Source organism: Lepisosteus oculatus, chromosome 4 (assembly GCF_040954835.1).
Source record: "Lepisosteus oculatus isolate fLepOcu1 chromosome 4, fLepOcu1.hap2, whole genome shotgun sequence".
In the NCBI taxonomy this organism is placed as follows: domain Eukaryota; kingdom Metazoa; phylum Chordata; class Actinopteri; order Semionotiformes; family Lepisosteidae; genus Lepisosteus; species Lepisosteus oculatus.
The window spans coordinates 46,131,391-46,243,978 of NC_090699.1; the positions used below are offsets into that span (position 1 = coordinate 46,131,391).

General features: G+C 41.6%; 1 protein-coding gene across 2 annotated transcripts; it reads left to right on the plus strand.

Moving 5' to 3' along the window:
* Positions 1–29,705: 29,705 nt before the first annotated feature.
* opn4a (opsin 4a (melanopsin)) lies at positions 29,706–84,846 on the plus strand. 2 transcript variants are annotated; one of them, XM_006630896.3, is made up of 11 exons: positions 29,706–30,095; positions 61,030–61,172; positions 62,823–62,956; positions 67,366–67,569; positions 70,615–70,786; positions 72,049–72,210; positions 73,033–73,140; positions 74,825–75,011; positions 75,608–75,760; positions 80,823–80,891; positions 82,221–84,846. In XM_006630896.3, exons 1-11 carry the CDS (start codon positions 29,958–29,960, stop codon positions 82,470–82,472), a joined length of 1,722 nt encoding a protein of 573 aa, XP_006630959.3. In that variant the 5' UTR covers positions 29,706–29,957; the 3' UTR covers positions 82,473–84,846. The 2 variants fall into 2 exon arrangements, with proteins under 2 accessions (XP_006630959.3, XP_015203391.2); XM_015347905.2 differs by lacking the exon at positions 29,706–30,095 and adding an exon at positions 37,310–37,470.
* The last annotated feature ends 27,742 nt before the right edge of the window (positions 84,847–112,588 follow it).

The following is a 112,588-nucleotide window of genomic DNA, read 5'->3' on the forward strand; positions in this document are numbered from 1 at the left end:
CCCGGATTGTGTCGTCCGCATAGGGTCTGGAAAGAACTGTTCCTTCCTTCAGGTATTGTTTAATCCTGAGCTCTGTTTTGATGCACAAATAAGAGATCTTACCTGCACCTCAGAAACACTGTCCACATTCGGTCTTTTCTTGATGACACTTCTGCAGAAACCCTGCAGAAACATTAATGCCCTCATCACTTCTCTACTGGATTACTGTAATAGCCTTTTCAGTGGTCTCCTTAGCAGCTTCCTAAGCAAACGTGACCACATCACCCCAGTTCTGATTCGTGTGCACTGGCACAGATTAAGCATTGCAAAACATTTTATTTATAATATCAATTATGAAATAAGAATCAAAGAATGTATTGGGACTGGCCTTTGGCCAGGACCCCTCTTCTGTACCAAGTGTGCTTACACTTATAAAGCGCTTTTCTGGAACCTCCACTCTTTACAAGTAATGGGGACTCCCCATCCACCATCACCAATGTGCAGCATCCACCTGGATGATGCGACGGCAGCCATAGTGCGCCAGAACGCTCACCACACATCAGCTATCAGTGGGGAGGAGAGCAGAGTAATGTAGCCAGTTCATAGAGGGGGATTATTGGTAAGGGCCAATGGGAAATTTGGCCAGGATGCCGGGGTTACACCCCTACTTTTTTCGAGAAACGCCCTGGAATTTTTAATGACCACAGAGAGTCAGGACCTTGCTTTTATGTCTCAACCGAAGGACGGCACCTGTTTTACAGTATAGTGTCCCCGTCACTATACTGGGGCATTAGGACCCACATGGACCGCAGGGTAGCGCCCCCTGCTGGCCCCACTAACACCTCTTCCAGCAGCAACCTTAGTTTTTCCCAGGAGGTCTCCCATCCAGGTACTAACCAGGCTAACACCTGCTTAGCTTCAGTGGGTTGCCAGTTGTGAGTTGCAGGGTGATATGGCTGCTGGCTACAGTTACTGTATATGGCTATATAACTGTAGTCTTCTGCTCTGACAGTCAGCTCCTGCCAGTGTGCTGTGTGGAAGAGCTCTCACAGCATTCCAGCATGGATCTGTAGTTGGTTGTTATTATAGCAGTTTATTTGGCCAACACTTATATCCAAATCATCTTTGGTTTATCTTTTTTTACTGCATATAAGTCAGTTTATACAGCTGGGTTTGCTACAGCAGTCTGTGTAAAACTCTGCTGAAATAGTGATGTACTGTATGCTTTTATTTAATCAAGGTTAAACTATTCTCACTTCTTATTTACTAATGTATCAGTAAGGTTTTAAGAAATAAGCTTTGACATATCAAGAGCTCTTAAGCTCCTGTCTTTGCTAAAACTACTCTGCTTTTATATGTACAGTACATCCCTCACCTGAGGCTCCAGGAATCCTAAGGCTGCCATGCTTACATATAAGTCACTGGCTGGTCTAGCTTCACTTCACTACAAGGACTTACTGCCTGAGCAGAGTCCAACTAATCTAATATGTGCTGGTTCTTCCCCTTCTGCCTAAGAACTGACTTCACCCAGTGGCCCTCATGACTGTGCACTAATTGCAGCCCTATTGGAGCTCTGGCCGGGATCATTTTTAATTCTGCTAATAGACTGTTTTACTGTAAAGTAGGAAAGTAGTTTTACTTATGGTTTTAGATGGTCTATTTATTGTGATTTTTCACTTCTGTGTTTTTTGTGTTCTTCTGGACAATGCTTTGAGTCTTCTGAAATAATAGGTCATTGGCATTAACAACCCCCTGCTCAAACTGCTCTTTTGGTTTCAAACCCTTGACCCTCAGTTCAGGCTCAGTCCTTGACGGCCACCCAACACTGCCACACACATGCCTACCTCCACTCACCTGTAAAAAGATGTGTGTCATGATCGTAAGCCCTCCACTTAAGGGTGCATCAGCTCTTTCACATTTTAGTTGATTATGTGCACCTATCCTGCTCCTCCTTATTTAAGCCAGATGCTCAGACTATTCCTAGCTCAGCATTAGGAGATGGACGCCCAGAAGCCTGCCTACCACTGGGTCCTGGAGTGACCCGAAGGCATAGGCTTCATCACGGTGTCCTGACCATCTGAGTCCAGAGGTTCATTAACCTGTTTTTTTTCCCCCGTCCCTGCACCGAATCCCGTTCCGGTTTTTAAACCTTGTCTTGTCTTTGTTTGGATGGATCACCGGCTTTGGACTTCTCCCTGGATTACCCCCTGGACTCCTCTGGACTTGTTTGCCCTGGCCACGCCACCCTGAGCACCTGTTCACCATCGTCATACCCCCATTTGTCAACCTGCCCAGTTCCTCGTCATCTCCTCCCCGTGTCTGTTTCCACTTACTTCCGGATTATACCGTCTTCATAGAGTCCTGACCAACACATCGTTACAATGTGGACAGAATCCACACACATATCCAGTTCATAGAGGACCTCAGGGTAAAACATTTAGTAAAGACAGACTGGAATTTACGACTGAAAACTCAGCACTCTTGGTGATCAGAAACGTCATAGGTACTGTATGTCCAGTTTGCATGCAGAAGGGCTTAATGGCAGGGCAACTCGCAAGCCAGTGATCTCATGTGTGAATGCATGGAGATGGTCACAGTGATGCCAAGACTAAACAAAAGATTAGAAGCAGTGGCACACATCTAGAAGGTCCCTCACACAACTCTTTTACAGAGAGGGGTTGCTGTGACAGATGCAGGAAGTATTTCAGTTCATCAGTGCCCTGTCCCAGCTGTTTGGTGTGGTGGTGTGAGCATGCTTCTTTGGAGGATGTATTGTGAGGCTGTGGATAGCAGTGTACTGTACATTTGATGACACAGTCTTCTTTCTGAATCATCAGACCCAGGCCAAGGCTGGGAGAGCAAGACAGATGTTCAAGAGGAACAGCACTGATGTATTTGAATGCTCTGCTCAGTCCTCAATCCCACAGAATACCTCTGGGATGAACTGGAAGAGCCTGGAAGGACAAATCCTTCCTGATGCACTGAAACTATGCCGGAGGATTAAGAGTACAGTATTCCTCTGGTGACCCTTCTGGAGTCATGAAAGCCAAGGATTTTCTATCCATCCTATGGAATACATTTCAAACAGTAATAGTTGTCCGGTCTGTTGTTCTTATCCTGTTGACAACAGAGTGTATGAACAATAAACCTTTTCTTATTTCTGCCTGCAAAGCAATGGCTTGATTGGTGGCACTGTTTTCAGCCTGAGATCCTTTGTAGTTGCATACAAGTATAGTTGGCTAAAAGTATATATCAGAGTTTTCAGTCCAGCTAAGCTCTTAATTACTTTGGCTCACTGAACACTTAATTGAGCTATTCTCTTAATTAAATCTTTAAAACCTGATCTGTGCTCAGTTCCAGCTTTCAGAAATGTGGCAAGCCTGATTCTGTTAAATCTGTCTTTAATTTGCTCACTAACATGCCAATTGCCCTGCAGCCATCTAAATAGTTTTACAAAATAGTGTTCAGGAAGGCACTGTAAGAATCATACTATATTGAATAGAAAAAAGGGGGCAATTTGCTTAAACTCTACACATCTGGTTCTAGACACAATGCATCTGAATACATACTTGATACAATGTTAATGCTAAATTTAAACCCTTTCCCACTTTTTAGGATCTTCTAATCATGTGAACATTTCATTGTAAGGATTGATTGTGCACTTGGAAAGAAGATCAGTAAATGCTGGGAGCAATCCATCTATCTCTACTGTATGTGTGTTACAGTACGTTTGAGCTTCGCCCATGACTGAACAACCAGAGGTGAAAGGTCATGCTGCTAATGCACCGTGCAGCAGGTGGTATTGGTACAAAGAAGTGGAAATAGTTGAGTGTGACAAAGAAACCAATTTTTTGGCCTTTTTTTCCTCTTCTTTGTGGCTGACACTTTAACCTAAAGCATTCTACAGAGTTTAAAATGACCTGTTTTTGATAGAAGTCTATACAGCACAGGAGGCTGGAGCAGTTTGCATAAATGACAATTAAAAACATCTTATAGGTATTACACATCAGATTCAGTCAAATAAACGTGCTCAGTGTGGTTTTTCTGAACTATTTTTCATAAGGGGTCTAGGTCGCTGTGCCTTGAGCTAGTTTTTGGAGTTTGGGAGACAATGTATAAATGCATTTTCTAGGTCTTACAAATTCAGTTGCATTACCTGGCAAGCTTACAGTTCATATAGTTCAGTGCTCACAGGCAAGAACAAAAAATAAGCAAAGAGCCCTGAGAGGGTAAGTAATGTAGCTGTTGATTTGCTGAAGGCACCTGGGTCATATTAAAACAGAAAGATATCTGAAGAAGGATAGGACAGTTCAAACAGAGGCCACTTTTGTGTGTTTGCTGTTTTCATTGTCTTGGGTTAGAATTTCATTTTCTTATTTCTCCAGCTGTTTCATCTATTAGAGTATTGCTGGTAATGCTGTTAGTATCTAATATTGCAGAGCTGTGAAGATAGGAACAGTGTCAGGGTACGTGACATTGTCCTGTTGCCGGGAATCATCAATATTGTTTCTGCATTATACGCTGCCTTCAAAGCATGTTCCAGCATTGTCCTCCTGGAAATTAATCTGATGTCAAATGCAACATTGGTATCTTGTAACGTACTGTAACAAACTGTCCCTTGATTCTAACTTTACAACATATACTGTAGTTCAAAAGTCTGGAGGTTATCACATGGAAGCATTCCATGATAGGTAAATATATAGACTAGGTGGAATGCAAAAGAAATCTGTTATCTGTTGTCTGAGACAATCCCACACCAAGAAAATTTAAATAAAAAAATGTCTTAATTAAAAGATGACAAAGTGGAAAGCTCTGCTGGCACATGCAGACATCATATTTCCTAACAATATTTTATATTATATCCTATTACTGGACGACAGAAGGTCAAGTAATTCTATACCATTAGCCTCCTTAAGCGGTAAGCAGTGGTCTTAGAGGAAGACTCTACTCCTGCCAGCATCTACAGTGCCTTGCGAAAGTATTCGGCCCCCTTGAACTTTTCAACCTTTTGCCACATTTCAGGCTTCAAACATAAAGATATAAATTTTTTATTTTATGTGAAGAATCACCAACAAGTGGGACACAATTGTGAAGTGGAACGAAATCTATTGGATTTTTGAAACTTTTTTAACTAATAAAAAAATGAAAAGTGGGGCGTGCAAAATTATTCGGCCCCCTTGCGTTAATACTTTGTAGAGCCACCTTTTGCTGCGATTACAGCTGCAAGTCGCTTGGGGTATGTCTCTATCAGTTTTGCACATCGAGAGACTGAAATTCTTGCCCATTCTTCCTTGCAAAACAGCTCGAGCTCAGTGAGGTTGGATGGAGAGCGTTTGTGAACAGCAGTTTTCAGCTCTTTCCACAGATTCTCGATTGGATTCAGGTCTGGACTTTGACTTGGCCATTCAAACACCTGGATACGTTTATTTGTGAACCATTCCTTTGTAGATTTTGCTGTATGTTTGGGATCATTGTCTTGTTGGAAGATACATCTCCATCCCAGTTTCAGGTCTTTTGCAGACTCCAACAGGTTTTCATCCAGAATGGTCCTGTATTTGGCTGCATCCATCTTCCCCTCAATTTTAACCATCTTCCCTGTCCCTGCTGAAGAAAAGCAGGCCCAAACCATGATGCTGCCACCACCATGTTTGACAGTGGGGATGGTGTTTTGAGGGTGATGAGCTGTGTTGCTTTTACGCCAAACATATCGTTTTGCATTGTGGCCAAAAAGTTCGATTTTGGTTTCATCTGACCAGAGCACCTTCTTCCACATGTTTGGGGTGTCTCCCAGGTGGCTTGTGGCAAACTTTAGACGAGACTTTTTATGGATATCTTTGAGAAATGGCTTTCTTCTTGCCACTCTTCAGATTTGTGCAGTGTAAGACTGATTGTTGTCCTATGGACAGACTCTCCCACCTCAGCTGTAGTTCTCTGCAGTTCATCCAGAGTGATCATGGGCCTCTTGGCTGCATCTCTGATCAGTCTTCTCCTTGTCTGAGCTGAAAGTTTAGAGGGACGGCCAGGTCTTGGTAGATTTGCAGTGGTCTGATACTCCTTCCATTTCAAGATGATCGCTTGCACAGTGCTCCTTGGGATGTTTGAAGCTTGGGAAATCTTTTTGTATCCAAATCCGGCTTTAAACTTCTCCACAACAGTATTACGGACCTGCCTGGTGTGTTCCTTGGTCTTCATGATGCTCTCTGCGCTTTCAACAGAACCTTGAGACTATCACAGAGCAGGTGCATTTATACAGAGACTTGATTACACACAGGTGGATTCTATTTATCACCATCAGTCATTTAGGACAACATTGGATCATTCAGAGATCCTCGCTGAACTTCTGGAGTGAGTTTGCTGCACTGAAAGTAAAGGGGCCGAATAATTTTGCACGCCCCACTTTTCATTTTTTTATTAGTTAAAAAAGTTTCAAAAATCCAATAGATTTCGTTCCACTTCACAATTGTGTCCCACTTGTTGGTGATTCTTCACATAAAATAAAAAATTTATATCTTTATGTTTGAAGCCTGAAATGTGGCAAAAGGTTGAAAAGTTCAAGGGGGCCGAATACTTTCGCAAGGCACTGTATCTGAACTAAAGCAGAAGGAAGACTGAGATTGAAGAACGATCTGTCTCAGATTAATTTTATACACGTAGCTGCCTATCCTCCTTTTCACTCGACGAATGTACAGGTTTGTCCCTTTCATCCACAGTGGCTTACATTATTACAGAGGTGAGTGCTTCCAGAGCAGTCAGAGTGAGACACCTTGCTCACAAGGGAACAACAGAACCTCACTTGGGATTTAACCCCTTAACCCTTCAGCTATGAGTCCAGAGTCCTTCCTACCTTGGAGAGCTTAGTTTTTTACACTAATATAATCTTTGCGTACAACTCTGTCAGCACAAATGTATAGTAATTTTCGGCTTATTTTAGAAAAGTGTTCTCCATGTAGCTACATTTCTAAGCATTTTAATACAATTGGAATGACATTTGTTTATGACCTGACATTATGCTTTATCCTCGGTACTGGACTGGTAGAATGAGGGCCTGCGGACACGGCCCTGATGCCCGCCTGTCATTTGAGCACACTGTGAGCTCCAGAGCCTACCAGGAGAGGTGGTGCTGATTGGAGGATTAGTGTGTCTCTCACTGATGTCATGGATGGAGTCTCCCAGGAATCACTATTGTGCAGAACACTCAGAGACACTTCACTGATGAACACCCAGCCGGTCCCAGCAGCCCTCATTCACAGCCATCTGAGGATATTTTGCAGACGTACACCAGTGATGGCTGAGCTACAGGACTCTGTATCTGCACTTTGAATGGGTACCTTCACTGGCTCCTATTGCATTTGTGAATCAGGGTTTGAAAACAAATTGTTAGGATATTATTTTGAACATGATATTGATTAATTCTAGGTTCCAGTCAGACAGGAAAGAGAAATTCAGTTTAATCTCCAGTGGATTAATTATTCAAGACAATTAAATAAAAAAAGATTTCAGGATTGCGTGTGACATAAATATTGCTAGACTGAATCCTGAATGCAGAGCAATGTTTAAAATTAACAGTGCCATTCTCTAACAGCATCTTATTCAGTTTTCTTCTTTTTTTTGCCTTGCGGTTTTACAGACAACAGCAACCCATCTGTTTTTGTCTCTTCCACGTGCTCTCCAGGTGTCAATGCTGATTACTGGTGTATGGCCTTAAATCAAGTTTTGCAGATTTTCATGAACCATGCCAGTGTTTTAGATTGTTAGCACACAGCGCTTTGGCTTAGAGAACAAGGGATAACATCAGTCTGTACAATTGGTTCAAATTAGCAAGAGCTGCAGCAATAACATCTACACAGCATGCTTTATTGAGGAATTACAATTACTAATCTTCTTAAATCACAGGAACACTGCACAGTACAAGAATCAGTATTATGCTATCTAACCCGGTCAAATTACAGTGAATCTTTTTGGTTAACTCATTAGTAGAGTGGTACTGGATCCTCCTGTAAAAGCTTCTGCATGACGTGAATAGAGCTATAGCCCAGTGGCTGCCAGTTCAAAACTAAGCTATGCCAGTCATATTCAGGGGATGGCACACAATAGTCAGAATGGGTGGGTGTCCACCTGTCCTCATAACATTGCAAGATGGAGTTGAAGTGTTTCAGCTGGAGAGTCCTTGTAAATTGTAAAAGCAATCAGACCCAGTGGAGAACCATACAGTTTGACTGTTACACCACAGGCAATTAGTGAGTTTGGGCTGTGTCTTGTAATAGAATGGGGCTCTATCAGTAATGGTGCAGACGCCACTGCTCCGGGTCTGGCTGCTAGACTCCCCAGGAGGTGGTGCATGATTGAAATCACTTTCACAAGCTGTGCTTGATGCTTTGGAAGTGCCACAGATGTTAGTAAACGGTACCTATTTGTCCCAGTTACATTGTCAGCAAGCATCCATATTGCTCCCACTTTTTGCTACTTCACTTTGTTTTTCTATTAAACATCTTCCCCAAGGTACTGAGAGCACATTGATGAAGACTCATGACAAGTGGGTGGTTCTGGTTGTAATGGGGATAAGAATGTTCAGTTTAACATCAACTGTGCCAATTTCACTAAAGTGAAAGTGACTCATTAGACCATAATTGTATTAGAAATGACTAATTTTATGGCACAGTCTTTTATCCTTCTTTGTTTTCAGACTAATTCAAGTCGGGAAGCTCTCTGCATTGCACTGATCTATGGTTAAATGAAGATTTTGCTTCCTAAATTGTTGCATGGCCAAGAAACTTTTGTGTGCTGACCTTCCCGGTCATGGCAGGACAGGAGCATATCTTTATCCTAAGCATTTCGTTGCACTTGTGCGTATGTCAAACAAACTGAACTGAACCAAACTTCAAAGCTACTGCACGGCTGTGCACACTTGAACCATAGAGGTACAGGAGTGAGTGTTTTGACAGTTTAATTAAGGGAGAGCACTAGGGCAGCTGGATTGTGAAAGCCCACAGTGGAATTTAGCCAGGACTCCGGCAGTAACAGAGAGTAGCAGTAGTGGTTCAAGCTCTGACCAGAAAGGTCATGGGTTCATACAGTATCCTAGTGGGGATGTTGCTTTATGCTCTGGTCAAGTTATTTCTTCAGGAAATGTGCCGCTGTACAAAGCGGATATATTCCCTACAGGTCCCTTTTGCTTGTTTGTTTTTATTTCTGTTTTTACTTCAACAGCTTCTGCACTTCCAAGCATTTTCCTGCTCTTGATGATTGATTGTAAATCAAGAAAAATAGTGGCTTTTGGATTTCATCCCTGCTTCTTATAGTTTTATCTTTAATTGCTGGAGTGTTGATGGACTAGTGGTATCAGTGCGCCTAACACTCTCATCATCAAGCAGAGTATCAATAGTGATAACATTCCCTGCAGTGGAATTATTCAGGTATGTAACATATTAACAACTGAGACATACTGTAATGCTTGCCTTCTGAGTATCAAGATCAGGCTCTTTGTGATGCATAAGGTGTTTGTGCCTTCTCTGTTTTGTATTTTGTATTGTGTTGAGGTTGTTATAGCAGGGTGATATAATTGACTATATGAAAAGAGGTAGCTAGTAAAAAATCAAGGAATTCTAGATTTATCTTTTTAGGTTAATGCAGGGTAAATATTTGTAGTATAAGAAATCATGGGGAAATCATAAGGATATTTGACCAGCTTTTCATAAGACAGGCTCTCTGGTCTTAGTACTTATGATCAAGATTTTGAATCTGGAATATTTTATTGCTGTAGTCTGACTTTATAAAGGCCATATATGGAGAACTAGTAAACATTAAAATGTCAATGGCATCACCTCTAATGCTCTCATAGAGTCTGTTGGTAAGATTAAAACTTCACGTGGAGAATTACCCTGGAACTCTGGTTTTGAAAGTGTGAGTATCATATTACATATGATGACAACAGATGTTAGTGAGTGCTAATTGTACTATAGTCACGCAACTGCTAAGTGAAGTGAAGTGGGCTATACAGAATGAGTGAAGACCTGCAGCACCTTTCCAAAATCCTCATATTTAAATAGAGAACCACACCACTTTGGACATTAGTCTCATATGCCAACTGTTTTGCTCAACCATTTTGCTCAGTTTGCAAGAGGTGTCATGAACTAACTGGGGTATATTGTGTAAAGGAGAACAAAGAGGAAGCAGGGTCCCCATGTGCTGTTTAGAATTAAGCTTTAACAGGTATTTGAGCTGCACTCCTGGAATCTGGCTCCTGTCATCTTTACGTGCGGTGGCTCAACATGAGCTGTGCTTCACAAACGAGCACTGCTGGGAAAGAATGCCTTTGCTCTCACAGCGTTCGTTTGTTCTTCAAACTGGATCCTCCTGTGCAGAGCTGCCAGGACAGCTCTGAGGGGCTTGAGAGCAGGTGTGTGAAAATGGAGAGGTCTGTCCTCAGCTGCCTGCTCACTCATATATTCTCACAAACACTCGTAAAATACAGCTCCTACCAGGTCAGCAGGCAAATAAATCCTGAAATGAACAATGAGGGGGACATGTTTCTGTGCAAGGCTTTAAGACTGAAATTGACTGTAACATTTTTGTTTTTATTAAATACCCTGAGCTCCCCTCTAGAACCTCGTCATTAGGAGAGATGTGAAGGAACAAGCAGAGGTTAATTAACGTTTAAACATACAGGAGTGTTTCAGGTGGGAGGAAGAGACCCACACGCTTTCTCCCTCCCTTGCACACTGAAGAGACTCTGTAGCTGAATGCTTCTGCTTTCTCTCTCAACTCTTCAGTGCAGAATCAATCTCTAGTTGTCTCGTTTGGTCCTAACTCACAGCATTGCACAGGGAGAAAGATGCCAGGCAGACAGCTTCAGCCATGTCTTCTGTCTCGATGAAAACTCCAAGGTGCAAGAATACCTGCACATATACTCTCTCCTCAGATTATTTTATTACTTTTCCATTAACCCAACCAGAAACAAACACAAAACCAACCATAACTTCCTGAAAGACAAACTAAACAACACAAAGATACATACCCACACCTGCTGTACCCATACAACACTATGCACACAGCTTCTGCTCCAAAAGTCTACAATGCTATACCCTCTGTGGTGCCTCTGAGGGAAAGGTTCATGTAACTGAGAAAAGTACTCACACCACACTTCTCTTTAATTTTCATGGAGTTTTTCTCAGTTTCTCCAGTTCGTTCGTCTTCCAAGGCAGTCCGCAATCCGTTCTCTCAATCCTTTTTCAGTCCGATTTCCAAAGTCCGTAAAGTATTACAAATCTGTGTCGTATCCAAATCACAAACTGTAAACTGTAATCCTTTATTTCTTCTTTTAATCCGTTATCCTTCAATCTGTACCAACACCAACCTAATTCCACTATCTCCTCCAAAACGCATTCACCTACTGTACTGACTTCCACGCTGTTTCCAGGGCATATATATTTTGTTTCCTGATGAGACACACCTGTGTCTCATTGTTTTACGGAATAATCCCTTTCCATCTGCAGGTCAGCTGGTTTTTCTTGGCGGCCACCATGCTTGATGCGTGAGGGAGATCCACCTGGACGGCGTGAGTTTGAAGATTATGTTTTGTTTGAGGTTTTTGGCCTTACATCCAATGATGTGTGGTGTGTGCAAGGGAATAGACCCTTGAAGTATATTGATGTTTCTTTGAGAGATGAAGAGATATATAAGAGGGCTTCTGCTAGAGTTACGGACAAGAAAAAGGAAATTTTTTTTAGAGACTATGAAGTGTTGGGTTGCTACAATGACAATTTTCGTGTGGTGATAGTGCACTTACATGACCCCTTTCTTGGAGATGATGATGTAAGGGCTTTCCTCCTACGACATGTCTCAGTCATGGGTCAGCCAGAGAAAATTATGGATAGCCGTAATATCTGGACTGGGAAAAGAAAGTATAGAGTGCAACTCTAATCTGACACACTTGGGGCAGGGGGCTTCCATCACACCCCAGCATCCTTTTCTTTGGGTTCCAGCAGGGGCTATTTATTTTATCAAAATCAGCCCCAGTTCTGTAGGAAATGTCGTAACTTCAGACATCAGCCGAGTGTAGGGAGAATGTGTGTACGATATATGATGAGACTGGGCATGTTGCGAGGGAATGTCGAAAGAAAGTGCGCGCTCTATGCGCCATGGAAGGACACTTGTTCAAGGGCTGTAAGTGGAGAAACATACAAATGGCACGGGAATATGACCTAGGCACACTTAGAGTGGATGGAGAGGGCTAGGCTGAAAGTGGGTGTGGCTCCAGTTAATGAGGAAGCACAAGAGGTTGAGCTTCAGCAGGAAGCAGGGCAAGGCCCAGCTGGTCAGGATATGGACGACGAAAACACCACAGTGCCGGAAATGGCAGAAAACGAGCAGGAACCTGGGAAAGTGCTAAAACACGAAGGGAAGAGGATGAGGGCGATTCTGGTGCGGAAGAGGAGAAGAAGGTGAGGAAGGAACCAGTGGAAGAGGGCCAGGACGAGGAGATGGAGGATCAACCAATGCCAGGAATGGAGGTTGAAGCAGAAGAATCAGGCGACCCTGTTGAGGACAAATCTCCAGCTTCGGCAAGGAGGAGGGAGAAAACTTACCTGAGGTCCCAGTCGTTTGCCCCGGACATCATCGACACAACGTTCGGGGAAGATAGTTTGCGCTATCCCTCTATGGGGGGGTACTCACCTGTGACGGATATTTCGGAGGATTCCAGCTCTGACCAGTCAGATGGCATGGAGAAAGAGACAGGGCTGGAACCGGTTTGACGTGTGCTTCCTACAAGAAGTTCATTTAGCTGGGGAATATGACATTCACAGGTTTGCAAAGGATTGGGGTAGTTTGAAGTCACGGTGGAGTGTGGGGGGAGTGCATTTGGCAGGGGTTAGAATTGTTTTCGGGAGCACGGTGGTGGAGGAAACAGAGTATTTTGTGGTAAGTCCAGGAAGGGTGATTGTGGTGGATGCATTGTGGGCGGGCACCAAAGTCCGTTTGATACGTGTGTACGCACCAGCAGAGCGCAGTGCGTGGAGGGTTTCTTTGCTGACCTAGTGCCTTGGTGCACTACAAACAGGCGGGTCTTTTTGGGGGGGGATTTTAACGAAGACATTTTGGCACGGACAACAGGGGCAACCGAGATTAATCAGCTGTTGCGTGACTTTGAACTAAAATAAAGTTTTAAAGGTTTCTTCTCAAACTTTCCAGTCACGTGGCAAAATACCAGGGGAGTGGGGAAAAGATTGGATTATATGTCTGTATCCTCGGGCATTTAAATCCAAAGTGTCACAGTGACTCCGACATGGTTTTTCGGACCATGTAATCATTCGGGTGGAAATCGGTGACTCTTGCACGTGTTTTGGAATAGGGGTCTGGAAATTAAATACAGCCGTTCTGCAGGAACACGATTACATCCAGTGACAAACTGCAATTATGGGTAGCCCAGAAAAGCAGCCAGCCAGCTTTAATTGAATGGTGGTAAGGTGTGAAACGACGGCTTAAAAGGATCTCTCAGCAGTACTGCATGCTGAGAGCATGTAGAAAGAACACGGAGTTGTAGTGGTTACTTTGATGTTCAAAGAGCCCAAGAGTTGAAGCTCCAGCTGAAGGAGATTCACATTAGTAGGGCACAACATTTTTTTTTATATTTGGGTGACCGTGTAATGGAGCAATCAGAGGATGTGTCAGGCCAGTTCTTTAGGTCTGTGAGGGCGAAACAAGTAAAGAGAAACTTTGAAGGTATTAGAGTGAGCTATGATAGGTTGGTTTGGTCGTCAGAAGGAATGGTAGAGGCTGCCTCGAGATATTTTGGGGCAGGCTTTCAAGAAGAGAGTAAAAACATGGAACCAATGAAAAATTGTTGGACTGGTGGTAAATAGATCGGAGACACAGGAGATGGAGGGACTGGACTCAGGATTTGAGCTGCTGGAAGTGGAGAAGGCCATGCGCAGCCTGGGGAAAGGCAAGGTCCAGGGCATTGATGGGCTACCCGTGGAATTTTACTTAACCTTTTGGGACCTACTCTGACCAGTTTTGGTAGAGGTGTTTGAGGAAATTTTAAAAGGCCGAGGGTTGAGTGAATCCATGAAGCAGGGGGTCCTGGCCCTATTCTATAAAAAAGGCGACTCCTTAGATCTGGGTAACTGGAGGCCAGTCCAACTCCTCTGTGTAGATTATAAGATCCTTGCTAAAGTATTGTGAAGCCGACTAAGGAAGGTTTTGCCAATATTGATCCACTCTAATCAGTCGTGTGGTGTGGCGGGTAGATCTATATCTACCCGCCAGGAACTTAAAACTTATAAGAGACTCAATTGCCTGGGCAGAGGACAGAAATATGCCTTTGCTTGTAGTAAGCCTGGATCAAGAAAAGGCATTTGATAAGTTTCGTCACACTTTGTTGTGGTTGGTACTGCAAAGGCTTGGCCTGAGTCCTAGGTTCGTTAATTGGGTAAAGTTACTTTATGTCAACGTTGGTTTTAGGGTGTGTATCAATGGGCACCTGGGTGGAAAAGTTCGGATAGGAAGTGGGGTAAGACAGGGATGCCCTTTGTCACCCTTGCTGTATATTATGAATGTGGAGCCTGTGCTTAGATCATGATTAGATCTAATAGTAAGGTAGACCGTCTGTGTGTGCCAGGAAGTGGAGGTAGGCAAGTTAAGCTTGCTGCATATGCGGATGATGTAACTTTGTTACTGAGTTCAGAGTTTAGTCTGCAGTATGCCCTGGAGACTGTGGACAAGTTTGGCCGGGCGACAGGCTCTAAGGTTAATAGGAACAAAAGTGTGATAAAGATCTTTGGAAAGTGGAGAAACAAATCCGAGGTGTCAGAGATCCTGAGGGCAGAACTTGGGCCAATAAAGATACTAGGAGTAGAATTTGGATCTGGGGTGCTAGGGCTACACAACTGGGAAACACAGGTGAACTGGGTTAGCCGAAAGCTAGGCATGTGGAGAAACAGACGTTTATCATATACAGTATTGGGAAGGTGCAGGTGATCAAAATGGACATACTTCCTATGCTTGTTTTTTTGGCAAATGTTTTTCCTGTGCCCACATGCTGTCATAAAAAGTTGACAAGGTTGGTGTTTCAGTTCATTTGGTGTGGAAAATACGAGTATGTGAGAAGGGTGGATATGTACAAAGGATGTCATCAAGGTGGGAGGGATGTACCGGATCTACCTTTAAAATTAAATACCATATTTGTTGCGGGTGTGTGTGAAGCTGTGCATAAGGAGGTACAACATAAGTACCAGTATTTCACAAGGCTTTGGTCTCCTGGTCTGTGCGGCCTTTGTGTAGGTGGACAAATACCACGCCCAAAGCGGTAAGGACACCGTGGTTTTATAAACAAGCAACAATCTGGTTGACAAAGTATTCGAATGGGAAGCTGGATGCGGTGTGTGTGCACGACAGAGCCTTGTATGAAAGAGCAAGAGAGGTGTGCATGCAAAAAGAATACCCAGGCATAATGGTCCCAGAGTATCGCTGGAGGTTCCTGCACTATAAAGGATTATCTAATAGGATGAAAGACCTGAACTGGTTGTGTGGGTGGGGTGGGGCTCTTGGTGCGGGAAGTTATGCACAAACATAAGCTGACGAAGTTGTCTGTGTGCCCGAGGGCTGAATGTGGTGCGGTAGAGTCGATTGCGCATGTGTTCTGGGGCTGTAGGGTGGCATAGTTAGTCTGGGAGAAACATAGAGTCTTATTTTCTGGTTATGGCTGAGTTTCCAGCCAACAGAGTGGTTTTATTGGGCTGGAAAACGATTAAGGGCGATGAAAGGATTAATTTTCTATTGTGGTTCATGGTGTGTTTAATCAAACTGATTTTATGGGACAGTAGGAACCACTTGGTGAAGTATGGATGTGAGGGGGGAGTGCAAGGGATCAGTGGGCGTGTAAGGTATGAATTACGCAGGCAGTGTCACAATTGTAGTCCCTCCTCCTTAAGGCACTCCGGCTCTTTTCACTTTGGACTGATTCTGTGCACCTGCCCCTTGTTCCAGCCTCCTTCCTGAAATACCTGTCCTGGTATGAGGTTACACCTGATACTGGAGCATACACCACACTACTTTGAGTACATGTACTGCATATATCAACACTCATACTGCATATTGTTACAGTATGTACTGTATTATCAGATACATAAATGCACATAACATTAGTAACTTTACGTTACATACAAATAACATTATTGTTTCAGTTTGACCCGTGAAATGGAAAGTAACATCAAGTCTCTTCTTCCCTCTTTCCTTTCTCTTAACTTTCTCTTTTGTTTACATTTTCATGTTCTAATAGAGATGTTCTTTATCACTCAAACTAATTACTTCCCCAGAGAGAGTGTTTGCTATCTCTTGTGGAATATGATCTATCAATGTTTTCCACAAATTAACAAATACTTTTTCATTTCTGCAGAGGACCAGAGGACTCCAGACAACCTCTCTAGGGCAAGAGTCTTGAATATTTCTATATATCACGTAGTGACAGTCGTACTGTAGGTACATACTGTACTTAACCCAATTCAGCAGTATTAATTTTCTTGCTAAGCCAAAAGGTTTCTCTAGATGTTCAGACTCTCCGAGCCTTGATGGCACCCTGGACACATTAAGTAAAAAACGCAAAGGGTCAAAAATTACATTACAGGCAAATATGTCTAGCTCTATAAAAATAGTATTAAAATAAATAAACTCTGGACAAGAGTAAAAACAATAAAGAGATAACCTAATGCCTATTTTGTATTTTGTATTTGTATACAGAGGATAGCTAGAACCAAATTTGCCCAGCCCTGATGGTTTTATATCCACTGGCAATTTAGTTTACTCCCTTTTAGCAAACTTAACTTAGATAAGAAGATAACAAATCTACAGTATTATCTATAATCTCTTGACTGTTATCCTGACAGTAACCATTGGGATATAATTTGTGCATGTCAGGCCCAATTATAAAACCTAATGTTGGGTAATGCAAGGCCACATCGCTTTAACAGTAGTTGGAGAGTTTTCATTTTTAACCTGGCTTTTCCCTTTTACCACACAGATTTTGTAAAAGATTCTTTCAAAATTCCTTCTGTGTTTTCTATAGTAAATTAATTTTAATGAACCTAATCCTCCCCATCCAAGAAATGGGAAAATATACCCATAGATCAAAATCTGCTTTTACTACATTTAAAAGAGGGGTTATATTTAGTTTAAATACTGTAGGTCCTTAATATTAGTGAACAAATACCCAAAACAAATGCCTAGATCAGAAGGAGACCACTTAAATGGGAAGTTTCAAAGTTTTCACATTATCTAACTGACCAAGAGATATAGCCTCTGATTAGTCAAAACGGATCTTGTATCCAGGCAACTCAGTTATTGTTTGGATAATTTCTAGGTTAGGGAAAATAGACACTTGAATTTGATGCAAACAACAATATACTATCTGCATACTAAACAATTGTTTTACTTTAACTTCTAAATTGATACTACTAATATTGGTATGGATTCTAATAAATGCTGTGAGTGATTCTATAGCTAATGCAAACAAAACAGGGAAAAGGACAACCTTGTCATGTGGCCACTTCCAGCAAGAATTCGTCAGAAAATGTTCCATTAGCTAAAACCCTGGCTCTTGGTGAACAATACAGCAATTGCTCCCACCACATAATTCCTCTCCCACCCCAAATCTTCTGAGTTACTCAAATAAATATGGTCAAATGCAATGTTTTTTTCCCAATTCCGTTTCTCTTCAACTCAGTTTCTAACCTAAGTAGGGTTTCTAGTGCCTTTTTCCTCTTTGCAGATCTATTAGATATTATAAAGCTTCCTCTGAAAGCCTTTTTTGCCTCCCATGCTATTGAAGAATGAACCTCATTTGTAACATTTGTTTGCATACACAGTTTCAATTGTTCTTTTATATATTTAGACTGCTCAAGAGAACAGGATTTAAACTTCAATGTTTTGTAACAGGATTTATATATGGAGGAGATAATAATACAAAAATCAGGGGGTGATCAGAGCGAGAGCAAGATCCAATTGTGAAAAAGCATCAGCTCTATTCAGCAACATTCTAAAACCAGTCCTTTCATCAGTCCTGGAGAAAGACTGGTGAACAGTTGGGAAGTATGTACAGTATATCCTTTTCCTCTTGGATTGAAGGTTCCCTGTGGATCAAAAAGATTAAGCTTGCTACAGATATGTGGATCTGACTCAGTCTTCTTTGATACAATTGCATTTCTAGAGGATTTACGATCAACTGTTGGATGAAGCACACAAGTCTAATCACCTCCCTGAATAATGTACAGAGCTGAGACAACTTATTATGCAGCAAGTATTTTGAATAGAAACCATCTTGATAAATAGTAAAGGCATAAATACTAACAGACAAAATATGCTCTACAAGGAGAAACCCTGGGGACAAAAACTTTCCTTAATCATTTTAGCAATCATCAAAGGCAATTTTTTAGGTATTAAAATAACCACCCCTCTCTAAAAGAGAAATAGGCCATTTGTCCAGCCCAGTCCCTCTATAATATATTATTTTCCTAATCAGTGTGATGCGTTTCATGAATTAAAGTAAAATCAGTGTCAGTGTCAGATTTTTCAACCAGCTGAAAATGTTCCTATGCTTTATAGGGTGGTTCATCCCCTTAATGTTAAATGAAGTAATGTTTATGAAACGTGGCAGACCAGCCTTACATACGTATAAATGAATCACATACTGTAAACCTCCTGTTCCACCTGGGCTGGGAGCAGCTTGCGTCCTGCCTTTGCCAGGGATGACCAGTGCCTTCGCGCAGGGACTCAGTGTTCTGCCAGCCCCGTGCAAACGAGGCCGGGCCGCCTTTCAATCAGGCAGCCAACCTACGGCCAATCTACGGCCACTCATCCAATTGAGCAGGCTAGTTTCTCCGCTAGATCGGTGCTCTGACATTGAGCTTCTACAGTCGTAAGGCATCTGCTAAACTGGCTTTGAAAGACAACTTTTTTCCTGTCACATTTTCCTGTCACTGATCCAGTGGAGACTCACTTCTCCTTTGGTAATCTCTGAGCAGCTTGTCCAGAAATTCTCTCTCTGCTGGCCCTGCTATCTGTATCACCCAGGCAGACCCTTTCCTGCTGGTCTCCTCGTCTTTCCCTTCAGACAGTCCTCACCCCACGATAGCAAAGTCATCTCTCACTCCATTCCAGCCTGTCTGTGCATTTCTCTACTGCATAGTCGCTGACTCACTTCCATCTTGTCTCTCTGGGAACTCCCAAAAATCCCCAAAGACCTGCACGCTCTGCAGCACTGTACAGTAAATAAAATTTAAAATATGATACGGCTCCAACGAGTTATAGACAAATCTTCCATGGTTACTAGATCTAAAACTACCACACATAGTCTTTACTATGCAAGATATTAGATGGAACAAAAAGGCAGTGCATGAGACACACCAAAACACATAAAACACCTTTAACACATACTGTACACAACCATTTCAACAAAGCACATAATGACCCTATACAACTTGAGGCACATGATACCATGAGAAGTTTAACCAAAAAAGGGAGCCTCCATTTTTCCTCCAACCTCCTGATCCACTTTACATATTCACCAGTATCCAATATTTATCAAATAGAGCAATTTGTATGCCGAAACCAAACAGAAATACAGTATATGCTATTATTATAACCAAAGACTTGGAACTGGTAAAAGTATACATCATCTGCATCATTTAATTTTAAAAACAAAAAATTAAAAGCAGATGCATAACAAACCAACAGTTCAGATGGTACACTGCCTTGATAAAAAGAAGTTTCATCCCATCGTTTAAAGACAGGTGTTTTAATACAGTAACCCAATAATGTGAAGTCACTGCAGGAGCTTCGGTAGCGCTCCCGGAGCTGAAAGGGCCCTTGTAGAGATCGATGTGTGTGTCTGTGTAGGGCTTGGTTAAAGCTTTCTTCATGTCATAGACATGTCAACACCTCTCTGTGGAACTCTTACTTAGATGGCTGAAAGAGTGCCACATCACAGACAGCTAGAAACATATTTAACATTCTGTGTATAAATACATGTGTATCAAGTCTAAACCCAACCTTTATGGTAACACAAGAGGTTGAGTGGCGCTGGGCCTGGTTTGTAAAGTGCACACAGAGGTGCTGGTGCTTTAGAGCTGAGGAATGAGAGATCACAGTGTTTCTCTGCCAAACCCTACTCCTCATCACTCTGAGAGGTTTTTATTATTATTAGACCCCTGCTGTTTCCCATGCAGGTCAGGCAGGTAGCCCTCATCTTGAGAGGGCATTCTTTTGTATTTCTACACATTAGTCTTGTCCTCAGTTTTGCACTTGCCCTTTTAAAACATTTCCACAAACCAAAGAACTGGATCTTGAAATTACAAGGGTGTGCCTTTAGAACCCTAGATTCTTCTAAAAAAGCAGCTTGACAAGATCCTCAGATTGATTTGCTACTAGCAAGGACGGCATCTTATTTGGACTAGGATATGCAGTGGCTTTGCCCCTGCTGGTCTGACTCGGATCTCTGTGTTGTGTTTGTAACCAGGCCTTGAGACTGTAAGCATGTGAAGCTGCACTGTAGACTGACTGAATCAGAGCTGAATATGGGAAGAGCTTAAATACCGGAGGCTTATTGGGGAATATTTCAGATCAAGGCCTGCAACAAAAGGCACCTGGTGTGTAAGCAGGGAGGATTACCTCTCCATTACTGTTGCTTTGCCAAGTAGTTCCAGCTGGTGCCTTTTTCATTTATTTGGTAAGATTTACAAGGCTTTTGCTCCCTGACAGTAATCTGCTCTTCTGCCTCTTTTGCATTGAAAAATAATACATAATTAAAAACATCCTCACGGGTGGTTTATTCTCATTTTGGCAACTGTTTGCTTAGTCTTTTATAAGACTAACACCACAGTTTGTTTTAATTACATTATTTATTTTGCTCTGGCTCTTTTTCACAGTGCTGCATTTTTCCTCTTATTACAAAATGCTGCAAACAAAACACTCAGTAAGTCCTCTTTGTTGACTTAAAGCTGCTGTGCTTTTGATTCTGCTCACTGTTATCTCCACTTATTTTGGGAAAATTATTTCTTCTGATTTGGCTGCATTGTTCAGAAAAGTATTAAAAAGATTCTCACTAGTAATATTCTGATACAGTGGCCTGAATCAGGCTGTAATTCCTTTGTTCCAGACTGGTTTTGGTTAGCAGCTGGAATATTTCCAGTATCTGCACAATAGAAAACAAAAATGAGACTTTTTATCTTTTTTCCCAGGCACTAAAAGGTCAGGTTTATTTTATGTGTGATATTTCCCTGGCAGGCTGAATGCACCTCCAAATCTGAGATGTGGTTTCATTTTCTACATGCCATTTGGAGGATTTGTCATTTTTCTTTTTTTTAGTTTGATTTCCTTAAAATTAAATACTGCAGAGCTTTCACAGGTCTTCTCCGACTACGTGCTACATCATCACTCAGCCCTCCCCGTTATTTTGGATTTTAGTAGCTAATTGATCTGATGTCTGATGTCCGATGAAAGAAGGGGCCATTTCATCCACTGCTGAAGTGTAGCCCCACCTGATTAACACATGGAAAACATCAGAGGCAATCTCTGAACAAAAAAATAAAAAAGTGAGTAACCTGGAAGGTTAAACATTTTGAGTGGAAATCACGCTAAAGAGAGGTGAAAATCAATCCCTGATTCACAGATTCCCAGGACTGGCAGGCCTGCCATTACCACACTTCTCAGATCTTAGCTGGTTACATCCCAGGGTGCAATGAAAAGTGCATTGTGTAAAAATGACCTACATTCGCTTTGCTTCAAGCTGTGCTTCTTCTTAATTTTTACTTATTGTTAACATGATATCCATCACCTCAGCAGCACAGTACAGAGAATTCCTTCTCTTCTATTAACTCTCTCCCTTCCTCACCTCACTCCTCCCCGAACTCTCCTCACTGCTCCTACAGCTCTCCCCTCTCCTCCCTGAAAGCTCTCCCGTCTTCTATGAGCTCTGAATACATTTATGACGATGAGAAATCAGGATGCTTATCCAAAAACTTTAGGGGGGTAAACAAGTTTTCTTTAGATTATCTGGTATAGGTGATGACAAAACAAACCAATGGTAACACAACAATGCACTAAAGCCTGAAATGGAAGGCTTCATCATTATAGCCCCAGATAACAGTCTAAAAGATAGAATAATTAAGAATCGCACCATCCTAATGTGCTTCATATGCATCCAGTTTTAGGAAACTATAGATTACCAAATACCAGCGTTTATTAAATACATATAAAAACACACAAGAAATCAGCAGTCTGTATTCATTGGAAATGGGCTCTCACTGTAACCTATCTATACCAGTAAAATGGTCCAAACACAAAAGCCCAAACCATAAACAAAAATTAAATGGAACTGTACCCTGGAATTGCCAATATTCCAATCTGCATAACCTGTGAGATCAAGCAGAACAAACCAGACATATCAGAGAGAAAACAAGACATCACAGAAATGTCAACACTTACAGACTGAAATTTATCAATCAATAAATAAATGGTTAAAATATAAAAACTTAAAGACCTTGAAATAGAAATCACAAAAATGTTAAATATTTGAAGAATCAATATCCCAATAATCAAAAATGATCTCGATCCAATCCAGACTGGACAACAACACAAAGAAGATGATCCAGCAGGCATCTGTGCTCGTGAACAAATGCAGTTATAGAAGAGACATCAGCCCCCTGACACAGCTCACCGACAAACAATTCCACTGAATGTTAAGATTTCCTTCCACACAGTCAAATCTTGATTGTAGGAATTCTTGCAATCATGAAAAGTGCCGTGATTAGAAAAATGTCCTTTTGTCATTATGAAAGTAATCTGTTTTAAATTACAACACTTTTCAAGACACCTCTTATCAACAGTGGTTTCAAACTACAGGTTGACTTTCAGCAGCAAAATGAAGCCTTTTTGTGATTCTCTGGCTAGAAGAAGTGACAGTGCTTTAGGATCCAAGTCCTTGAATCTGTCTAAAAGCTCAGTTCAAGAGCTGGCTGATGCAACAGCTGACCCTCAAGGCCAGGTTCCTCTTAGACAAGGTGTGATGCCACAGCGAGAGATTAACATTTAGCAGCAGAGCAGGAACTTCTTTAAAAGAACATGTACTGAAGCAATGGGGCACTTTCACAATCGGTTTGCAACTGATAGTGCTGTTTTGCTGAGATCATGGATGTGTGCCAGGCTTAATACAGGTATTTGCAATACGTTTTCTGATAGGAATTGCTATATGGGTGGAGATGTCTTATTGTGCTTGGGGACATACAGTATCTGCCTCATAACAAGAGTCATTGCAATTGCTTAATATGTGCATTGAAAACAGTGCCTCAGGGCTCTATCCCAGGAATATTTACTAAACTAAATTAATTAGTAATCAGCATTGATTTGAGTGAGTGGTTCCAGTAATTTTGTCTGTGATCATCACCTTTCAGAGCCCTGATAAAAATCCAGATTATTCCAGTATTTTGTCACTGCATCTGTTATATGACAAAATGCTTCAGTTTAACAGTGGTTCCTACCACAACAAGCGCATATTTAAAAGCTGCCCAGTTGTACCCAAAATATACTGTTACCACCATACCCACCCAAAAAATCTTTAGTCTTTGTCTGATTTATCTTTGGAATGTATTCAATGTATTATTAAGCATTGTCAAATTATAGTAGTTTAGTCACTATCTGATGCGGTGAGACCGATCTTCCCTGCCTTAATTAAGGGGCTGAATCAGGTGTCATAGGGGGCTTCTCAAGACAGTTGACCTATTCAGATAACAGTGCAGAGATGAGAGTTTCCTATGGAGCAATAAAAAAGCAGAACATCAGTTACACCATCTCATGGACAGTGACAGTATGCACTAGAGAGAGGTTATGCTGGCAGTTTGATGCCTAACAGAACCTAGAGACTGGTCAGGTGAAATGCTACTCAGACACTTCACCAAGCCCCCCTGCCTGACTGTCACAGTGAGGAGTATTACTCCTGGGCTGAGCCCAGGCCAAAGCGACTGAGGGTCCTGCTGTTGTCTCTGAGTGTCTCTGTAATAAAGCTTACTGAACTTTAATGTCGGTTACAAGTTTTAATGTGTTCAGGTCCCTCAAGCCACATTAATTGGGGACAGAAGTCTAGACTTTTACACTTGATTATTTGTAAATGGTTCACAATTACAACTTGAACATTATTTTGTTTCATTGAGCTAGTACAATTAATTCCCTTTTAATTTTACTTGAAACTTGATATTCTCTGTAAGTTGTCCTGAATAAGGATGTATTCTGATTAAAACAATGTTTTACTAATGCATTGCATGATATAAAGCTAATGTACACGAAATTAGTTTTCCTTTGCAGGTTTTCCTTTGCAGCCTACGCATGCTGACGCAGTTACCCACCTGAACTAATAAAGTTAGTTATGGAAATGCAGAATGTGAACCATTTGCATTATTTGCACTTTTTACCTAGAGCTAGACATTTGATTTTTAGTGATAAATAGCAAAATAGTATAAATTAGTTTTGGGATTAACCTTAAATTAATAATTGTTTTGTTTTTCTCTTAGTCTGCATTTTTTGCTCATTTAATAGAAAAGTTGAAGTACTGTAGTGGTGAACAAATCCTCTGGTTCTTATGCCTGAGCTCTCTGAAGGTGCTTTATAGGCTGTTTCATTGCAGCATTTTCCCCTGGTACAGTATGTACTGATTCATTTAAAGAGACTGTAGTCCTTGAAGCCTGGAGCTTACAGGTATGTATTATTGTGTTCCTTGACAGCATCAGAACATAAGAAGTGTTACAGAGAGGAGAGGAGTCCATTCATCCCTTTTGGTAGTGTGACAGTGGAGCACACCTCCCACTGCACTCCCTCCTGAAATTCTTTCTTGTGCTGTGTACTGTCTACACTTTTATGAACACATCTTTGTTCCTGACCTCTGCTCTGAACTATGTTTCCTGGTTCCCTAGCCTGCTACAGCACCACTTCTGTCTGTGTGCTTGGCACAGCTCTTGCCTTATCAGCGTGCTGCCTGCTCAGCTTCCCTATGTGCATGCAACACTGTGCATTTTCTTGTCTCACCTGCCTATCACCCAGCAGGTGGTTGTGTTCAGACGGGAGACCTCAGAGTCAAATAAGAAGCTGCAGGAAGAACCATCTGAAACTATCTCTATTTGTCTATACTAGACACCCACATATTTGCCTTCAACTGAGTCTATTTTGGTAGAAACATCATAAGAGGAGATGTGTAACTTTCTCATCACTGATGTAAGAACTGGGGTCTTTGTTGAAGGCTGAGCCCTTTGCATCTGTGTCTAGCCAGTGTCTAGTTGAGCTAGCCAGCATGGGACAGCTAGAAGTCAACCCCTTCTACACCCAGAGCCACTCTGGCACAAAGCTTAACCACATTTTGTTCAGCTTTTATTAATTCTGTATACGTCTGAAGAAGAAGGTCAACCTAGCACAGATAAGTTGTGCTCTAATATGAAGCTTTTCTCTGATTTGGGTGAATCCGTGACATCATATATATAGTTCAGGTGGGTAGCTGCGTCAGCATGCGTAGGCTGCAAAGGAACAAGTAATAGGTTTATTTCATGCCGAAAAAAAAGAAGAAAGAAAACAACGTTTCGGCCGTGGAGCCTTCTTCAGGTTTTCTTTCTTCTTTTTTAAACTTTCTCTGATGTTTTGAGTAGCCTTGTTTCCTGGTTCCCTGGTGTCATAGTTACTACACAGTTCTACACTTACTGATTCCATGAATGTTGTAGTATGCTGAATAGCAGAAAACATGTGAACCTGCCAAGTATGGGATTAGACATAAGTGATTGGTGGGAGAGTTAAAGCTTTGATTTCATCCAGCCATCCATTCATGAACAGATGTGGACTGTTCAGCATTGATCAAATAAATCGATCTAATCGATCTCCATCCAATGGTGGAGAGGTAACTACTGGAGAGGTCAAAGTGCGACCTTTTGCAATCAAAACAAGGGATAAAGTGGTGCTTGATTCTACAATCAAGAACAATTTAAAGCTCTGTCCTGTGTTGAAGCATCCTGCACATTTTTCTACACTGATTTTCAGACCGGTTTAATGCAACTTGTTTCACCATAGATGTAACAAATTGGTCACCATGTATTGATGTAAAAATGGTCATTTCACTTTAAAGATTATCTATATTCTACAGCAAAAAGAGGGCAAGGTCATATGTGTGTACAGAAGAACCTATGACTTCTAGCCTTATGAGTAATAACAGCAGTCCTGGGGTGATTGAGCACCAGCCCAACAATCTGCAGAAGGACTTGGCTGTTTTGTCTGAAGGTTTGTCAGTGAGGCCGTCTTATCAAACAATTGTTTTGATGTATTGCGTTTAGGATCCTGGATTAGAGGAATTTGTTTTCTTTGAAATGGATTTAATATGTATACTGTAAATAATGCCAGCAAACTGGATTTCTTTTTAAAAAAGACTATGTGTTACTGTACATATCATTATCAGAGCAGTGAAGTGTCTTAACAGGGAAAGATGCACATTGAGGCTAAGAGACAAATGAAGAACAAGAAGAATGTAACTTATAATACCACCATGTTAATTGGAATGTGTAGGTTTTAATTCAGTTTAAATTATAACTGTACGTACTTTCCTTGTATTTAGTCAGGGCTTTAAAGAGAGGGAGCACCAAAACTTTTCGGTGCTGTCGTCTCTGCTTTAAAGGTACTCCCGTTCTGGAAGAATTTGACCTCAAACATTTGCCCAGCATATTATAAGTGAAGAAATTGCTCAGCCCATCACAGAGCACAGCACGGTCATCAATGTGTGAGATGTACTGTATTTACCTCCTCCTGGGTACCTGTGCCATCACGTCCTCTGTGGAATAGCTACTGTACTGTAGCTCTCTGCTGTTAATAAACCCAAACATCCCATTAAGGTTAGGAGGGGTTTGTTAATAGTCAATAAAATAAACCTGTCTGTGCTTTTTAATTCTGCCTCCTCAGCCTCCAGCTGTCTTTCAGGTTTTCTTTGACAGGATTGTCCAGCTCTCTGCCCCTCTTTCTGCTGGGCTGTGCACTGGTCAACCAAGCTGAGCAATGATGGGTAACTGGGAGGGTAGAGAGAAGTAGCTTAGAGGTAGAGATCACAGATGTCCCTGAAGCATCATACAGTAAGAGACATAACACCGAAGAAATAGTTAAGTTTGTAATGACAAAACTGAAATTCAGCATTACTGTGCAGGCAGTGATCCTGTTCTCCTCTGATGGCTAGTACTGTATGTGAAGATGTCCAGATGTACAGTAGAAGCCAAGACAGTTAAAACAGTATTTCAGCATCTACTTGTTAATTGTTAATTGACAGACTTGTTGGCAGTTCCTATCTGAGAAGCTTAAGCAAGAATTTTTTTCTTTATTTTCCTCATAATTGTATTACAGAAGCTGTTTTGGCTCTGGAATGCCTTCTCAATGGAATTATCATCCGTAGAATTCACCCAGACTAAACTGGCAAGTCTCACAGTGTAAACTGGCAGCTCATGTCTGCTTGTGTGGGTTTGACGGATGGGGAGGCCCGCAATTCATCTGCTTAACTGATACTACAGACAGATCAGAAGGGAAGGCAAGCCCTGCTTACATTCCCTGCAGGGTGCGGAGAGGAGGGGAACAAGGGTATCGTTTAATTTGGACAAGAGATGGAGGAAAGGATGTATTCTGACCCCCAGTGGGGTCTAAACCTGAACCTTTTAAGATAAAATCCAAAGAAATGAAAAAAAATAAAATAAATTCTCCTTTCTTTGCGTCCTTATATTTGTGTCGCTCTGTTTTCACTCTCGTTCTCTGGCTCCCGGTTCCCATGGTCTTGTCACAGCTGCCGGGTCATTTTTGCAGATCGCATGCTACACCATTGCCACCTCCTGCCTAGCTCTTCCTTCCTAGTGACAGGACCCCGTGATGAAGCACACGTTTCTTCACGTTTTAATCACACACTCTTGTCCACTCTGTCTGGCTACTGTCACAGTTGCCAAGGACTAACCGTGGGGAGCAGGAGAGCGGAAAAAGACCCATATGCGTAGCGGCGAGATGGGAAAAAGGCCCGGGCTCATTAGTGCAAAGAGTTCAAGAATGCCGTATAGAGACCTATGCCCTCAGGGAGCGGACATGGGGCGCCCTGGTGCTAGGCGGGTCTCAGGACATCCGAACGTCAATGCTGAGCGAGGACAGAGTGCAAGACCCGGAAATATACAGCCCAAGGGAAAGAGAGGGACAGGAAGGACAGCAGACCGGAAACTAGGGACAGGACAGAGAAGGAGCGCCCTCTGGCTGCAGAGGGCGTGACAGCTACTTTCACATTTTGTGCACTCACAGCCGTAATCTTAGTGGGGTAGTACTAATCATTTTTTAGTAAAAGGGACTTCTGGTTTGAACACAAACCTTCCTGTTTTTGTAATACAAAAAGCCTAGCATAGGGAATTTACTTCTTCAGTTGCTTTTGCAATAGTGTTGATCGATATTAATAATAATAATAATAATAATAATAATAATAATAATAAACTTTATTTTATATAACGCCTTTAAAGGTGGCTTCTCAAAGTGCTTTACAGGATGACAATAACAATAAATAAGAAGACTACAACAATAATTAAGAAGATTTCACAAGATAGGACACAATTATAATTACAACAATACAACAATAACAATAGAGGAGACCGTGGAAGGTGGTATTAAGAAGAGCAGAGGGGTGAAGAATGGAACCAGTTAAGTAAAGGCTTTTCTGAAGAAGAAGGTTTTGAGTCTAGATTTGAAAGTTTAGAGAAGGTAACTCTCTGATATCTTTGGGCAAAGAGTTCCAGAGCTTGGGGGCATAGCAGGAGAAGGCCCTGTCACCCATACAATGTAAACGGGCTTGGGGGACAGTAAGGAGGGCAGAAGTTGAAGAGCGGAGGTTGCGAGGTGGGGAGTAGGACGATAAAAGTTCAGACAGGTATTGAGGTGCCAAGCACCTCATTCATTCACATTTGGTACTTGGGCTCTTATCATGAATCCTCTGAGGCAAACAAATGCTTCATCCATTGATGTGAAATAAAGTTTTTTCTGTGTTTCAGGAGGGCCTAATTATCTAACCACTGTGATCCTTAAAGTGATTGACAAATTAAAGCTGCTTTCAAAGTATTTTTTAAACTGGGGAAAAAAGGTTTTATCAGCTAATAAGTCTAGACATTTTGAATGCTCCTGTACTTTTGCTCTTTTGCTGTGCCAAAGCTATGCGCTAATTGCCCCTGATACATGTTTGTGATCTTTAGTCCAGTGCCCTACATAAACCTCACACTCCTCCTTTTGTTTTGCTATAGCAGAAGGGAGAAACCGACCAAAGCAGGAAGGCAAGAACTGATTTCTGAAGAAGGGAACAGGCAATTTCTCATCTGCGATCACAGAACAGAAGATGGGGATTATACTGTACCTTTGCCACAGCTGTTTTCCTGAGGCTGGAGCAGGTACTCCTGTACACAGATTAAGGAGAGATTAAACGATGCCATGTGGTTTAAATGAAGGTGAGGTGACGAGTGAGTAGGAAACAGGGGTGTTGCTGAAAGCCCTTTGATGACTGTGGGCATATGAAAGGGCTTTAATCTGTGAAAGTAAGGTCAGCCCTGAATACTGTAGGTATAGAGTGGCTAAGAGGAAAGGGGGAGGAACTGAGCATGTGCAGCCCCTCTCTATATATGTATGCATGTAGAGAGCAGGAGGATATGTGGCTTATGCTGAGAGCGGTGTGCATGCAGAGCCTGCATCACGCAGCTGTGTCTCACACACACGCCAGAGAGAGCCGGCAACTTTTCACCAGAGAGCAGCAGGGAAGGAGGGCTTTTTCTCTGTCGTGTGATTAAAAAGTGACGCTCGGGGTGCTCTGCTGTTGAGGCGCAGGACACTGCACTAGGAAGACTTGTTTGCTCCTTTCATTTTTCTTTGTAGAACGCATTTTTTTCACCTTTTGTTCAAGTCTTTGGAGAAAAGGTGCCATGCAGTCGATCCGAAGGGGCATCTCCTGCCCGCCTCAGGACCCCAACTGCACCCGCATTGTGGAGAGCCTGTCTGTGTGGAACGAGTCCGTGGTGAATGCCTACAAGCTGGTGGAGCTGCCGCCCCTCGCCACCACAGTGAGTGCTCTGCTCTCATCATCGTTCCCCTAGTGTGACCCTGAAAACGGGCTATGAGTCCCCTCTAAGCTGCAGCCCCTTAGGAAAACGGGGTGCGTATCCGGCTACTGTAGTCAGAGGGCGAAAGACATGAGCTGGTTATTCAGGTAGCTAAGGAGGTGGTCGTTGTGGACTTGTTAATATTCTTCTATGGGTATTTTTCTAACAGTAGTACCTGTTGAAAAAGTAAAGCTTGGAAGTGAAAAGTCTGTGCTTCACTCTTGCAAAAAGGTGCTGTCTGTGCTCTTTGTATAATGCACTGAAAAAAGATCTTTAATTTGTTGCTCTTGTGTGAAGCTTTTATTTAGTGCTTTTTATTTTTCAGTAGGCGTCTGTGAAGGACATTTTCTATGTCTTTTCCCCTAGTATCAGTCTGGTTATCTGATGTGTCAGGGTCTGGACAAGAGGGTGAATTGGATGTGTGCTCATATTCTAATTTGTATTGATACTTGATCTTTTTGCACCTGAGGAATGTAGCTCTGAGAGCGATAAAAGCTCTGCTGGTCCTGACAGTGGTCCTGGAGCAGTTTGCTGTGCTGCCCACATCTTGTTGCTCATCCACAAAGACCCAAAATTGTGATCCAAATTTTGTTGGTCTGAGAATAAACCAAATCTTTATTGGAAAGAGGAAATTCTAAATCCCCCCACCATGTCAGCTTAATAACAGTGAGGAAGAGGAAGCTGCTTGAAAGTGAGGAAGTGCTTCTTACACTCTTCTGCCGAAGTGTAAAAATGTTTTATCTGCAAATCGTATCTCTTTCTTCACCCCTTGAAGTGACCTTCACCACAGTGTGTTGTTGTGAGACATTTGAGTTAGTGTCTATATCTGTACATACGTCTGCACTGTGTTTTTTGGCCGGTCATTATTTTAACAGTAGAATGAATTTCTTGTGAAGTGAAGCACAGGTTGTCTTAGGTTTGTTACATAAAGTTTAAATGAAAGACAAAGCCCCATGATGTGCTACTTTAGCACTCCTCTTCGCTGACCCTGCTGAAATCCTGCAGAAATGTCCCAAATCAGAACCACCTCAGCTCTTTTTCAGGCTTCATTGGCTCCTGAAGACTCGAGAGAGGTCATCCCACTGCCTCTTCCATTTTGAACAATTTCTCGTGCGCTAGCGTTAAAATCAGGGTTTTGTTCTTTTTTCTGGACACATAACGGTCTGTCGTTCTCAGACAGCTGTCCAATTTCCCTGAAATTCACTCATTGCTGGTTCAATTACAAATCCTACCAGAAAATACATGCCTGGCAAGAAGTGACATACGTAGCCTATTGTGTACATTTGCACTGCTGCTGTATAATGGACGCGGACTTGTTAGAACAGTTGATCTCTGCCTTAACATTGTCCCCTTTGCAGTAGTGCTCTACAGGGTGTTCCTGCAGTAGTCCTACAGGCAGGGGGCACTGGAACCTGCTGTAGACTTTACATTTCTCACTGCTGGAAAGAACAAAGGCCCTGGCTCACGAGTGCAGAGGCATGTTTCAGAGACTGCATACCCTCTGTGAGATTCCTCCTGCTGCTGGGTCCTGTTTAACCTTGCATGGAAGGACGAGTTGTTCTGGGTGGATGCGCGCAGATACACTGATATTGACATCTCGAGCACCTCTTTATTTCTGGTTTTAATTACAAAAGGTCATACTTCTCTCTTCCCTCCACCATTTTATTTTCAATGTGTAATTTGCACTTTCCATCTTAGATTGATTGATTTGTTTATGGTTAACAATCTACGTCATCGGGCCCCTGTAGGCCTGATCAATTGAGTAACCTTATACATTCCCAACCAAATGTGTTTGGTTGGATGAGTCAAAGCTTTATCTCTCCTACCAATTTGAACTTGAACTTGAACTTTATTGCCATATGTAACTGATACATGTACTGGTACAATGGAATTCTTACAGAAAGTCTCTCGATTGTGAAACAAGTATAAAAACAAAAAGTGCAGACAGTGCGTCAAGACAATATACAAACAAACAGTAGACAATGGAAAAGTAGACAAGTAAACAGTTTGATTGTAAACAATACAGACATGTAAACAATGACTGGAGATGTGCAATAAATAAGAAATCATAATGAGGTAGATGGTGTAGGTGTGGTCTGAGGGGCATGACTAAATGTGTTCGCCAGTCTCACTGGTTCTGGATAGAAGCTATTGAAGAATCTAGTAGTAAGTGTCGGTATGCCCTTATATCTCTTGCCTGAGGGCAGTGGGGTGAAGAGCTCATGCCCGGGTAGGTGACTGTCCTCTGTGATGGCCAGAATTCTACCACTGCAGTGGTCCGCATAGAGCTGTTTAATCTCGGTGAGACCACAGCCAATGATCTTCTGGGCCATATTGACGACCAAACTCCTGTCCGGCTGCCCTGTTCTGGACAGGTTCACGTGTGACAGAGGCTGCTTGTGTTTGTTGTCTAGTGGGATCCCGCCATTGAGTCCCATGTCTGTAATTCGTGATTGGTGCTGGGTTGAAATGTTGATTTATCAAATAAGATGAAAGTAATAACCTTCTGCTCTTCTGGCAGGATTTTCAGCTGTGCTTATAGCTAAGTGCCAGCCGGACTGGTGTGATTTGTAATTGTACAAATGACGATGACGTAGCTACAGCCTGCAATCATCTACATCAGTGTGAATCTCATGTGATCTGCACTAGCCTGATGCCCATGGTTGGTTCTAAACCATGTCAAGCATGTGGAGCAAGCTAAGTTACAGCAGTGGTTCCTTTAATGTGAAGATCTGTATTCTGTGTTGCAGATTAGAAGGTACTTTCATGTCTATACTTCTGCTTGGCCTCATGCAAATAATATTTCTGGAAGTGGATGAAGATTTCTTACATCAGAAAACACCCATTTTAAAGTGTGAAAAAATATTGGCTGTCAGGAGATGGCATTTGATCGGAGGATGTTTTTCCATGTGAGTCTTTATCTTCAGCTTTGCACAGGCAGGCTGCCCGGGAGGGTAGTTCAGTTGATTCTTTCCAGACATTGCAGATCCCAGCTTCACAGTTATTCTCAGTGCAGAAGACAGGTGCTGAATTAATTAATGTAATGTTTGTCAAAAATTAAAATAAATGACAGATATACTATATGTATCTACAGTTTTTGCTCATTTATTTGTCTGGACTCACATGTTCTGCCACTAATCAGAATGAACAATTCTATCACAAGAATTCAAACCAGATATTACATCAGTAATTAACAGAAAATAGATAATTTAAAAAAATTTAATATAGAAACAAAAAAATGTAAAAACATACATTGTTGATTGGCGATTAAGCCACTATATCAGATTAGAAACCATTTAACAAAACAAGCCGAAACGTTTTTCTTTTCTTCTCTTACCATCAAAGAAAGAATCATTGCTTCTTTATTTCAGTTCATGTTCTTATTTTATTTTCAAGCTTTTCATCCAGTAATGTTTTTGTCATGTATCATCAGTGAAAGGCTGGAGACATATGAAGCTCAATTCTTATTGTTTTTAGATACCAAATTATTTTTTGCTTGACAGGCAAGTTAAGAACAAACTTCATTGTCAACATTCCTTTGCCTACTGTTCGGTGGGAGGAGCAGTATGGTGGAGTGGTGGATATTGCTGAAGTCTCACAGTTATTGGGTCCTGCATTCAGTTCTCTGCACCTTCTGTGTGGAGTTTGCATGTTGTCCACATGCTTGCTTGAGTGTTCTGATTCCTGATTCCTCCCAAAGACATGCTGCCTACTTGTACTTATTGTCCCTAAATTGTACCCTGGAATAAACTGGCATTCTGCCTGGAGTGTTGTCCTGCCTTGCACCCTATCTCCCAGGACAAAGTCCAGGAATATGCAGCTTTCTGTTTTCGAATAAATCGCTAAATGTGTCCCATTCAATGAAAAGTTTTGTTCTCTTACAACAATGACTTTGTTGTAAGAGAACACGAAATTCGAAATTCGTAATTCATCACGAAAACAGCCAAATACTATAAAATATTAAACAACAATCTTTTAATTTAAAATGATCTTTTCCCTTCAGTAGAAATTTTCAGCCACCCTTATGGATGGTCTTCATTCCTGCTAAGCTCTGAAAGTCAATATCGGGTTAAGTATTTTCTTTACAAGAACTTGTTAAAATATTTTCCTAGTGATAATAACTGAGTTTTTAAAGTTCACTGTAAAACCACCAGGATTCTGTCCTTGAGTGCCTCACTTACATTTCCCATCTCTACAGCTTTGTGCATCTCAGAATCCAGTTGAAAAGTCTCAATATAATCAAAATAATGCTTTTGAAGCTGATGACTGAAAGGCCTCCTCAAATCCTACCACACTGTAGCTCAGCAGAACCAAGGTTAAGCAGGCCAGCTGTCTCACAGAGCAGCCATTAGGTTAAAAAAGAGCAAATAGCTGTCTAACTTTCAGCAGGGTCATAAATACTTACAGGGAAACAGCTCAGGTTCCAAAGCAGTGGAAAAATGTACAAAAGGGTAGAGTAAATCATGTGAACATGCATAATAAAACAAAAACATTGAAACATGATATAGTGAAATATACAGTAAACCATTCGAGGTGAGTGACAAAAGTTGGTATTTAAACTTGTGGCTATTCCTACAGAGTCATTTTACTGTAGGAAAATGAGAGGGCCTCCTAATCTCCAGAAGCAGGTTGGCTGGTGGATGCACTCTCCTGGGCTCTGGTTGACACAGTCCTAGTGGAAGTGTTGGGGGAGGGCTTACTCTTGTGAAACTGCAGTACGGAGCATATTACAGAAGGAAGCTTGGAAGCTCAATAGCAATGAATTTTCCCTCAAAGGGAGGCCCTCAACAGGGGTCTCGCCGGCTGAGCTAAAGAAGACCATCAGCCAAGGCAGTTAAAATCCCTGTTATGCGCAGGGGCGTATTCGTTACTGTTTACTGAACTGCCATTGCAGACTTGAGTAAAATGCAACACTCACAGAAACTCACTCATAGCCTCTGGAAACACAGTCCTGGAAGGAGTTTTGTCCATCTAGCACAGTGGCAGGTTTTGTGTTAAGTGCTTTGTGTAAAAGCTGCCTTGAGTCATACTCTGTATGAGTTTAGTTTTACCTGCTGAGTCTTGTGTGTTAGAGATCGACTGCAGAAATAAGATCAAGGTTTGATGGATTAGGAAGCAGGTCTGTGATTATCCCACTTAGGACTGGAGCCTATGTTTCCTGCAGAGGAAAATATGCTGGGAAGGTTTTACTGTCATTAAGAGAGGCTAAGTACACTAATTGGGTGAGCAGTTGCTGCAGGTGGTCACAGAATTTGTAGCATCTGCTTGTAGGCTGAAACTTTCACCATGAAAATGAAATCCTATCACTGTGATAGCTGTGGAGTCTGTCATGATCACTACCAGGGAGGTGGAGAAAACACACTGGAACAGTGCTCCTGCCTCTACGGCCAGCAGGCTGTCAATCATTTAACACACGCTGTGAGCAACTCTCACCCCCTCAGATGAGACCGTAGAGCAGGGATGTGAGAGGTTTGTGTTTAGATATCTGCTGCTGGCATTATGCTCGTTGACCTGCCCAGTCCCATCTGGAGTGAACACAAACCATCCCACAGTTAAGTACTCTGTAGCCACCCATTTCTCAAAAAGGGTTTTTCAAAATATGGTAAAATCAGTATGTTACAGTATGTGGGTCAAACTTCATAATGGAAAACATTTTTTAAAATGTGCACAAGCTAACAAAGGAATATGATCTCTTACAGTAATAAGAGCTGCGCTCACCACTTTGTTCCATGCACTCCATGGAAAGCTTCTCAAGGATAGGGTTTTCTGTTTTGTTTTCCACTCCAGAAGATCTGCAGATGAATGAGAGAGGCACAAATGCCTGTACACACTGGCAGACGAACTGTGGTCTTTTATAATCATCTGAGGCACCAGGCTTTGCGATTGCTTTAAACATGTGCTGCTGTTGTCAACCGTAGTTGCTTTTTAAAGGACTACATTCCTGTTTTTATAAGGTTGTTCTCTCAAGTCTCCCATAGGAATGAAAACTTCTTTCTGTAAACAATTTTGAAGGCCATTTAATTAAATCTGTCTCACAGCAGCAATAACAACAACGAAAAACAAAGAAGGAAATTTCTTATCGGAGCGAATGAATCCTCGGCGCACACGCAAGCAGAGCGCGTATTTCACACCGGTGACGGGGGGGACGCTCTGCGGATCGACAGTTATGATAACGTCCGGGAATTACCGCACAGCAGCAGGGAAACAGAGAAACAATCGTAATTGTTTGCGATTGCGATGATTCTGCTTAGCTTTTTATTTTTATTAGGTAGAAAAATTGAGTTCTTTGTTTCCATTTTGTAGGTAGGGATATACTGTACTGTATGCAGTGAAAGCGTTGGTGCCTGGCGTGTGAAAGCTAGTGTCTGAGAGGGCTGCGCACCTCTCTCTGGGGTTTCTATCTGTATTTCCTTTTATCCTGCTCAGGTAGCACAGTACATTTTATACTCAAGCCATAGAGGTATTATAGATTTCTGCTGTGTTAGAAAGGCAGTTTTTATATTATTATGACATATATATATACAGAAGATATTATTAGATATTATACATATTATTTATATAACACTAAGCACAACAAGTAGCAGAGACAAATACAGCATTGCACATTGTGATAACAGAAACCCTGGCAACATGTGCAGTGTCCCAGTTAGTGATTCAGCTATGCAGTGTCCCAATCAGAGATTGAGCTGTACAGTGTCCTAGTCAGAGATACAGCTGTGCACTGTCCCAATCAGAGATTCTGGTGTGCGCTGTCCCAGTCAGAGATTCAGCTGTGCACTGTCCCAGTCAGAGATTCAGCTGTGCACTGTCCCATCAGAGATTCAGCAATGCGCTGTCCCAGTCAGAGATTCAGCTATGCAGTGTCCCAGTCAGAGATTCTGATGTGCGCTGTCTCTGTCAGTGATTCTGATATGCAGTGTCCCGGTCAGAGATTCAGGTGTGCACTGTCCCAGTCAGTGAATGTAACCTGTTTATGTACAAATACCAGGAGATTGTGCAGTGCAGGTCTGATTCTCTGCTGTTTTGTTTGCTTAAACCCACAGAGAGAATGTTGCTGGTGCCTGTGATGCACTAGTAATAAGTGACCAATTTGTTCTGCTCTTCTGCCTTTCAGGCACAAGAGTAATTGTGGAATTTTAGAACGAAAGACTCCCATAAAGCTTCCCATAAAATGTTCATTGTCCTTCAAACTTCTGATCCATTATGAGAAGTCTGGTGGGTTCATGTACAGTAAATACCTAAATGGCAATCCACTTAATGCCTTGAAAGATAAGGGCAAGGAATTTGAGAATTGTGCCAATATTTACTGGGAGCCAGTACCTGGATGACTGTACAGGTATGATTAAGCCACTTCTTTATTTCATTCATGGAAACTCCATTTTTGCATTGAATTTGATGTGTTTATCTTGTTTATCTTGCTAAAAAGTATATACACAACATACTGTATACAGTATACTTAAATCACATTTTCTGGTGTACCTTTACTGTGCATATAAATGGCTTCTTCTCATTTATACCATTTTTGTTTTATTATTCTTATGTTCTTTTTTGTATTGAAAGTACTGTAACTGATTTTAATTTCTGGCATGTGAGACAAGAGTTGCTTAGAGAAACCTAGAATTAATTTTGTGTCACAGCCTTGCCTGCTGTTGCAACCAATTAATTTGTATTACATGTTATCACAGACTCTAAACAGGTGCCCAGAATGGCTCTTTTCCTCAACTGCAGTGCACATGCAGCATTTTAAAGCAGCCAGTCAGTCCTACCCTGCATGTAGGAGGTAAGAGAGGTGGGAGAAAACCAAAAAACTAGGTTAAACCTACATGAAACAAGAAAAGCATGCAAACTCCACACAGAAAGTCATAAATCAAACTCAGGGCCTTGTAGTGGTAAGGTAGCAAAGCTACTCCCACACCAGCATAAAAAATACATCAAAGGTTCATCATCTCATTGGGAAGCTAAAGAGAAAAAGGCTAACTCAGAACAGATTCACCCTGTGGAGCTGGGACAAACCTGCACAGAAGTGTTTTGGGTTCTGTGGTCCAAGTGAGCTTATGAAAGCAAGCACAGAAAAGCTTTGTTCCTCTAAGAAACAGCCATTCAGTACCTCAGTACCTTGGTCTGCCTCCAGCAGTTGGACACAACAATAAAGAGGCTGATTCCTCAGAAAGGACAAACAATTCCTACATCCCTGTGAGTTATAGAATGAGCCAAGAAGTCCATTTTATCTGACTCTCATCAGAGATGAGGTGATCTCTTGGCATCCAAGACACCAGGCCTCTGTGAGCCAGCGAGACTGGTTCTGTGGTTCTTTGAATTTCTTTCTCATGGCTCTCCTCTCATGTGGCTTGTCTGTCCTAAAACAAGGAGTCAACACAAGGTAATAATCTGAAGTTGTAATTGTGACCCTAAATTTGATTAATCTGATATTCATCGGTGTGATGCCAAAGGCTAGACATGGATATTCAGTCTGCTTTTCTTTGTGCTTGGTGTTTTTCCAGAATTCACAATTCAGTTGTACCAAGACCGCTGATTTTAATTCCACGGATCTGTGGTTTCTGGTCATGTGTCTGCAGGGCCAGAAGCAGACTGTCATCTATAATAATGAGCATCTTTGTTTTTATAGACACAATTAGAGTTAGGCAAAAACAATAGAGGCAAGTATACAAAAATTAATACAGGAAATTAAGCAGAATTAAAATAGACATCAATCAATAGATCTGATTGGGCTGTGAGATGAAATTTGAAATTGCTGGTTGACTCACAAGATCTAACAAAAGACCATTCTACAGCCTTGGAGGAACAGTTCATAACCCTGGTCTCCCAGGGTTCAGATGTTCTTTTGGGAACTGAAAGAAGTCCACAGTGCACAAACAACATGTACTCTAGATGTGTAGGAAGCTAGCAGTTCACTGATAAAGGCAGGAGCCAATTTGGAAGGCTGATGTTTACACCAAGGACAAGAAGACTTATTTTAATTCGGCAGAGTTGTGTGATTAAATAAATAGAAGACCTTCATTCCATTACAACAGGTGATGTATAGAACAATACTCCTCCCTGAGGGTGAACCAGAAAATCAGTTCTTTTTTATTTTACAAGCATTATTTGACATTTGATACTTGAAAGCTCCATGCTATTCACAAGCTATTTGCTCTGTCTTACCATAGTTTCTTCTGGGAGAGCTTTCCTGTGTCATGATATCACAGTAAACGCCTAAAGGGGCTGCCAGCCCCTGATAGAAAAGAAATTGGCCTGACACTATTCTTTTCTGCACTCTGGTGTAGAATGAAAAAAAGATAATGAAGTCGGTGTATTGAAGTTGCCCACTTTTTGTTTTCTGGAAAATTATTAAGAATGCGGAGATGAGAAATAGGTTTTTATATTTCATCTGTGATAAAGATTGATATAATCCTAACATTTACTACGATTAAGGTCACAGTGTTGGTACAGTACATGCAGATAGCTGCATAGAAGGATCCATTACTGAAACATGGAATTTACACTGAATTGTGTTATTTGGGCAGATTGGAACTTGCAGTCGGAAGAGACTGTGGCTATTGATGGAAAAGATTGACTCCAGTACAGTATATCTCAAAGGAGCCCTGTCAGATAACCAGATGAACTGCACTGAAACCAATGTCTTCAGTTTTTCAGAACTGAGGTGTTAGGTGTGGGCTGATTTCTTTCAGTATCAGCTCAGCTATTTGGAGGAGCTTTGTGCACTGGCTCTGCATTTGCAATAGCTAATTGTCTGTCTATACTAATGTTCAACTTACTGTTTTGCTCAGATCAAAGAATTTGTACAATAACACCTGACTGTTGGTCAATAAGAAGTGTACTGAGAACATTCAGTCCTTTTCAGCAGTAGAGAACAGCTCACGTGCAGTTTATAGTAGCTTTAGTTGCTGTAATCCCATTTAGAATATGTGAGCATTCTTGTTGCCCAAACTAAACTAAATTGCCAACAGTCAAATTTGTTATTGCAGTGGAAATCACTAGTGGAATGAGAACATTGATAATGTTAGTAACACGCCTGTATTGGATCTCCCGACTGCGACTTTGGCACATACTGTATACACAGAGTACAGTGCAGTATACAGTATATACAATATATTTACTGTATTGTATGTTATTTTCTTTTAACTCAATAAGATAATAAGAACTTGATGTTAACAGATACAGGTCTAATGCCATTCCTCAGCACTGACTTTAAATATTATTTTAAGTTAATTACAAGCCACCATTACAAACACCTCTGCAGTAACCTAACTAGAAATGAGAGGTGGGAAGTTAATCAGGTTTGCAAAACATTTAATCCCTCCATCCATAATCCATGATCTCATCCTATAGAGGGTAGCAGCGAGTCAGAGCCTAACCAGGCAGACACTGGGCAAAGCAACAATTTCAAAACACATTTATGACAAGAAAGTGGAGAGTGAAGGAAGGGAGCAGACAAGAGTCTTCAGAGGATAACAGGGCTCTGAAACTGCATCTTATAGTGTTTTTAATGTGCAGAGCTCTGTTGGAGGAAGTGACCATGGATTTTTGCCTTGTCCCAAAGAGCAGAAGTCAGACATCTTTAATTGAAAGATTGCCAGTCCAGTTTTGTGCTCTTTTCAAATATTAATACCCATCACAGCAAGATGCTCCTTGGAGATTATTGTGTAGACATTGCAGTGTCCTATATGTTTAAAGATGTTTAACAAGTGTTCAGGAAGGGTCAGGGTGCGAGCTGTGAACTCTAGGTCAGAGCTGTGTCTCTACTTTGTTTTCGTTTGGGTCTCTTTTTGCCCCTGTGTGTTTTGAGTTTTTAATGTGAAGAAGAGAGTGGTAGCCCTTTACAAACATTCAGTAGCCCCTGTTGCAAGGGCAGCTTTATTTTGCTGATTGAAGTTCTGAATTACAATCCTTTCCATTCCCTTCAGTGGAACAGTTAAGACACCAGTGGACAAATCTTCTGCATAATGTCAGTTTACCATGTTAAGTGAGCATATTTACCATGGCTCTCATCTATATTTTATGTTCCTTTACATAAGGCCATTCAGTGCATCCATTTGGCTGCTAGTACTTAATTTATCAAAGACTCGAATGCAGCCATTTTGTGAAGGAAAGACAGAAAGATTTCTTGAAAGATATCAGCAACACACAACAACTCAAGTACCATAGAGTGTTTCTGAATGCAAAACCTGAGCACAAGGGACTTGAAAAGGTCTAATCAAACAATCAGTTCTATGAAAGGAATTGAATAGCCTGGGGGATTAAGAGAGATGGGATGGCATCCAAAAGACACAGGTGTCATCTTGGACCAGAGTTGGAAACACCTAGTCTTGTGGTCTAGAGTGTTGAAATGAGATGAAACAATTTCAAAACAGCAAGATCATTTTGTGCAAGGGAGTAATTGATCGAGTTTTTTCACAAGTTTAATCAAAATCATTTCTGTCGATGCAACTCTTCTAGTCTCCTTTCAATCTGTGTTCTGTGGATTGTTATACACATCATGTTTCTGTTGCATGTTGTTCATTATTACTTATTCATTTGACTGCTGATGATTCTGTCCAGGGAGGATTATAAACAAGAGTGGTCAGGACTTGAGGGAGGATTTATTTTCCCAAAAGAGAGAGAACTCCGAGTCTGTTAAATCAAACTGAGCCAAGTACTATAGCCACAAATCCGTGACAATAGACACATGGGTTTATGTTTGACATCCAGGGTGACTTGTTGCTGGATTTACTGTAGATAAATGCAGTGCAGGGTTTGAAGTTGTAAGAATGGTCTTGCATGCATAGTCTCCCTTGTGAAAGTTTGGCAAATTTGGGCAGCAGTAAAGGTACAGGTGGAACCTGAAATGTGTAATCATGCACTGGTGGAACCAGAAAGGGTTTCATCCATTCCCCTGTGGTCTTAGACCTTGCAATTCCTAATACTCAAAATACAATATTTTTTATTATGTATATAGTATTATGTGTGGTGAACAGAAATTTTACTGTTCAGTCATACAGGCAATGACCCCTTCTGAAACATGCTCATTACTTTATCTTTTTCCAGTCATTTATTTGGAGGATTTTCAGCTGCCTAATAACCTCTAGTTACACACAATTCTGCACGGCTTGAAATACACATAACACTACCGTATCTGCCTTTTGGTAAATTACACAGTATGAAGCTTGTCTTCGATGAAAGCTCTGTTGCCTGGCTGAGCATGTTGTAAAGCTATGTGAGCTTTGAAGGATTGCTGAACATATTCCTATATGCAGTTTTCCTTTTTGAGGCTTTTGCAGAAATAAATAAAATATGTGTCAGAAGCTACTACTAAGGCCCATCATGCTGCTGACCTTGACAATACAGTAGCTGGCAATTTTTCCTGACGAAATAAAAGCATTTCTGACTCACTGCCTTCCCTCCTGCTTGGTGCTGCTGCTTTTCAGATTGCAGCTCTGTATCAGTTCATGACTGCTAATTGTTTTAATTATGTTTTCATCTATTAGAAGCACGTGGTATGGCCACATGCAAAAAAAAAAAATTGAATTGCAGTGGAGATTGTTAGTACAGTGCTTTTCATGTATTGTTAAATGCTTCTTCTCATTTTCTCTTCTCATTTCCTGACAGTAACCTGACTCTGTAAGTCCAGTGTAGCTCTGAGCTTGAGTACTGAATGCCAGTGAAGGGAGATTCAGATTTTATCGGGGTGTACTGCTGATGCAAAACTGCCCTCCAAGATCTGTCTGCTGAGTATGAGTGGCAGCTGTTTCCTCCAAAAATTCCCTTAAAGTTTTCTCACACAAAACATTCCAGGCTGTGCAAATATTTAGAAGGTAAAAACTTCAAAAAAACTACAATCATGCTGGTGGACAGAGCTTTGCAAATAAATTGTTCTTTTTGAGCAAATTATTTCTGTAAATCAAATGATTTGGGTCAATAGTCCCTGGATGATTCATTTATTTGATTTGCAAAGTAACGCGGCTCAGTGACTGGAAATGATCATCAAGCTCAGCGAGTCAAAGCAAGTAACAGAGATCAGAGACAGAGTTAAGGAACTCAGAAACGCAGGTCCAATGTTATAATATTAGGCAACTGCACATTGTCAGTCTCCATAAAAACACACAGTCATCAGGTTAATAATAATAAAGATGTGTGAGGATCTGTGAGCTGTGTCTGCAGAATGTACTTTTATGGGTATTTCAAATGGCTGTATTGAATCAACTTTCCAAAAATTCCCAAATTACATCAGCCTATAATAATGAAAACACTGGACATACCTACTGCAAGAGCAATAAATACAGGTTCAATAATGTATACCTTATTATGTCTTCAGCGATTAATACAAATAGGTTAATTAAAAAATGTTGTCTTGCCCTGCACTTGTTGCTTGCTGGGATAGATTCTGGCTGCCTTGTGACTCTCAAGTACTGTATAAAGTGGTATGGAAATTGGAAAGATGGATTTATGTTTTGCTAATTTTCCACCTGCTAGACAACTGTATACAACAAGCAGGAGTTTACTCTCATCAACTAAATGATCTACATATAATTTTTCCTGTAGGATTTTCACAAGAATATAATGTAATTTCTCACGCTACATATTGTTCCATTTAGAAGATGGAAAACTATCAAGATTTTACATTCCATTTCACTTAAGAAATCACCAATCCTACTGTAGTTTCAGTAATAATTTCTATAAATATGGTACGCAGTGGTTCTGGATCTTTGGTCCTTTAGTCTAAATCTGAATTTGGGAAACTACTAATAAGCTGTTCTACAACCCCAGTACAAGATAAACGTATGGTCCAAGTAGACAATACTGCAAAAACTAGTTGTTAACAACATTATGTGATGCGATCACCAGCTATATTAAATATTGCACCAACATTTGTGTACCAAAAAAGAAAATGAGGACATTTCCCAATCAGAAACAGTGATTCAACAACGAAATGCACAATAAAATAAAAGATAGATTTGCCGCGTTCAAATTGGGTGAAAAAGAGCCGTACAGGGAATTACAGTATGCATTAGAAAAAGCCATAAAATGCACTCAACGGAACTACAGAGTGCAGCTTGGAACACAGTGCGCTGAGACCCGGAGGCTGTGGCAGGGATTACAAGGCCTGCAGCCAGGAGCTTGACACAAACAACACATCCCTGCCTGATGAGCTGAAACATTTCCATTCCCACTTTGATGCTCTGAACACAGACGCTGCTGAGAAGACCCCAAGAGTACATGGCGAGTTTGTTCTGAAACTCTCAGAGCAGGACGTGCAGAAGACTCTGAGTAGGGTGAAAATCCGTAAGGCTGAAGGGCCTGAAGGGATACCATCCCACATCCTTAGGATATGTGCAGCCCAGCTGACCACAGTGTTTACGGACAACTTTAACTCCTTCCTGTCACAGTTCATTGTTCCCACCTGCTTCAAAAAAAACCACCATTGTTCCACTCCCCAAAAAGAAAAAGGTGATGTGCCTGAATGATTACCACCCAGTAGCATTAACATCTGTGGTGATGAAATGCCTGGAGAAGCTGGTGTTGTCACACATCAACTCCTCCATCACAGAGGCCCTGGACCCCTTGCAGTTCACCTACCGGAACAGATCAGTGGATGATGCTGTTTCCCTAGCTTTACGTACAACCTTGGAACACCTGGACACTAAGAACTCATATGTGAGAATGCTGTTTGTGGGCTACAGTTAAATTGAATTGAATGCTGATTCAATTCCATCATACCCAGCCAACTGGTGACAAAGCTCAGGGGACTAGGAATGTGCAACTCTGTCTGCAACTGGCTGCTGGATTTCCTAATCAAGAAACCACAGGTGGTGCGAATAGGTAATAAAACATCAACACCACTCATCCTGAGCACTGGCACCCAACATGGCTGCTGTCTGAGTCCAAGGTTGTACTCCCTATTCACTCCCGACTGCACAGCAAGACACAGCAACAGCCGCCTCATTAAAATTGCAGATGACACCAATATAATAGGCCTGATCAGCAATGATGACAAGTCCACTTACAGGGATGAAGTCTTACAGCTGCTGAGGTGGTTTCATAGCAATAACCTGGACTTGAACATGAGTTAAATAAAAGAAATAGTGGACTTTCGGAGACACAGGCTGCACACTCAGCGCCCACTCAGTATTGATGGAACGGAAGTGGAAACAGTTTTTTGGGAATTCACATTTATAATGCCCTAGCCTGGACTGTGAACACAGGCATTATCTTGAAGAAGGCTCAGCAGCGCCTCTATTTCCTGAGGTGCCTCAAGCGATGGGGGATGCCAGTATCTGTCTTGATGAACTTCTACTGCTGCAACATCAAGAGCGTCGTCACCAACGGGATCACCTTGTGGTATAGCAACACCTTTCCTTGAGAGAGAGAAAGACAGTGCAGAGAATTGTGAACCTGCCCCAGAAGATCATCAGCCATGGTCTCACAGAGATTAAACAGCTCTATGAGGACCACTGCCGTGGTAGAATTCTGGCCATGACAGAAGACAGTCACCACCCTGGACATGAGCTCTTCACCCCACTGCCCTCAGGCAAGAGATACAAGAGCATACAGACTCTTACTTGATCTAGATTTTTCAATAGCATCTACCCACAAGCAGTGCGATTGGCGAACACATTTGGCCGTGTCCCTCGGATCACACCTACACCATCTACCTCATTGTGTTTTTATTTATTGCACGTCTGCAGTCATTGTTTACGTCTGCATTGTTTACATTCGAACTGTTTACATGTTTACTTGTACGTTGTCTACTTTTTGTATATTGTCTTGATGCACTGTCTGCACTTTGTGTCTTACACTTTTTTTTAACAATCGAGAGACTTTCTGTAAGTATGAAATCCATTGTACAAGTACATTTATCGGTTACAAATGGCAATATAGTTCAAGTACTGTAAGTGTTGTTATGCCACTGCAAAAGATATAAATCATGTTAAAAGTGAATCAACAAATGTTTTTGTGTAAAATAAAATTGTTCTATATTAATACACTGTATGATATGTAATATGTAATATGTAATTATGCCTTATTGCAGTTTAGATACTTTTTGGGCCCTAGTTTAAAAGGTTGCTCCAGCACTGACATTTGTTTGCTCAGTGTGAAGGAAGTTACGGGAGTGTCCTTTCTCTATGGTAGTGCTCTGAACTTGACTGGATGGCACTCAACCTTCTGTTTTAAGAGCTAGAGATCCAGATTCTCCGGATTTTTATAAAATGGAAAATCCCTACTTATTTTTCCCTTTATCCTCACCATTTTAGAATTATCAATGACCCCTCCATCTGGCTGATAACTACAAACCACACAGAAGCCTAGAAGAGATGAGTGCAACTTTCCCACTTTTCTCTGCAGCAGAACCCCTGTGTTGGGCAGAGGACAGATAACAAGACAAATTCACAGGTGTACATGCTTTAGAGGGGCACTGTGTTCTGTGTTTGGTGAGGTGTGGGGTCCCCAGATGTCTTTCACAGACCCCACCCCTCAGCATGTATCCCATCAATGCAAAATCCTGCTAGATAATAGCCTGACAGTCCAGACAGTTCTTAATATTCTAACAAACACAAAAAATCAAAGAGATGTTTTGTTCATAGTAACTGAGGATACATTTTGGTTTTATATTCTGCAAACACACAATTTAGTGCCTTTTCAGTGAAATACGAAAATGGTGATTGCTACATAATGGTAACAGGGAGCTTGCACAGTGATGTGCAGTTGTTTTAACCCACTCCTGTTTACAGCTGTTAACAGATGTTGTACCTCTGAAATAAGAGAAAGCAATTTTCCCTGCCTCATACTTGTCCCTGACAGCATCATAAATGCTTCAATCTCATATTAAACACAGAGTGCTGAACTCATTTGTGATGAAAGGGTGATTATGAAAAATGCAATCCAGACCCTAATCCTGCTTCATGCCTTCTGAGCAACAGGATCCGACAGCAGGCAGACTCAGTGCAGGGCAGAATTAAGTTCACAGACCACCAGCCAAGACCTCTTGAACTGAAAGACTCCACTGACCTGTTTCTGGAAAACTGTTGTACTGTGTCTGCTTGGACAAAGACCCCCTACTCTGTCCCAGCTTGAAGGAGTAGTTAAAATATGATCTTACATTGGCAATAAAGGGAATGAACATACTGTACAGTACTGTACTGTAGCATGCCATTCTTATAGTACCTCAATACAAACTGACTAGTAATAACCTCATACCTTGGATAGGTAGATATAGCATTGATGTAAATAAATTTAATTTCACCTGGAATTGTTCCTCTATTGTCTTTATTTCTGTTCTTTGTCCTTCCCACCACTTTTGTTTCAGCGTGGTAACAGAGGAGTAGGAGACATGTCTCCCTCTAGAGCAGGGGTGGGGAAATCATTTGGTCTGGCCCTGCCAAGGCAACCGCAGGCGTAGAGCCTGGCGATAATTCGATAACGTTAATTATCGCGATATAATTTTACTCGATATAATTTTAACAAAAGTTCGATAAATGTTCACGCTTTACGCTTGATACGTGCATGCGCGCTAAATACTGCGCGAGTGCGCGTGCGTGTTGCGGACCGGGCAGCTAACAGATTTGTTTAATGTTTCTGCTGTTTGGCAAGTGATGTGTTCTTAAAATAAAGAGTTGTTTAATTCACCAATTAACTGTCTGGTTTCTTCAACTTTCACTCAGGAGAAAAAAATCTGCCTTTTAACTTGAAAGAAATAATGATTTAACATTTATCGCGATAATTATAGATCTCAACTGATATGACATTTTTTATCGTGATGTTTTTGGCCATATCGCCCAGCCCTACGCAGGCGGGACTTGAAATTCAATAAATCTAGGAGCTTTTTTCATAGCAACATAAATTTATATTAAGTGAATCATAATAATAACGTAAATTTTGAGGGACAAGCAAGGAACGTCCAGGAACGTACGGGATAGACAGGACACATACAGTACGAGTACATGACGGGACAGACACGCATGTTTCTCGCCGTCTGCCCGCGGCACGTCTGCCTGTATTGCGTTGACTCGGAGGAAAGTCAGTGGCAGGCAGGCTGGGAGTGTACACGTTGCGAAAGTGTTAACACACTGTGTTTTACGAACTGTGGGATGAAGTCAATTAGTTCATGGAGGTGAAGGGAAAACCTGGCAGGGAACTCAATGATAGCAAGTGGCTGTTTGATCGACTGGGCTCCAGACAAATATAGCAGGCTAATTTTTAAATTGATAATTGTGTATGACCTGCGAATGATGTTATAAATATCCAAATGGGCCTTGGCAGAAAAAAGGTTCCCCACCCCTGCTCTAGAGGAAGTAGCTAAAAACAAGGTTCAAGAGTGGTGACACCACTACCACTGCTAGTTAAGCAGATTAAGAGATACGTGAGTGCACCAAAGATTCCAGAGCTGCACTTACTTACTGTAAATAGGCTATGACTGCTACTCCTCTGTCTTTTGGGATGAAAAGCACTGGGGATGCTGCTAACATCAAAGCTGATCTGAAAACGAGTCCAAAGGACAGTGATGTTTAACACACCTGCTCTTCCTGTGGAAACTGCAGTAAATGTCACAAGTGCTTGTCAGAGGCAAATAATACCAAGAACCAACCAACAGAAAACCAGGTCTGAAATAAAATGAACAAAAATGAATTGGTTTCTGAATGATTCTTAGGGGAAAATGATTTTCCAGGTAAGGGGGAGCCCTTTGACTAAATTGTGCTGCCCATCATGTGTAACATTCACAAGTCATTGTGAAGAGTGCACTGGATGACCATTACACCAAGGACAAAAATCTCAGTAAGGTGGCCAAGTGAAATTATTGCTTATCTACAGTAGGGGCAAAATGGGTGAGAAAGGCAGAGGTTTGTGGACGAAACTTGGGGAGGCCCTCAGTAACAGGATGGTGATCCTCCAACGAACCTCCATGGAAGTGGAATTTGTGGACTACTAGATGGAGACCTTCCCACCACACCATTTTACTTTTTGTAAAAATAGGTTGGTCAACCCAAATGTCCTGATGTTCCCAATGTCTATCTGGTGAAGAAATTTCTCACTCTTCTCCCTGATCTGCTGTGCAGTGGGACTGCACTTCAGTGGGGTGTGAAGTATGTGCCACACTATGCTTTGGGATTCTTGGTGATGAAAAATCATAATAGAAAGTCACATACAGATTCAATTGAGCAGTGGATGATGATGATAATGGTGTCATCTTAAATTGAGATCTAAATGTCAGCTTCAGTTCAGAATCAGTTCAGGATTTTGTATAGACCATTCTTTGTGAAACTTTAAGGTAAAACCACGTCCTACACACTTGTGCTAAGAGCACTTGGCCTAATTTGGTATAACATAAAGAAGACGTGGGAAAATTAATCCTTATTGCTGCCCACTTTGAAAATGCCATGTAGGTTCCTACCACACAGTTAGTGCTGTGTCTGTAATTCATTATTTCATGCCTCAAGGTCTGTACTTTTAGATCCTCACATGTTCTGTTCAAACATTCTGGGCCTCTGTCTGAGCTGTGCTCATGTGATTCCACTCAACTCTTCACATACACGCTGGAGTGAGCTCTCCTCCTGATGGTTCATCTCCAGTTCACTGTTATGTAAAAGGAGGACAGCCTGGCCAGGACGAAGAATTCCTCAGATTCTTCTCTAATGCAGAGCACTGGGGGGGATCCCTTCACCTGAGTCACTCTGACCTTCTGCAAATATTGACTTTAGTCTTTGTTTCTTTCCCAAATCAAGGCAAGACCTTTCATCCAAAAACAGCACCATTGTTATTAATATTTAAGGTCTGTGTTTTTGCGGTATGGTCTTCTCTGTAAGATTGCTTTGCTTTAGAATTACCTGTGGTTTCTTGCGCATTACCTGTTAAGGCCACAAGGCCCCAGAGGACAGAGTGTGCTGGATAATGTTGCTTCTCAGTGTGATCTGTGGCACAAAGTGCAACTGTTTAGAATAAGAAAATTCCAATTGTTACTCACTATTTTCTGATCCTGTCTTTGTACTGTACATTAGCACAGTTTATAATCCAGAATAAAAATCTTAATGTTCTACACCCTTAATTTACCAAGTGCTTTAGTTGCCCAGCTTGGGCTCTGCAAAACAGGAGTGAGGGCTTCCTGTGCTTGTGGCTGGTGCTCACTGTGCTGGGTCAGGACTCTGTCAAGTGTTTTCCAGATCAGAGTGCTCCATGTTGCTGCTGCTCTTCATTAGTGCTCCTTCTGGCTCTCATACCCAGAATCCTGGGTATTCCCAGAAATCCCTGACTCTGCTTGATATTGTAGCTTTTGCTGTCAACATCTAAATGTATCCCTCCTCATGTCCCCTGACCTCTTAAGAAACATGCTGCTCAAGGGGAAAATTTTACATTTTGAATTTTGAATCAGTGCAGAGATAAAGATGGGAAGATCTTTCTGGTTTTGCCCACAGGTGTCATCTTTACAATTACTGATTAAACCTGCTGTTTCCTGTTCATTTACTAGTTTTCAGTCCCTACACATAACTTGGATTCCTATTGCATTTAAATTAAAGATAAGCCTTTTAAGAGGAACCTTACCAAAAGCTTTCTGTACGTCGAAATATATCACGAGATTTGCCTCAGAGGTTGTTCACAGACGACATTGTTGCTTGTTCACAGAATTCTAGCAGTTTACATGAAAACCTTCTTTTAAAAAAAAACGTGTTGGTTTTTACATACAATGCTGTTGTTTTGCTGACATTCTTATAGATGAGCTCTAATCAGTTTCCATAAAGGTAACAGAAATAAGGCTGAAAGGTACAGTACTTTTCACAATCGTAAATCCCTCCCTTAAGGGCACTCCAGCTCTTTCTTGTTTTCCACCTGCCTCCTGTTCCAGCCCCTCCCTATAAAAGCCAGACGCCTACCATTCTGGCCTCAGCTTTGGAAGATGGATGCCCGGAAGCCCACCTACCGTTTCGTGATAAGAACAGCTGAAGTGTTGACTCTGTACCCGATTCTTAACTCCAGCCAGGGTTCGGGGTAAAGAGGTGTGCCAGCTTATTACCATCCACTGTTAGAGATTAAGTGCTACTTAGTTGTCAAATAAGGCTTCCAGCTGCTCTCCAGAGCAGGCTGCCTTTCACGTCGAGGTCCTCTTGAATGAAAATCAGCTACCTAAATAAGAATGGAAAAGCAGTTTAATTGGTTTCCCTTGGGGGGAGGGGGAGAAAAGATAAAATAAAAAATCCAATCCGCCTTGAAAAAAGGAGGAGAGAAGACATAGGAGGGGGTGATGGCTGGGGACAGAATGAAAGAGAGAGAGAGCTCAAGGGAGTGAGAGACGAGCACAGAGCAGATGCAAATGAGGCAAAGGGTAGCTAGGGACTGGGGGAAGGATCTTTGTTCAAACACAAGTGTGAATTAGCACAAAACAGGGCAGACCAATACAAATCTGCAGCACTGTATACAGTATTTTCTATTACAGTTTTGTGGTGTTTACATAAGACGGCACTTTGATTATATGATAGCTCAGGATGCTTTGTGCTGATAGAGCTTTGTTCTTCCCCAAGATGCCCCACATCTTCTCATTGGGTGGGCTCACTTCAGCTGCTGAAGAAGTGCATTGTCCTCTGAGGTGCTGAAGAGGTAGCAATTCAACTAGAAAAAGAGAGAAGAATTTCTGCAAGATGTGTGTTCCTGCTCACTTCCCTGGTAGCTTCCTCTGTACTTAAGATTGCGGAACTCGGCCGCCATTCTAGAGGAACCCCCCAGGGATCTGTGCACCAGTCTTGAAGGACGACACCTGCAGGATGTGTAGATGCAGTCTTCTGTGGATATGCAGCAGATGTTAAGAGGTCAGCACAGTGTGCAACACATGTGGTAACTGGTTGGGAAGTTTAATTGAGTCGTAACTGGGACTAGAGGAATAGAAAGTGACTGTGTGCGTGTAAGGGGAGATGTCACTGCAGAAAAAAACTTTGCAGACAGATTCTCACAAACACCTGATTGTAGCACCTAGAAACTCATCTGTCAGAAGACAGGCAGTCAGATAATTCTGTTTACAGCCAGTTTGTAAATGACAGATATTTAGAGCTTATTTAGGAAATTCTCCAGCCTAATTCCTGCAGGCCACAGGAACAAATCAAGGAGGATGAGCTTATCATGCACCAGCACCAACAGCTAAAATCACCTAAAGTAGCAGAATCCAATATTTCATTTCTAGCGTTCAATGTTACACCAAGTGACACATCCTGAAATGTCAGCTTTAAATTGCTAGGCTGTGGAACAGCTCACCTGATTAAAAAAAACTTCCCTTGAACTACAGAACATGCTTCTGCATGAGTAATAAAGGGGGGGGGGGGAGGATGCTTTTTCTAAAACCGATTAAATGAGCACAATGAAATAATCAAAAGAAAGAGGAACAAATCCCTGCCATATTCAAGTAAACACCACTGACAGAACCGTGACAGCTCCAAATCCATAGCCCTGCATGATTTTCTCCTTAATTCCTCAGCTTTGAAAGACTTGGGATTTAAACAGCCCATTGACCAGGTGAATCTTGAGCTGCAGGCCTCTCCAACTGACACGGCAGACTTGGGAACAATTTCTAATTAGCTGGTCCTTGAGAGCTACAGAGTTTTCATCACCGTCATGTTCTCGGTCTCCTCATTGGTCTAATTACATGGTCAGCTGAGAGTTTTTCTACATTTTACACAGGTAAAGATAAAGATAATTAGAAAACCTCTGGGAATGTGTTTTAAGTGGCTAGGTGAAAATAAAGAAAAGTGAAAATTATTAATCAGATACAACCTTTAGCCCAGACATTAAGGATTGTAAGTGCCTCATCTGAGCTGTTCAGCAGTCTTTTGGATGTACAGTAGCATGATAGCGGAGATCAAAGAGGTGATGGTTTGGTTGGAGGGGGGCATGGTGGCACAGTTTTTAGCATTTCTGTCTCGCAGCGCTGGTGCACCGAGGTGGGTGGAGTGGAGTTTGAGTGGACTTATACAGTATGTTCTCACCGTTCATGTGGGTTTCCTCAGGGTGCTCTTCTTTCCTCCCACACTCTAAAGACATGCTGGTAGCTTAATTAGCTCCTGGGAAAACTGTCCCTGTTGTGAATGTGTGTTTGTGTCTGTATATGCCCTGTGATGCACTGGCGCCCATTCCAGGGTGTACCCTGTCTTTGTGCCCATTGCTTGCTTTGATAGGTTCCAGCTCCATGCACCTCTGTACTGGTTAAAGTAGTTAGAATATGAATGGATGAATGGTTGGGGTAACAGGAGTGTAGTGGTAAGGACTTTTCAGTCGTATTCTACACTTGAAATGTTGTATTCCCTCCCAGATTGTAGCTCACATCAAAGGAACCTTTCGAATCTCCCTGTGAGCAGCATCTTTCCTTATTATTGATTTAACTCTTCACTGCTTCACATCTGGTGCCTTTCCCAGGTTTTAACAAAGCTGTTTTAATTAATAGAATATGCTTAATTCCTTATTTAGCACAACACAAAAGCTGCATACATATTCACTGTGTTATTTCCATTTGGCATACATGATTATACTCGTGGTTAGTTTTTCAAAATAGTATTTTACTGTGAATGGATATATACTCTATAGTGGTTTATATTATAAAGGAGATTTTGTACAACATTACTGTAACACCCATAGTACAACATTGCAAATCACTTAATGCAAGAAAGAGTTCTGTGTTTTTAGGTGCTAGTGAAATGTAATAGTAGGTCTACTTCAATCTTTGAATCTGCCTTGCTATAATCATTTAGATTCACTGCAATAAATGACAGGAATATCACCCCATAGATTGCACATGAATGAATTCAACAGTCCTGTTATTAATGACAACCCGAAGTTACTTTAGAACTCACTTCACAAGCTACCAGGAATGAACTGAAAAAAAATTCAGATCAAAGTTGCTGGAGTCTGAACACTTGCATGACTGGCTTAGATTTTGGACTCTTGTACTGCTTGGTAATAAGGTCCTGCTCCTCAATCACAGGCAGTGCAGGAGCAACAGGCCCTGCGTTTATGTGGGTTGCATTAACCAGGGGTTTCTGAGTTTTGTATCTGTAGAGGTGGACCCAGACTCCAGACACAGACTCCACACCTGCTGTCAGAGAATCATTTCTTACAGCTGCACAGGTCCCTGGTTCACATCCCTGTTGTGGATGATGAATAATCCTCTGCAAATTCATTCTAATTTTAGCCTAGCTCATTAAATGCCATCAGAAATGGCTTTGTAATTGCTGTATTTGCCTTCAGAGTGTGCAATGGATTTTAGGGTATGTCTGTATAATTTAGACATTAAGTGTTATAAGGATTAAAATTCAATCGTGGAACTCCAGCAATGCTGTGGTTTCAGATTCTTCCAGGTTCCACTGGACATTGCCCAGATATTTGGTCCTCTTTTGTCCTTGTAACCTGTTTTCTTATTAAAATGCCCTGCATGTTTGAATAGCTAGCATAGCTACAGAATTATTCGTAATTCCCGCCTGTGGATGGAGCTGCTGGGGTTTGTCCTATTACAAAACATGCCAGTCCTGCATATTGCTGGGCTGCCTCCTCTACACTGGAAAAACTGCTGGACTTCCATGAAGGGAGTTCAGGTTGTCCCATTTCAGATATGCAAGTTCTCTTAGCATTTAATAGCTTGTAAATTACCAGCTTGAAATAAACCTGAAATCCTGATGGAAGCACAAATATAAAATATACAGATAAAAAAAAACAAATTTAAATCCTGCAAGTATTTGTCAAAGATTGGTTTGAAGTTAAGTTCTTCTTAATGAACAGAAATGAAAGGCGTGTTATATAAAGTGACCGGTGACAGAAAAGTACGGGAGCAATCCTGTTATCTGTTGTCCAAGCCTGTGGTAAATTCTGTGAGAAGGAGGAGCCCAGTCCAGCAATGGACTTCTTTCCTGTAGTGGTGCTTGGGGCAGAGAAGTGCCTGTCTCCTGCACTAAGGTGAGCCAGCACTGGGCACGCTCAACTGCTACAAGCCACTCTGACTTACAGCAACTTACCCTGCAATTCACAACTGGCAACCCACTGAAACTAAGCAGGTGTGAGCCTGGTCAGTACCTGGATGGGAGACCTGAGGGGAAGATTGCTGCTGGAAGTGGTGTTAGTGGGGCCAGCAGGGGGCACTCACCCTGCGGTCCATGTGGGTCCTAATGCCCCAGTGTATTGACAGGGACACTATACTGTAAACAGGTGTCGTCCTTCGGATGAGACGTAAAACCGAGGTCCTGACTTTCTGTGGTCATTAAAAATCCCAGGGCGATATTTATTGTCCGGATTTGCTTATGCTCTCTACAGTACCACAGCACTGAAAGAACAGGGTTCAACAGGCAGAGGTGCAGAGTAAATAAGCAGAAGCAGGGAGCTCTGCTTAAGTTCCTGATGAAAGAAAGGTAGGAGTCTCCATAGATTTAACTCTGAAAAGATTAGAAAGAAGAAAAAACATAATCCAACCACTTCCAGATACCCACCGAGACCTGTGAACTGTCTGGGTAGGTGGGATTAGTCAGAGGGCTGTGGTTTCCAAAGGCTCACTTGAAATGCCAAAGAGGAAAAAGAGAGGCAGTAATACCACAACTAAGATTTGCTTTTATTAAACAGTATAGAGAACTTTTGAACATGAGAAAAGTTCTCCAAGAACGGGGCAGTATTCCCCAGCTGGAGTAACTGCTGTTCAGAAACGCCGTCACCTTGGAGTTGAGACGCAGAGGACTTTCTGCTGCCATTATCACTTCCACCGGCCCTGTGAAAGTGTGTTGCTCAATGTGACAGGGGTTCTCCCTTCTGAGGCTTTCACCAACCTTAAAACATGCCTGTACTTTCCAGCTGCTCTCTCATTGCTTTCACACTGCGCTGTACTACACCTCTCAGTGCTTTGCTATGCTTTAGCTAAGAATTCCAAATCTCAGTGCTTTTACTGTGCTTTAGCACAGGCCCATCATACACACTGATAAAGGCTTTAACAAACATCAGCTTCAAGTAAGCAATTTCATTTTCAGACACTCAAGTGATTTAGAGAGTTTTTGTGCCACACTGCCTATTACTAAAAGGACTTTGAAGTTGCAGATTTAACTAACTTAACAAATGGCAACATTTGTATGATAATGATGAAGACAAATGTAACCAGTGTTTCGATAAATACATTTATTGATAATAATGCAGTCATATAAAGTCATTAAAATACCAATACAAAACTGCAATAAAGTGTAATATTGAATACAGTGCACAATTTTAATTCAATATTTACTATAACGAAACAAAACTGCTTTACTAGAAACCATGTAGGCAACAGCAGCAGCACTGTGCTGGTGACAACAGTTTACTGGTCATAAGGCACTGAGGCAGATCTCTGTCACGCCCTCTGCAGCCAGAGGGCGCTCCTTCTCTGTCTTGTCCCTAGTTTCCGGTCTGCTGTCCTTCCTGTCCCTCTCTTTCCCTTGGGCTATATATTTCCGGGTCTTGCACTCTGTCCTCGCTCAGCATTGACGTTTGGATGTCCTGAGACTCGCCTAGCACCAGGGCGCCCCACGTCCGCTCCCTGAGGGTATAGGTTTCTTTACGGCATTCCTGAACTCTTTGCACTAATGAGCCCGGGCCTTTTTCCCGTCTCGCCGCTACGCATATGGGTCTTTTTCCGCTCTCCTGCTCCCCACGGTTAGTCCCTTTGGATGTCCGTGACAATCTCAAATGTAATTCGGAAGTATGAATGCATGCACTGGAAGAAGCACTGGCCAGTGCTTCAAGGTTTTGTTATGGAAAAGAGGTCACTGCAAATAAGTTATCTTTCAAAGTAGTGAAATGTGTGGTGGTATTTGTCCATCTCATGCAGATGAAGCTACTGGGCTTCAGAAGGAATGGACACGAGTCTCTTCTTATCTATATAGCCCTTTGGCATCCTTTGGGAATCTTAATTATTATGAACATACACTGGAGATAAGTTTTATCCACCAAATAAGCATTGCTTAGTTCACTATTCCAGGTGGAACTGAGAAGGTTCAGCCTGATGAATAAAGACGCTGCTGTTTTTCACCAACTGTTCCCTTGATACTGGAGTGACAGAGGGTTATTGTGGAACTCTGTGGAACTCCTTTTTCAGCCCTCCTGCGACACTATCTGCTCTTCACTGTGAAGGCCAGCTTCATCAATGGGAGAAAAAATCAATTATTGTTTAAAGAGAACTGAAACAGCACTGAAGTCTTCAAGGAATTTCTCCTGCCCTTCTAATTGCACTTTGATGTACAGTAACTGCATGTGCGTTACTCTCCATCTAGGGACAGCAAAAGAAAGCTGTGCAGCAATTTGTGGACTAATGGAACTGTTTAGCTCTTTCACTGGTGGTCTTGCAGAATAGGCTTCATCACAGCATTGTGTGTGACAGGTAACTGACATGCACTGTGAAAGCACCACTGAACCTGGGATCTTTCACATCTTCACCTGCTTTGCCACTCTTGGTGGTCATGGGTTTGGGCTGCAGGTGTAACTCCCTTCAGTACATGTCCGAAAGGTTGAATCCTGAAAGCCTTTTATTCAGCATCAGAAAATGCCAAACCCTTAATATTTGTATTAATAATCAATTGGGGTTTTTAATCCATAGGGGGTGTTGACCATTATTTCTGTATGCCCTTCCAATACAGAACAACCATTTGTAGATCAGCTAAACTAAGTGCTGTACCAGGATGTGGGAAATGCTGATAGGGCACAACTTCCTCTGAAAAGCACACACCTCAGGGCTCTTCTCCACCTTTTTCCATCCTGTGACTCCGCTGTTTGTGGGAGAGCCAGCGCAGCTTGGAGGAGCAATGTGACTCTGGATGATAACACTGTGTGCCCACAGGCTCAGCCACAGGGGCAACCGTCAGGCTCATGCCAGTCCATCATAGCAGCTGTGCTCTCTGATATACAAATACAGGTCAACTTTGATGATCAGTGTATGCAGCAGTAGATGTTACCGGAAAGGAAAGGCTGCAGGGAGATTAATTCAGAGAAGATACAGGCCCATTCCAGCACTGGTAAGAATATCCTGTGCTGAGATCAGTAAAAGGTACTTCATCTCTTTAACTGTGAATGTTTAGTATCTTTAGTCTAGATAATGAGGCACATTCATATTGAAAATACTGAAAGTTAATTATTAAAGTTATCCCAGTGGATATCCTGGACCAACAAAAATTAAAGTAAAATGAGAAAGCTCAAGCTACTTTACACAAATGTATGGAACAAGCAGCCTCGATATATAATTGACACCACTTCCCATTGGATGCTTCAAGAAATGATTGGATGAGATCCTTGATCAATGGGCCATCAGCAATTGAATAAGCTAAATGGCTTCCTTTTCTTTGCAATCTTTCTTTTTCTGTTACCTCAGTGGACAAGAATGGGCCTGGTAGGCTCTAGGTAGGGTGTCCATCTTTCCAATGCTAACAGCTTCTTAACACATTACGTTGAAAATTATGCAAAGCTGGAATTACTCCAAGTTTTTAGAAATTATGAATGAAAGGATGACCCATGAATCCTAAATGATGGGGATTCTCAGGACCCAGGACAAGCAGTCTGAGCCCTACAGTTTGCTTAGTTGTCATGATTATCATGAACTTGATCAATAAAGCAGCCCCAGGATTCAATGCCACACATTGTCTGTGTGTCTCTCACCTCTTTGCTGCTGGAGCTGCGTACAAATGGGCCCTGCAATGACCAGTGTGCTTTGACAGGGCAAACACTAGGGTCTTGATTTCTTGCTCAGGCTGCCGTCTCAGCATCTCTTTGCTACAACCAGCACGGAGGAGACAGGATCTGAACCTCTGACAAGAAAGCAGGCTTACTGAAACTGTCTGGAAGCTGCCCCTCTCCTCTTTGCTTTGTTCTGTGTCCACCGATTAAGGAATTTGATGGCAGACACCAAACCTGGCAAATAGCATTGCAATAACTAGTGGGCAGAAAAGGACAGTTTCAAAAGTTTTCAGACCATGAGGAATTTGAAAAAAGCTTGAATATTTACTAGGTAGAATAATAGTTTGCATTTATTTCAAAAGGTACTGAAGAAAGATATAAGATGTGAAAGGGGGTTAACTGATTTCTTTCTGCACAAAGAGGGATGGGAGTTAACTGATAAGAAATTCCAAGTGCAAGCGAGAGACCCCCTAACTAAGGAAAGATAAAACCGACCATTAACAGTGGTCAAAGTCTTGGTCAAGGTCTTGGGAAAGTCCAAACACAGGTGACCCCCCCCCCCCCCCATACCATGGTAACAATTTGCGTCAGAAACACGGCTGAAGTTCGCTATATAAGCTGGAAGTTTTGTACCTATATTCCGAACAATACTTTGATCTTATTGTTCCTTGCATGCAATAAACTCAATAAACAGTACCAAGTCAGGAGTTCAAAAGTTCAGCATTGAGGAACATAGTTTTCTCAATTAAAGACAATATTTGCAGTGCCCTGTATTGTAAAAATGGGCATCCTCAAAAATAGTCAGCACAAAACATCACCACAAACATAAGGCTCTGCATGGGCACCTGCATCAAGCTTCGCATTATGCAGGGCCATCATTCCCTATATTCAGGTGATTGATTAATTCAGTGAATTGACAAGCAGAGAATGCCAGAGAAAATATAGATAAGTTTATACAGAGGGATGCCAAAATTGCTGGACAGTTGGCCTATACGGCAATCCATTCGTCAAGCTCAATGGGGTTGAAGTGTGCTGCTGAGGAACAGAGCTGACCATCAGAACCAGGGCTGAAGGAGGTGTTGGCACCCGGAGGAGCAGGGCAGTGCCTGGCAAGGTAGCAGCATATCTTCTGTTTCACAACAAAGAGTGAAGGGAGTCTATGCAGTACTCAGAACTCCAGGCTGGATAACCATCAGGCAGGTGTGCAGTCTCAGAGGGAGGTTAAGAAGTGTCAGAGAGAACAAACAGGCTGCTGCTGTGTCAGGGGTGCAAGTTGTGATTAATGAGTGGCATCCCTGGACAAACAGGATCCACTGGTGTAGGAGAGTGTCCACAAAAATGGATTATTATCAACCGTAAGTGCAGGAAATGTTGAAAGAGCAGAGTTGATCGAGTGCCTGATTATATTAGATCACGAGGAAAGAAAAAGACTGAAAGAAAGTAGAATTGTTTATTGAAATGCGAAGACGTGACTTAATCCGCTCGGCTGAGGGCCAACCTCCTGGCCATTGGACCGGTTGGATAGGGCCCCCATGTGACTGAGGGGGTAGCTGCAAAGGTAGAGGGGTTGGAGGAGGGATGCGAAAAATGAGTGAGGAAGAGAAGAGGTTGATGTGTGGTACATATGGAGAGTGAGGGATTACATCAGAATTAATGAGCGTTGTGTTAATCAAATCTGCTTATCCCTTCCAAACTGCTCTTAAAAACTCCATTAAAGATCCTGAGTGATTGGGAGACATGGAGCAGGTTGAGTAGAATACTCCAGTCTAATTTGATGAATAAATAGTGCAGATATTGAGACGAGGAAAGATCAGAATGAGCAAAACACGGAGAAGAAATCAATAAAGCAAAAATCCATGTGACTTCTCTGAGAGAAGAGCAATAAAAGAGTCTGCAAGCATGGATGAAGAACCCTTTAAAACATAGAAGATTAAGGTGACAGTGGCAGCATGGTGATTTAGGGTGGTGCAAATGCCAGCATTGTTACAAGCCCAGTTGTGCCAGCCCTGTGATCATCATTGTTGAGGGTACTCATTGTAATTTGCAAAGGCTTTGCAGTACAGTATACTGTTGTTATTCTGGGAGACAAAACCGGCAAACTAAGGATCTTTTAAGTTACCTCAAAAGGAGGGTTTTGAAGCCATACTGTATGTATTTCTCTTTAAAGGCCTTGAATGTGTACACTAGGATAGTCATTCCTGTTCACTTAAGTGATGGTATTTCCTGCTGTCTGATTTGATGAAATTTTGTTGTTTGCCCTCAGGTGGCTGTGGTGCAGGAGGCATCACACCTCTTCCCCACGGTGGACGTGCCGGACCATGCCCACTACACCATTGGAGCTGTCATTCTTGCTGTGGGCATCACAGGACTGTTGGGCAACTTCCTGGTGATCTATGCCTTCAGCAGGTAGATTTTCACTCTAGCCCTCCTATATTCAGCAAAAATACAGTATGTGATATGAACAAAATGGGCTTGTTTCTACGTGTCTGAAGGACAGGACATTTCTCTTGTATGAATTAGCATCCAAACTGGTTTGTTGTACTAGACAGTCAATACCCAGAACTAAGTAAATTCCTGATTTATGTGTGTGACTCCATGTGTTTGTTGCCATGTGAGATGTGCCCATAACGTAGAAGTCTTGGGTATGTGTTTTTTCTTCATGACTGTTTCATGGTGTGAACGGGTCTTAGCAAGCCTCAGTAGTTCCGCATTACAACTGAAGTTCCTTGAACCTATTTCTGTGTGTCTCATTTTCACTTCTCTGTCTTTGCTCTTGCTCTTCCACCTAGTGCCCCAAACCCCCTTTGGACAGTGGTAGAAAGGAGAGGTCTAGACAATATCTAGACAATATTGTAGTTGAACACTGTTGAACACTGCACTGCAGAATTCTTCGGCATGGTCCCAGATCAAGTTTTTTTTTTGAGTGGCAGTGTTCTTGAAATCTGGGGCTTAAAATTCTGAGTCAGATAAAGAGGGGGTGCCCCTGAAGTTTGTCTTTAGCCAAGAGAAGGTTTTAGAGAATCTGGCACTGATTTTGAGCTATTGCTATTTTAGAAAACATAATTAATCTGCCCTATATAACATCTTGCGTTCCCCATAATCCATTAATAAAGGAGTTTATTGTTGCTTTTTAGCTACAAATTACTCTTCTGTAATTTAATTTACAATTGCACACAAGTACCTCTTTGGAATACAAAAAAAATAATTTAATTAAAATACTGTCATCACAGGTCTGAGATTCTTTTTGAACCCATGTGAAAAAAAATCCTGTTTCTGTGCTAATAACTTCCAGTGAACTTATTACTCAAAAGAAGTGTTGGGTTCCAATGGTCTAATGACATTTGTTTTAGTATAAAAGAATATTAAAAATATTGCAACATGTGGGACAGTTCCACGCTTGGATGAACCAAGCCACTTCTGTCCCAGTCACTTGAAATCATTCCTGATATTATTTTTCATTAAAGCTACTGTATTTACAGTATAGTACACAGTTCTGTACAGTATGTAGAACATGAGTCCTGTTTTCTTTTCATTTTTTGCCTCATGCATCTGATTGATCAGTTTCTTCATTTGCCAACATATCCTATTCTGTCTGTTTTATTTAAATGTTGGAATTATTACCAATTATTTCTTGTTTAATTCCCTCTGTTGAGAATCACCAAATATGTAGCAGCTCTGGGAAACAATGAGGACCTGTACATCTACCCCTCTGACACTACCTTTAAAGGCCAATCATTTGTCTGAGTGCAAGGTCCACAACATATTGCTGCAGCATGAGGACTAATTAAAGGAGCATAGTTCCTGCTGGTGCCAAATTATATATGATGTAGCAGGTTCCAGGTTTGAAACAGTGACAACTACTGTAGGCTATAAGGGACTCAATCCATTTACAGACTCTCTCTAAACAGCTTTAGGAATAAGCCTTGTGAATTACAGACTACTTGGGTTGTTGATATGAATCACTCTGGGCCAGTTCCAGCACTTTGTTCAAAGGTAGTGCAAAGCTGATATGAGGCTTTTACGATAACAGTGCTCTGTTTGTGCGCTGTCTTGCAGGAGTAGGAGCCTGAGGACACCAGCCAACATTTTCATCATCAACCTGGCCATCACAGACTTCCTCATGTGCCTCACGCAGGCCCCTGTCTTCTTCACAACCAGCATGCACAAGAGGTGGATCTTTGGCGAAAAAGGTAACCGGAGTAAAGCTTGCAGGAGCCGGGTGCTGTGCTTTGATACCTGCTGTTTCTCATAACCTTAATGTTACCAGGTAAGTCAGAAAAGGAGAAATTCTCCCCTGAGAATGATGACCTTTAAAAAGACTTTGCTCATATCACTTGATGGTGTTCTGTTGTGATCATTGTCTGCTGGGAAAGTGCGCAGGGGTATCTCTTGTCTCTTCTACCCAAAAAGCTTTTGGAAGGTTTGTATCCTTTCTGCACACCAGAGTACAGTAATTAATTCACAGATCACATCTCGGTTATCTCAAGTCATTCCCAAGACAGCAGCTAAGAAAAGAAGAAAGGACAGCTGAGGGGGCTCAAGATTTTTTCAGTGGACCGATCATTGATCTGCTGAAGTTGCAAATTAATTCAGCGACACCTTGGCTTCTGTAGGGAGCCAGGCGGTTCTCAGCTCCAGCCTTAACTGAAAAGGGAAAGACAGTGTCTCGAACGGACCAGTACGAGGCAGCAGACAGCCATCAAGCAGGTTGTCTAACAAAGATGGCAAAGCGGTTATCACAGGCAACCTGACTTGTGATGAGAAATTATGCTATCATTCTTTTTATTAAAGGAACTGATTTAGATAAGCACACAATGGCTTTAAACTTTTATTGAAGATTGCAGTCAAAATTAGAATAAATGAAGTCACATTAAAAATAAAATATTCTGTTGAATCCTATAACCTCGTTTGAAAAAATCCTAGAATAATGAACCATGGTAAAGAATAGCAAACCACAGTTTCCCCCCTCCCCCAAAACAGTTTGTTGGGTTCCAATCTAGGCTTCTCACGTTGATTCCCACAGCATTGTACTGTGGTAAATATACTATGGTATTATTACTATATTCCTTGGTTACTCTAGAACAATTGATCACACTTCAGTTTATATGTCCATAATTGCATTATAAATGGATAATAAGTGTAACTGTTAAAAGTATTAACAAGTTACCCTGTGCAAAGGTATGGGTTCTGGTTCAGCCTACGGTCAGGGTTGGATTGTGTTACCACCTTGTGATTAATCTGCAGCAAATATTGGTTATCATCACACTTATGTCACTCTGTTAATACAGTACTGATAAAGTTTGAGTGGGGAATTATGGCAATATACTGACACTAAGGAATAGAAATATGCCATATATTAATAAAAGCAGAAGTAGTTATAATTCCACACCGAACACCAAGTTCCTCACATGTAAGGTGGCTCCACAGACAAAACCTTGTGTCTTCCTTCTTTCTTTCTATTTTTTAATGTGAAATAAACCTCTATATGTTTCGTTATTAAAATAGACCATTTCTAAAACATTTTGTCATGGTGTTTCATCAGGACTAAAAATACAAAGATAGCTATGCCAGCCAGGATTTATTTTGTTGTATGAGTGGAAACTTGCTTGTTTTTTCTTGTTCAGTTATTTGTTCTCTTTTCTTCTCTGACCAGATAATCCATGCATTTCAGTTTTCTCAAATATGTGCAAACCTGATACTGTGCAAACCAGGATTTATATTGGCTGGGTTTCCTTGTAACTTTGTGTTGTGGGAATCGGTGAGCATTCTTCTAGTAACACAAATCAGACTCTTTAGATCATGACCTACATTAACTGCTCTTAACACAAAGTAAAGATGGGTGGGGAGGTCATTCAAAAAACCCACTGTTGATCCTGATATCCCTTGTTTCTTATGACAAAAAAAGTAAACCAGAACAAGGAAAAACTCTTGTTGTTATATAACCATTGCAAGAAGTGGCTCTTGGGAACGGTAGGTAACTTTTCAAACTGTCTTTCTGAACTTGAATTCCCACTCCCACCCTATGAGAAAACTGGTTTTCCCATTTGGTCATCTTAGTTACGCCACAGACATTATTCCCCAAGGCCATCATGTCGTTTCTAATTTGCTTCATCTCACTTTTTCCACTCCTCCAATGTACTCCCATTTCTCACCACCCTCTGCCTCCAACTCTCCGCCTCTGCCAGCCCTCTCTGGGGTAATGCAACGGCGGCACCCTTTTCCTCCCTTTACTATGCCTGCCCCCTGTTCCCCGAGGAGCTCCAACTCTTCAGTGACATTAGACCTGCGAGCTACAGTTAAGGAAGGTGCTTCTGTGTCAGTGGAGCTCTGCTACTGCCCTGCTGCTTTGCTCCTCTGCTGCATGTCTTCCACTGAGGGCGAAAATCCACACCCATCCTGCCCAACAAGCCCACGAGGCAAGACTGCTGACTCGCTCTCTCATTTCAGCTTACAGAAATTCAAGCAGTAGGTTCCTGGAGCGCAACCCAGACTGACTCTGATTACTGTCTGGATATAGTATTCCTCTGAAGCAAAACCTTAGAGAAATTAGTCCCCCACTCTCGGCACTCCGCCTGGATGGCTTGGGAGAGATTTCAGCAGTGCACCTCTCTTTTAACCTTCACTTTCCTCCATTTTCCCTCTTGGTGAAACCCTCATTATTATTTTAAACAAAATCTCCAGGTGTGAATTTCCTCTCCAGTGGCGTATCTCTGTGGCATTCATATCCTTCACAAAGTTGAGAACAGAACCCTTTGCACATGCACAGAGCTGCAGTATGCCGGCATATCAGGTCTTTCCTTTCAGATAACTCTCCTGTTCCACCTCAAGTGTAGTAAGACAGATCAACTCAGAACAACTCAGTTAATGCACATGCAGTTCCAAGACACTGCTTTCTCTTCCACTTGGGAGACGTTCTGACGAAGCCATGCAGCCATTCATTCCAAGTAGGAGCCACATCCTCTCCATCTGGATGTAGAATTCCAGACCACAGGATCAAAATACTTGGCTGTTGGTTTTCGGAAGCCTACCCGACGAATGTGAAGACTAGTGTCACAGACCTGAGGACACTAGGTGTTCCTTGATAGAATTATGCACTGGGATTTAATCCACTAGCAGTCATGGGGTCCCACTTTGTCACTTCTGGGGCTTGTATATTTTTTCTATATGGCTAGGCCAATGCCATTCTATGCAAGTGGGTTAAAATCAAAGTAAATTATTGAACATTCACAATCCTGTCACAGGGAATTAGGTTCTAAAGATGACTCAGTCACTCCTGATTACTGTTCAAAGGAGAGCAGGCAGTCAGAAAAGATGCACTTAAAAATTAAGAGCCCTCTGCAACCAGCCTCTGATCTTGGGAAAACACTGCAAGGGATTTCTTTGCTTGAGCAGGAAGAGCAGCACAGCGATGCAAGACACTGAAGTACTGAGAAACCAAAGTTCAGTGATCCCGCATATTGTCAGACGAGCGACCGCAACAACCACCACTGCTCCTCTATCACTCTTTGTGATTTCAGCCTCTTAAACTGTGTTGCCATGTGGTTATTTTCTGTTTTATTATCTTGACTGTCCTCTGGAATTGAGTGTAAGTACTAGTGACACAGGATGAGAAATTACAATCACATGTCTAAAAAATTATTAGCAGCAGTCCAGTAGATAGAAAGGAGCAGTTCTGGTTCTTGGTGCAGTTTTGGGAGGGTGGGAGATGGGTCTTAAATGTCCAAATAGAAAAGGCTGGCAAATTGATGTGCTTCCAGGAAAACATCTGCATTGATTAACAGTTATTCAGTATAAGGTTTCTTTTTAGAGACCTGTCTTGATTTGAAGTGTGTTATATGATGTACTGTAGAAAGCACTACGTTAGAACTAGCCTAAGATATGACAATTTGTCAGATTAACCCACCCAGGATCACCCTGCTATAGGGCATCGCTCCAGGGAGGGGAAAGATGGTGTGAGAGAAGTCTTCTGAAGGAATCCTGTCAAATGCCTTTATTTTTGTTGAGCCATCTTGAACAGTCACAGCCCTTATGGCTCATGTTTTCCAGGGGCCTCTGGGTCCAGGCCTGAGTGTGCGAGTGCTACACTATCAGTGAAGACTCCACAGATCTATTTGTCATTCAAAAGGCACAAGAGAGTTTTAATACTTGCCTCCTTTTCTTCATTCGTGTTGACTTTTTCAAGATATACTGTATGTGTTTTTTCATACGATGTTCAGGAGCACAGTAACACTCAGGATACAAGTACAGGAAGATAGAACAGGAAGGTGAACTATATAGTGAGATTTAATTTTGCACTGAACTGTGTTAAATATGGAATCACTTAAATGTTAAAACTGAGAACAGATGGCACTTCCTTACCCAAAGAGTAGTGGAAGTATGGAAGAACTACCAAGACACATTATTGATGTTATTAATACCTGAATATGAATACCCTAGTTTCTTTCAAGAAATGACTGAATGAGAACTTTGGATGAGTTAACTACTAACCACCAAACGGGCTGAAGGACCGAATGGTCTCCTGCTTATAACCTTCTGTATCTGTTGAAGCGAGTGATTTCCTCTGCGGTGCGCGACTGACGGGCTCTGTCTCTGCCGGCAGGCTGTGAGCTGTATGCCTTCTGCGGCGCTCTGTTCGGAATCTGCTCCATGATCACGCTCACGGTGATCGCGGTGGACCGCTACTTTGTCATCACCCGCCCACTGGCCTCCATCGGAGTGATGTCCCGGAGGCGCGCTCTGCTCATCCTCTCCGCGGTGTGGACGTACTCACTGGGCTGGAGCCTGCCCCCTTTCTTCGGCTGGAGTGAGTGGGGGCGGGGCCCAGGCTGTGACATAAATAGAAACAAACAGCTTTGAAGTGTTTTTTGCGTAAAGTAGCATTTGTGAAACAGCAAATGGTGGAAATTCAGCTTGATGTTGCTACACACACATGTGGAGATGTATTTCAAAGACATGTTTTTAGAATGAATCTAAACCTTAAAATCTATCCCTGTGTCTCTTTTCTGTCTACTCTGATCCTATTTACAAACATTTGTTTTGCCTTTTTCAAAAATCGTTGGAGGGTGATTTTAATGTTTTGTCTGTTGACTGAGGCAGTCTAGGTTGTTAGAGTGATCTGTGTGCCAGGTGGGCATGCTTGGACACAAAGGGGATGGGGAAGGGGGAACAGCAACACAGTGTGTCTTGCGAAATCAGGCCTGTCATAGAAGGAGACAGCACGCAGGACAGGAACTGTGGGAGAATGTGTTCAGGAGAGGTCTCACAAAAGTTGGACTGTGAGAGAACTGATCCACCCAGCCACCATCATCATCATTAGTGATTCCACTGTGCGCTGTGGGGGGCGGGTGTCACTCCACACCAGCTGGTACAGAGCAACCTCGTGTTTCTGGTTGCAAAAAGGCTCCCCTTAAAAAGAAAGAATTTGTTCAAGCAGCCATTAGACAGAAATTCTGTTCTTGTTTTTATTATTGTTTTCTTTCTGTTTTTACATGCCTGTTTGGAATTCTGACACTTAAAAGCTGCATGTCAATAGCTCTGAAACAGTGCAGGTACTGAGATGTGATTTGGTTTTAACCCTCTTGACTAATGGAACAGCCTGGCCTTATGGACACGACCATTTGATTCCTGCAGTAAGAATGAATGAGTGAAGGCAGCATTCTAACAATTACATCTGGAAATGTGGTGTTTGTTATCCATATTCATTTCTGAACACCCATTATAAACTCCAGTTTTATGGAAAATGAGTGACACTGCTGTCAGGAAATATACTTAGAGGACCCCATGACGACCTGACTCTTCCCATTCAAACTGTCCACAGCTTTGTGGAATTGCTGCGCCATTTCATAAGTGATGCACTGTTTCACTGCTACAAGGGAGTCTGTCAATATCAGTCTATTACATTAGTAAGCTAAGCGATAATCCATCCATTCATCAGTCTTCTAACCACTTCTTCCAATTCAAGGTCACGGGGGAGCCAACGTCTGTGCTGGCTGTCAACGGGTGTAAAGCAGGGTACACCCTACAACCTATAGGTTGCCAGTCCATTGAAGGGCAGACAGACAAACCTCCAACACACACTAACACCAGGATAATATCCCCATAAATACACATACAGAAACCACAGTGTTGTGGGAACGCTTTGCATCCCATTAAAAAAAAACTCCTCAGCTCCAGACTGACAAACATGATGATTCTTTGTTAAAATGTTTTTTTTTGGAAAAGTAGTGCAGCCAAGACTTGTGAAGAGATGACAGTAAGAGAGGAGACAAATGGGGATGCTTAAGAAAAGGAATCTGAAAGTCAAAGAAATCAGATGTGATGAACTCAAAATTCCAGAAACTCAGATGAATTCAGAACAAACAGTGACACACAAACCAGGGGGCTCAAGTAGAAACTATGGGAAAGTGCATTTGAAACTGAGAACAGGAGACTGTTCTTTATCAGAAGGGCTATGGGAGTCTAGAAGCCATGTGGTTGAAACTGATTTACCAGCTTCTTTCAAGAACAAGCAGGATGAGATCAATTAGCTACTAACAACCATACGACCTAGATAGACAGAACGGCCTCTTCTTGTTTGTCTCTGTTCCTCTGATCTAACTGGTAAAACAGTAAACGAGAAGTAGAGCCAATCAGAAGAGAGAGGCCTGCTAATGGATTCAGGAGGTAATTAGTGGCACTTATTGGCACTCTCTATACTGCTTATTCACATTGTTTGTTTTCCCTCCTGTATAAAGAATTTCTGCTTCTGTTTGAAAAGAGATGGCTCCAAGCCGGGACAGACTAACCGCGCAGACTCCAGGACAACCAAAGATGTGTCTGCAGCCCAGGGCGCTGAGACTTACTGTACAAAGCTTGTCAGTTTTCTTCATGTCGAAACATAAGAAAGCAGAATTCCTGTGTCTTTTACGTGTTTAAAAGAAACACAATGTCGGAAAGATAAAATGCAAATGCTCATGAAGTGCTTCTGGCCTTAGAGGAATTAGAGTTCCTTAGAGGAACTTCAGCTTTCCTGATTTTTAGTTATTTTCTTTTTTGAAATGGGGATATTTAAAGCTAACAAAAAGAAGTGGCAACATCACTTCGGAGCTGTAATATTTTTGTGTTGTAATGAGCATGTGTGGCACTAGTTAGTCTGGGCTCTGGGAAGAGTATACCGTAGGCAAGACAACGGTAAAGAAATAAATTCCTTACTGCATGTTTTAATCATACTGTAACATGTGGAAAACATCCCTATGTTTTAATGTATTCCAACTGCTAAATTATTAATTTACTGTATATCTAAATGTTTTTCAGGGTACAGAATGATATCTGTGTTAAATATAAATATTAAATCGATATTTCATTCAAAATTCCAGAGAATTTTGGTGTATTTTTTCAGTAGTCTCTCAGTATTTAGTAGTCTCTCAGTATTCTTTTTAGTACTTAAAAAGAAATCTCCTCATTTAATTAATGAACATTGAAAACATAGTACCTACACACCTAAATCAGAGATTTTGCAATTGCAGGAATGATGAAACCCTTTTTAAAACCCAGGGTATGGACCTATCCAAAGTTCAGTTTCAGTATTTCAAGAGGTGATCCCCCAGAACTGAGGATTTTTCTGGGTTTCCCACAGAAGTACCACAGCGGTGCTGTTAATGTCAGCCTTCTCAATGATCATATGCATCAGGCCCTGCTCACACAGTGTCACAGGCCCCGACTAATCTGTTGATGTGTGCTGTATTTTATGCTTGCAGTTGTGTTTCAGTTGATGTGCCTTTGCACCAGAGCTGCTTGTTTCAGTTCAGTTGGCTGTGTGTAACACTGTCAGAGAGTAGTTGAGCAAGCGGGCGGCTCTGTCTCTCCCCAGGCGCCTACGTCCCCGAAGGCCTCCTCACCTCCTGCACTTGGGACTACATGACCTTTACCCCCTCGGTGCGAGCCTACACTATGCTGCTCTTCACATTCGTCTTCTTCATCCCACTGCTCATCATCATCTACTGCTACGTCTTCATCTTCCGAGCCATCCGCGCCACCAACAAGTGAGTCCCTGGCCAGTCTCCCGCAGGCCGGGCTGGGAGGGAATTGTCACAGTGGCACTTCCTCACGTTTCAAAACTGAGAGGTATTTCAGACATGCTTTGACATTTATGAATGCATGTGGGATAAATGTCGAAGTGTTTCTGAATTTTTTATATCTGAATTTAAAACTTTTCTGGATCTATTTTTAAACCCTGTTTCAGTATCCCGAAGGGCATGCTCTGTAACTAACCTTTTGAGCAAGAGGCTTATACTGTAACTCTGCTCCTCAATCTATCAGGTTTTGTACATTTATTTAAAACACGAACAGCTGCAGACATGTATGAAAGGGCTCGGCTAGTTGAATTAAACCAACGTCACTACATAACTCAAGATGAGCTCAGGTCGAATGAGAAGTGGGGCATGATGTAGCCAGGGAGAACTGGAGATGAGACAAGGGCTCCTAATTTACAGCCCAGGCCTTCAGCTGGGGACTCTGAAGGTATGAGGGTCATGTTAGTTTTTACAGCAGCCTGTTAAGGTGAGCCTTGTGAAAAACATTTTGGACAAAACATCAGCTCCATCATAAATAACAAATATGTTCAAAGGGAAATAATTGCAGTTTTTGAATTCAAGCTATAAATAAGACACCTACTAAAACATTTTAGAAACAAAACACATGTTTACTGCTAGCTATTATTCCTGTGGTGCTGAACAGTGAGTCTCTGATATTACGAGCTCCCGATTTGCTCACAGCAGCTACTGGAGCTCACACCCCCCCATCTACCCCCATTATCTCTGCACCCAGCCCGTGCGGTGTGAGAAATGTGAGATGGCCTGTCATGTGACAACCAGTGTAGCTGGCCAGTTTCTGCAGGGTGCCCTATTGTCTCAGGCTGCCAGTGTGTTTAACTTACCACTCCTGTTTAGTTCAGCACAGAAAAGGAAAGGAATGTGGCCCCAATGCTCATGTATTAGACTCTGTCAGGATGCTCTTCATAGTTCCTCTCCTCCTGTGGAGTCCAGTGTAAAAAATGAGACATTCTGTATAGATGGCTCAGAATAAAGGCTGAGTGAGGAACTACAGGATCTGTAAAGATGGGTTGTGGAGCTCTCAATGAGCAAGCAGGTGTCCTTCCACAGAGAGACACACAGTTGTCTGGGTTTGCCCTCCTGTGTTGGAGTTACAGAGTGGGAATATATCAAATGTAGCACTAAAGATTGAGGTTCTTGATGTTGTGTGGGGGTGGGCAGTGGGTCATTCTGTGTTTGTGTGCCTCACACAGGGCTGTTAGCAAGATCAGCAGTGACGACAGCAAGCAGTCTCTGAAGAAGTACCAGCGGCTGAAGAACGAGTGGAAGATGGCTAAGATTGCTCTCATCGTGATCCTCCTCTATGTCCTCTCCTGGTCTCCCTACTCTACTGTGGCCCTCACAGCCTTCGCAGGGTAAGGACAGGACAGGCTCGGCACTGAGGTGCAGAGTGAGGATTATTGACTATTGAGTGCGTCCTCTTTCAAACAGCTGCTTTCAGAGAGAAGGATTAGCGTGGAGTGTTGTGGAGAGCAAGTATTATGTTGTACACTATGTTCTTGGATTCATATGACATTAAATTCTTGTGCTCTATACACAATATTCCACATTCTTTGGTGATTTGGTGATACACATACTATAGATATTAAGTCATTCACAGTAAGTCATTTTCTCAGAGATGTTTGTAGAGGGATTCATTTTCCTATGTGGGAGGTATTAAAGACAGAGATGCAGTAGGTAAATGAGAAAATGTGAGAAATACTGTTTTATGGGAGATGTAAATCTTTCTGAAGCCCTACCATCTTGAAACTCACAGCCTTGACATAGATAATAAAGTAACTAGTATAGAACTTAAATGAGAGAGAGCAGACACCAACAGATAAGTTTCAGGTAGTGTGGCCTTGTGAATCAAGTGGGTACCTGATGAAAAAAGATGACCTCTTCCTTTCTCCACTCAGCAGAGAAACATAAAGAAACATATTCTCATTGCACACAAGCTTAATACACCTGTTGCTACTTTAAAACCAGGGCTCTGCAAATGTGCTGAAATGTACTAAAACGTTTAGATACAATACCTGTTGTATGTACATGTACTGTAATATCTGACATATTCCAATCCATTTTATTCAAATTTATCTAAAATGCACTTCCGGTGAGTGACACTAGATGAGTCATGACGAGTGACACTATGATCTGAAATGCAACCATTTCCTCCAATGTTCTGCATACTTCCCCAGGTACTCAGATGTCCTCACCCCCTACATGAACTCCGTGCCAGCTGTGATCGCCAAAGCCTCAGCCATCCACAACCCCATCATCTATGCCATCACACACCCCAAGTACAGGTAACTGTGTCGCAGAAAGACAATTTCTGACTGTGTGATTCCTGGCTCCATGCTACACTCCAATCAGGAGGTGTCAGTGGTTGAACTCACAGAGCTGTTAAGGGGGACCGAGCAGGGTGTGACTCATCTAAAAAGTGACTTGTGCACATTTTCCCTTGTTTGCACTTTGCACTAGGCCAGCAGCTAGAAAGAGGTAAGCTTTCACGAGTTGGTCGATTGTGTTAATAAGACCAACAATCTTTTAGATGTTACTAAGAAGTTGGTCTTGGGGAGCATTGTGGTGCAGTGACCCAGCAGTGCTGAGACCCTGGGTTCAATTCCTGCACTGCTATCTGTGTGGAATTTGTATGTTCTTGCTGTGTCCGCATGTAATTCAAGTTCTTCCCACAGTCTAAAGGCATGTTGGTACTGTAGGTTAATTAGCTTTTGAGAAAACTGCCCTGGTGTGAGTGTCTGTGTCTGTATGTGACCCACAATAAACTGGCATCCCGTCCAGGGTGTATCCTGCCTTGCGCCTGCTGTTTGCTGGGATAAGCTCTGGATACCCTGCGACCCTGAATTGGAAGAAGTGGTTAGGAAATAGATGGATATAGCAATTAAGGTAATGATGTAAAGGCTATGAATAAAAAGCAAAAGGTATGTAATGATTTGCTCAGTGGTTGGGCGTTTTGTAGGGAAAGTCCTCTTGTGTTACAGAAGATGTTGTGCAATAAAGGCTCCTTTGAACTGTTTTCTTTGTGCATGGTGAGTTGTCATGTGCTTGGCCTCTGAACCACTTGCTACAGTAGATGTCGGGCCTGTCACAGTCCTGTTCTCAGTTGTACATGATGCAATATACTGTAGGCCTCTGCAGATGTGTTCCCCGTGTCCCAGCTGTGTGCCCAGCTGTTTGAATAGGCCAACCTACTTCATAGGCACCCTGTGCATTACTGTGTGTTATCAGCTTAACCAATTTATGCAGCCATTTCACTCTGCAACTCACAACTGACAACCCACTGAAGCTAAGCAGGTCTGTGTGTGGTCAGTACCTGGATGGGAGACCTTCTGGGAAACACTAAGGTGGCTGTTGGAAGAGGTGTTAGTGGGGCCAGCAGGGGGCTCTCACCCTGTGGTCCATGTGGGTCCTAGTGGCCCAGTATAGTGATGGGGACACTATACTGTAAATAGGTGCCATCCTTCAGATGAGATGTAAAACCGAGGTCCTGACTCTCTGTGGTCATTAAAAATCACAGAGAGTCCGAGAGAGTCCAAAAATCACAGAGAGTTGTTGTCAGGTCCCATTACCTGTAAAGCGCTTTGAGTGGAGTGTCCTGAAAAGTGCTATATAAGTGTAGGCAATTATTATTATTATTATTATTATTTTTTAAGAATTTGTAGAGATTAATTTATTTTTACTGAAAAAAGCATGAAATGCACCATGTGTGTGATACCTAGGAAGGGTGTTATAGCTCGAAAGAGTGTATTTTACTCCTTTTGACTTTTCTACATGAAATGAACCTCATCAGCTGCATGCTGCTACAGCTTCCTGTCTAGCTTTGTCATGGCCTAGAGCAGCATGGGAAAGCACTGGTATGGTCTTGAGAGGAGGCAGTGGAGTCATGCTGTCCCAGTGTGAAGTGAGAGAGCCTTGTTGTCAGGTCTCCGTGTGGCACAGCGCACTCACGCTCTGATCTCGGGGTTGCAGGTCAGCTATCGCTAAGTATATCCCCTGCCTTGGTGTCCTGCTGCGAGTCCCCCAAAAGGACTCCCGCTACTCCAGCAGCTTCCAGTCCACCCGACGCTCTACTGTCACCAGCCAGTCCTCCGAGATTAGCTCTGCCTACCACCACGGCGGCAAGTCCCGCCTCTCCTCCGCCTCCGACAGCGAGTCTGTAAGCACACCACTGCCTGTGTGTCCAAGTCTCACTGCACACACTCTCTCCACAATCCTCCTTACTCTCCAGCTTTTGCTCCTCACTCTCTCAACACTCCTCCTCACTCTCCAGCTGTTTCACCTCACTCTCTCCACACTCCTCCTCACTCTCCAGTTCTTCCTTCTCACTCTCTCCACACTCATTCTCACTCTCCAGCTGTTTCAGCTCACTATGCGCTCCTCCTCACTCTCCAGCTGTTCCAGCTCACTCTGTGCTCCTCCTCACTCTCCAGCTGTTTCAGCTCACTGTGCGCTCTTCTTTATGCTTCAGTGAGAGTTTTCTGCACCTGTTCCCTTTCTTGATCATTAACTATAATATTACCTACAGTATATTAACAATATTAATAATATTGACTATAATATTAATATTATTATATTAATCATAATATTACTGTATTAGGTAAATGTCCCTGCTGTCTTATACTTTACAGCAGCAGTTTGGCAAACACTTGTAAACAAAGGTTACTTTGTCTAGTTGGCCACAATGTGGACAGTCACTAAGAGCAGCCCTGTCTCCTGTGATTAACCATGAGTTACATGAGTTTTCTCTCTCAGGGCTGGACAGACACTGAGGCAGAACTATCCAGCATTAACTCGCGCCCAGCCAGCCGTCAGGTCTCCTGTGAGATCAGTAAGGACACAGCAGAGGTGGGCAACTATAAGACCAAATCCAAGCTGAAGAGTCATGACTCTGGTGTCTTCGAGAAGGTAACCACCCAGGCCGAGCCAGGCCTGTGCCGCCGTCAACATGTGAGTGCTCACAGCAGAGGGGCAGCATGATCACAGCACTGCGCCATGCACACCACTGGGGGACTGAAGACCCTGTTCTTTAGACCCTTTAGAGTTTCTCTTTAGCCTTCTCACAGAACGACTTAGATTGATTTTACTGACTCCTGGCTGTCTAAAAATGGAATATAAAAACTGTCTTAGATTCCATGTTTTTATACTTTCTGCTAGTTTTACTACAATTGGTGCTCCTAGGAGCTATCTCAAATTATTTATAAGTAGAATCGAAAACTGTGCAAAAGCAATGCAGAAACGAAGACATAAGTACAGTAAATTCTCCTTTACACTAGTAAATTCCGGTGTCAAGATGTTCCCTGGCATCAGTGTATCCCTGAATCATGCTACTCCTCTGCTTTTCTAATAACTGGGTCAATTTTGCTTTAAAAAAACAATATTGGATATATTCTGTTAGGCAACAGAAGTCAAATTGGGCACGTCATGTAAATTGTGGATTGTAAACCAATAGCTTTTGTATAAAGTTGAAATATTTCCTAATCCAGTATTACACTGAGACGGTATTACAGTATTTCAAGGTCATCGGCTGTCAGGCAGCCCGACAGAAAGTGACACACAGCCTCAGGCCCTCTATACTGTAGATAAAGACAGGGATTTGATTGAAGACTTTTAAATGTGTGGCTCCTGGGGAGGAAATCTCCCACGACTAATAGAAATCAAAGTGCTTGCCAATGACGGCTGCTCTATCCGTCATGTTTCGTTCAGTGCTGTTTGTAAGACCTTGAGGGGCGTTGAGAAATCAGTGCAGCTAACAGTATAAGTGGTTAAGGAAGAAAACCCAAGCTGTCTGCAACAAGTATCAGGTTCTGCAGTGTAAATGGAGATCTTGCTGCAAGTGCAGGATTGACATTTCTTCAAGAACAGTAAGATGCAGATTAGAATGGTTTCTATGTGATTTTGGGACCATTTTGTGTTACCATGTATCCTACTGGCCCTAAAGTGTTGCTGCGCTGGAGGTTTGGGTTCAGTTGCAGACTGGGATGCTACTGTATCTGTGTGGAATTTGTATGTTCTCCACAATTTCATGTGGGTTTCCTCTGGGTGCTCCAGTTTCCCCTCATAGTCCACTAACATACTGGTAGGTCAATCGACTTCTGGGAAATTGGTCCTGGCTCCAGTGTGTGTGGTTGTGTCTATGTGTGTCTTGCGCTGGACTGGAGTTGCATCCAGGACGTATAGTGCCTTGTGCCCATTGGGGCCGGGAAAGGCTTCAGCTCCCCAGTGACCCAGAATTGGGAGAAGCAGTTAGAAAATGAATGGATGGTTTTATCTTACTGTTCTTGAAGAAACATTAATTTCTTAACAAAGTTTAGTAATTTCTTACGAAGCTTAAGAGCTGTGTTAAAATCAACATAATATTGCATGAAATAACACTTCATTTTTACACAAAAGCTACAGTTTAATTCTATAACTTGTCATTTTCACTATAAAGCCACATTGTCCTGCATTTCTGTAACTATATCCGTAACTGTGTGTCCTGATGCATTTTTGATTTGCCTAAAAGGAAGGCATATGATTAAGTGAGCAGCTGATACATGAACAATTGATTTTTCCATTCATAAGGCAAATTGACACCACACAGTTCCCCCTCTGCTCCATCAACAGAAAGTCAATTTCCTGAAGCAAACAGCATAATCATTCATGTTGAAAATCCTTTCACATGGTTATTTAGTTTGATTGTATATACCATGAAAGACCATTGTAAAATCATATAGTTTTCCCACATTCAGGATGATTCAGCACAACAGGCTGTGCTCTGTGTGGATTCCATTTTTATGTCACTGTATTTTTATGACATAAGAACCATGGCTTTGGTAATTGGAGCAAATAATAAAGAAAAATCTTACATTCTTTATATCACCTTCCGCCCCAAAGTGCTCTCTTTATCTCCTGATGAAGTGCACCTCCACCCGAATGGCACACAGCACTTCAGGGATGGGACTGAGAAAAAAAGACTTCAGGAATTTAATTAAGGGGGACATTCTGTTCCAGAGAGAAGAGCGCCATCTACTGATGCATTAACGCCTCTTGCAGGAGCGACCCAGATTTCTTTGGAAGACCCATCCCAGTAGTGACCAGGCTTCTTGTCATTGTGGTACCTGTAGACTGAATTGTCATTCCAGAGCTGTGCTTACAGGAGGAGACAATATTTTATAATCTGTTCTGTTTACTGGCATTTTACCATCGCACTTAGAAATATTTTAATATGCTTTAATAGAACTTGCCACCTTTTATGGAATGCTACCCTGGTTGGTAAATGCAGCTAAAAGAACATATGAGAGTCCACATGATTAATATTATTAATAATTAATTAATAGTATTAATAATCCTCTAAGGCTCTGACAAAGAATCTTATAAGTTAAACAATGACACAAGTAGAAACTATGGGAAAGTGTGTTTAAAACCGACAATAGGAGGCACTTCTTTTCACAAAGGGTTTTTGGGAGTGTGGAACAAATGGACACCCTGAGATACTGGGATCAGTCAACTACTAACTACCAATGGTCTAGATGGTCTATATGGCCTCCTGTCCTCTGTAACTTGATTTATTTTGTTATTCTGAAAGATAACATACAATTTTAACATTAACACCTTATAAATACTGGACATAATGTGCAGCTGACAGTTTTCGTATGAAAATGCCTGGGTGTATAATTATTATAAATACTGTGTATATATTTACTTTTAAATGAGACATCTTCGGGTATGCAACCTGCTTGTTTATATATGAATAGATTTAGAAGCTAGATGTCCTCTAGTACATTTCCAAAGAAAAAATTAGCCACAAATCCCTGTGTTGCCTGCAGGGTGACATGAGATTTGAGGATCACTTACAGAGAGTCCTGCCCTATGGTGTTTCAACAAGTATATATTTTTCTGCCCCAGTGCAGCAGGGGGCTCCAGCAGGCTCATCCAAGATGTGAAAACTCAGTGAAAGAGATGTCTGAACAGCAGCGCAGAGTGGGCAGGGCTCTGGACTTGTAATTGGAAGGCAGTGGGTTTAAATCTTGATGGAGCATAGCTCTTGTTCTGTTCAGCCAGGAGCTCAGATTGATTCGGTGAAAATACCCAGCTGTACAAATGGCCACAATGGTAAAGCCTTAGTCAGCTAGACTGAGGATAATGAAAAGATGAAGCTCATCAAGCTGTCTGTTCGGAGTGCTGATTAATGGCCAACAATCCCCTTGAAAAGGACACAGAACACCCCCACGCTGTCCCCTGCACCTCTCTCCAGTGATGAGAAATGTCAAGAGTCTGAGGAAGAGTTTGGCAAGGAGTGAGAAGCATGTCATCATATTGAGGAGTGGTTGTGTTACCAATGCTCACTTTGTGAAATATCATGTAAAAAATAGAGAGACCCCTGCAAGAGAAAGGAGGTCATGAGTCACAAAATTGTGAAAATGGATCACGATGTCCTCAGCCTCGTTAGCACAGGAAACATTCACAGGGTGGTACAATGTAGAATGCATTTCAGTATAAAAATAGAAGAACCAGCTAGGGCTGAAATACTTCTTTGACCAACAAGAAGCTTGCCTCAACGAGTGGCATGACACAGAATCACTGAGCTGGACCTGTACTCCCAGTGAGCCCCTGAGCTGGTTGAAGCACCTGGAGGCCCATAAAGGTATTAATGAAGAAGACACAGTCTCTCCAAAACAGGTCACAGCAATGCTCAAAGATGCATTTGGGATGCTTTACCAGCAAGAAGAAATAAAGACTAAATAGCCTATTTCATCCATGTTTTATCCTGCCAGGAATATAGTCCCAGATAACTAGAGTTTCCCATTCAGATTGAGACTAATGGGCAAGAATTTAACTTGAGCATCAACAACAGAGAACCATAGTCATCAAGTGTCAAGATGACTATGATACCTGACAGAAGAACTGAAGCAGATTCTGTGGGAACTGGCCAGACCAGAAACGGACTGTAGAGGCAGTGGAATGGAAGAGAAATCGACACAAGATGTAGGATTCAAATCAGAGGTTCTGCTGTATTAACCCAGTGGAGGGACAAGTATGAACAAAAAGATTCTAAGTACTTTGAAGTCTTATATTGTTTTTATTGTAAGGGTTTGCATTATGAGCCTTAGCAGTGTAGAGGACTGGATAGCAGCACTCTGAATAATTAATTACAGCAACCAGAAGTTCCAGGTTTTCTATTTAGGTCGGGTCAAGAGAGGCCAATAGAGAGGATAAATACTGTAAAACTCCACTATTGTGCAATTATTGTGGGCTTTAATTCCTTGGTCTAATCTAGTATGATCTTGAAGATAATCCTCTTCAGACACTTTACCCACCCGGCCAGCCTCACTGCTCCTATTTCACTGGGTCTTGAGATCCTGTCAAGATGGCACCTTAGCTGAGCCCAAAGAGTGCAGTCTTGTCAGGTCACATGATCAGCAACTTGGAGGAATGAAGCTGAAAACAAGCGACTCACCAAATTCAGCTCCTGTCGCTACTCCTTTCCAATGATGACAGACTGTCACCACAGACCTTCTGAGATCTTGTCAATAATTATTCCTCTGAGGTCTTTATTGATGCTATACTGCAGCTTACAAAGCTACAACTGTGAAAGATTTTGGTTTCTGTTTTTCTTTGTGGCAACAAGAAAAACAGCGTCCTTGTTTTTTTTTTGTTTGTGTTGCCATGTGATCACAAGGCCAGTGCAGAACTCAGCCCTGTGAGATCACATGTACAGTTTGTGTCACTGCATCAGAGGCAAAAGTCAGCAGTGTCTCGGTCACTTTGCACATTATGCATAGCCTGACAGAGACACTCGTGGTCCAGGCCAATATACTGTATAGTATATACCACAGATGAGGAATGCTGTGGACTATGGGAAAATTGCACAATATCTGGGGCTGCTCTTTTCACTAAGGCAGGGAAATTATATTTCAGTTGTATGTTCAATCTTCTGTGCACATCTGATGCTCAATAGAAGTTCTCATTTTTTCCTGCTCTCTAATAGACATCTGTGGATGCTGACGACATCTCAATGGCTGAAGTGAACCTGTCCGAGCGCAGCTCTCCCCCCACTGTGAGTTCTGCCTGCTTATTGCTGTGTTTGGGGATACTGGTAACCAGAGGCCTCTTAAACACACAGAGCTCTTGATTGCTGCCATTGGGTCTTATTTGCCCGACATGTCTTTAATCTTTGCATGAGCTCCTCCCATTGTCTCTCTAGCTGAGGCGATGCTAACCACTAATCCCAGAGCTCATTCTATTTACATTTCAGGCCTACAGTCTTCCAATTTAGTAGATTTTTATAGTTTTGTGTTAATTTTCACCAGCCGTTAAACAAGATATCCAGGTAAATATTCTTTTTACCATAACAGAGATAAAAGTAATGCACAATAATCACAAGTATGATGTTTAACATCCTTATAGCTCCCAGTCTTGACTTCCATGATTCTTCAATATGCAGACATGTCCCTACTACAGTTAATTCTCTATTGGTCACTGACCACTGAGTAGCATCTCACACACATCCAGTGCAAACCAGACGTGGTGCTTCTCTCCAGATGTGTGTATTTCTAAACCATCCAGCATGAAATAATGTGCCTCATGATATGAAAGCTGACTGGGACATCAAGTAACAGAAGATTATTTTCTTATTTTGTGCCAATAAGACCTTTAAGTTAACCCATAAGTTAATAGGAGGGAAAAATGGAGATTTATTCCAGGACAGACAAAATATGAAAACCATATGAAACAGAAGCAATTTGGGGTGCCATGGTGGTGCATTGTTAGCATTGCTGCCTCACAGTGCTGGGGCCCTGGGTTCAATTCCTGGGATGCTATCTGTGTGGAGTTTGTATGTTCTCCCTGTGTTCAAGTGAGTTTGCACCCCCCCAGTTTAAAGTCATAGTGGTAGTTTAATTGGCTTCTGTGAAAAGTGTGTCTGTGTCTGTCTGCTCTGCAGGGTCCAGGGTGTACCCCTCCTTGCACCTGTTGCTTGCTGGGGACAGGCTCTGGTCCCCTGCAACCCTGTATTGATAAAGTGGTTATAAAATGGGTGGATGAAAATATTTTGTAATGACTTGAGGAGTAATGAGTGTGGAATTGTCACTTACAATTATTCAATTTGTGTTAATTGTTGTGGAGGGGAAGTGTCAATTGATTGAGAAAAACTAGTCCAATCTATTGTGCATGCCTCTGAGAGGTGGGAGGAAACCAGAGGCCACATAAGCCCACAGAATATCTAAATATGAACACTGTTCTTCACTGGAGCAGTTTATGCTCCAGTTTTTAAAGTACAATGCTTGGTGTATTTCAAAAGGCTGGATGTACAATTCATTGTGTTTTGTGAACCCCTAACTATTGTCTTTTTCATGGCCATTCCTTTTCCTGCTCTTGTCCTATAAAGGCAGGTGAGGTCTCAGATGGTGCCGGACTAAAGGGAATTTCTGGGCGGATACCTAGCATCGTCATCACTTCAGAGACCAGCCCCAACTTCCCGCCTGCCCTCAGAGCCAGCGGGCGCTCCTCTCGAGTCCGAACAGGCAATAGCAGTGTGGGGGCAGCCTCTATTACTGTGGATCCACTGGGAGGGCCACTCCAGGTGTCAGTGCACACCTCCCCCTCTCACAAAACTCCTGGGCTAAGTGACAGCAGCTGAGCACCCACTCTGCATTTCTTTTAATGGAGAATTTAATTTTTATATTTAATAACTTGAAGTGTGTCAGCAAATGTGAAAAGCATGCTCTTTTTACACAGCTCTAGCTGCCTGTATAGTGCCAGCAACAGGTTCTTGTACAATCTTTGATTTGATTGGTTCTTGTATAATAATTTATGCAAGGATCTAAATAGCCACATCCCTTTAAATTGAGAGGGGCATGCTACCATGACTGAAGACTGGCTGGTTTAGTTATTTCTGCTTGTTCAGAAGCTTATTTTGCTGAATGTCCTTTGGACCTCAGTGATAAACCATCTTTAGCATGAGGGAAGCTAAACAATTCTTCCCTTAGTCTGGATTAAAATCAGTTAAATTGAGCCCTGTTTGGATCCACAGTGGTTTAATTTAGGTGCTGTAGCCCAGAATCATAACAGCCTTTCTTGGTTGGCAGCCAAGGGAAGGGAAGCCAGGGTTGACAGCCAGGGAAGCTGGTATAGCATCCAGCTTCAGGCACAGCCACTCCCAGTTCTATAAATGGGCCAATCTCTCAATTAGCAGGAAGGTTAGACATTGCACTTCGCATAAAGCACATGATGCTCTCTCAATTCAATTCAGTGCAGCGTAAAGGCAAGGAGAAAGCTGACAAGTGAACCGGCCATCTCAGGAGTATGTGGCAGCTGTCACTTGGCATTGACTTTAATTTAAGGAAACATCAGGAATCTCTCCATCTGGTACCAGCAGAGGCCTTACTTAATGTAGCACATACATCAGTACAATGCACAGAGAAAAGCTCCAGCTACATACTGTACATGTTTCTAGTCCCCCTCACTGAGATATACTGTACATTCACTGTCATTATGCTGTCACCATACTGTTAACATGCTGCCCCTCACTAAGAACATGACATGGCCAAAGCCCTGGCTTGATAAAGTCCACCATAATGCAAGGCCCTGCCACACGAGCATGAGCAGCCTTGACATTAGAGATACTGTAACAAGCACAAAAGAGAGCAGTGCATGGCAATTTGATCTTATTAGGTAATGCAGAGCCTGAAACGGGTGCAATCACACCCAGAAGGCTATTAGTTACTGTATATTCCAGGGTGAGAAAATGGGACAACTGGATAATATAACTAATTATTTTCTTGGGAATAGGGTATGTACCCAAATACATCAGGGCTGTATTTTCTGTTTGTTCTGTGTGTATTGCAGCACTTAAAATGTTAAAATAATCCCAAAAACCACAGGTACGAGCTGAATACAAAATGAGGAAAGTTGAACATTAAATTGATTCAAGCTATTGAAAGTCAAAGTAGAATTTTGTTCCATCATAACTGACTTTGAATGGGACTTCAGGTGACCAGAGACCTGTCTGTAAGTATTGAGTGGCTATTGTCCATATGGGTCTCCTGACCGACGGTCACGGGTTCGAGGGTGGAATTAGCTTTTTGGCTCTCAGAGATGTAGTGCTGGCAGTGAGGGGTGTGCCTCTCTTCCAGGTGGTGCAAGGCCTGTTGCCTGTGACATGTTGAAAGATGACTGTCTGGAAGGTACAGTAGCCATGACATTATCTCAAGCTGAGGAGTGAAAAAACATACACTGGCTTTTCCAGATTGGGTGGGTCTAAATAAATGAATAAATAATATATATATATCGATTAGACTCATGATAAGTCCCTGGGCCATGGAAGTGCAGTATCTACTAATTAGTATCATATTCTGGAAAGTATTTTTTTTTCAAAAAGGTTTAATTGCTTTAAGACTTTATGTAAAATGTATAAAAAGTTACATTTAACAATGTTGTATTATATGTGACGCAAATTTTCTTCAATATTACTACCTACATGTTCAAGCAACCTCCTTACAGTTGCAGAGATGTTGCAACCCTGTATCTAAAAGAAGCTAATTCGCTAGTCTGCGAATTGTGTACTGTAAATGTGTTGTGACAGTATACTGATGTGTCGGTGATCCTCTTCTAAGTCCACTGAACACTCATTGATGAGAACAAGTGGCTGTGAAAAGACTCTATTGAATGAATTTCTGACAGCTATGTAGTTTTGAATGTTCATGTAGACTCACATTGTGATTCAGACGAAAATGTTTCGATTGCCTGTGTAGCTCAGGTGACCTGCTGTTAGATGTTTCTTTTACCCACCCAGTGGGTAACTTTAAAGGACTTTGTTGAGAAAGTAGAAATACATTTTCATTGTAAAGCCTTCTGTATGGTTTATTGTGTAAAGGCAAAATATTTTTAAAAATAATTGTGCTAACAGAAAAGGACTGGACATTAATCTTTTAAGGCATACATTCACATTAGCATGGCTGAATTTTATTTCCCTGAAATTACAGGTTTCTACATTGCAATTTAATATACAGTATAGCACCTTATCTAATTAGTGTTTACACTAATTTAAATTAATAAATTAATAATAAATTATAAATAAGTGTTTACAATAATTAGATAGGGTGCTATATCTAAATATTTTCTGCAAGCCACACAAGATGTGAAATCCAGTGAAATCTGCTGTAGGTTTCAGCCAGTGATGTTGAAATGAGAATTTCTGAAATGAGCAGGACAATCTGTGAGCTCACCCACGCCATGGCATTTCTCCCTCTCCCTTTATTCTGATCAACAGACGTCCAGGTGAGCAGGTGAGGCAGCGACATGCTGTTATGCAGTGTAGAACTCTCCCTGTCTGGTGCCATTTAAGAACTTAACTGGGCAGTGAGTGACAGAATGATTATTTCTCATTCCAGGGTCTTCCTCTGTTGTTACAGTCACCCAGCTCCAGCAACTGACAGCATTAAACTACAATACTGTACCTCTGTCCTGAAGGTGTGATGAACATCACTTAGCCATGACAGCTCCTTAATTAAATCAGGAATATCTGGTGAACTAGCTACCATTTCATCTTTCCTCTCACTATAGTTAGCTTTTAAAATTTTGAGCAGCTTTCCCTGCTGTTTAGGGAGATAATTCCATATGAAGTTTGAAAAGAGCTGAAAAACAATATTGTAAGTTTCAATTAGCATTTCCATGAAGAATCACTTTTGAAAATGGTAATTTTGAAACAATTGAGTATATTTGTCCCCTTCCAAAATAACTGCTTGTTCAATTGCAATCAGTTGTTGCTGAGCAGTGAACTTGTTAGAGCAATTAACAAGTCAATCGTCATGCTGTTTTTGTTGTCTGTGTATTTAGGGGGAAGAGAGTTGAAGTCAGTCTTAAAGGAGACACAGGACATTTGTTATTGCAGTTTTAATAGGAATTTATATAATATGCTAACTGTTTCAAGCTGAGCCCAGTCTTACACTGTAACTCCTTCCCCCAATCATAACACTCTCGTATTATCTCCCCTCCTCATTTGCTCCATTTGTAAGTCCCTGCAACCCCCTCCATATTCTTTCCCTCTTTTCTTCTCACTACCCCCCACTCTGTCTTTCTCCTTCTGCCCCAGTCGCTCTCAGTGTTTCCTCTGCATCTTTCGCCAAAGGTCAAAGGTCAATGGTCACAAGGGTGAGGCACCTCTGGCATTATCAGCTGTTCGAATGGCAGAGACTGTCAGGGTGAAGCCAGGCTAAATCCTTTTGTAGAGCGAACACCATTGCTGTTAATTTTACACTTATGTCTGTCAGAGGGACAGTTATTTATTTATTGGAAGAAATTTCCACTCTTGATTTATTCTTGTTAAAATAAGTTGTCTCACTGAGATGCACTGAAAGGTTATACAGACATGCTCACTGGCATTACCAGAAAGACAGCTCGCACCCAGGGGCTCTCAAACCCAGCTCCTGGAGGGGCAACGCTTGCTTCAGCTGAGCTCTGCGTTCCTCTCTCTTCCTGTTTCTTCATTCCTCTACCTGCCTCACTTAATGGAAAGTGAGTACTTCCTGACAGTTGTCTCAAACGGTGCAACAGAGGAAAGGTAGCTCAGAAATCTCAGTTTTAATGTTGCACAAACAATTAAATCACTTATGCAATTAAACTCGACGATCCTGCGTCAATCCTGGATTCTGAGCCTCCTGCCTTGCAGAAAACACCTGCACCTGAGGTAATGACCCTGCACCAGTTTTAAGTCCGGGAAACCTGCCTTAGTTTCTATTGTGTGTGTGAAAAGCTTCAACTTCCATTATTTATAAACAACTAGCTAGAAACAGTTAATGGGCTTTTTCCTCTGTGGACTTTTTAACTGTTTTGCACTTTGCTCAGCAAGGTAACCTCGCTTCCTAATTCCCCCATCCCCCAGTGTAAACAAGATGTCATTTTGCCATCATTAGCAAATCAGCTGACAGTTCTGGGGAAACACATCTTCAAGCTCTGTTCAGAGGATGTGTGTGTGAGGAAGCGTTGCTCAGACTGTGCTCTGAGTACGTATCGCTAACTGGACCCATGCTCTGATTAGTCTGACAGTGTCTGTCTTTGGGCTTGGAAAGAACTACTGCTCATGATAAACCTCAACACTGAGAATGTCTGTATCGTTACCCGCAACAGAGCTCCGGGCACTCTTAGATACTGCTGGCCTAGTTTCCACTTGTTACGTTAAGCCAGCCTAAAGCAGGAATAACAATGTGTTAATATAAAGTTGCCCTCAGACACTTTGTTGACAAAATTAATATTCAGTGCAGATCTGCGTGTCTGGGACACATGAGCTCTAACTGCGCTTCATTTATTTGGATGTGTGATTTAACCATAGGTCATTTTCTCATTTCATAAGAGATCAAGGAAGAAAATATGTAAATTTAATATATTACGTTTTATTTTGCACCGTTAACATCTACAGGATGAATAAGGACATGCTGTTTTCCATTATCACTGAAGGAGATGCTGGTCTTTCGTGGGAGAGAAGAGCACTGCCTTTCCTTATAACTTGTTAAAATAGCAAGGATAAATACCAACCACTAAACAGAGCAGACTCAAACACCACAGTACTTACTATCAGGCATTAAAAGATCTGACACAGATGCTCCTGTGAGAAACTGATATTTATACCGGGGGTACAGGAAGTGTGGTGAGTAAAACTAAACAATCATTAATGTGTGTTTTTGGAGTCTGGATCTTAGTGACAAAAAAAAATGAAAAATGGCTCCAGGGGATTTTGAGGGCTCGTTTTGCATTTTATTTTAATGAATAGACTGTTTAATGAAAATTAGCTCAGACTCACACATGTCAACACCCTCAGCAGACCTTTGCAGATTTTAATGCACTATTCCAGTAATGCTTCCTAGCCTGTGAGAGAAGGGGAAGGGGTGACACTGATAGGCTTCTGCCCCTCTGCCAATTTCGCTGTGTGTTTCTTGAACCTCCTTTTAAGGCACAATCATATTTCCAAAGTATTTTTAAGAGAAACCAAATCAATTTAAAATGGGGGGTTAAATGCTTCAAATAACACCTCACAAATTTCTGCTGCTTAAAAAATATCAAGGAACATGTCATTATTTAGTGTATGCACAGATTCTAGTAATACTGATTAAATGTTCAAAAATGTATATATAGTCTATCTATATTATAGATACAGAAGTACAAAAAAGGAATATATTATAAGAGTGAAGCTAATGCAGTGAACTTAGTTACTAGTATTACATTTCTAACCAGAGAAAGTCACCTAATGCTAGTCCTGTGTTTTAGTTTTACTTTAAAACACAGTGCCACCCATTGGCTGGGTTTTATGACTGCAGGTTTTGAGGAATATATCCTGACCAGCTTTGCTACTACTATGTCCCTTATAAATCTTCCATGAACTGCAGATTTCCAATGGTTTCCTGTATAAATATCTATTGTAGCTTGAAGTAGGCTGAAAAACAGTAATATACAGAGGAACATTTTTTGGAATCTCTTCTAAATGGGCTGATTCAGCAAGAATTACAGGAATTCTGATTGTCAATAAATGTGTCACAGCTCTGCAGAATTCCAAGCAGCTTAAAATAAAAAAAATTGAAAAAAAAATTAATTGGCCTCACAGTTAGCTTCACCAGTCCACCAACTAAATCAGAAACAAAAAAAGAAAAAAAAATTCTAGTATGTGGTTTCACCGTCGAAAAGTGTCCAGTTACATTCTGTTACTTTTATTCTTTCTTCTGAGTCTGAGTCACAAACATGTATCACATTATTATTTTAATGTATCACAACAATGTAACCTACCTACCATTAAATGTATTATTGTTATTATTGCTGTTGTATTTATAATGTATTGTACTGTATTTAAAATCTGATAACTGACATGCTTAAAATTCTTTAAAAAATGTGTGAAAAATTAAATTTGGGGGAGCAGCTTTCCTATAAATATGTATTTTAAAATATGAAATAAGCTGTTTGTAGTAGAATTGTGTTATTCTGGCTTGTGTATTGTTGTGCTGGATTTTATTTTTTAAATTAAACGATACAGTTAAACATAATATTACTTGCATAGTGTGAATTTGTTCAGCCCTGGACTGATTTATAGAAATGTCACTTTAAACTGATTATCTCATAGATTGGACCCTTTAGTCCAGATAGTGCCTCTCTGAGCAAAAATAGTAAGAATCAATTTTTATTATAATAACCCTTGCATTTAAATGGTACTTTTCATCTGCAAGGACTACAAATTCACTCGTAGAAAAAGACCCAGTTCATCCCCAGCTCTCCAGCCGAATTAAGGGGAGACTATGGAGCGGCCAGGCTGTACACCTCCAGAGTCGAATTCGGATCCTGGAGTGGTTTCCCTGCTCTTCCGATCAGGAACCCAGATCCGTGTGCTATACCTGACAAAGTGGGAAAAGCAGTAAGCGAAATTAGGAAAGCATGTTCACTTTCTTAAGGAGGAAATATATTTTTCAGAATGCTGTATGAAAAATGTATTTTTCTCTTTCTAAAGGAAAAAGGTTGTTAATGGCTTTTGCGTATATTTTTAGTAGAGTGTTTTCAGCCTTCTCTTGTGAGGATCCACTGCGAAAGATCAAAGCTCTTCTGCGCTATCTAACAAATTATTTTTTGTTGGGGGGTGTTTCCATGGCCGTAGTAAGGAGTAGTAACTTTCTGACCGTGTATGTCAAGTGGAAAGTCATTAATAGATTGGACCAATAACAATACTTCAGGAAGTTACTGTATATTATATTTATTAAAACAGACTGAACTGGTAGTTGTAGGATATCATTAAGGAATCGATTGCACCAGTAATTGTGGGAAGCTGCTGTAGTTATGAATGGATGCACCCATTGTGGAAAGCCTTAGATTAAATCCAATGTTGTGAAATGTGATTAATCAATTAATTGTCAGAGTTTCTTGTGGACTTGCTTGAAAGAGCAAAATTGTCACTCTAAACTAACTTTAATGAAGTTAAAGCAATAAGAGGCTATTCAGACAATCATGATTTAATGGATTCTACTAATAGATAGGGAAGTCATTCATACAGTGGGTACAGTAGATTTCACCAATAGCCATGAACAGATTAATCAACAGATTTCACTGGAAATAGTGAAATATAAGTCATTTCAAGATTACACCGATAGTTGTGAAATATCATTCACAATGAATAAAGACATCAAAGAATACATTTATGTATGTTTATTGAGTATTTACATACTGTCCAATAGGTTTTGGTTTAACCTACTTGTTTAGGGCAGCCCCCTGCCATAGGATGAGGGGACTCAGACCCCCATTCAGAGAGAACTTAACCAAGGGGTTTCTGCAAAAGTGGAGATGGGGTGTTTGTGTGATATACTGAATAAAGCTAACATCAGAAATTATTATGATTCAGGCCAGCTGGGTAAAACTGGCTTGTTTATCATTATTCCTCTAAACATCAGTTAAGAACTTCTAATGAAGGGATTGCACCGATAGTTGTGGAAGTCTTTAATTAATGGATTGCACCGATAGTTGTTAGTTGTGGAAGTCTTTAAAGGATGGATTGCACTGATAGTTGTAGACGTTATTAAGAAATTGATTACACTGAAAGTTGTAGTCTTTAATGATTGGATTATACTGATACTTACAGAGGTGTCTAATGAATAGATTGCACTGATAGATGTGGAAATCTTTAATGAAGACTGTATAATGGATTAAAAGTGCCATTACAGAATCTGGCTGGCAATAGAGCACCTTTTCACTTGTTGTCTTCACTCCTTTTTGAAAAGATCATTTGCCGTCAATCCCGTTGAACAGAACATGAGAAAATCAAAGAGTTTGTGAATCTTCAGTTTTAATTATGATCTTCATGTATGAGAAGTACTGTACATGGCTGTGCAGGACCCCTTAGCCACTAGCTCTGTGGGGGAGGGCTTACACACCTTACCCTCTCATTTAGAATACTGTGTACAGGTCTGGTCACCACGTTATAGAACAGGTATTCTTACTCTGGAGCAACCAGATTCATGCCAGAGCTGACCGGCTGAAGGGACAGAATCTCTTTAGTCTTGAACAGAGCAGACTATGATCAGACCTGATACAATTACTTCACAAAGTTAACCCAGCATATTTCTTTAGAATGAACAGTGAAATATGAACCAGAGAGTATAAGTGGAAACTATGTTGAAGTGCTTTTAAAACCAGGACCCCAAAGGGTTGTGGGAGTGTGAAACAAGCTACCCAGCCATGTGTTTGAATCCCAAAACCACAGAAGCTACAGTAGATGGGCTGAATGGCCTCCTCTCATTTGTAACTGATCTAGAATAACCTGTCCCCCTAACCACAGGGAAATGCCATCATAACATAACCATATTTTATTTAATAAACTACTGTACATAGTTAGGTAAACCTCTTTATATTTATTGAGGAAATATAGAATAAACCAGTTACACTAAATCCCCGTGTTGCACTATATGTCTGCACTTATTTTCTCCTTGTACTTAAATTGTCCGAATGCCATCTTTCACCAAGGTTGGTTTAAACCAACAAGGACAGCTCAGGGAGACTGCTGCTCTGTTACATATGCCCAACCCAACTCAATCCCCAGGACAGAGTTAAAGCCTTGGATGGGGCATCTGAGACCCTCCCGAGTGATGGATAGTGAAACCATTCTTCCTGTTTGCTCTGGCTGATACCTTGAATTACCCAGTGTGCTCTGCGCTCTGACCTAGGGAATCTGTATATGCCACTGTCATCCAGGACTGGGTTCTGCTGTAGTGAACACCTTGCACAATTACAGGGTGTATACCACCTATACTTTGTACCCTGTCCCTTAATAAACCTTCAGGGATATGTTTCAAGGGTAAGCTTTCTTTCCATTTACAAGTTTTAAACAGTATTAAAGTAAAACTTTTCTTCCTGTTCCGCATTTGTGAAGAGACCACCTTAGTCGAATCCCCTCGCCTTCTGATGTCTTAATCTAGCTCTTTTGCAGTGTCTCTCAATGGGGGTATAATGAAATCATTAATCTTTTGGAGGTCTCCTTGTCCTACACTGTCCTACACTACAACTGTCAAGTTGTTGGGGTAGACTCCTGAGGTATGTGTCTTAAACCAGCAACTCGACAATTTTTGTTGCCAGGTTGACTTGAAGTTGAGGTCATTTTCTGGTTAAATGAATCAGATTGACCTTCTGAGGGCAGGCTGGTATCACTGGTCGATATTTTCAAGTGTGAAACCATTCAACCCAAATATTCCTGGAAATACCTGCCCTAGCCAATATCTCATATCAAGATGGCATACTTATACTGTAGGTGACCTCAGCTTCCAAAAGAAAACCAACCTTTTGAACTTTGCCCATTAAGAATGAAGAAACAATGCTGGAAGATTGTTCTCAATACAATACTCTCCAGCATATGTTCAAAAGATATTTGCTAAGCTGCAAACTGCATCCCTTGCAGTTTTCTGTTGGATGTGTAGGATCCCCCTTAAGTGGTAGAATTAGGGTGTAGAACCTACAGTACATACATTAACCATTTTTTTATGATGGGTCTTGAACTGTTTACACTCCGAAAGAGAATATACTGTACATTATGAGGAATCTCTGGCTGGAGCTGAGTATCTACCCTGGTGTTATGAAATCACTATCCCACCCTAATCTGCCCAAGTGTTTTCTCTTTGTTAAAACCTTACAAGATTGTTTCTTTATGAAATGATGGCTGAAGTTCTTCCATTCACTCAAGAGATCTCACCTCCTTTCCCAGTAGAGCAAACTGGCTCCTCAGGGAGTGACATCACCATGGACAAGTAAACTTGTTGGTTGAGCAAATTATGCTTTTCCCTTCACACCTCTAGAACTAGTCTTCCCTAACCATTGAGAAAGGTCTTTAAAGTATAATGGTATTGTGTTTAGTTAAACCTAAGTCAACAGGCAAGCACTGAGCCCTCAGTATTCATTTAGGTGCCAACAGTTGGGAAATATACAATAAAACCATTGTATACTGTAAGTTGTATAGGATTTTTGAGAGAATCGAGAGACAGGAGACTGATTTCCTGGACAGTTTTAAGAATATGTGTCTAAAGACACAGGCAATGTCTGTACTATATTATATATCTGTCTTAACAAAAAATCTCATGTGGTTTATGAACCACTGAAGAGGACAGGAGAGGATGACATAGGGGAGTCTGAAATTTTTAATCTCTGCCACCCACATTAGTGCTGCCTCAGCCTGGTGTGATCATTTCGAGCCGAGCACTGCAGCTGCTTGTCTGTGTGTGATATTACCTAGATCATATCACAGGCGCTTCGGATTCCTCCCTGCCCACCGAGATAATCTCCTCATTGCACATGGAGTGTGCCCCCCCATCTCTTTCAACTCCAAATACATCCATCACAGAATAGATATTTAGTGTACCACTATCTGTTCCTTGCTTCTTAATACACACAGCAGGCATGCTAAACTCCTATTTCAAGTTTATCGTTTGGAAATGAGATTTCAGAGACACCACCAGTAATGATTTCTTTCTCAATAATGAGATCCTGCATGGCATCAGCTGTACTCCAACAGCAGAATGATAAGACCACAATCCATGATTGATGCCTGTGTTTAAAATAGATCTTTACTAGTAAAAGTTATCTGCTAATGTAATCAGGGCAATAAATACCCATTTTCTATTTTTTCATTTAAACTATATCAGTTTTCATGATCTGTCTATGTTTATTAAACACTCATCCTAAGCATGTGAAAAGTTAATGTTGGTTCCTCACTCCCTCAGTGCTGCTCATATTGCTAACTGATTTTGAGTAAAATCGATCAAAATCGATTGCAATAAAAATATCTGCAATATCATTAATGAAAGAAAAAGCATAAAATAAGATCATGCTAAAAATGACTCATTTTCAAAGTGTGTTTATTGTAGGTGCATCTCTAGCAAAAGCAGATTCCCGCTGCATGATCTCAGAGCATTGTGACAGACTGCAGCTTCTCCTTTCCTCTCAGGTGTTCTTTCAGAAAGCATCAGTTGACCTCAGTGTTCAGTGGGGAAAGTGGAGGGTTCCATAAACAGCCTGTTTTAAGGACACCATGGATGCAATGTGTGTCCCCTTCTGAAGGCATGTTTGAGGTAGTGAGAGGAGGTTTTGAGAGAAAGCCACCTGTTAACTGGAAGAACACATCTGGACTGACTGAGTGAAATTCCACATGCGGGAGAAGAAGCTCTTGGGGGATGCTCTGTGGGGTATTTAGTCACTAGCAGGTGGAATGCTAAGATGTTTGATGTAAACAGGCATGACAGTAGCTGAACTTTTCATTTTCTTCTGTTCCTTTCCTTTGTCTAGGTGACACTACTGCAACTCTCTATGATTTTTTAATTGTGTCCCTTGTTGTTGTAAGGCATGGGGCGGGGGGCAGTTGTGATGGGGGCTCAGATCCTGGTCGCCAGTTTCCCAAGCAATGGTGTTACCACATCACTCAAAGGTCTGGACTCACCAGGCTGAGCCTCCCTCCCTAACACCATCATCCTCATGACACCCTCATGTGTCCATCACAATACAATCATGCCAGACCTTCTTACTTGAAACAAAACTTTCCATTTGTTAATGAAACAGGACTCGGGAAGCCTACACTCATCCTTCGCTATTCCAGCACAAGTGGTTCCAAAATTTGTGCTTGTCAGCGAAAAAAACTCTTAAAAGCAACACTAAATTCTCATGAAAATACGTTAAAATCTTCAATATGCTCCAAGTGCTCGTAACTGGATATACATCAACAGTGCTTAGGCACTCTTCTGATGTATTTGAACAGTTCGGCACCGTAAATTTGGCACTATAACGTGCAAGCTGTTGTTTAAATGTGTTATGAAGCAGTCAGGTGGAGAAACAAAGAGAAGCAAAAATTAGCATGATTTTCATAGTACACATATCCAATAAATGACATTAACTCATCAGAATTTCCTATTAAACAGAAGTTTTTTTTAATAAATCTTGAGCAGTCAAAGACAGAATAAAACCCATAACTGTTAAAGTAAGAAGGAGTATCAAGTTTGCAGGCTGGATATCACAATTGTCTGGTGATATCAATACTGTGTATTCATAGTGTGCATAATCAAATTTAAAAATTCATTTTTTGTTTCTTTGTTAATCAATAATATTTTGAATGCATAATATGTAAAAATAACATTCTACACATAACCATCATTACCATTTCTGTTAAGAAAAAAAATGGAACAACAAGCTGCACATTTGGATCTTGTATTAGTGGGAAAAGCTAACTTATGTAACAAAACAGGTATATACAGTACTGTAGAAGTATTGCTTGTTTTAACAAGTAATATTGCTGTTTCTTGATTGAGGGTCACAGCCAATCTATCATCAGCAAATTTCACCTACAGTATATCATCAGTACAGATGAAACTGAGCACTGGTCCCAGTACTGAGCCCTGTAGAACTCCACTATGTACAGTACTGTACACTGCCCACCACAAGCTTCTCTTCTTATTAAAGCACTATCCATCTTGGGCTGAAGCTGGTGTAACACAAATCCACAGAGTTCATGTTAAGAAAAGTCAAAGAAAAATTCTAAGACTTCCTGAAAATCCCCATTCTGTGTCAGAAACACAAAGGTGAATTTTAGGTGTTATAATGAGTAAATGTGCTTCAAAAACCTGCTTTTGCTATTGTGTTTCTAAATAAACTTATACAATATAGCAGTTCTTTAAGCTATCAATGACCATTTCATCTTGTTGGAAATTGTGATTGTTTATAAAGATCACATTTAACATTGCAAAGCAATGCAGCTTTTCTGTTGCATCCTGACTTACAGGAGATAATTTTCCACAGGAATTTAAAACAGCAAAAACACAGCAATCCCACAGTAGTTTTCCAGGCTGCCTTGCTTTGTGCTTTGAGAGCATAATCTGTGGCTAGGTCTTCCACGCCAGGGCCAAATGCCAAACAAAAGAATGTTTGGAATGATTCTCCTGAACGTGTGCTCATATTCCACAATGGATCATTACTCTAACAATGACTGAGGCTCAGGCACAAGGGGAGGCATTTCATCACAGCAAAAATATTACTGAGGTCATGGAACTCCCAAACAGCTTTCCACTCTCTAAATCGCATAAGTAGCTAGTAGTTGTTTCCACAAAACATTTCTAAGCATCTATATTTGGTACAGAATTTCCATCCTTTATCACCTCATTATGAATCTCTTGCTTGAATTGATCAGTGGTGTAAGTGCAGGTATGTCATGATAATTAGATACTGAAGGTTGATAAATAATGCCATTTCCAAACTATTTCTGATAACAGTGTTTTATCTCTCTGAATGGGGAGAGTGAACAAGTAACTATTTCTGTTAACTCCATGCCAGGGATATTCCTAAAAGCAAAAACAAACAACTTTTATGGACTTTCATGCATTTCCATCTTGATTCACATTTCAGCTGATTAGGCCAGATTTTATTCGGTGTCCTCACAGTGAACACGGTGGACTTACAGCTTCAAAATGAACAAAGCTAATCAATAGAATCTTGTACAGAGTCCTGCCATATTGAAATCAGTGGTTTTGGCACATGAATTACATGCTGTATACTGTACTGTATATGACACAGCACTGAGCATAAAGTGAAAAAGAAAGCACAAATACACAAGTACAGTACAGTGTACCTTGCATTTGCAAGAAATAATGCAGATGCTTGTGAAAATGTCAGTGTATGTATACCAGTGTTATTGGGGGGTGAAAATGTTTTGTGGGTGCTCATGTAAGTATGTCTGAAATATATTTATTATCTAAACATATGATCCATAGCAATCAATACTTTCCATTAACATAAGAACACAAGCGATGTCACAAATTAGGAGAGTTGAGGCTACCACTGCGATTAGAGGTCACTGAAGAAAGTAAAACAAGCTTTCATTTCTTGAATATTCTGCGGTTGAGGACTTCAGGTGCAATAGAACATTAATTTATGTCATATAATAAAACAAGCACCCCTGGAACACAGCAATTGTCCAATCTGCAGGCTGAACTTTCTCAATGGTGGCAGAAAGTGCAGACTTCCGTCTAAGGCCCAGAGACAAGCTGTTGGGTTTTTCTGTGTCTGCCTGCTCCCTTATGTGCTTGGCATTACAGTATGTCGCAGTACCTGAAAATGTCAAGATTGTGCACAGAAATGTATGCACATGTACAGTATGTATGGAGCCTGTCAAAAGAAAGATAACTTGAAATACAATGGAAAATTGCACAAAATTATCCATCTGGTACTTATTGAGTGTAATAATACTTCTATGCTATAGAAGTGATAACTCTCCTTGTCCTTCAAAGTGAAATTGACCAACTCTGTGTTTGCATGTACCTTATTTCTCAGATCTTTGATTCATCTAACAAATAAAATCCTTGCATCATACTATAGGAAAGTGGTACAGCTGGATGAGTAGATAGAGGACTTTGTTAAATAAGATACAGGATTAAAAAGAAATATGAAAACAAATAAAAAAACAAAATGTTTTTCAGAAAACTGGAAAGAAAAACTGATCCTCCATGAAAGAGTGCAGTATTGCTTTCTATGAGGTGTTTCCTGGTCTGTGAGACACACTGTACCTGTAATTTACATGAGTGCAAACAATTTCACTATGCAGTCAGGGAGTGCAGAGTAAGGGCCTGTGTGAATGCATGTGAAAGCTGCTCATTAAGTCCATGAAAATTAAGGCTGATTAGACCTCCCTTCAAAGAGAGTTATAATGAAAGCATTCTTCAATCAGAGTGCCTCTTAGAAAAGAAGTTTTCCGCTAAAGCTTCTACCTTTAACTGAGGAACTTACTTGTTATTCCAGAGCCATTGTAACTGAACTGGCCACTGAACTTCGCCAAGCGCTGGTGGATTGTGGGTAAGATGTTTACCTAGTCCACTGGTTTCTGCGCTGCTTAATTCTTGCTTCTCTTCTCATCACAAGATGTGTCAGAACACACAAGTCATGGTGTGGTCTGAGCTAAAGACTGCAGCATGTGTGCAAGGGATGAGCACGGACAGTCTGTTGGACTCATTTTGACTGCGGTGTCCCACTTCCACACTGTGGACAGAGCACAAAGGTTAGCATTTGGTTCATTAAGAGGCCTGCATTACTATACCCAGATTGTAAGAGTGCCCAGATCTCTGACACTGTCACGATCGCTACTTCTCCTCTTAAGGGCACTCCAGCCCTTCCTCGTTCTACCTCATTCCCCACACCTGTCCCTTATTCCAGCCCCTCTTCAGTTCCACCTTAAAAGCCAGATGTAGATGTTACCCGAGGTTCCTCATTGAATCCCGTTTCATGAGAGCTGGGGATCTTGCTGCGTCTGGCTCCGTTATGCTTTTAACTTTCTGTTCCTAATTCCCCTCGCCGGTTCTGACCCTGTTCCTGTTCCCCCCCCTGAATGGATCGCCTGGCCATGGACTTCTGCCTTTGTTTCTGATTACCCGTTTGGATTTCCTATATGGATTGTTTGCCCTGGACTCACTTCCCTTGGACACCTGCACTCCTTGGACACGCCCCCTTGTCTCCATCCCTTCTCCTGCATGATTTTATTCCTACTGTGTCTTCACCAACCGGATCGTGTCGTCTGCATAGGGCCCAGAAAGGTCTGCTACGTGACAGACACCAGCTACAAAGTTACAAATATTAGTGTCTACATCAGGTCCTACACAGGTACCACACAATAGTCTGTTGCAGTATGCTTTCTGCTCTGTATTGAAGAAAAGACATCAGCTGTAAATACAGTATGTACATTCCTCATGTTCAGTGGTGACCAGGAACAGTCTGATTAACAACCGAGAATGAACAGTGGCAACTGGAGAGACAGCTGGCAGCTGGGAAAGACCAGCAGCGTTGGGGTAGTGGAGGCCTGGCTTGCTGAGGGAGCAAACAATTATATTACAATGAATGTTTGATGGAAAGATACCCCTTGAGCTACCTGGCAGTGGGGGGTGGGGGGGTGTGGGGGGGTAAGCCGCTCACGGCCAGAACTTGATAATGACTTTTGTCATTTTGTGGAAAATTATTAAAGAAATAGAGAGAGCTGAAGATCCATTGTACGAAGATGGGCTGTACACACAGGGCATAGCTCTGGTGAGACAGAGGAGGAGCCAAGCCAAGAGACAAACCACAGAGCGAGGAGACCCCAGAAGATGGTTGAAGTGAATGTGGAGGGTACCATGATCAGGGCATGTAAGAGAGAAAACAGAGAGAAGTGGCCCAAAGCTGATAAGAGGATCAAGTGGGCCCAATTTGGTGTAGACATAGACACAGCACTGGAAAATATGCTGGAGTGTATATCATTTTATAATAAATGGGCAGATTTGGAATACAGAACAAGAAATTAGAAACAACAATGAAACAGACTAGCAGATCAGAGCAGAAAATTAAAGCCATATGGGAAGACCTCAGGTGATTCAGAAAGCAATATTGCAGAGCAGGGGAAGAGGAGTAGCAAAGCCTTGAGGAGCAGAGATCCTTCGTTAACAAGGAAGACTAGATCTTCTGGCTATAAGTGCCCATTTGATGACTCAGTACATGCCAGAAAATCTGTATATACTGTAGATGTAGTGGTATAAAAGGGTGAAATACCAGGAATATCAGGCTGCCTGCAGCACACCCGTGCATTGACTCATATCATCAAAGAGGTGAAGGAGCTCAAAGGAGATGTGGTAGTCTTATGTCTTATGACATCCAATGCATATGGCTCCATTCCACACTAGTTTTCACAATATCAAGAAATATCTTGTGCCTTTCAAAATCCAGGAACTTCTGAAAAACTAGTTTGATTGATTAAGGGTGAAGTTCACAATAGGCAACTACAGTATATGATAGATACAATGGCAAAAACTAAAAGCAGGGATTATTCTGTAACAGATTGCATAATCTCTGGGATCTGTGAGAGCAATGCATTGCCTGGTGAAGGTTGCTGAAAGACTAAGCTGAGGACTGGTGATGAGGTCAAAAGTACTCCAAACTTCTTCTTTTTCACAGCCTTAGTCCCAGACTGTCCTGGGGTCAGCTACTCCCTCTCCCTGTCATGGTACCAACATTCCAACTCCCCACTCTCATTGACTTAACATTCCTTCCAGGCCCCTTCACCTTGTTTCTTTTCTGTAGCCCGCACTCGACAGTTTTCCCCACAGTAGCATAATTTCTATTAGTACCCTGTTGGGACACAGCACTAATGGCGGCCGTTGTTAACCCGGGCCCCGACCGATCCGGTATGTGCTTTGTGTTCTTTGCAACCATGGTTTTGGCAAGATGGTTTTACGTCGGATGCCCTTCCTGACACAACCCCTTTAGTCGCCTCTTACGACAGGCAGGGATACCCAGGAGGTATTCTGATAAAAAGTACTCCAACCACCAACACAAATCTTTATGGATGTTGTGACAATATCACAATCTGTCACCAAAGGAAAGTGGATGTTGGAAGGATTTACCATGGGAGCAAGTCATACAAATCTAGATACTAAAGAAAAGGAGAGTGCATAATACTGTTGTAACAGAAAGAATAAGGTTCTGGATCCCAAGAGAAAGTTAAACAAATGAGTTTATTGCATGCAAGGAACAATAAAGCCGAAGTCTTGTTTCCCGCAAGAAACAACAAAACCGAAGTATTGTTCAAAGTGCCGGTACAAACTTCCAGTTTATATAGGGTTTTCCTGACACTTCTGATGTCATTTGTTATTATGGTAAAGGGGGGAGGTCACGTGTTTGGCCATTTTACAGCCTTTTGGCCAAATGGTCAGGGATTTAGTCCCCTAGGGGTTTTCTAGTTGGCATCTGGAATCCTTATCAGTTAACCCCCTTCCTGACATAAACTCCAGCCTTAGAAGTCTAATCTTCATGCTGAAAGGACTTAAAATTAACCCCGTCTTCACATCTTGTATTTTACTTCAATTCTAAGTTATAGATAATAAAAAGATCATAATAAGTTCAGAAAAGGAGGAAAGGGGATATAAATACTCTCAGAAAAGCCACTAAAGAGCCTTAGAAAGTAGTTTGATGACACACTGAAATATACAGTAAGTACAGTAAGTGGAGGACCACGAAACAAGCAGAGAAGTTGATACAGAGAGGGGAGAAGAGCAGCCAGCCTTTCTGGGAAAAGCTTGGTGTGACCAACATGGGATCCTATCAAGAATACTCTGGCCTCTCTTGATCTACAGAATGACTGCCCAATGACGATGGAAAGAAATGTTAGAAGTCATGTTAGAAGTTTTCTATTCAACTGATGATCCCTCTCAGGCAAATGCATGCTGTGTAGAGTAGGTGGACTGCATGATATTAACTGGATTGGTGTGCTTGTGTGTTTCCAGTGTGGAAGTGTGAGTGCCACATTTTGTGATTATAGTTTTCATACGTATCATTTTGATTTGGGTGAAATCAGCCTGGTTTAGTTTTTTCTGCATAATGCCTTTTTCAAACTGTCATTCATGACATGTTTGGGTAGTTTTGTCTTTCTCAGTGCAATCAAATGACTCAACACTTTGAGAGTCGAATATGCTTTAAACAGGGCATAGAGATTTTCTAAGTGCAAATTTATGCTTAAAGAAAAGAGTGTTATTGAATTCATGGATTTTTGGTTCACATGTTAGAAGATATGAAAGAAGAGTTGCTTTAATTCTCCATGCTGAAGTGAATAATCTGTGAAATAATTTTTCAACATATTTTGAGTGTTTGTCCCTTACTTTCATCCAAGAAATGCAATGCCCACCTCATGTTTCATGTTTTATGAAAATCTTAGAATTGATTGCTAGGCCCACTCAGACTTGTAAAGAATACCAAGGCTACAAGGTTTGCAGTGGAACCAAGCAGAAGCTGTAAACTTAATCTATTGATAACACCACCAGGAAAGCCAGTACAGTATCTTTATATAAAATGTACATATACAGTAGTAAACATATGATGTTCTTGTCTGTTTCAAAAACAACAGGCCACAGGTTTAGTGTATATGTAATAGAAAAACTATAAACTCTCACACAAACAGCATTCAATACATAAGGAAGCTAAATATATATTAGATATCGCATACTGCAGAACTGATGTTTGGGACACCTTTATCCTGGTCTTGGGTAATTTAGGTAATTATCAAGATGGAATGGAGGGTGCTCTTGTTGGGAGCACCTGCTGGGACAGCATGTCACTGTTTTCCCACCCCCCAAGGGTAATTAGAAAGACAGGTGCTCTCCTATGGGCTTGGAGATTTGAATTCTGTGTGCTGAGAGTGAGCTGCATCACTGCTACTGGTCCACGTTTTGGTACTGCTAGCCAGACCCATCCTTATTTCTTGTCAGTTTTACTGTGGAAATCCGTGGAGCTTGTTTTGTGTTGAAGTGTGAAAGTTTTCACGAGGAAAGAAAGAACAGTGGTTATTATTGCCATGCTGGGACAAGGCTCTCAGCACTAAACCATTCTAAACTTGGAGGGTGTAGGATCAACAGAACACTCCCAGAATATGTACAGTAGGTACCTGTAGGTACCGAGAACACACTAAGTGCATCTGGACAGGGAGAGCCGTCATTCTGCATCTCCACTGCCAGTATAAGGCTGTGTATTTGTGGGGAAGTTTAAAAGGAATGAGCTGGTGGCCTGTGTTTTACAGGAAGAGGAAATATTGACTGCAGCCCAATCAGGACAGCAACCAGCTTGTTTGGCTTTCTGTCCTATATAAAGGTACTATAACTGGAAGGGCAGAAGACATAAGAGGAAAGTCAGAGGGTGTTGAATAGTAGGATCAGCATAAGAAGGTACATTAGTGCCCCATGGCACCCAATACACCCATTTAACACCCCATTACACTTCTGTATGTGTGCTTTCTATTGCTTTATCTCAGCTCTCCTGCACAAGCCAAAATACTGAAATCCCAATGGGATAATAATAGCCCAATTCAGAGGAATGGGTAATCATCTCTGGAGCCAGTTCTAGAGCAATGCAACTGCAGGGCAGGATTAAAGAGATGCACTGACATTGGGTAAATAAAAGAAATCCAACAAAAACTCTGCCTCTTGTTTTGGCTGCTGTCTCTGTATTTTCTGTTTTGCTTAATATTTTCTTCATCATTTGTGCGAACAAACTGTTTCTTTTAATGTATGAATACAGGTTGAAAAGTAATGTAATTTAAACCTGATATGGTGTTTGTTATTTCTCCCACACAATAATGCTTACTTAGAAGGAAGATTCCAAATGAGAGAAGGCCCTTCAGTTCATCTCCCATGAGCTGAACTAGCAGTAGAATTGTGGAATTCTCAACTAAAACACTGGCCTCTTTCAAGAAACAGCTCGATGAGATCCATGAATCAATTAACTGCTAACTGCCAAAAGGGCAAGATGGGCCAAATAGTCTTGTATATCACGTTACTTATATTCTTATTGTTTTGCAGCCTCTCCTAGATATTTTGTTTTTTTCTGCCACACCAGGCCCTGGCCCTAATTCAGACTTCCCCTTAATATAGTCATCATCTTTTTTATATTTTTATTCAATGTGAAATCTAAATGGCATAGCTGAACAAATTGTTGTTTTTTATTTAAGACGGGAAATATAACAGTTTTAAAAGAGTTTCAGAAAGTATGTGCACTTAACCATCTTGAGAACCAAAGCCAAGGAAGACTCTGGTGAGTACAGAAGTGCTCTTCATTGGTTTTGCTGGCTGGGAGTGTCTGGGGGGCCTCTGTCTGACTTTCTGAGGATGTGAGCAGCGAGACCTATAAATCCTGCTAATAAATCCTTGAGGCCCCTTACTGAGGTGCAGCTGTAGCAGTGGAGTGACTGCTGCTGTGTTTTTCCTTAACTGGCCAGTGACTGGAGTGCAGGTGATGACACTGGACAGGTTCAGCGTGTGCTGACCCACTCAGGTTATACAGGTGTGTGGCTAACAACAGGCCGGCAAATGTTTTTACCGCTAAGAACAATGTAGATGTCAATGTATAAATAATGACATAACCAGGGCAATAGGGTTTAGCTCAGTACCTGAGGGCTGGTCTGAAAAGCGGCAGTCCCAGAGGTCCAGGTTTGTGCTGGCACTGCCCTGTCCCTTGCTTCTGAGGAGCACTCTAGGGGTCCCGAGAGGCTATTTTTAGCACCTTCTCTCGGTCCCAGAAATGGGAGTTTGACACAAAAAGGAAACAATTCCTGGCTCTCCGGCTCTATTTTTAATTCCACATTTTATGTGCCCTCCTCCCTCCCCCCATATTTCTGTGCAGCAGAGGTCTGGGAATAGAGCTGATGCTCCTGATCACGTTTCCCTTACGGTTTGACGACAGCCAGTTCTGTGAAGCACACAGAGCTGACCTATCCTGCCAGGGTATAGCAGTTCTGCACACAGGAGGAGGACATGCTGGTCTAGTCGTGTTTCAGAATTTAAACATTGCCTCATGGTTCTTCTTATTTTTATTGTTCTTTTTATTTTAATGAATGCATGATACACCCTTTCTGAGAGGCAAACATTTACCTGCCCAGATAGGTTATGCCATTATTTGATTTGTTGCTCATCTATAAAGTTCTCGAATTGTGGGTTCTATACTGAATAAAAAACTGTTTGATTAGATTAGGAGACACATTAAGTCAGTTTGGAAAATTTCCTTAAACACAGAAACTTCATGGCCAGTCATCATGTGCATCATGCTCAAGATGCCCAATGTCCTACCTTGTGCTTACTTGCAGTCGACAAGCATCCAGGTTAATTACTTTACTGCTGTGCATAATGCCAGGATAAATTAGAATAGTTCCAAATGACAGGCAGCCATGCAATTCATCTAGGCAATTAAAGACCAATAAACGTCTAGTTAAACTGCTGCCTTTAAACATTTAATAACAGACGTGGTATCTAGGAATAGTCCTTCCAATATCCTCACAGGGGAAAATGACATGGATTTGGGTCATGGTGACATTGATGACAAATGCACTGACAGTGTACTCTTATGGTGACCACTGTACAGCACAGCCTGACCTTAGCCTTCCCTTAGCAGAAGGTTGGTGGTCCATGTGTCCTTTATATCAAGTACAGGCTCAGTCTCCTCAAGCTGAAGAAATAATGTCTTTAGTTGGTGCACTGCAAACTTCACACCTGTAATTCCTCACAATGAACATTTTACAATCACACCATATGGACCCATTTTGAAGAAACTATTTAGCTGGGTCCAGGGAAAAAACCTGGAAGATAGGATTTTTGAGATCTTTGCAATTCTGTTTTTTTTACATTGTGGTAGAAAATATGCACTCTTAACATTATCCATAGTAAAGGGCTGGATGCAGATAGTAATCTGTTCATGAGCTATGCTCTCCAAACAAACTTTTATTTCAGCATGGAATAAACCTATTACTTGTTCCATATTTTACACTTGCATTCCACTGAAGTCTGCTTATCCTGCCTTCATTCTTGCCAGCCCATTTCATGGTACATCCTATAAATCATTTACATTGTTCCAACATTGAGGGCTGACGATGCCCAGAGATACTCAAGAGAGACTGGGAACACATTATCCCAAACTTAACAGTCTCAGAATAAAATAATTTACTACAAAAGGGCTTCACAGTCAGTAACTGAGAAGTGTTGCTTATTGTAATGATTATTTTTAATGTTGCCTTCATAATGCCCAGGGAGGCAAGAATGTTTCACATTTACAAGCAATAAAAAGAAGCAGGAAGAGGTGCATGCTGGGAGGGAAATTATGGGACAGAAAGGGAAAGGGATGAGCAGTAAAGTGAAGCTGGGAAAGTGCAGACACTGGAACTGCAATGGGCTGGACACAGAGCCAGCATAGAGGATCAATGCTGCTCAAGGACATTCTCGTCTGGATCCCAGGAGACCAGGAATGACATACAGGAGAGAGGAGGAATCACAGAAGATGAAAAGCAGGATATTTGCAAGACAGACATGCAGAGCAGAGCTAAGGGAAGAGGTACAGTATGTGGATAGCAGGTGAAGATTGCTTCATCTAGGAGTAAACCAAATATAATAATATAAGCTTTGAACAGTAGGTTACACCACAAATTATTCTAGTAAATTAGTTCCTTCCTGTTTTAACACTTCACGTGATATTAATGTGTCTGCACTGTTCATTCTCAAAAGATGGCATTCTGTCTGCTTCAAGGTTGCTAACGTCAGGGCTTCACGTCAGGGCTATATATGTAACTGCTATTACTGAAATCTTAGTGAAACTGTTTTCTTTTCAACTGAGAAGATATTTTCCAATTTCTGTTACCCCTGAAGGTCTGTGAACGTGTTTCCTCTGATTAATATAGATTCATTCAAGTGAGTTAATGTCAGGTGACCTCATACCCTTTCACTGCTGTACAGTTTAAAGTTGCTGCATCCATTAAACAGGAGCTGGGTGCAGGATGCTGCTACTTTCACACTTTTGCTACTTTTGACTATCCGTACTCAAGAATATTAATTTGTAAATACTTTGATCACGAGGCAGGACTTTCTTTTAGCTACTGTAAGCATTCACCAAACCTGTTGAGTTATACTTATATGATTTTGCTTGTGTTATGTGTTAGGCCACGCCCCCGGAGGAGTCGGCATTCCATCTCACATTCCAAACACAGTTCCCAATTAGCCCTTTTCCCTAGCCTATTTAATGCTGCCTCACACTCTTCCCGGTGCTCAGTATTAGGGTTTTCCTGGCTAGAGCTACTCCCAGTCTCATTGTTATTCACTACTTGGTTTTTGGTTTCCTGACCCTGGTTTGTTCTCCGTCTACGTCTCCTGGTTTCGGTTTTCAGTACTTTTTCTCTCGTTCTGGTTTTGACTCTCGGTTTCCTCACGGTTTACTGCTCCGCCTCTGGTTATTTGTACTTTTGCACCGTCTAGTTTACCTACGGCTTTCAGACCCCAGATTTTTCTTTCGACTTCGCCTTTTGGAGTTTAACCTGGTTTCCTGCATAGGGTCCTCACTTCTAATTCCTAACATTATGATTACACATTACACTTATCTTGGTTTTGCCAGTAGCTCACTTTCACTGTCTTTTCACCCTAATATTCCCACAATGAATATTTTAGAGTCCTGTCATCTTTTAGTACATAATTACAGTCACAAATGACAGGAGGACATTCTTTATTAATTAATTCGTAATTGATTGATCTTAGGATCTTATACATCCATTTCTTGAAAAAAGAAGAAGCTTCAACTACTGCTTGTTCCAGTCTCCAACAATCCTTGTGTTAAGAAGTGTCTCCAGCTCTCAGGCAGAAAGAAATTGATTGCTACGCAATATGCAGGTGGTCAAAATTCATTCAGTTTGACAAATGCATTTTGTTGTTAATAAGAACAAATCAGCGAGACGGATCAAAGACCCTTCCACTTACTTGTAACCATCCATCTTCTAAACCATCTTCTAATTCACAGTCGTGAGGGAGCCTGAGCATATCCCAGCAAGCAATGGGCGCAAGGCAGGGTACACCCTGGAAGGGACACGGTCACATTTTGCTCGCTTTTCTCAGAAGTCAATTAACCTACCAGCACATCTTTGGACTGTGAGAGGAAAGGAAACCCACGTGAACATGGGGAGAACATACAAACTCCACTCAGATAGCACCCAAGAATTGAACTCAGCCCCCTGCGCTGTGAGGCAGCAATGCTAACACTGTGCCACCATGTCCTCTTTCTTACAATTTTATCTGCATATTTGAGATTTTCGCATCTTTTAATTAAATAAAATACCCATGAAAGACTAAGGAAATTGCAATGTTGTAAGAAATATTAGAGGTGACAGGTTAATCCCTTCTAATAGGACATACATACTGACACATCGCCTGCATAATCCCTGCTTAATGACGTTAGAAGTGCGTGCTTCGTCTGAAACCGGCTGCAGGCACGTTCCAAGAAAGAAACCTGGACCACTGAAGTTTCTGTAATTTCCTGTGTCTCCAAACAGCACCCATTTTACAGTTCTACAAAATTCTATAGCATTTGAAATGCATTGAATATCTCTAAAGGCCTGTTTTTCTGGTGATGTCTTAATGTTATCTAATTTAATATGTGGTTACTGTTACTTTTGTGAGCCACTTCACTGGTGTTCAGGGATACTTTATATCATAGAACGGCTAGGCAATCACAAGTTTCTGTTGGGTTAAATAACGGAAAACGTTAAAATACTGTGCAGCTCCGACGTTGGACAGCCCAGTGGGACGTGTATTATTACAAGGATGGAAAGTGCTAAAATCAGCTGTTCAGATTTTTTGGAAAGGAAAATGGTGCTGTTAGACTGGTTTGTTTACAAATAAAGATTCGACTGTCTCTTTAATAATTCCACCTTAATGAATTATCCCCCGTCTGCCCCCCTTCCCCTCTCTCCCGTGAGCTGACGTATTCCGGGGTCCCGGGGATCAGATATAGGCAGCCCGAGTGACATCGGGCGACACAGAAGGAACGCGGAGGAGTTCTGGAAATAATACGAGTAGGTACCGAAGTCAGCGCGAACCGGCGCTAGCTATAAATAATGCAATGAAAACTTCTTGAGTGCGCTATTTCTGTTCTAGTAGTTGTAGTCCTATACAAATAACCCGCTTTTGTCAGTTAATGATAGGACTTACAGCATGCTCAGTAGCTTCGCAAGCCAAAACGTACAGAGGGTCTGTGTTTTTGCACAATGCCCTGCGTTTTCTAGTGACGCTTCTGGAATGTTTGTTTAGTGTTTTCTTCTCAGCGGACAGCAGCTGGTTCCTCGCTTCAGTGAGCTGTACAGTGTGCAGGCTTAACAAGACATGGTCAGCTGTTCATGTGTGAGTTTACAGTGCTGTGCTCATCAACTTTTTTTAGTAAAAGGCTGACGGAGAGGCAATAGGGCGGTTTGGTGGTAATAGTTCTGCATGGCGCAGTGGGCTGGTGCTGTACAATTTAGTAGTTTGATAAATGTCTGACACGTCTAGCTCCCCTTTTCTAACACTATGAACACCCATTCGTAGTTCTGAAACCAATGCAAGAAGCCCAGAAACTAACAGAGCTCGTAAGACAATCATATGACCAAGACTGACCATCTGAAACCTCGTTAATTTGCGACATGAATGCTGATCCTGCTAATTCCAGTTACTAAATGTTACGCGCTGTACAGGTGAACTATGAAGCCTGGAGTAACGTGCCAGTTACTCTGGGTTTCAAACATTCAAGACATTTTGGTAGAAAGTCTGTTAATCAGATTTTCTTAGTTTTGTCTTCGCTGTTTGGCTTACTCTGGCTCTTTGATAATGTTGCCTGCAGCGTATTGTATTTTCTTTTGTTGTTTAAAAATGATAATGCCTGCAGGGCTGCTGAACTGGCCTAATATGGGGCTCTAGTTTAAAATTAAGACGCCTTTTGCAGAGGTAAAATAACGTTGTCTTTTGTAGATCCGTGCCTTTCCAGGGTGATTCTCCCCTGAGGCTGTCTTTTGGCATGTGGCACTGGCAAAGGATTGTTCTCTGTCCGTCTAGACAGGGGCGCAGTGGAGAACACGAACCTTGGCTCAGCTGTGAACTGTGGGCTGCTGGCTATGATGAAAGTCACTATATAAGCACATCTTATTGATTTAAGTGCAGTGTCTGTAACTTGGTGTTGATAAACAACTGCTGGGTCTGTGCTGTTGGATTGTTCCGGTTGATCACGGAGACTGCAGAAATGACAGCAATTGTCAGCAAAACGTTTTTTTAGTGCTAGTTATTTTCATGTGCAATAGCTGCTTTTGTGTTTTCTGCTGAATAACAGACACAAACAACAATGTGTTCAGGGGCACAGCAGTATATTGTAGTAACAAATCTGGGTTTACAGAGATATTAATATGACTCCCATTGCATAGCATCTTCTCCCATTTTAGGTTTTGACCTAAATATAAGTTTTGACAAGCAATGTATACCTCATATGCTTAGCTGTTGGGGATTTCGAATTAAACCTAGAATACTATTTTCAGAATTTGGTTTTGGTGACTGAAAGAGCTGATAAGGACCTTATTGCTGTGCAATAGGAACCTGTTACTACAGTACTGTACATTACACTGATCTCCTTGGCATATATCGGTATTTTGATAGTCCAAATTGTGTTTTGGATGCCTTTAGAACTATGCAAAAGCAGCTTTTTAAACACTAAAGAACAGTTTTAACAAATATTTAATAAATACTTAACCATGTTCAAAGTGTTTAGCTCACTGATTATGTGTTTATGGTAAAGGCCACTCTGGCAGAGCTAGAGCAACAGGAGTACTGAGATCAGAGCTGAAACTCAGTCTGAGAACACAACAGTCTTTCAGTCAATCAAAAAGTCTTTGGGGACCGAGATCAGGTCCAGTATCAATCCCTACAACACAGGGAAACCGCAGGAAATTTCAGTTTCAGGTTTGCCTCTGGTCAGATTCCCTTTGTCTAGTTGACAGTTCTTCTGCAAATTAGGCAGGATGGGAAGTCATGTGCTTTCAGACATGATTGATGCAGCAGACAGATAGTGGACACTTGTCAGAAAGGGACGTTGATGCTGCAAGACCTGTATGGGCGGTAAGCTGACTCATTAGTGTTATTTTCTGTAATGAAAGCGTTGTTTTGGGACCCTATGCAGACGACACAATCCGGGGATGAGTGAGGAAAACACGGGGGGGGGGAACAGGGGGCATGTCCATAGTGTGCAGGTGTTCAGTGGGGTGAGTCCAGGGCAAACAATCCAAAACAGAGTCCAAAGGGATGAAGGGTCTTCCTCACTTGAGCCCGTGCTGGAGTCAGGAAGGTCGAAAGTGGGAAAGGGCTTGCGTTCTGACCCGTTCTTCTCCGTGGAGCTTTAGGACAAGGAAGAGTCTGCAAGAGCATCGTGACCCTGCTGAAATCGCAACAACATTCTGGAAAGACCTTTAAGAGATTCATGTCACCCCGGAGAATTTTGTGGCTTATTGTACGTGTTAATCTTCCACAAGCATGTTTGCTATGGACGTCATCTACAGTAGATCCAGGCCAGATTAAATTGAGAACATCTCAAAATAGTGGAATTGTCCAGTGTTCCCCCCAGTATACCATGTGCTCATGGTATAAATATCAGCCTTCTGCACTCAGGTCTGCATCAGGCCACGTTTGATATCCAAGGCAACTTTCCAAACAATCTGCTCAGTTTTGAGCTTGGTTTTCTGTCTCTGGTGTCAGCAGTGAGTCAAGGCCTGTTATTATAACTCGGCAGGTCTGTGTCATGGCAGTGGTAAAAAATATTTAGCGCAGAGACACAGAGAGCATTCAGTACACCACCAAGCACAGAGCAGAGTGGTCTTGTGCATTGCATTGGGCCTGATACAGATGCTCTTGCAAAATGTTTATGCTTCTTAATGAGGCAAAGCTCTGTATAAGTGGCATGCCCTCAGCTGTGCAAGGGAATTTCAAAATGTTTCCACTGTGTGCAGGCAGCGAGTACAGTTGGGCTGTGGTAACATTCTGATCCAGATCCAAAACCTTTTTTGAATTAACCCTCCTTTTCAAAGGTTCATGTAGACAGAATCTTGTAACAACAGGGCTGGTCCAGGGGCATCCTGAACGTTTTCCATTCACCCGGCCCGGAGCACAGCGATGAGGTCATTGCCCCTGGCAGTCAGGGTCTGCCCTGTGGTGGCAGAAGGTGTCTTTGTTCTTTGTTTATTGGTTTCAGTGCCTCTGTGATGAGAGTAACAGTGCAGTGATGTCTGTGTTAATATGCAAAGTAATGCTTTTTCAGATGACGGAGTGGCATCCTACACTAAGCCCTTGTAAATCTGTCCCGGTTAAGAGTTCTCGTAAACAGTGCCTTTTGCATTGTGCCTGTCTTCACTCTTTTCCCATTATTTCGCGCTACCCCAATATTACTGCATTACTATTCATTTTTATTAATTTGCTGTTCCTGCTGCCTTGTTGAAAAACGCCAGGGCAAAAATCTCCACTAGTAGGACTGGTGTGTTGGAAACTTCATGTATTTTGTTTCTTTAAATTACTGTGTACTTTTCTCTAGGTAAAGTTCAGATTGGAGCCTTTAGTTGGCTAGGTGTTCGCCTGTCTCCAGTGGTTTAACTGAAGCCAGGGCACAGCTTTCAGAGATCTTCTCCCACGTCAAAACATACTTTCTTTTTTCTAATGCCTGACAATCTCCAGGTGATTCATGAAGTCCTAATTTGTTCTGTTTCCACTGCTTAGGTTGTGTCTTCCAGGTTTTACCCTTATAAAAACAACATAAATGTTACTACAAGAATGCTGATTTCTCCACAGAAACCTGTAGAAACCTGTGGGTTATTTTTATAAAGGCAGAGGCACTGAGCACCACATTAATAACTTGGTTTTCTGTCATTAACTCTGGAATCCTGTGAAAAGTGAATACATTAAATTACAATTAGAAGTAAAGTTACTGCTGAAGAAAATGTTTTTTTATACAAAGAGTTGCAGAGACCTGCTTGTTTTGCTCCATTTAATTCCAGTCATATTTTTGGAAGTGGTAGGGATTGTAAGCAAACCGAACTTGTGTGTTTAGATGGGTAATTTTGACACAGAGGTAATATACACTAGATGTGACACACTAGATGTGTTTTTAAACTTGATTTCATTTGGATTCTACGGCAGTGAAGACCCTTATGTTTTTTTTAAACTTGTGTGAGGTGTCTTCGGTGTAGCAGTGCGATAGATTTGGGTATTAAGATGGACACGACTGTGATCTTTGGAAAGCTTCCGTAAGAAAACGCTCATGCTGGTACTTCTGTAAGTGCCGTGCATCTGTGAAGGCAAGGCAGTAATCTCTCAGCCTGTCTCTGTGGATGCAGAAGGCTTTTTCTAGTCTGACCAGTCTCTTGCTGTAACAGTATATACTGTATATATAGAAGATATA

Excerpts from the sequence above, each read along its gene's own strand:
- opn4a (XM_006630896.3), top strand. The coding sequence starts at position 29,958 with ATGCAGTCGATCCGAAGGGGCATCTCCTGCCCGCCTCAGGACCCCAAC. Across the intron at positions 67,570-70,614 it reads GCCCCCTTTCTTCGGCTGGA|GCGCCTACGTCCCCGAAGGC; the intron begins GTGAGTGGGGGC and ends GTCTCTCCCCAG. Across the intron at positions 80,892-82,220 it reads AGCGCAGCTCTCCCCCCACT|GCAGGTGAGGTCTCAGATGG; the intron begins GTGAGTTCTGCC and ends TGTCCTATAAAG.